At 34.7% G+C, this 144,179-nt stretch overlaps 1 protein-coding gene across 9 annotated transcripts; it reads left to right on the forward strand.

Moving 5' to 3' along the window:
- The first annotated feature begins 1,180 nt into the window (after positions 1 to 1,180).
- CSNK1G3 (casein kinase 1 gamma 3) lies at positions 1,181 to 110,906 on the forward strand. Of its 9 annotated transcripts, none has more exons than XM_012760710.3 (14): positions 1,181 to 1,361; positions 34,503 to 34,928; positions 40,468 to 40,508; positions 45,021 to 45,090; positions 55,046 to 55,194; positions 56,725 to 56,959; positions 76,907 to 76,992; positions 77,115 to 77,199; positions 79,079 to 79,227; positions 80,194 to 80,289; positions 83,844 to 83,939; positions 94,101 to 94,207; positions 94,728 to 94,751; positions 104,435 to 110,906. In XM_012760710.3, exons 2-14 carry the CDS (start codon positions 34,751 to 34,753, stop codon positions 104,487 to 104,489), a joined length of 1,371 nt encoding a protein of 456 aa, XP_012616164.1. In that variant the 5' UTR covers positions 1,181 to 1,361; positions 34,503 to 34,750; the 3' UTR covers positions 104,490 to 110,906. The 9 variants fall into 9 exon arrangements, with proteins under 9 accessions (XP_012616164.1, XP_020145800.1, XP_020145802.1 ...); XM_020290211.2 differs by having other exon boundaries at positions 1,182 to 1,587; XM_020290213.2 differs by having other exon boundaries at positions 1,182 to 1,587; positions 83,844 to 83,933.
- Positions 110,907 to 144,179: the final 33,273 nt, after the last annotated feature.

Consider the following 144,179-nt stretch of genomic DNA (forward strand, 5'->3'; position numbering starts at 1 on the left):
CAAAACAGAAACAGCATCTTCCACATAACTACTACTCTGAAGGTAACACATTAGCCCTACCGTCAGTCTGGCAAGGTAGGGAGGAAAATGCAGTATATCCTCAATTATTATAAAGTACATTTGTTTCACTGGAGTCTTTTCTTTAAGTTTTGAGTGAGAAACAGAAAGGAGAGATACAGATATACAAGTTTCTTGATACAGGAAGTATATCAAGAATATAAAACTGATAAAATGAACATTTTTAAACATAGCACCAATCTGTGATTTTTCTTCATGCACACCTTAATGCCCAAGTTTTGAAAGGACTTTAGACATAAGTAATATTAAAAATAACTATTAAAAAAGTATAGTTTCAGAATCCTCTACATTGCGTTCACGGTAGACCAAATTCCAGAGAGGTCTTCCAAAATGATTTATCTCTATCCTAGTTAACCAATTGCATCTGCGCAGAGTGTACTGGGAAGGGGAGCCAGAAAACATCGATTCCAGTGTGTGTTCTGCAACTTTATGACCCTGAGTGATGTTCAGCTTCTCGCAACGTCAGGAGTCTCACTTGAAAAACTGAGATAACATCTACCACACTATGTGGCGTAGAGGAAGGACTACCTGAGCTCACAAGCGGAGTTCTTCATAGACAGCAAATGAGATGCAAATATGAGCCACAATTCATATTTCTAAGCAGTTGAACCCCTGATAAAACACTGGAGTTAGAAAGCAGTGGGGGGAAAATGTCAACCCAGTGACGTCATCCGTTTAGGCCAGGCCCTAAGAGTTTCTGGAACCTGAGGGCTGTGGTGGGCGCACCAGAGAAAGCCTGAGCACCCCGACCCGGCACAATGGCACTCTTATCGCTCTTTGCTCGCTCTGTTCTTAGTAGCTCTCCTAAACCACGGGAGCACTTTCCTCCAGTTCTCTCCGTAGACCTTGTGAGGCCTCTTCTCCCACGGCCTCCTCTGGAGAAAGACTCCTATCCACAATACCTCCTCACTCTCCCTCACGCACTGCTGAGGCGAAGGTGGGGAGGGGGCGTGGTTTGAACTTTATAGGCTTTGCCAGCCAATGAGAGCGCTGCCTCTCTTCCGGTCGGCAGTCCGACCAATCCAAGCAGGTCGGTGTAATCTTCGGCTCCACTCGGCTCTTTTCGCTGATGCGGGCGGCTCTGGGCCGCCGCCACTGGAGAGGCGCTTTCCTTTTCTATTTTTTTTCCGTGTGTTCACTTCCGGGTCCGGCGTCGATCCGGATGCCTGAGGCAGAAGGATGTTTGACCTCCGGATAAGTGAGGCACCGCCGTGCATTCATTCCCGGCTGCATCGGTGGCGACAGCCGCGGCTCGGGCGGCGACTCTCCGGCCAGCGGCGGCGGTAGGAGGCGCCGGCAGCAGTGCGGGGACCGAGTCCGAGCCGAGCTGTGTTACCTCCCTCGCTCATTCCTTTCGCCCTGCCTCGCTCGCTCCCTCCCTGCGTGGCTCGCTCTCCTCCTCCGGCCGCCGGCGCGTGTGATGTGCCGCCGCCGCTGCCCCGGCGCCGCTGCCTGACGGCCTGGGGGCGCCGCCCGCGCCCGGCCGACCCCGCCGCCCGCGCCTCGGAGGTAAAGCCCCTGCGCGTGGGTGCTGGCCGGCTGGCCGGCGCGGCCCGGCAGCCTGAGCGCGGTCGCGGCGCCCTCCGTCGCGGGCGGGCGGGCGGTGGGCTGGGGTCCCGCGGGTGGGGGCGGCGGGGCGGCGTGGGGGCGGCGCGGCGGCGGCGGGCTCGCGGGAGGGAGGGCGAGGACCCGGCGGCGGGCCGGCGGGCGGGCGGGCGGCGCGGAGGCGCGGGCCGGAGGGGCCGCGGGCGGGCGGCGGAGGGCGCGGAGGGCGCGGGGCAGGAGGGGCCGCGCGGCGGGCGGGCTGGGTGCAAAAGTTGCCGAGAGGCGCGGCGCGGACGGGAACGGGAAGGAGGTGGGCTGCTGTTAGAGGGGTTTCGGGCGGGGAGTGCAGCCCCTGCGCTCCCGGACGGTCTAGACAATTACCTTCGGAGCAGGGGCTTTGGGCAGGAAGGGGCATGGGTCTGCTGGAAGGAGGTGACTGGGCCAGCTTCAGTTCAGGGATAAACTTCCCGTTGGATTGTTTGTTTTAATGGGGAGGCAGGGGTACAGGGGGGATTTACTTCTTATATTTGACAAAGCTTTGACTTAGCTCAAAACTTAACCAAATCGTTAGTCAAAGGTAACAAAATTACTCTGAGGGTGACTGTTACAGTGCTGGTTTGTTTGTTTATCCCCATGCAGGGGAAGTGACATACCGAAGTGTTGGTTCTCTTGGTCCACAGCCCCCACATTTCTTTTCAGCAGGACGGTGATGGAGATGTGTGTGCTCGTGGGGGTTAGCTAGGCTTGTGGCATGATCATTCCAGTTTCTCCCACCTCATGTTTCAGGCTAGGAGAAAAAGTTCAGGTGGGAGAGGGAGACTCTGTGTGGGAGAAAGCTACTGTTGCTACACTGTGAATTAGTTTTAACTCTGTTGTGGTGAGTACTCAGGCTGGTCAGTCAGTGGCCCCTTTTAAACCTTCTGTTACAACACTGCTTTAAATTAGAAAACGAATCCCACTTATTTTTAATAAATGAACGAAATAAGTCATTATTTCTTTTACTTTTGCAATTACTTCTGATATGAATGGTTTGACCACGGATAGTAAGAGATATTAAACTATATCTAAGATGGGATAGATTTTAAAATTAAAAATGTCTACTTTTTGAAGTTCTGTATATTTCTTTGAAGAATATTGGCTTTTCTCACAAATAAATTTGGAGAAAAGCATTACAAAAATTAAATAATAATTTAGAGTTACAAAGATGTGACACCAGTTTAAGAAAACATTTTCCACCAAAAAATCAAATCTGGTTTGTGACATTCTTAATACCTATCTTTCTTTCCTTTTTTCTGAGATGTGCTTAGGACGTTTTATAATTATTTCCAAACTTTGCTCTAGCTATACCCCGAGTGTAGATAAATTATTTTCGTATTTTGTATACATTAGCCTTTATAGTTGTACACAACATGAAAATTATATTTATAAGCTCTGGAAGAAAGATGTTATCAAATACATTATATGGCTTTGGCATAGATTCTTAGCAGAATGTGTAGACACTTTGGCTTTAAGTTTAGGTTGCATTTCTGGATATACATCAAGTAGAAGTAATTCTTATTAGAATGGGGGACAGAAAGGTTAATTTTAATGTTGACATTTATGAGAATTTTGGGAGGAATCTTGAGAAATGATTATCTTTACTGAGGATTTATTGTATTCACTGACCTGTCTGCCAGTCATCATCAGCTTAAAATTAATGCAATATGTAATTACTGACATTTTCATTTTTAGATCTGCAAGTGTTAATATATTAACAAAATCTTCAATACTTCAAAGGCATTTATTGCTTCCTTCAAAATAAACGACTGGAATTAGAATCAAAGGCTAGTTTAATTCAACCTGGACCTTTACTATGTGATGAGAATGGAACAGTGGGTAGAATATGAAGATGAATGAGACCCAGTATTTGCCTTCAAGGGAGGAGCAGACATGCACAAAAATAATTCGGTACAAGATTCCTGTGGGTTTTATTAGAGGTGCAAGGAAGCATGGGGTGTGTTTGTGAAAGATATTAATTTTAGACTGGAGAATTACGAATGAGTGTAGAGCTGGTAACACTCCATCTGGGTCTTAAAATATTTTAATAGGCAAATTAGGGGATAAGGGGGGCTAGTTTTCTAGGTGAAAGGAATAGCCTGAGCACAGCATGTGGTTTGGTGTTATAGGGCATGTTGAGCTGGACATAAGGCTGCTGTGCCAGGAGGTCTTTGTAGGAGAGGAAGCTATGAAAGTAGGTGGAGATCAGGCCATGAAGTCCAGAATGTGTAGTATTTAAAAATGAGTCAGTCTGAGATGTGAAAGTCCAAGTTTATATAGATTTTGTGTTGATAATAGGTAAGCAATTAAGGATAGTAAGTTTAAGGAAACAGATTATAACAAAATAGTTTGCTGTCATTTGCGCTACTAGATGAAAGCAGAAAATTATAATCAAACCAGTTTATACATGGCTTTGTTATATTTCTTTATTTGTATTTGAATATGGGTGTGTCTGGTAATCTGGTTATCGGTTGTACATAAAATAAATCCAGACTGTAAAAATGTAACTTAGGAAGAAATGGGAAGCTTTCCAGTTATTTTTCTGTGTCCCCTCTGGTCCATCCTGTAATCTCGTCTGTGCTGAGAATAGATTTATTCTGGTGTAGTTTATTGGTTTAGATTTTTTTTAGAATGGGATAAGTGGTTGTTCAGTTTTAAAGGGCTTCCCAAAAGAATGTATTATATCACATTAAATAGAGGGAATGCTGAAATATTAAATAACAAAATAAAATATAGGTCATTGGATAGTTCATATTACTATTAATAGGTGAGTATTTCCATAGTTTCCATAGCAAACTATGGAAAAGGTGAAATGTAAAGAATTTGTACATGTAGAGAACTGACTATAACAGTGGAATGATAAAATGTGAAACTTCCACAGTTCCAGATAAATATGTGTGAAGTTTTCAGTGATGACCCTAAAATATTAGATGACCCTAAAATAATCTAACCTCAAACTGAATCATTATCTGGAGTACTTAGAAAAATATCACCCTCACAACACCAGTTTTTAAATGCATGTAGAATCATGTTACAGGAAAGATTGAGGTTGTTTGATTTTTTTTTAAAACTAATTATTTCCATCTTAGCATTGAAAAAGGACTTACATTGTAAGTAAATTTGTGTCACCTTGAATCTCCCTATAACAACAATATCTATTATAATTTACTAAGTGCCTACTTTGTATGGAGACCATAAATGATACTGTTAAGACTACTCTATGAGATGGTGTACTCTCCTTTTTGAGACCAGGAAGCAGTAACCTGTGAAAGATAAATGTTGGAAATAGCAGAATGCATATTTGAATCAGATTTTTTCTGATTTCAGAGTCTTACACCACTGATGATCTGTTTCCATCTTCTTCATTTTTGTCTTTTCTCAAGCAGTTAGCATTTAGTGGGATTAATTGATATTAGTATGTGTCTGAGTGTTGGTTCTTCAAAATGTAATTTCTTTGGAAGTGGCAGTTTTGAGGTATCTGTCTTTCTCTAATTGTAGGGATTCTGTATGTGCAAACATACAGTAACTTAACTCAGCACAACACCTTTGTACTGATCTGCAGGATCATACTTGGGATTCTTAATGTGTAGAAGTCAAGTGTATATTATCCATTAATGTGAAGTGACTTCTGAAGTACTCAGAAAATATAGAATGAGAGATATACATGTGGGGATAGATAACTTTTAGAGACAGTGGAGTTTGCTGTTAGACATGTTTTTTGTAGTTCCCTTCTCAAAGCTGAGATTTAGAAACTAAATATGTGGGGTTCCCTTCTATTATGGAACCTAAGGAAAGTGCATACTGATTTGTCCTTAGATCATAGTTGATATATGATTGGTTATGTTTTCTCTCGCCACTTCCCACCTACTATCTTAGTTGTAAGAAAGAATTCTTAATAATGAACTTGAAATGTTTATGTATTTGGGAAGTAAGACATACTTTTAGGATCATTTTCTTTTCTAATGATATATTACATAGTTATAATTTAATTTAATGAAAGTTATGGCTAAATCATGTCCACATTTTTCATAGCTTTCAATATAATTAGGTAAAATCTCATGATATTCTTTTTCTTAAACACAAATATTTAATGCTTTTTTTCCTCTAGTGTAGTAATGTCAGGTACTCAAGTTTGTTTCATTTGGTTAGATGACTTTATATTACTGGGAACTGCTTTCTTTAACTGATAACTGCATTCAGAAGAAAAAAAGAAAAGAAAAAGAAGGGAGTTACTCTGCCATTATGTTTCTCATCAAAATTGAGAAAATTTATATAAAGCAGCAAGCACTGTGTGATTGCCTAGCACATAGTAGATACTGTGTGGATCTTCTTTCCTTTATTTCGGAAGTTGCTTATATATATGAATTGTTGGGGGGTTGATTGGTGGGGGGATAAGCAAAGACACTTGAGAACACCCTTTTACAGGAGAATCTCTCCTAACTGACCTCTCCTTAACCCACTCATGAGAATAAATGATGGTCTTCACTCTCTCTGTAGAATTTACTGACTGATGGCCTTGCTAAATTGAGTGGCAGTAGACTACTCTCTAGTTTACTCTTGAACTTTTTATTTCACCAGTTATTATAGACTTACTAAGAGTTGTTTGTATTTAACAAACTGTTAAGGGCAGTTGCACTTGATATTGTAATTACATAGTTTAATGAAACATTATTCAGTGAAGTCTGAAGGCAAAAAGGTGTTTGTATGAGAACCAGTTGGCTGCTTTGAAAATAGGTCAGTAGCCAAAATCAATTACAGTTGAAATAGGTGAGGGTGAAATAATTTGAAATGATTAGGAAAAAAAACTCTAATAATATAGAAAGATTCTGCAGTAAAATTGCTTTTCCAGTGTTTGTAAAATGTCTTTCCATATTTAACAAACAGAAACTGGAAATCACAGGTGATGTACAATGGGTGTGGTATTTGCAAGAAAAATAAAATATTAGGTCATTAAATGTGAAATGTCCAATTTTGAATCAAAAGTGTAGTTTATTATATCTCAAAAAAGAAGCAGTACAATTAATCAAAATATGCACCTAAACTTTCGACACAGTTTTGCCATCTTAATGGTAGCTTGCTTATGCCAGCAGTGAAGAAGCCAGGAGAGTGAGTGGCCATGAAATCACAGAAGGTGTTTTCCAGTGCTTGTTGAGAATTGAATATTTTTTCTTGGTCCATAGCCTGGAAGAAGTGGTAGTCAGTTGGTGCACGGTCTAGTGAATATGGTGGATGCTAAAGAGTTTCCAAGTCCAGCCGTTATAGTTTGAGCAGTGTTTTTGTGTGACACGTGGTTGAGTGTTGTCTTTCAAGAGGATTGGCCTGTTTCTATTGACCAATGTCAACTGCTTAATCACAACCAACCTCATTTTGTCTATTTGGTTGCAGTAGACATCTGCTGTAATTGACCAGATTTCATGAAGCTGTGGTGCATAATACCAATGCAGGACCACCAAACAGACACTGTTAGCTTTTTGTTTGATAAATATTCGGTTTTGAGCTGTATTTCAGCACTTCATCTTTATACAGCCATTGTGCTGAATGCTTACAATTGTCAAAAAGAATCCATTTTTCATCATATGTCACAATATGGTGTAGAAATGGTTTGCCTTTATGTTATGACACCAAAGAAAAGTGAGCTTAGAGATGATTTCTCCTCTAATGCTTGTTTAATTCATGCAGTACCTATGTACTCAGCTTCTTTATTTTGCTGATTTGTTTCAAATGGTCCAATATTGTTGGAATAGTAACATCAGACTTTGCTACTAATTCACCCAGAGGTTGAGATGGATTCGATTCCACTACAGCTTTAAGCTCATCATGATCCACTTTGGTCTTAGGTTGCCCACGTGGCTCATTTTCAAAATTAAAATCACCAGAACAGAACCTCTCAAACCATGGATGTGCTGTGCATTCATTAGCCACATCCCTCCCAAACATGTTGATATTTCAAGCTGTTTGTGTTGCATTGGTTCCATGACCATATTTGAAAATAACACAAAGTTTTGACTTACCCATGGCTTCACAAAAATTGCTCTAAAAAATGTGAAAGATAATCACAAGCTGAAATGTGTATTTGAAAGAATGAGGATGTACCTTCACAATAAAAATAAAAAAAGAAGTGTCTAAGTAAATTGTGCAGAGATATCAGCTGTCAAACTTAGTACCTAAGGAAATTGGACAGTTCATACTTAATAACCTAATAGATCATTCCATCAATAGACTCTTACTTGAAGAAAATGCCTTGGCCCTGTATTATAAAATTGTCTAATGAATGCACAATTTTGTGTTTTAGTTGCAATAAAATATTTAGGGTTCATAGTTTTTTTTTACAAAAACAATTTCCTTTTTAAGCTAACTTAAGAACTGTTGGTTAATATGTTGAAGAGGATGTCTGCTTATAAAATACCATCTTTCCTAGTTTACACTGCCTCTTAGAGTTTTATTTAATATTATAGCATCCTTTTAAAAAAACCAAAAAGGATTCTGGTATTCCTGAACCTACGAGAGGTTCATTCCTTAGAGTGAATTGTTTGATTATCTAGTCTATTGTTATCATATATTTTCCAATATGGTCCCTGATCTGATTTCATATGCTACTTTTCAGCTTTTATATAGCATCAGGATTGAGGAGGAGCCTTCTTATAATTCTAACATCTCCTCAACCTGAGTAGGGACAGCTGGGTTGAGTTGGTAGAGGTTGTTCTTTGGAAGAGGAAATATGACACCCCATATGTACCAGAAGAACTTGAGCTTGGTGCAAAGCATGCTGGTCTAACAACTTGTAATAGTGACCCTCCTCTCCTGTCTTTCCTAGCTCAGCCCAAATGGAAAGGAGAACTTTTGGCTGAAGGAGCAGGAAGTTCAGGTTGGGAAAGGAGAGGTTTATGAGGTATGATGTTTATCTCTGTGTCAACCACATTACAGTGGCTGAAATGCAGTAGATAATTGAAATGAAACATTGAAGTATGGGAGTAATGTGGGTGGCCCCAAGCTAGTACTTTAGAACTCTGCTTTGCCTCCTCTTCTTGGCTCTGTATCCTATATGTGTTGGATACATCCTAAGGCTGGCAGGAAGATCATATCTAGAAGTGCATAGGCCAGAGGAAGGAGTGGAACATTTTCTTTCTATGTATCTCCCTCTTTGCCTTTTGTTTTTTAGGTGTTTTTTTTTTTTTCTTGCAAAATCAAAGGAAATCTTTTGCACAAGCCTACTGGCATGCTTTTCTCTTCATATTTTATTGACCAGAGTTAAGTCACACATGCTTCATAACCTGTTATGACAAGGGGAATAAGTTTATCATCGTTGGTCTCTTCTAAATCAGGAGATACTTCCTGTAATTGGTGATAGGGTCACATTTTACAGAGTTACATGGGTAGAGGGAGGATATTATTTTAAAAATTGTGGGAAGGGAGAATATGGGGGAAATGGATGTTAGAGAGATAATCAATAGTGACCACTATATGTACTTGTTTTGAGAATGAAAATAAATAATGCATATGAATGCATGCTGAACTTTAAAGTGTTGCACAAATGTAATGGACGAAATACTAGAAAGCTGCTTCCATGTTGCTATCTTAAATATGCTCAGATCTTCATATTAGGAGCTAAAAACACTGCTTTCTTAAATATGCTCAGATCTTCATATTAGGAGCTAAAAACACTGCTTTCTTTTTAACTTTACTAATTTTGAGTCAATAAAATAGGTGATCTAAGTTGAAAGATTATAATTTTTTTCCTGTGGAGCTCATAAAGCTATTTTAATTTTAAATTAAAATTTAGTTCCTATAAACTTACTTAATTTTTTTTTTTTTGAGTTGCTGCCCTTCCTCTTCACTAAGATATTGCCCACATCTTTCATCTCATCAGATTACTTTGTTTTTCCCATCTAGGGGTGAATAAGTGCATTAAAGAAATGGACTTTGTTGGTCAGAAGAAAGGTTTATTTTGAATGATGGAATCCCAGTGAAATAGGAGGAGGAGATGATTTTTACTTATTTTGAAAGCAGCAAAGAAGATGGTGGGGGAATGGGGAGACAGGGTGAATTTATAGGATTTTAGAATTGAAATGAATCATAGGCAGGTTGAGTGAAATGCTTAAGTCATGCACATGATCAGTAGAACTTTCATGTCCTAATTACTAGTGTAGTGTGCTCTTTCTGACCAAGAAGTGGGAGGCCATAAAAATAATCTTGTCTACTTTGCAGTTTTTCTCAGGACCATAGGCTACTACTGTAAATCAGTGTGCCAGTCACTTTTAGTATAGATATCTGTGTTCTCAGGCCTTGGAAAAACATTTAGCCACATGCGTTTTTTGTTCTGTTTTGTTTTTTTTCTTTCTTTTTTTTTTAAAGTAAAACAAGCAGTTTTTTTCATCTGACCTTAAGCAGTCAATAACAATAACAACACCAGGCAGAAACATACACACAGAGACATACGTACATACACACAATAATCCCAACCTGGCCTGCTTAAATGAAAATGGAAAAGCAGAATGAGTGTTTGGAGCATCTTATCATTTTTATTTTCAAGCAAATTATCTTAAACGTTTCTTTACTTTCAGTATATATAAAGGAAAGGAATATATATGTGCTTATACATAGATACACAAATACATGTATGAGTGGTTATAAATATACAGAATAAATCCATCCATCTTTTGGAAGAGTATGTTAATGATAGTTATTTATAAATGGTGAGATTTAGGATTATTTTTCTTTTTGTACTTTATATTTCTCTATATTTGGATTTTCAGCTACGACTATGCATTATATCTACCATCAGAAAAAATAGTAATTTTTTTTGAGGAAAGAAAATAGAATCTTGGTGTTTTTCACCGAATTAAATTTTAACATATACTTTGCTTTCACTGTATATTACCTTGAATAAAGTGTGCCTTGATTGCATTGATGCTTTGCAATTTTCTTTATTTTAAAATGTATTTATTAAAAATTATTGTAAAGCTTTAAGTTGAAATTGGTACAAGTATACTTTATAAAGGTAGTGGACTTCTGAATATTTTTAAGTTATTGTGTTATCTATTTTTTAAATTTGTTTGTGACTTCAGGTAGTATACTAGGCAGTGTATTAGAATATGGTATATTGGTGTTAAAATTATATTCAGAATTTCCTTTAGTAAAAAGGGAAGTGAAAATATTTTTTTTCCCCTTACACCCAGACTGTGTCATTTTTTTTTTCTATTTCTGTGAAATACTTATATGTTATGTTCTACAGTGAATACTTTCAAGTGGTGGGCAAATATATTAGGTAATGTAATAGGGAGAGAAGAGATAAAATTCATGGTATTCCGCTAGTCTTAAGGTGTGCAAATATATGGCTACAATACTTTTTCAATAAAATCTTAATTTGGGGTACAAAAATAGCCTTGTATTGTTTTGAAGTTGAAACTAGTAGGTATCAGTAGTAGGCAACATTTTAAAAAGCTGTTATTTGTAGATGAATTTTTTACAAAATATTATTTTATTCTCTACATTTATTTTAGGGAATCTGATAATATGACTCCCCTCACCCAAAAATGTAAATCTTAAAGATGTGGAATCTTATGATACCAGTTTTCATTAAAAAATGGCACTTACTGAGTTCTTTTTCTGTCATTTAAATATCAGGGTATATTATGGCTAATATATCTTTGTATAATTGAGATTCTATTCTGCAGATGTTTGTAGTTAATAAAGTATCAAAATGTAATTAGGTTTTACAAGTCATTCTTTTGAGTATGTTTTGATTATTGAAAATAACTGGAATGTGTATTGTATGTTTGTTTATTATTGTATGCTTTGCAATTTATCTTAATACCCTATTAATGAAGGTTGTTTTTTGAGGACTGAAAATTAAATCCTGAGCATTTGGGAATGAGAATATCAAATAAGCTAAAATGAATTTTACTATAGTAAATAATGCACTTAAGAACTTCCAGTTGAAAATTAGTAATTTTTTTTCTGTAACAGAGTCAATGAGAGAAGAAAAGTGGACAATTTTAAAGAGAGCCCTTGCAGTCCTTGCTATAGGATTGGGAGTGCTAACACTTACTAATAGAACAGAGAAGTTTGTGGAGGAAGCAGCTTATACCAGTGGTTTTCAGCCCAACTTCACATTAACGTGTTTTTGGAGCTTAAAAAAAAAAAAGATGTTCTCATTTTACCCATGCTAATTTATATTTGAATCTAGTGATAAGGATAGGACATTGATATATTTTATGATTTCTACAGGCTACTCCAGTGTACTGCAGGATTGATTTCTCCTTCCCTTTATACATATCTTTTAGCTCTTTTTTTTAAAAAAAAGACATCCTTTTATTTTAACCTGTTTCTTTTAAATTAGGGGTGGAAGTGTGAGGATGACTGAAGAAATGCATAGAAAATATTAGTAAGAGTATCAGTGACTTTTTTTCAGAGTGTCATACAGTTATTACTCAGTACTGGTTCCAGGACTCCTTGTGGATACCAAAAATCCACAGATATTGAAGTCCCTGATATAAAATGGCATATTATTTGCATTTAATCTATGCACGTCTTCCCATATACTTTCCCATACTACTTCCATATACTTTAGATCATTTCTAGATCACTTATAATACCTTATAATACAATAAGTGCTATGTAAGGAGTTGTTATGCTGTATTGTTTAGGGAATAGTGACAAGAAAAAAGAAGCACCTGTACATGTTCAGTACAGATGCTTCTCCCCCTCCCCCAAATATTTTTGATCCATGGTTGGTTGAATCCATGGGTGTGGAAGTCACAGACATGGAGGGTTGATTATACTTACTATCTTTAGTGAGGCCACTATATTCATTGCTCATTAACGATTTTTGATAAGTATAGTACCAAAGTTAGAGGATTCCTAAAGCTTGGAAAGTTTGTTAAAAGGAAATTTGTCAAGAATAAATTAAGCCATCAATTCAGATGCTCCTGGAAATCTTAGGAGACCTAAGTGATATCTTCAAACTTAGTATATATTATAAGAAGGCAAGAAGTGTTGCCAATGAAAAGTTGTTCATTTTTGGTTATATTTATCATATTTAAAGTATCATTGAGCTAGTTGTATTTTTCCTCATGGAACATCAGGATAGAAGGGGCCTTAATGGTTACCTAGTATAACCACTTCTACTTTACTCTCTTATATACCATTGTTGACAAGGAATTGTCTCTGGTTTTCCCCTCAGTGGAAATATTTTACTTTAGTTATAGTGTATTTAGTTTATAGTATCTTGTCTATATTGTATAGAGCCAGTAAATGTCTACACATAAATGCACTATGGTAATAGGGTTTTATAAGGTTATTGTATCTTTATATTTATGACAAATTGGGTCCTTTTTGTTACTCATTTGATGTTTCTTTCTGAGTCTGGAACACCGTTAACAGTTACAGCATTTTTCCTGTGAAAAAATGAGAGCAAGCCATTTTAGGATGAGTTAAATATGTTCAATTCAACTCAATGAACATTTTTTTACATGGTGGCAAAATTGGATTTGGCAGTTCTATAAATTGCAAAGGTTAGATTTCTGAAAACTGCCCTGATAAGAGAATCCATGATAGAGAAATTTAACACTGGATAGGGTTTAGAGGACATGTTATGTGTGAACCAATGGGACACTTTTAGAATTATTCTGTGTTTACCAAAATACCACAATAACATTCAGCTCATGAAAAGGGATTATGGTTACTGTTCTGTGGGACTACAATTTCTTATCAACAGTTCTAACATCCAAAATTCTCTGAAAACCAAAACGTTTCTTGTATGTTTGGCATAAATTGATTTTTTCACAAAATCTGTTCTGAACTATTGTCTTTATTTCATGTATTGATAGGTTTTACTGCAGAAGTACTGTAGCAAATGTTTGATTACAGCGTGCTGCCCCAGACTTCTCTGTGCCATCCAGGCTTCTCAGGAGTGTTGCAAGTTATGTGGTGTATACACTGTCACCCATCAAAAATCCCCAGACATTCTGAACTCCAAGACATGTTTGACTGCAAGAACTTTAAAAAATGAACTGTGGACCTGCATTAATTTGCATCTACCGCTTAATAGAAACTACTTACTGTCTTACTTCTCTGAGATGGAGTTTCAGTAAGATGCTAGTAAATTTCTTTTGCTTTTTTTACTTGTAAATACATAACCTACCAAGAGGCATTTTATTTTAATTAGTGTTAGTTTCTTTTAGAGTTGTTGAAAGCTTTTCTGGTTTTTGACACTAAGTTATTAACCCTGGTCCTGTGGGTCCCCTGTAGTCCCAGATGCATTGTATAATTAGGATGCTTGAGATGGAAAATGTTTCAGGTAACTTTGGCATAGCTGAGTATTCATCTAACACTCTTTTTAGTCCTTGTGTTTACATAATTTTACCTTTGTACATGATAACTTCATGACAAAGCACCTGTAGGCAGCCCTCTTTTTACTTATCTTGGCTTCCTTTTTTAATAATAGAAAGAAGCAAGGGTGTGGTTGTAATGCCTCTGTTCTAGTTTCCTTAAACTTCCTTAATTTGTTTTTAAGACTTCATTGCAAAAATCTTTATACCTACTTTTGCTTATTTTTTTACTTCCAGTTCTTATTCCCATAATCTTTGGTTTGTCTCTTTGCTCTCTTCCTCCCCCCATCTTTAAAATAATATTCCTCAAAAAGAAAAACTTATAATTATGGTATTCTGTAACAGAAATATTTACTGCTTGCTGGAAAGGTGACAGAAATAAATCTGCATATTCTAATATTGTACTTCCTTAAAGAGGACTTTGCTATAGGAGAGTGATTATTGTACAGCTTGTGCAGGGGTAGTGTTGTGCGTATGTGGTCTCTTTGTTTTCTTTCCATTTTTAAACACCGAAGAGTAATGGAATGGCAAGCACTACTGTTGCATGCTTTTTTAGCTTTGTTTTCAAGTTCACCAAGATACCAGGTATTCTATAGATCCTAATGGGAGCACGTGAACCTTGTGTATAACCGTTCTTCTCCACCTTAAAAATAAGACTTAGAGCTTACATGGTTAGGTTATTGCATTTGCTATGTGCTCTGAACGCACAGTAATTCCATTGTAGCACATATATCATACTTTCTTTTTTTTTCATACTTTCTATTATTGCTTGCTCAAACTCTCTGATGTTAGGGACTGTGGTTGTCTTGTTTGCCATTTGTATTTCCTGTGTTTGCACATAATACGTCTCTAATGACCACTTACTTGTCTAATTAATGGATTAATTGTTTCATCTTTTTTGTGGGATAAAATTTTATCATGGAAGAACCTTGATTAAATGCCTCCTGAGGCACCAAGCTCATCCTAAATCAATTTAGTTTGCATTGTACAGTTGTATGAGACAAATCTCAAACAAATAAATTGGCTCCAATTTAAAGAAAATGATAAACAGCTGACTTAGGCATAAAAATAGAAAAATTTTCTTAAATAGCAGAAGTTGAAATTAAATGTAATTATAGGTATCCAGAAAATTTAGTTATTAAAGGAAATATTCCCTTTTTTGAGCATTTCAGTTAATTATGTTAATTATTAATTATTAATAATTAATTATTATGTTAATAATATGTAATTATTATGTTATTTTTTATATTGGATAAAAACAGATTTTCTGTCTAAAATTCACTCTCTTAATAATCAAAATACAAAATGGTTCCATCACCCTTCCCCCAAATTCCTTTATACTGCCCCTTTGTAGTCAGCTCCTCCTCCCACTCCCAGTTCCTAGAAGCCACTGATGTTTTTTCTCTTTCTGTGATTTGCCTTTTCCAGAATATCATATAAATTAAATCATGTCTTATATAGCCTTTGAAACCTGGCGTCTTTCACTTTGCAGAATGCATTTGAGATCCATCCATCTTGCAGTAGCATGTATCAGTAGTTTCTTTTAACTGCTGAGCAATATTCCAGTATATAGCATATTTGTCCATTCACCAGTTGAAGTACTTGTTTCTGGTTTTTGGCGATTATGAATAAACTGTCAAATATTTGTGTGCCAGTATTTTTTTTGGGTGTGTGTGAACATAAGTTTTCATTTCTCTTGGGGTAGCTTTTAAAATTAGGATTGTTGGGTTATATGGCAAGTGTATGTTTAACTTTATAGGAAACTGCCGAACTGTTTTCCAAAGTGACTGGACCATTTTCATTCCCACTCTGATATAGAAGAGTTCCAGTAATAAGCAGTTCCTAAAATTTAAATTGGCTATATTGAATTACTTTGGTTTGTTAGTTTGATTGCATACCAGCACTATCATGACAATAACACAATTCCAAATATATTTTTATTGCTGTAGATCTGCCATTTATAGATAGCGATTCAGAGGAGCCTCATTTTTCATTGAAGGCAGCCTTCACTGTGCTGTGGAACTATTTTTTCGTGCTCAAGTAATGTAATCCTGTAAGAAAAACTCTGTAAGAAAAACTAGGCTCTCAACCCTGTTGCTTATACTGGGGTTTAAGGTACCTTTGGATCAATTCTCTGTCTCTGTCTTCAGGCTATCACACTTAATTTGGGGAAGGATTCTCTTTATCTGGCTGGGTAGAAGGAAATTGTATCTCTGGAGAAGCAGTTGTACTTAACAGCTTATTTCTTTTACCTGTTGCATGTTTCAGTTTAGAATTTTGTAGTTGTTAACTTGGTTATTTATAATTTACAATCAGTTTTACTACAAAGTCTGTTCCATGATGAGACTCAACAATATTATCTTCATAATTAAAATATCCCAACATCAATACTCTTGAACGAACCTTTTAAATTTGTGACCTTTGCCTACACTAGGCTGTTATTTGTAGTTATATATTTTTATAAATTGGAAAATTAGCATTGTAGTTAAGAAGAAAGAATAACAATAACTTTGTTATGAGAACCATGTGTGTTACAGCCACTGACTTTTCTGAGTGTACTTTCTCATTTATCTGGCATTATAGGGAGTGACTAATTAGATAAATTAGAAGTTTGAAGCATACTCTATACCACTACATATTCTTATTTTAGGTTTTTTTTTTTGTACTAACTTTACAAGGTAGTACTGTTTTCTCAGTGTTTTCTAAACATATTCAAATCTTGCTAATTCAGGACTCTCATTCTGAATATTAGCTCTAAAGTGTGCCGTTATACAGAGATATATACAGATTTATTGATGAGTATAAAGTTGTCTTCCTTGTTCTCTGTCATATTTTTACTAGCCACTTCAGTTTTTCTCTTTTAATTTTATTTCTGTGTAAACTTATTAAACTTACTTAAAAGTAAATTGACTCTAAGTGGAGTTTAGGGGCTCTTACTGTTTAACAAAAAGAATATACATTTTGTGACCTTTATTCAGTGATTTTTTTTTTCTTCAGGTGCATAACTTTCTTTTTAACAGTTGAAATTACAGTATAAATGACCTTTGATTTTTGGGGTGTTATTCCAATTCTTATATTTCTTAGAGCTTTAAATTGGCTGTATATACCTTTCTCTTTCCTCTTTTATTTGAAAAAGAGATGACCATATAAATTAATGTTCTTAAATTTCTGAGAGGTTGTTCATTCACTTAATTTATTCAAGATAATTTTAACCAATGTTGACTGCTATGTATTATAATAGATACTGGGGAGGCAGTTGAATAGAATATGATCCCTGCCCTTGAAAATATCAGATTAAAAAATGGAGTATCTTGATGTGAAATTAAAGAGTGAAAACATTGTCCCTTAGCTTTTCCCTAAATTGGTAGTGAGATGTTGAGGTTTGATTAGATTCAGTTTCAATTTTTTTCTTCCATCAGGACAATCAAGATTGTCTTTCTTTTTGTAATGTTAGCAATCATTGATGATCCTTGCCTAGTCCATTAATTTATTAGGTGTTGCATAATGGTAATATCTGTCATATCTTATTAATGTAATAGCTAGAATACTTCTAAGGAGAAAATTCCTGTCATGAATTATAATTGATTCTAATTATTCACAGATTCCACATTTGTAAATTCACCTGCTTGCTAAAATATATTTGTAACCCTCAAATCAATAATCTTGGTGTTGTCGCAGTTATTCTGAGTGTATGTATGTATATACATGTATATGTATACACAGAGTGGCAAAAATTTTGGGTCACCTGACCTGTATGTTCCCAGTTGAGGTTAAATAAGGTGATTCTCTGGCTTCTGAAGACTACTTTTTTGCAATCTATTTAGTGCTTCTTTTCTGGTGATTTTGCTGCTTAAAGTGGCTCCCAAACTTACTGCTAAAGTGCTGTCTAGTGTTCCTAAGTGCAAGAAAGCTCCGATATGCCTTATGGAAAAAAATACATGTTTGAAATAAGCTTAGTTCAGGCATTAATTATAATATGGTTGGCTATGAGTTCAGTATTAATGAATCAAAAAATATATAGTAAATGCTGTGTCTTTAGACAGAAAAACGCATAAAACCAGGGTGTGTATTGATTGGTTGATAAAAACCTTGTGACCAGAGGCTGACAGGAACCTAGCCCTGGGAACAGTGATTCAGTGTTTGGTAGTTCTGTGTTTGCAGTGACTTTATAAAACATAATTACTTTGAATCATCTGTTTTTGGTTTGTCTGTGTTACAAAAGAATATCCTTTTAAATCAGTATAAAAAGTGTATTACAGAAAATTGTGGGTGATGGGGTAGGTAGATCATTAAGAGTCCTGATGAGATATTTTTGGAGCAAGTTTATTGCTATATTTCCAGCACCTAGACCTGTGTTTGATACATGGTAAATACTCAGTAATTACTTGTTGAATGAAAGTAAGTATGCCAAAATGGAATACAACTTTCTTTGATGCCTTGCAGTTTAAATTTTATATCATTGCTGTGATTAGGGTTTGCAACCAAGTTTCTGATTATAGATAGGAGATGACCTGCTCAGAGGTTAGTATGGTGAATATTTCAGTAATATAAATTTAGCATGACCTCTGCTTGATTTGTGATTCCTGTCATTTTTAAAGGGGCAGGAGATGAGGATGCTCTTTGCTTCTCTGGGCGTACAGATAATACGTGCTTAGGAGGATGGGCACTTTCAAATTAAATATTTCCTCCTCTTCCAACTTTTGAGGCACATGGGCTATGATAAAAGGTGTTGCCAATGGAAGTGTAAATTCATTTGGTGAAATTGAAAATAGAGGACAGAAAAGACATGTTGAAGACCTATGGAACAGTCATATTCTAGTTACTGGAGAACATTCAGACCTGGATAATTAGAATATTAATTTAATTAGACTTCCACTAATATTTATACTGAGGAAATTCAGGTTTTTGATAAGATTTTTTAATTTAAAATTGACTTAATTATAATTGATTATAATATAGTATGTTTTGATACTCCTGGGCCATTATATAGTAGTTTTCAAACTGTAGAAATATTTTTTGATCACAACTACCCATAAAAATATATTTTGCATTGTGACCCGGTGATACATATACATTTATTTTAAGAACTAGAAATCTGATTACACATGATTTGTCCATATTATGCATATATACTCCATTTTCTTTTCTCTTTGATACTATTTCACTTAAAAAACTGTTGCTTGAGACCCATTAAATTGACTTAATGACCCACTAATGGGTCCTGTTGCACAATTTGGAGAACACTGCTCAAATAAAACTGGGTGGTAATTTTTAAAAGCTAGAAATTCCTGGATCCTGGATCTCAGTAGGAATGTGAAAGGGATATCACTGAAATCAAGTTTGAAAAATATAAAGTATAGTAGATGATAGTTATCAAATCTTTCTAAGATAAAATAAAAGTTTCTATAGTAATTAGAGAAACTGATCTCCATTTTTGATATTACATCTAATGATCTAGCTTTCAAAAATAAATGTTTATTCTTTTCTTAGACAACCACAGTTCAGCTAATGCCAGAAACCAGTAACTGGGACACTTGCTGCTAACGGCAGCATGTGATGTGATGGCTAGCCATCACATCACAAATATCCTTACTCTTGTAAATTTTAGAGAAGGCTGAAGACATGTATTGCAGTGTAATTTTCATAGAGATTGAATAAAGCTTTTGAAACACTGAATAAGTGATTTCATGTACTAAATTTGGACTTTTTCATTTGACATAGCAAAGTAGTGAGAAATCAGTGCTGTGATAAGTAACATTTGAATATAAAATTTGATTTTTAAATTTCCATTTGTTGTGATTTTGTACTTGGAAAGAATATTCAGTAATATGCTAAACATGAAAAGATACGTATAGAAACTTTTATGCTTAATACTGATTCATTCTTGGACTACTTTCTCTGTTTTATCTAGTTTGCAACCTTAAGGAGGTCATTTGGCTCTGTGAAGTCCTAAATTATTGGGCCATGAAGATTAGAGAGTCTGATTATCTGTTCTATGTTTTGAAGATTCATCAGTGATCATCAAATTAGAAGTATGCCAGTAGCCTACATTTCTGTTCATATAATCAGATTATGTCTGCTGTGTTTAGCAGCTCATTTATATCTTTATTAGTGGATGTTAATATCAAAATTATAATTATTTATGAAAGCAAAGCAATTGATTATTCATATTTATTTTTAAAGATAGTTTAAAAAAGCATTCTTTTGATGAACTTGTCTTTTTAATATAGGTGTTTAAATAAGTCAATAAGCTGAGAATAGTTATAGATCAAACAAATTTTAAATATTTTATTTATGACATATGTATATAGCTTTATGCTACATTAACTCAATGTATGTCTATTATTTTTTAGTAGTGGATGGATTTCAGTTAAAGGGGCAGTAACTCTTATAAAATTAAAATATCCTCCAGTGGTATAAATAAATATTTATGCCACTTATTTATAAATATGCCTCATATATTTATGAGTAGGGCATATTTCTGTAAAATTTCTCTCAATAGTTTTTATTTAATGGATGCCTAATTTTTAAGTTTTCAAATGTATTTTTCCATTCTCTTCCTTATATCTTTTGAATTTAAACCTCAGAGAAATTTTCTGTTTTTACTATTGACTGTATCTGCAGATATAATAAGCTACTAGGATTATTTGTGTTTTTTTTAGCAACTAGTGTAGTTTTAATGGACACTCTGAATCTGTATCTAGTCATATTTTTCTAATCATAGTCCTGTTTTTGCTTAACCACTAGACAGTACAGAAATAAATTTGCTCTGAATGGATACTGAGCTATATGGTATATTAATACTACATAGTTTTATGTGTAACATTATTTTACTTGCCCCCTGATTTCCTTACTTTAAAGCAATTCAGTGAGAAAATAACAGTGTAGTTTTCAGTGGTTCTTAACTTTTTTAGGGTCACTTTTTTTTTTCTTTCTTTCTTTTTTAAAGAGGTAGGGTCTTGCTCTGTTGCCCATGCGGGAGTGCAGTGGTGTGCTCATAGCTCACCGCAACCTTGAACACCTAGACTTAAGCTATCCTCGTGCCTCACCCTCTTGAGTAGCTGGGACTACAGGTGTGTGCTACCACGCCTGGCTAATTTTTCTTATTTTTTGTAGATACAGAGTCTTGCCATGTTGCCTAGGCTAGTTTTGAACTCCTGGTTTATAGTGATCCTCCTTCATTGGCCTCCCAAAGTGCTGGGATTTACAGGAATGAGCCACTATGCCCAGCCACATAAATTTGTGATAATCTGTTGAAAGCTATGGATCTTCTCTTCAGAAAATGCTCAGGGGGTCCATGGATTTCAGGTTAAGATCTGCACAACTGTCTGTACAATTGGTGGACTCTGTTTTCATTCAAAGTAAGCAAGCAGACAAAAACAAACAAAAACTGTGATTTATAGAGATACTTAATACTTTACTATTCAGTCATTTTAAATAATCTTATCAAGTTTGACAGTGTTTTTTAGTTATTGAGGATGCAGGTTACCTGTTGATAGAATTAATATATTTATTAAATTAATGCCTATATATGGAAAAGATTAAAATAATACAGAAAGATATATAAACAATAGTCTTCATCTAGTCTTTGAATTTTTCAGTAGATAACAACCACTTTTACCTATTTCAAGTTTTAAATGTTTTAGGTGGTTACCTCCATAATTCTAAATAAGATATATGTACTTTTCAGTTTGATACTGTCAAATTTTTGCATTATCTTTTAATTCTCCATTAAGAATGATGAGATTTTAGCTCACGTACTTCCATTTTCCCTTCTGTCTGTAAATGTTTGCTTAGTTATTATATTTCATCCGTTAACACCTTTCATACTCTAATGTTCTTACATCTCTATTCTTGTTCTAGTAAATTTTTACATTATCCTTTAACTCTACTTTGCAAGATGCATATATTCTTGGCCCTATCCTTCCTTCTACCTTATCTACGCCCCATTAACAGTTTAGCTTCTGTTAGTTATAGTGTTATTTTTACACTGTCAAGGTTGGTAAGATTTATATTCTTTTCTATGACATTTATCTGGCATTCTTTTTGGTAAGATTAACTTTAAAAGTTGAAAATCAATTATCCATGTTTACATTATTATGACTAGGTGTTGAAACAAGTTATATGGTAGGGTACTTTCCTGCTTGGCATTCTGCATCCCCTGTTTGCTGTTTTGTTTTACATATTAGATTATTCCTCTACTTTGTCTTTGATTATTCTATTTAATGTAGCATTATTTTCTTGGTCTATGTATGTGTTATTGTACTTTTTCAAAGCCTCTGAGGAGCTAATTGTTTTATTTTGTTGCTTTTATTTTGTTGCTTTATATTGTTTTTTAGAAATTCCCTTCTGTTCTTTGAATGATTTTCTTCCACTGGAAGTTTTTTTTTCTTTTTCCCTATTTGCTGCTTTGTGGGAAGGTGTGTTTCTTTCATGTTGTTAGCTGTCTTCCCATATCTAGCAATATGTGATACTTAATTGTTACTTTATGTTTGATCATATATCTGGTGATACTTGATTGTTACTTTATATTTGTGAAGGATGGATTAGGTTCATGTTTCTAAGTAAATGGTGTGAGTTTCCCCTGCTGTTCTGTTTTGCTTTGCTGGTTTATTTTTTTTATAAATCTCTTAAAGTTCTGTAAACAGATGGAGCATATTGAATAGAAATGTTTAGATAGAAAGAACTCATCATTAATCTACAATATATATTAACTGTCTTAGGTGCCAAGGCAGTTCGGGGATCATAAAGTTACATATAATTGATTTCTTGTCATTAAATAGAACAAGCAGTTGTAATACTGTACATAACATACTGTACATAATATAAGAATACTCTTAGAAATCTCATAGTTTAATCCTCCTATTGTATAATTTTTTTTTCTTGAGATAGTCTCACTCTCTCCCCCAGGGAAGAGTCATCATAGGTCACAGCAACCTCAAACTCCTGGGCTTAAGTGATCCTCCTGCTTTAGCCTCCTGAGTATTTGGGACTACAGGTGTGTGCCACATAGTTCAGTTAAAGTTTCTGTTTTTAGTAGATAACAGGTCTCGCTCTTTCTCAGGCTGGTCTTGAACTCCATGGTTCAAGCAGTCCTCCTGCCTCGGCCTCCCAGAATGCTAGGATTACAGGCACGAGCCACGGCAACCAGCCTATTTTATAATTATTAAAATAAGCTTAGGCGGATTAAGTGTCTTGCCTAAGATTACACAACTAATTAGGAGCTGAATGGGATTCCAGGACTTCTTTTGTTTAATAATATGCTCTTTCTAGTACATAGCCTGGCAAGTAGCATCAAAGAGGTCTGGACACAGATAGCAGGATCCCACGACCTGGGTGAATTAGGAAAATTGGTGTATTGGAGCCTGCTTGGGACTTGGGTATGAAATAAGGTTATCTCACCTTATATAAGACTCAGTCTTAGGAAACTGGAGCTAGAGATTTCTTCTTGGGGACATGAAGAAGCAAGTAGCGTTGTTGGAGAAACCAAAATGGCCTGGGAACTGTAGGTAGTTTCTAGGAACTGTAGGCAACCTCTAGAACCTGAGTTTGGCCTCCATCTGACAGCTAGCAAAAAGCTGGGGCTCTCATTGATACACTGCAAGGATATGAATTCTGCCCCCAATCGGAAACATCTTGGAAGAGGATTTTTCCCCATGTGAGTCTCCGGATGAGAATGCAGCCTAGCCAATGCTTTGATTACAGCTTGAGCAGATGACTCAGCTAAGCCGTGCTTTGATCCATGGAAACCATGAGACAATAAATATGTATTGTTTTGAATCTCTAAATTTTTAATGAGTTGTTATACAGCAACAGAAAACTAATACATTTGGTTGTGTCCAAGTGTATTGTATTCTTTAGCATGGTGTCATTGTATGATAAACACAATGCTTTCTCATATAATATGATAACAAATAATCCATACTACAGTGTGGCTTAAAAGTATGACAAAGCCCACTTTTCTCTTCTGGTTTTGACATTATGGCTATTCATTGGTAATGAAAGAGAAATACAATGTAGTGGTATGGTGATATGTGTGGCACTGTAAACACTGTCAAGTTATAACTGTGCCACTTCAGTGTTCTGAGCAGCAGTGTGAGGTGATGGAGCACCACATATGGTCTCTGTCACTGCTACTCAATTCTGCTCTTGTAGCACCAAAGCAGCCATAACAATACACAAACAAATTAGCATAGCTTCATTCCTATACAACTTTATGAACACTAAAAATGAAATTTCTTATAATTTTCACATCACAAAATACTATTCTTATAATTTTTCCCCAACCATGTAAAAATGTAAAGACCATCCTTAGGTTGAAGGCTATAAAAATAGGCAGTGGGCTGGATTCAGCTTGCTGGTGAGGTTTGGTGACTCCTGGTATAGACGAACATGTAGGCATCTCTAATACTGCTTGATAGTGCTGTGCTAGGGTAAGTACTGGCATTCTCATATGCTTGTTAATAAGAATATTTTTATTAAAAATCTAATTTGTTAAAAATATTTTTAAAAATTAAAATCTATTGTTACAAATTTATGAGCAGTTATGCAAATATGCTAAACTATTTACTGAACTGGATGGAGTAAAATAGGACATGGCATAATTTCTCACTAACCACTATTGTAATATATATATATTGATTATTTCTCCTTCTCTACTCATGAATGATATCCTAGTCAGTTTCCATTGTTTTCTTGTCATATACATTTGTAAGAATAGTTCAGTTTTGGCAGTGGATTAATTTTCAGATATTAAGATGACTTGTTCCATTTTTGAGGTTCAATTTTAAGTCAGTTCATCACTTCTTCCTGCCCCGGTCTCCCCATCTCCCAGTTTCAGGCTTGGCTCTTGGCTCTGGACCTTCTGTTGACGAAAGGAGTTATGAGCTGTTTCTTGATTCTTCTTTCTCCCATTCATTAGATGTCTCTTGCTTCCCTAAGGTTCTTGTAGAGTAGGGGGATAAGAAAGAGAAAGGCAAAGGTCCTTTATACCTTAAATGCCACTTCTATTGTGGGGCAGTTTTGGTTCTTCAGGGCCTTCGTGTGAACCTCTTATGTCAAACAAACCAGCCAACCTACAGATATTTCTATGCTAAGTTCATATATGCACGTACAAGCATTACAGAAAAGGTTTGGAGCATACACACCAAATGGAAAGTAGTGGTTACCTCTAAGAAGGGCAAGTGGGATAAAGGACAAGGGGTGTGGGCTTCCCGGGGAATATTTTTACTTCATTGTATTATTTGAATTTTTATTACATGTACAATATGTTTTGGAATAAATTAAACATAAATGAAAAGCTGGATATTGAAAATAACATTAAAATTGGCCAAAGGAAAATTATGTCCTTCTAAATAAAAAAATGTATAGAAGGGCTCTTTTTAAAAAAGCTTCAAAGAACTACCCAAGAGGAATAAGTTCTAGTGTTCCAGACCACTATAGGATCATTGTAGTTAGCAATAATAATAAAAAAAAGTTTCACATAGCTAGAATCAGGATATTGAATGTTCTCAATGTAAAAAATTATAAATATTTGAGATGATGGATACACTTAGTCTGATCTAATCATAATACATTGTATGTGTTGAAACCTCACCATGTACCCCATAAATATATAGTTATTAAAAAAATTTTTAAAAGTTCCTAAAATAAAATACTCACAAATTCACTAATTCTCAAAAAAGGAGCATTTTTAGGTAAGTTTTATGGTAATAATATAGCAGGGAAAACATGTACTTTGAGATTCAGTTTTGTGTGTGTGTAGGATTATTTTTAAAAATCACATTTTGAATTACAAGTTACATATAATACAATGCATAGATTTTAAATGCAGTTTGATGAATTTTGACCAATGTTTACATCCACATACTTCCCTCCTAATTAAGATATAGACCATTTCTTTCCCCCAGAAAGTTCCCCCATACCACTTTCCAGTCAAATTTGTCACCACTCTCATTTTTATCACCACAGCTTAGTTTGCTGATTCTAAAACTTCATATAGCTAGAATCATATAATATGTACTCATTTTCTCTTAATATAATGTCTGAGAGATTCACCACATTGTTGCATATGTCAGCAGTTCATTCCTTTTTAATGCTGAGTAGTATTCTATTATAGGAATAAACCAATTTGTTTATCTAGTCTTCTGTTAATGGATGTTTGGATTGTTTTCAGTTTTTGTCTATTATGAATAAGGCTGCTGTAAACATTGGTGTACAAGTCTTTCTGGAAACAAATGTTTTCATTCACTTGGGTAAATACCTGAGTGTGGCCTTAATAGGTCATAGGGTAGGTGTATATTTTACTTTGTAAGAAATTGGCAAACTTTCCAAAGTCATACTTATTTATACTCCCACTAGTAATTTTTTGAGAGTTCTGGTTCTTCTTTCTTGTCAGCTCTTGATATCTTTAGTCTTTTAAAGTTAACTATTTTAATGGGTGTGAAATGATATTTCATTATGGTTTTAATCTATATTTCCATGATAAGTAATGATATTGAGTATTGTTTCAGGCGCTTTTTGGCTATTTGTGTATGTTTTTTGTGAAAAGTGTTCAAATCTTTTGCGTATTTAAAAAATAGAGTTTTTCTTACTCAGTTATAGTATATTTATACATACTCATAAATATATCAAATAATTTCTCCTATTCTGAGATGTTTGTATTTATTTTCTTAATGCTATCTTTTGATGAGTAAAGGTTAATTTTGATAACTTTCTATTAATTAAATTTTTTATGAATAGCGCTTTTAGTATCATTTAAGAAATTTTTACTTCAAGATCACAATGATATTATTCTCCTTCATGGTTCTAGTGATTGTGTTTAGGTCTGTGATCCATTTCAAATCATTCATTCATTCATTCATAGACTGTGGCCAGGCTCAAACTTACTTTTCACACATAGATATATAGATTGAAAACACTTTTTTGTCATCATTGAATTGACTTGGTGCCTTAGTGAAAAATCAATTGACTGTGTATGTGTGGATCTATTTCTGTACTCTCTTGTTTCATTCATCTGTTTATTTCTATGGTGATTCCACTTTGGTTTGATTATTATAGTTCTTTAGTAAGTCTTGAAATTAGGTAGTGTGTATCCTCTGACTTTGATTTTTCTTTTTTCACACTGTTTTGTTTGTTCTGGGTTCTGCATTTCCACCTCAATAGGACAAGATTGTCAGCTGAAAAAAAAAAACGCTGCTGGTATATTGTTTGGGATCATATTGAATCTCTAGATTAATTGGGCAGGAGAGGCATTTTAACAATATCGAATTTTCCATTCCATTAACATTGTATTTCTTGCAATTTATTTGTTCCTCTTTAATTTCTCTCAGTAATGTTTTGTGTTTTCTGTGAACCTGGCTTGCATATATTTTGTTCAAATTTTTTCTTTTTCTCTTTTAGACAGGGTCTTGCTCTTGCCCATGCTAGAGTGCTGTGGCATCAGCCTAGCTCACAGCAACCTCAAACTCCTGGGCTCAAGCCATCCTCCTGCCTCAGTCTCCCGAGTAGCTGAAACTACAGGTGCATACCACCACACCTGGCTAATTTTTTCTATTTTTAGTAGAAATAGAGGTCTCTCTCTTGCTCAGGCTGGTCTCAAACTCCTGAGCTCAAGTAATCCTTCTGCCTCGGCCTCCCAGAGTGCTAGGATTACAGGTGTGAGCCACCAGGCCTGGCCTGTTCAAATTTGTTGTCTTTAATTTCAATTCTTATGACCTTCGTAGATTCACTTTTTTTTTTTCTAGTAACATTTTTTCCCCCTAAAGAGTCTGTGAGGTTTCTCTGCACTCACAGTCATGATGTCTAGGAATAACAACAGGTTTTTACATTTTTGTCTCCAATTTATATGCCTTTTGCATCTTTTACTGGCCTTATATTACACTGGTTAGTTTTTCAGTACAATGTTGAATAGAAGATCTGGGAGCAAACATTCTTGTATTTTTTCCTAATTTGGGCGGGAAGGAATTCAGTGTTTCACTAGTAAGTATGACATTAGCTGTAGGTTTTTTGTAGATTCTTTTTAGACTGAGGAATTTCCATTCTTTTTCTGGATTATTGATGTTTTAATCATTAATGGGTTGAATTTTGTCAAATGCAGTTTCTTTTCTGTTGAGATGATCAGTTGGTTTATCTTTTTTGTGTTGGTGAACTGATTCAAAATATTAAGTCAATCTTTTCTAGTATTAAATCTTGTTTGATTATTACTTATTTAACTTTTTACATATTTGCTTATATTTCATGAAGAATTTTTGTATCTATTCTCATGAGAAATACTGATCTTATTTTCTTGGCTTGTAGTGTTTTTGTCAGGCTTTTGCATTGAGTTGTGCCAACCTCATAAAGTAAGTTGATTATTTCTGTGTTTTTGAGAGAGTTTTAGAAAGAATAGCACTATTTTTTCCTCAAATATTTGAGTGAAACCATCTTTATGGGAAGGGTTCTTTTAATAAATTAATTTTTAAAAGTAGATATGGAGCTTTTGATATTTTCTGCTTCATGCTGTATCTCTGTGTTGCATTTCTCAAGGGATTTATCCATTTCTTCTAGGTTATCAAGTTTATTGGCATAAAGTTGCTCATAGCCTTTTATCCTTTTACTATTTATAGGATCTTTTTGACATTTCTTCTTTCATTCTTATTATGGGTAATTTGTATATTTTCTTTTATTCTTGATCAGTTTGGCCAGAAGTTAACCCATTTCAGTGACCTTTTCAAAGAATCATTTTTTGGCTTTATTTTGATCTATTTTCTATTTTATTGCTTTTGCTCTCTGGATAATTTCTTTAGATCTTCCTTCAGGTTTACTGATACTTTCTTGTGCCTTATCCAATCTGCTGTTGATTGTACTCAATGAAGTTTTTCATTACAGATAGGATCCTATTCTAAGGTCTTTCTAATTTCTTTTCTTTATTGGTTTGGTATTTTTTCCATTTGTCGGTTGAGAATTCCTATGTTTTCATTCTTTAAGGCAGTATTTTACTCTAAGTCCATGGCTATTAATAACTATTAAAGAACTTCTTCAACTTACATCTGATTGGCTCTTTTTCTAGCTTTTTAAGGAGAAAACCTAGATTGTTGATTAAAAATGTCTTCTAATGTAGGCACTTAAAGCTTCTAATTTCCCTCTAAGCATTGCTTTAGCTGTAACCTGTAAAAATTAATATATTGTATTATTATCCTGTTTGAATTTTTTCTAATTTTCCTTGTGATTTCTTTTTCAACTCATAATTTATTTAAAAGTATGTTTGATTTTCAAATTTTGGGGCTTTTCTAGATACCATGTAGTTATTGATTTCTAATTTAATTCTATTTTGATCAAAGAATATACTCTATAATACTTGAGTTACTTGGGACTTCAGTTGTAGCACAGCATATGATTTTTCTTGGTGAACATTGAAAGGACATTTTATTCTGAAGTTTTGGATGTTGTACTTTATAAATGTCAGTTTAAGGTAGTCAGTGGTATTATTTAGATCTACTATACTAGTATTTTTGTCTCTTACTTTATCAATTACTGAAAGAATGGTGTTAAAAAATTTTAACTGTGATTGTCTTTTTTCCTTTAGTTTTATTTTTGCATCATTTTGCTTGCATATATTTATGATTTTTATGTCTTTCTGTTGAATTGATATTTTTATCATTATGAAATGGACCTCTGTAAGTTCAGAGATATTACTTTGTTTTGACAAAGTTTGATAATATTTTGGACTCAACAAGCTTTTTTATATGTACTGTTTGCATAGTATATCTTTTTCTATTCTTTTACTTTCAGTCAATCTATGTCTTTAACTCTGTATTTAAAATTGTTTTCTTTATTTTGATTTCAGAATATTACAGGAGTACAAATGTTTTGGTTACATGAATTGCTTTTGTACAGTTTGAGTCAAAGTTATAAGTGTGTCTGTCACCCATATAGTGTGCATTGTAACCGTTAGGTGTGAATTTAACCATTCTGTCCTATCCCCTCCCACCTGCTTGATTTCTGTTGAATTTTACTACCATATATGCACATGAGTGTTGATCTGTAAGTTTCAGTTCAGTAGTGAGTACATGTGGTTTTTGTTCTTGCATTCTTGTGATACATCACTTAAAGGGATGGTCTCTGGGTTCATCCAGGTTGTTACAAAAGGTATTAGTTTGCCATTTTTTTAAATGGCTGAGTAATGCTCCATGGTGTACAGTAATACCACATTTTATTGATCCACTCATGCATTGATGGGTACTTGGGTTGTTTCCACATCTTTGCGATTATGAGTTGTGCTGCAATAAACATTCGAGCACAAGTGTCATTTTTCTAAAATGTCTTTTTTTCCTTTGGGTAAATACCCAGTAGTGGGATTGCTGGATCAAATGGTAGGTCTACTTTTAGTTCTTTGAGGTGTCTCCATACACTTTGCATAGAGGCTGTACTAGTTTGTAGTCCCACCAACAGTATGTAAGCGTTCTTTTCTCACTAGTTTGCAGTCCACTGACAGCATATAAGTGTTCCTTTCTCTTTGCGTCCTCGCCAGCATGTATTGTTTGGGGACTTTTTGATAAAAGCCTTCTTACTGGAGTTAAGTGATAACTCATTGTGGTTTTGATTTGCATTTCCCTGATGATTAGAGACGTTGAACATTTTTTTCATATGCTTATTTGCCATTAGTCTATCTTCTTTTGAAAAGCTTCTTTTCATGGCTTTTGCCCACTTTTTAATGGATTTGTTTGATGTTTTCTTGCTGATTTGCTTGAGTTCTTTGTGGAATCTAGTTATTAGCCCTTTATTGGATATATAATGTTCAAATATTTTCTCCCACTCTGTAGGTTGTCTGTTCGGTCTATTTCCTTGGCTGTGCAGAAACTTTTTAATTTGGTCAGGTCCCATTTATTTATTTTTGTTGTTGCTGTAATTGCCTTTGGGATCTTCTTCATAAATTCTTTGCCTAGGCTGATATCTAAAAGAGTTTTTCCAACCTCCTCTTCTAGAATCCTTATAGTTTCATGCCTTAGTTTTAAGTCTGTTATCCATCGTGAATTTTTATGAGAGGTGTGGATCCTGTTTCAGTCTTCTACATGTGGCTATTCAGTTTTCCCTGTATCATTTATTGAATAAGGATTCTATTTCCCAGTGTAGATTTTGTCTGCTTTGTCAAAGATCAGATGGCATTATGAGGATGGTTTTAAATCTGGGTTCTCTATTCTGATACATTGGTCTAGGTCTCTATTTTTGTGCCAGTACCATGCTGTTTTGGTCAATATTGCCTGGTAGTATAACTTGAAGTCTGGTTAAGGGATGCCTCCCAATTTGTTTTTTTTTTTTTGCTTAAGGTTGCTTCAGCTATTCAGGGTCTTTTCTGGTTCCATGGGAAGCATAGAATTATTTTTTTTAGATCTATAAAAAAATGACATTGGTACTTTAATGGGGATTACATTGAATCTGTAGATCACTTTGGGTAGTGTAGACATTTTAATAATGTTGAGTCTGCTGATCCATGAGCATGGTATGTTTTTCCATTTGTTTACATCCTCTATGACTTCCTTCATCAGTGTTTTGTTGTCCTCTCTGTAGAGGTCTTTCACCTCCTTGGTTAAATATATTCCTAGGTATTTTATTCTTTTTGGTGCTATTGTGAAAGGTAGTGAATCTTTGATTTGATTCTCAGCTTGACTGTTGTTAGTGTATAGGAATGCTACTGATTTTGTGTACATTGATTTTGTAGCCTGAGACTTTGCTGAATTTATCAATTCCAGGAGTCTCTTGGCTAAAATTGTTTCTTATAGATAGCATGTAGTATAGATTTTGCTTTTTTATATAGTCTGACAGTTTCTACCTTTTGTGGGGAGAATTTGTTCTATTTCATGTGTGGTTTTTTATTTTATTTTATTTTAATTTTGATTTTTTTGAGGCAGCGTCTCACTTTGTTGCTCAGGCTAGAATGAGTGCCATGGCGTCAGCCTAGCTCACAGCAACCTCAAACTCCTGGGCTCAAGCAATCCTCCTGCCTCAGCCTCCCAAGTAGCTGGGACTACAGGCATGCACCACCATGCCCAGCTAATTTTTTTTTTTTTTTTTGTGTGTGTGTGTGTGTGTGTGTATGTATATATATATATATTAGTTGGCCAATTAATTTCTTTCTATTTATAGTAGAGATCAGGTCTCACTCTTGTTCAGGCTGGTTTCGAACTCCTGACCTTGAGCAATCTGCCCGCCTCGGCCTCCCAGAGAGCTAGGATTACAGGCGTGAGCCACCTCGCCTGGCCTTCATGTGTGTTTTTTAATCTACCATTTTCCTATTTGTTTTCTTTTTTGTCTCATAAGTGTTTTGTTTCTCTTATTTTAACTAAACATTTAGTATTGCATCTTATTTCCCATCTTGGTGTTTTAGCTATTTTTATCGTAATTAATTTATTTTTTATTGTTTGATGTAGGTATTCAAATGTGCATTTCTAACTTATCATTGGCTCCTTAGAATTAATATGGAACCATAACATTCTTCACAGATATAAAAATCCTTTTTATTCTTGTCTATTTCTTTCTAATTTCTTTAGTTAATTGACAAATAAAAATTATGTATACTTATATACAGTGTAATGTTTTGAAATATGTGTACATTATTGTGGAATGGCTAAATGGAGCTAATTAATGTATGCATTATGTCACGTACTTGTTTTTTATGGTCGAGAGCACTTAAAATCTAGTCTTAGTGGTTTTCAAGAAGAAATTTTAAAACAATGAAGTTCATTTATAAATTCTCCCTCTTGCCAATTGTCCTGTATTTTACATTCACATATGTTATAAATGACTCTAAGAAATTACTTATGCCTTAGATAGTAATTTATCTTTAAATGCAACAGATACTCATGCATTTCCCATTTTCACACTCTTCATTTTTTCTTCAAGGTTCATACTTCTATCTGGTATCATGTGATTTACTTCAGCTTAAAGGACTATTTAAAAAGTATTTCTTGTTTTGTAAGTCTGCTGGTGACTTAATTCTTAGCTTTTTTTCATTTGAAAATGACTTTCTTACACCTAGTTTTAAGGAATGACTTTACTGCATCTGGAATTCTGGGTTGAAAGTTTTTTTTTTCTTCCTTTCATTGCTTTGAAAATATTGTTATTCCATTGTCTCTTGTTTCTGTTAAGAAGCTAGTTCTGTATGTCATGTGTAGTTTTTCTCTGTATGCTTTCAAGATTTTATTTTTGGTTTTTAGAAGTTTGACTATGATGTTCCTGAATTTAGTTTTATGGGATTACTGAGTATCTTCAATTTGTAGGTAGATTTTCACCAAATTGGGGAAATTTTCAGCTATTATTTCTTCAGATATTTTTTGTCTTATTCTTTTTCTTTGGTTTGATAGGCCTCTAATAGCTATTTAGTAGTTTTAAAATTCTGTCTTCTAATTCAAACATTAGGGTCATCTTGGGATCTGTTTCCTTGGACAACTTCGTTTCCTGGCTATGGATTTCATTTATTGCTGCTTTGCATGTTTGATATAATTTTTAATTGTATGGTGAACATTGTAAATTCAATATTGTTGAGAGTCTAGGTTTTTTTCTTTTTGAGAATGTTGACTTTTGTTCTGGAATGCAGTTAATTTACTCAGAGCTACTCTTCAGTGCTATTTAGGTTTGGTTTTAGGCTATAGTTGGGCCAGTCTAGAGTAGTCCTTACTGTACGTAGGTCCTTACTTTTAAATTTTTGTGATGTTTCAGCTGCATGCCTGGGATGTTAATGAGGTCCCTCCATCATGACTGGATAGGAACTCTAAAGTCTCCCAGTACTAAGCAGCCTCTAGTATCTCCATTCTTCATTTAATCCTGTAGTAGCCATAATCTGCCAGTTTTTTTAGAATGTGCCACTGCATATGTGTAGCCTAGCCTTCTGCCCTGCTGTCCACTTAGCCCCCACTGCTAAACTCCATCACTTTGGGTACCATGTACCACAAATTCCACTCACTTCAACAGCTGCAAACTCTGTTCTGTGACCACTGTGTGCGGCCTTAGCCTTACTTTCTTGTGCTATAGTCAGGAAATTGTTCCCTAGTCAGAGAACTTGGATAAAGTGGAACTTTTTGTGTTTTTTCCCTAAAGGATCACAGCATGTATTGCGTGTTATCCGATGCCTGAAAACAAGTGCTTCATGTGTTTTATCTGGCTTTATGTTTACAGTAGGAGGGATATTCAGTATCAGTTATTCTATCATGGCTGGACACAGAGATCTTATTCAGTTTTACTCAGTACATTTTTGTTCCTTTTACTCAGTTTTACTCAGTACATTTTTGTTCCTTTTTTTATTTTTAAGATGTAACTTGAATCCCTGATTTCCTTTCTTTGTCTTGTTTTTAAGATTTCTTAGGTATTTAAGTATAGAAATAAAAGGTAATGGTTAATCTAACAGTCTACCGTGGTTTGATTTCAGGGACATCAACAAATAGCAATAATTCATTGCCTAAACTTTTATGTTATCTAAATTCCCAATCATATATTTTTAAATTCTCTTAGCTGACTAATTTTCTTTTCTTCATATTCTAGCTTTCTATCAATATCAGCTCACATCATTGAAAAGATAATTTTGAAGACATGTTTTGCTGAAAAGACAACTGAGAAAAATTTTACGAATGGGATGAACACGCTCCAGTTAATTGACTACCTTCTGCAATTTGAATGTTAACATTACCCACCTGGTACAGTTACCTAGTGATGTACCTATTTTCACAATACCCTATTTCAGTGTGCTTGTCTTGATTAAAGAATTCAAAGTGGAGTACCGCAAACTTGATATGGATAATAAAAAGAAAGACAAGGACAAATCAGATGATAGAATGGCACGGCCTAGTGGTCGATCGGGGCATAATACTCGAGGAACTGGATCTTCATCATCTGGAGTTTTAATGGTTGGACCTAACTTTAGAGTTGGAAAAAAAATTGGGTGTGGCAATTTTGGAGAATTACGATTAGGTAAGACTATCTTATTTCATTATGTTAGAAGCATTTTTTAATAGAAGATACTTTTTAATGAAAATGATTTTAGTTGTTTAATTGTTTGCTTAATTATTATGGTAATTTTAAAGAATACAAATGTTGGAAATTTTTTGTGTACTTGTATTTTCAAGAAATTCCCTAGATCAGAATGTCTACATTCTTGAAATTATCTAGAATATGACAACACAAGAAAGTAAATTAAAAAGGCCCAGCAGGCAGAAATAGCTGCCAGTAAAGCCTTTGTAATGTGTTACTTAGGAATGATAGTTAGCCTACTTTTTCAGACTTGAACACATTTAGTTACTGATCACTTTAAGAGAACATGTATAGCTTAACGTCAAGTTAATATGTTGAAACTACTAAAATTAATGAAATTTACATTATAATTTATTCTTTCTCCTTCCTTCCTGCCCTATGGCCCCCAAGTATGTCTGGGGTGGGGTTCAAGAGTCACAAGGGACTCAAGAGTATTGACTCAGGTTATTATAATCAGGCAAGTTGGGGAAACAATGGTCTTATTAAATCTTCTAACTCTACATTTAAGGCAATTAAAATTCAGTGAGGGTAAGTTACTTGTCAGATGTCCATAGCAATTTAATGACAGATTCAGAATCAAAATATAGGTCTTTTAACCCCTAATACATTACTGATTCAGTGCAGATATGGTTATCTCTATTGATAAGAAAAAAGAAGAAGGATGGTATGGTTATATAGAAGTCGCTGTTGAGATGCCATGAGGGCTCTGGTCAATTGACTACCAAGAGTGGGAACTTCAGATGTAAAAAGAAAAATTTGGCTTCACAGTTTTCCTTAGATCCAACCCTGTTGCTACAAATAAATCCAATTTTATGTTTATCTACTCAACTACTTCTGCTTTCATCTTGTGAAGCACCCTAATTTGTAATGACTCCTTCATCTTATTAGTTTTGTGTAAATATACATTAAATAGTTAAATGAAGCAAGCCAATAAAAGGCAATGATATACTCTGTACATAGTTATAACATGATGTGGCTGGGAGGCTCTATTGCATTTAGTAGGGACTCAAATACTTGAAAGGGTGAATATTTCACATTTTATTTTTTGAAGAACATTGTGTTAGGTACTTTGATATTCTTAAATTGCTTCTGATTTTGGAGTTAGAGAAAACATTATTTACTTGTTTATATCTGTTATTTTTGTGTATAACTTTGCACAACATCCATCCAATACTTATTGTATGGCTATCCAGGTACAAGGCATGATTAGGCACTGATAATACACTGGAAAAATAAATAGTCCCTGCCATTATGGAACCCATAGATCATTTAACCACTCAGGGCCTCAAATTTCTCTACTATTTCTACTTCCTAGGTTAGTGTGAGGATTAAATTGATGATAATATAAAAAGACCAATGCGTATACTTTGCATATACCAATGCATATACTTTGGCCATTTTTATTCAGAGTTTGTTTCATATAATTTATTTCAAAAAATATATATACACATACACATGAATATGTATACATGCATATATGTGTGTGTGTATGTATATATGTGTGTGTGTGTATTCACACAAAACAAATTTAGTGGGCCATTTTAATCAGGGCAATATGATAAACTGTATGTACCAAATACTGAAACTATATATGCTATATACTGAAAAAGCAGTAAAATAACCCCTCCCTTTTTTTGAGTTGAAGAGATTGAAGATTGAAATTCAAAATATTATTTCTATTGAATGCATATTGCTTTTGCATCATCATAAAGTCAAAAAATCTTAAGTCAAACTGTTGTAAGTTGGGGACCATCTGTATTTGTGGTTTTATTTTATCTTTATGTATTGGTAATAAGGTTTGCATTCTGCATTGGTATATGTATTATATTTCTAATTTAGACAGTCTAACTCCTAGGAATGTTTTTGACATGCACTGAATGAGACCAAACATAGCTAGCTAAAATATAAGGTTGTACTGTTTATATTTTTCAATTTTTCTGTGCATTATGATATTTGGACCTCTTAAAAAACCTTTCTGACTGGGGAGAAAATGCCCCTCCTGGGCTTAGCCAATTAATTCTGAGTTAGCAAAAGACTCAGCATGCCTTTGATATGCAGACTAACCAATCCATAGCCATACCTTTTCTGTCTGGCCAACATACTCAGGAGGCTATATTCCTATGCCTTAATCCTGCCAGAGCCAAGTATAAGGCAACTATTATAGAAACCACCCTTATAGCCCAGGGTCACCGGAATGATTCAGACTAGGAATCCTAAACTGTTTACGCTGCCTTCCTTTAGCCTGGAAACTCCAATAAAAGCTTTGGTTTAAGTTCTCCCCTTGTTCCTGTCTTCTGCAACCTAATCAAAACTTGGTGCTTTCCCTGTGACCCTGAGTGGCATTCAGTGTGACCCTCTCTCTAGGACTTGTGAGTATAAGAAACTTCGTTTTCTTGAGCCTTTCTTGTGTACTCTTGTGGCCACACCTGACTGACCATCACATTGAAGAATATAGTGCAAGGATGTTTTATATTGCTTTAAGAATAACTATATCTGAAATAAGATATTGTAGCTTTTGACATAAGTAAGTATACTAATAGGAGTTTCCATAACATTGCTTATGTTTGTTTCTTCTCTTCCTATTCCCACATAGCTCATAACTCTCCTTATTTTATTGTTTATGTTTGAGAATTATTTTGTTAAAAATTCTGCAGGCCTTATAACACATATCAAATAAATATGTAAATTTGGATGGGTTCATCGTTTTTATGTTTATTTATTTTCTACTTCTAACAGAAGTATATTATACTATAAAACTTACCTGCAAAATGTAATAACTAAGGAGTAGACTATAATGCTATAACAAAAAAATCCCCAAATGTAGTGGTTTTAAGCAAATAGATTATTTTTACTTCACGTAACAGACCAGAGGGAGAGCATCCAAGGCTATCAGGGTACCTCGGCATCCTTAATATGCGACTTCGGTTTCTGCGTACAAGGGTATTGCTCTCATTTTTTTCTCCCAGCCAGCCAGCAAGAAGAAGAAAAAGAGCCAGGAGGGCACACATTTGTTCCTGGAAGTGGGTGTAACATATTTCATGTCTGTTTATAACCAGGACTTAGTCACATGGTCACATGAAGCTAAAATAAGAGGCTGGGAAATGTAGTCTCTAGCTGGGCAGCCGTTTTTGTACTTGGGCATTCTGTTGTTATCATGGGGAGAATGGATATTGGTACTAGTTGGTTCCTGCTTGTAAACATAAAAATAGTTTCTGAAGAACATAGTTTTCTGTAATAAATTACGAACCCAGTACTACAAAATTGGTAAAACTATCTCTCCAAGTTTAATATGGCACAGAGCTTCATTGGAAATGTCTTTTGAAATTGGATTAAAACATCACTTAACTGGCACAAGTCTACTTGGAGGCTTCTTTTAATGGGGTTCTGCTAAGTGCACATTTCTTCCTTTTCACTCGTACCATACGTACAAATGTATACTTTGTGCATAATTTGTTTATGTGTGTACAAATATTGATTAAAAGTCATCTGTGTGAGACTGTGGCCATTCTAGGTGACAAAAATGCATTTATATTATTACTTAATCTTTGTTCATGTTTATAAATGTGACCCCAAGTTTTAGCAAAATCTCTAATGTTCAAATAAAGATGATGCTTCAGTGTCTTTTGCTCTGATCTAAAAGGTACACACTGACCATATAAAAGCCAACAAAAACAGTACTTTTAGAAGAATTGGTACATTTTGGTTCTATGGGATCTATATTTAACCTAAGTTGTCCTGTGAATTTTTTTCCTGTGTAATTATAAATAAACATCATATATAATATAGTTATGGAAAGATGATTATATCTTGAGGAAATACAAATATAATCTTTGAACTCAAAACCAGACTTGTTTCTTTGCTATTTTAGAGAACAGTTTTCATGATTAAGTTCTTCATTGTATTGTTAAATTATGCACTGCAAGCTTACAAGAGGAAACCTAAATTTTCATACATAATGCATTCTTGAAAATGTGTATGAAGCCACAACTAAATGGTGAACTAGTTGACTAAAAATATGAACTATTCTCTTTTTTATATTTACATAGGTTCAGTGACTATCTGAATAGAGCTTAGCGTTCACCGCTTTTGTTACTTCTATTGAAGTTACATCCTTTTCCCAAATATATTGAGTTTATGAGACCTATTCATTCTACTTAGCTTTATTGTAAATTTTTTCTCTTTGTTTTCACTCATTTTTATACAATAAGGACAAAATTTAGAAGAAAATTATATATACAAATAAACTACTGTACAAGGTGGCAACATATTTGAGGTTGAAATTTTGCCTGAAAGTTTTATTGCCATTTATTCATCAGCTGCTGTGTGGAAGGAGGTTAGCGGTGCTATGTTGGAAAAGCACATGGATCAAAGTTGACGATTGCTTCTTCTGTGTTCAGTAGCCAGTGTGACCAGGGCCAGTTATTCTCACAGTTGGAAAAAAATCTGCCATTGTTCTATTTCCCTCATTACAAAAGTAATACATACTAATTGAAAAAATACTGGAAATTTAAAAATCATTGTATTATTTTTTCATTTCTTAAAATATACTTATCTTAGTATTCTACTTGGGCTGTAGATGCTGGCCTGTTGGAATTTTCTGTATTATTTTTGATTTTGCCAATGCTAAAGATTACTGTAATTCATTTGAATTTTTTACATGTCAGTGATATTAAATCTGTATTCTGGTTTGTTTTATACTTTATATATGGTAGGTTTTTTCCAACATGCAGGAGTTTAAAATATTTTATGTAATCAAATCTATATAAAACCTTCTGATTGTCTTCTTTATGTCTTCTTACACTCAGAAAGGCCTTCATATATGGGCATGATAATATTTTTTTTGTTTTTTAGCTTATATTTAACTCTTAAAATATTTGGAATTAATTTAGTCATAAGGTGAGGCACTATTAACCATTTTTCCCCACAAAGTAGTTAACTAGTTTTTCTGAGCCAATTGTTGAATAATTTTCTTATTTTATTTCATTTTTAATATATTTCAGATTTAAAAAATGTACTTGATATATCCACTGAATTAAATATGAGCCGTAGTAAGATTATATCCTGTACTAAAGAAGAATTTAAAATAAGATGGTCATTGGGAGAGGAATTTTGTATTCCTGTTATTATACAGAAATTCTGGTTATGAAATTTTTTAGCATACACTTGACTGTTAATTACTTTTTAAATTATATACAATATTTTACCAAACTCAGAATCCTCTTATTTTTGTACATGGGCTAAAGTATTTTTAGTTTGACTTTCTACTCTGAATCCAGGTGAAATACTAAATACAAAATTGAATTAATCATAAATTTAACTATTTCTTTGTTCTTGAGTTTATTACTAAATAGTCAGAAGCATAAAACTATGCTTTATTTAAATGTATTATGTGCTTTCTTGTCCAGAGTACAGTTTTATATAATATATCTTTAAAAATTAATTACTGGCAGAATCTGATGGGTTTTTTTTCTTTTTCAAGGGAAAAATTTATACACAAATGAATATGTGGCAATTAAACTGGTAAGTTCATGTTTCTTAATTTTCCTTAATTCCTGTTGCTTAATTATTATCTCATATTTTAATTATATTTTGTTTTCACATCATTTATAACTTGGCTGTTTATTTGAAAAGTTATATGTCCAACTGATCTTTTGTTATTTTGCTCGTAACATCATTACGCCCTTCAAATATATGATAATGTGTAGGACATTTATGATTTTCTGTGCAACAAAAGCTCAATACCTTTTCTTTAGCAGCATTGTAGAATTGAGTTTTTGAATTTTGGCACTATTTTTAATTTAGGGAAGGAGTTTTAATTAGATAAAAATTAGAAAGCAAATTTATTCTTCTGATTCAAACATTTTGACAAAAGTAGTTTAGTATTCAGGATTATGTTCTTTGAAAACATATTTCTAGGTAGCTTCTGAAATTTCTTTTTTTATTGGTATATATGGTAAGCTGGCCTATTGCTTGACTTTCAGAGTTTCAGAAATGTTTGATGTGGTAGGGGATAGAGGGAAAGCAAACTGCTGTGAGATTATTCTTAAGTCTTAAATGTGCCTAGCATGACAGCCATAAGGCAGAATTGGGATCTAGGAATTAGTTTTAAAAGACATACTTTCATCTGCCACAACTTTTCTGTTTGGTTTTCCAGCCAGGTTTTCCTGAGGCTTAGCATGGTTTGGTTTTTTCTCTGTTTGCCTGCCTTTGTCAAGCTTTTCTCTGCTAATATAACCTCTGTTGTTAGGGTAATGTGAAATAAATACATAAAAGAGAGAGTATTAGGGGAAGAGGCAAGTGGGAGGCAATAGAAAAACTTTTGGGATGAAATAGAAAATCTCTACTACTTAATTTTAAGTATCTTTGTAAGCATAGACTAAGTTTCACTGCAATGAGTGCTGTTTATTTTCACTGGGAAATAAAAATGCACAGTAGGGCTCTGGTGCCATCAGGAGAGACTTGGCTCTTTGACATGTGGCTTCGGACTGGCATTTACCTAGATGAGGTCATCTTGGTATTAAAGGCTGGTTGGTTTTTGGCTTTATGACACAAAATTTGGTTAGGTTATTTCACAAAGATTGTCGTCGTTTCTTGGAGGTGGATTCACAGTAATCAATTCACACAGTCAAGCTCTCAGAAATGTAAAAATTCAGCAAAGAGTTAATTTCTAATTTATAGTGAGGCGTTTAACTATTATAGATCCAGAATGCCCAGATTTCTTCCTATAGGCTGATCTACAGAGAAAGCCAAGTTAAAATTACAAGGTTCCCTGATGAGCATGAAATTTGCAAAAGGGAGTGCAGGAATTGGACAGTGTTTGGGCATTGCTGACTTTGATTTCTTTGAAATTCTCCCTTTTCCTATGCACTAGGCCAGTGATCTTGAACCTAGACATTGCATGACATTGTGGGTGGGAGTATTGATACAGCAGCTTGTAGTGGGCAGCTCTAGTCACAGAGAACATGTTCTGCATGTGAATGATATTCATCTTATATGTAAAGGCAGATAAACTATTATGTGAAAGTGGGAGCCACTACTCTAGGTTCACCTTTCGTTGTCTGTTTTCAGTCATTAAAATAGTGACTCTTATAAGGGTCCTTTTATTTTCAAATTTGGAACTTGTTTACCTTGTCCATACCATTGCTACCTTAGTAAACATTTATTAAGTCATCTTTCAGCCTTTTTATGTATACACACATGTATCACTTTTTAAAGCTTTTGTGCCATATCACTATCCTCTTATTTTTCTCCTTTTTTGAACATTCTTCCTTTCTCTTACTCTTTTTTTAAAGCACAATGATTGGCACTACGTATAATAAGGTTATTCAGTGTTCTTTAGGGGAACTGGGAATAATTTTGGATCTATATCTCTAGTATTTTGATGTTGGAGTGTGGTATATAATCATGTTCTCATCAAATTCATCCAAAAATGTATTGGGAGGACAAACATTTTCACAGATTGTTGAACCATAGTTTGTTACTTTGTTTGCTATTTCCTTATATTTTTGTTTGTTTATATCTGTTGTATCTGCTTGCAACAGATAACATGATTTTGTTCAAAACCTGGCATAAAAGTAATGACTGTGTACTTTCTGTGTATGTCTGTACTTTCAGTGCTATCTGGTTTTTATATTTTGGTACAAATAAAGGTGTTATTTGATAGCATGGTGTTCACAGATGCAGATTTCAGTGACTACTTTGAGCTTTGTTATCCCTTATAAAGATTTTTACATTTTTCTAATATTATCCTAGTTCAGATTGATTGTTTCAGGATAATTTGTTAATTTGACCTCTGCCACAACTTTCATGTCTTGTTGTTTGCACTTACATAATAACCAGTTGTACATAAATAATGAAAATGTCATCCTTTTGTAAGGCGACTTTTGTTATATGGTGTTATAATAAAATTTTACTTCTAGTAAAGTACTGGAATCAAGTTGAAACAACTCAACTAAGTCAGATCTCAGTCTCTATTTTTACCTACAGGGTATTAGTGATTAAACAAGGTATATGTTTAATTTTGCTTGTGATTACTCAAGTGGACATCTTTTTGTTATATCTTAAGGCTATACACTTTTAGATAATTAATTGAAGAATTATAGGTTATATAGCACTGTATTGTGGAAGGCACTGTTATAAGTACTTTGTATATATTATGAGAAAGGTAAAATTTTAACGTTATTTTACAGATAAGGGTACTGAAAAGTACAGAAAGTTTAAGTAACTTGCTCAAAGTCACAGAGCTAGTAAGTAGTGCATTCAAGATTCAAACCCTATACAATTAAGTTTCAGTATTTGTGCTCTTAAGTGCAGTACAGTATCTGTACTATCCCGATACAAACAGATATAACAGATACAAACAAACAATCAAAAATATAAGGAAATAGCAAACTAAGTGACAAACTATGGTTCAACAATCTGTGAAAATTTTTGTCCCCCAATACATTTTTGGATGAATTTCTCATGAATTAATCTCATTGTTTTCTCTTATAATAATCTTAATGACTATAAGTTTTCCAGTAGGATTTTAATAGTTGCTTATCTGAAGTCTTTGTTGTTGGTCATAGATTCATTGTGATGTATCTTGGTATAAATTTCTTTTTAGTTATCCTGTTTGGGATTCACATCCTCTTGAATTGGTGGTTTGTTACCCTCGTCAGTTCTTGAGTATTTGTAGCAATTATTTCTTCAGTTTTTGCCTCTGCTCACTTTTCTCTTTCCTTTCCTCCCAAGACTATTTTTAATGTATATTAAACCTTCTTATTATCTTGTCCATCCAGGTCTCTAATCTTTCTTCTGTGTTTTCTTTTTTTTCTTCCTTCATAATGCATTCTGTGTAGTTTTTCTTTTTTGAAATTTAATTAATTGATTCATTTATTTTTTAAGAGATGGGGTCTCTCAGTGTCACCCAGCTGGGGTATAGTGGCATGATCATAGCTCACTACAACCTCCAACTCCTGGGGGTCAAGCAATCCTTACACGTCAGCTATCTAAGTAGCTGGTATTATAGATGAGAGCCACTGCATCCGGCTCTCTATATAGTTTTTCCGTCTGCCTTCCAATTACTAAATTCTCTCTTCTGTTGTGTTTCTACTGGCAAACTGAGTTTTTAATTTAGTTATTGTATTTTTATTTTTCAGGTCTGTTGGTTGCTTTTGAAATTTTCTGTTTCCTTTTGGTTCTTGTTTAAATTTCCTGTGTTACCCTGTTACAGTTTTCCTGTTTCCTGTAGATATTTTCACATTTAATATTATTTGTAATATCTAAAGTCTATGTTGCTTCTGTGCATGTTGTCTTTGTGTATGTATGTATATTCGTGCATATGTATGAATCTCAAAAATATTTATGTTGACTGATAAAAGTCATACACGCGAGTAAAGCATTTACTGTCTATAGATGAACTCCAACAACAGACAAAAGTAATCCAAAGGCAGTGAGAGCCAAACAGGGATTACCTCTGAAGGAGGGATAATGAAAGTGGAATAATCAATAGATTGTTTGGTGTAGTGGCTGTAGGGGTCTTGGAGTTAACAAAGCTCATGGATCTAACTAACACTTAAGAACTGTGTGTTTTATTGTATGTAAGTTATACTTCAATTGAAAATATTTAGAAGGGCATTATTGCTATTATCAAAATTTTCATGTCACCATCTTTGTTCTTTCTTACTTTTCTGTGATTTCAGTTTCACTTACAACCTTTATGTGAGAATTGTACAGTTCAGAGGTGAATTCTGAGAACAAGGGAAAGATTATAAGGGCGACTATTTCCCTAGTCATGAATGTTCAGAGCATAGTTTTCTTCAGGGTTAAAGAGTTAAACATCAGAGATTTTCCTATCGCTATTTAACTTTATGTATATTTATGGTTTCTATTTATTTTACATTGAACAAAAAGTTGGTTTTTATGTGGATCTAATCTTATAAAAAGATGACTAGTAGACTATTATATAAGCGTTGACACCAAAATTTATAACATTTGCAGTTGGGGCCTGGTGATCTTTTAATACTTAAATGTTGTCTTTTTTTTTTTTAGGAGCCCATGAAATCCAGAGCACCACAGCTACATTTGGAATACAGATTCTACAAGCAGTTAGGATCTGGAGGTAAAATTTTATATGTAACTTTTAAATTTGGAATAAAATAGATTGTAATGAAAATAACTCTTTAGTTTCAAGGAATGGTATTTTAAATGTTTAAGAAAAGTCACCTCTTAAGGCTAGTAAACACTTTCATACTATAGTCTTAATGATCCCTTTTTATTTTAAATATGACAGATTTGGAGCTCTTTATGTTGGTATAAATATGAGTAGAGAACATTGTGAAAAAAATTTAAGAATATAAAATGCACATAGCTTCCATCTTCTTAGCCTTTTTGACAATATTATAGCTGTTGAAGGGAATTATGCTATTATGATAGGCTGAAAAATAGTCCCCAATAGATATCCACATCATACTCCCTAGAACCTGTAAATGTTACTATGTGGCAAAGACTTTGCAGGCATGATTAAGTTAAGGATTTTGAGATGGAGAAATTATTCTGGATTATTTGGGTGGGCCCCAAATGCAATTGCAGTATCTTTGTAAGAGAGAGGCAGAGAGATATTTTACAGACACAGAAAAGGAATGGGCACTGTGATCTTGGAGCAGAGATTGGAATGATACAGCCATAATCCAAGGAATTCTTGCAGCTATAAGAACCTGGAAGAGGTTTTCTATAGCCTCGAAAGGCTATAGAGTGGCGCTGCCAATACCTTGATTTGGCTTAGTGAAACTGATTTTAGATACCCTAGGCTCCAGAAGTGTGAATAAATAAATTTGTGTTGTTTTAAGCCATCAAATTGGTAGTAATTTGTTACAGTAGCTAATATGGGTATATTTTTACATAAACCCTAAATTTAAGTGAGAATACTTTGTTTCATTGGAGAAAATTAGTGGAAAAATTTTCTATTGTATGTCGCATTTCCTTTATGTTAAAGCTTCTCACAGCTCTACTTTTCTGTATACTCCTATTCTACTAATTGTAATGATTTTACTTGTACAGTTTCTTATATAATACAGGTAGTGGTATTTTGTTTCTCCAGATTTAATAAAATGGGATAGTTTCATACATCTTTCTGTAAGCATGTTTATACATTCTAATTTGTAGAGCTATTTCTTAATACTGATATTGATTTTGCCTTACTCTTTTTAAAGATCATACTTTGCAAATCACTGCAGGAACCAATAAGTTTGAAATTTTGTTTTAATGTGTTTATCATTATAGACTTTTTATAATGCATATTTATGTCTGATATGGACACACCTCAGGGATTTATCAAAATTATCACTGGCAACTGAGATTTAAAGGCTATGGGGTAAAGCTAATTGTATGTGAAACCACATATACTAGTCAGCACTAGCAAGTAAGAAGTTAAGTGGGGAAAAAAGGAATTTACTGACTCACATCCTGGAAATTCAAGTAAGTGCTCTGATATAAAAGACATTGCTGTATCCAGGACTTCAAATACTATCATCAGCATCTTGAGTCTTTGTGGTCTACCTTTTTTATACTCCTAAGCTTCCCTTTCTGGTTGGCCCTTCTTAAGAGATGGTGGAGGTGGCCATCAATAATGTAGGCTTAGCAATTATGAAAACATCTCTTTCTTAAAAATTCCAGCAAACATTCTAGGACTGAATCTTACTGTCCTATATTGGGTCCCATGCTTTTTATTGATTTAATCACTATGAATTTGATTGCCCAGAGTTAGATCATGTGCTCATCTCAGCAGCTGACTGAACTTCTGAGACTGAGAATAGGGAGCGGTATTTGCCTATTCAGGAATTTAGGTATTATGTAAGGGGTATTGGATGCTGGAGAGATTAAAAACAACAGGTCTTTCTCTACTACAGTAGTAAAATTGTCATTTAGAAAAATAGGATTGAATAGTTTAACTGGATAGGAATGAATAAGTAAATTTGGAGTTTAGCAAGTCATTGAGTTGAATAACAAAAGTGTGCTTTTATTATTTTAACCTTCGCCTGTTTTAACTTTTAAAAATTATGTCAAATATAGTAAGAATAAAAATGAAATATACATCTTTTAGCACTTGATTGTCCTAGGACCTCAGTACTGCACAACTGTAGGTAGGTACCACCATTTACATAGTAGTCTGTGTATTTAAGGGTGCTCCCCTGTGCTGCATGGATGTCATTAACATACATTGAAATATGAATGGTTTGCATATGTTTGCATATGAATGGGTATGCATCATGGTGGCACTGAAATTCTGACAGGTGTGGATGTTTTTTAGTATTTTGTATGAATCATGAATTGGGGGTACTTTGTGTATGTATATGTGTGTGTGTGTGTGTGTGTGTGTGTGTGTGTTTAAAATCAATCATGAATTTAAAAAATATCTTTTGACTACCCAAGTGAGCTTTGTAGAAAAACAAGAGTGCTTAAGTGTTTTGGGAAGATTGATGACTTTGAAACAATTTGATTTTGGAATTCACACCTGAAAAGGTTATGTTTTCAGACTGCTCTTAATAATAAATGGGCCATTTGAAGTAATTTAACCTATAACTTTCCTATGGTGTGTTAAATTTCATTTAGACAGCAATTTGTTAGTATTCTTACAAAATAATATATTGATATATTAATTATTAATAGATATTAAAATTATATTAATATGATAGTTTATATAATATTATATATTAACATAATATATAATATTATATTTTATAATATAATATTAATTAATATATTAATATATAATAATATATTAATATCCAGAATATATAAAAAAACTCCTATAACTCAGCAGCAAAAATAGAAACAATCCAAATGGGCAAAGGACTTGAATTGGCATTTCTCCAGAGATATACCAATGACCAATAAAAACATGAAAATATATTCAGTAGCACTTGTTATTAGGGAATTGGAACTCAAAACCACAGTGACATACTTCACACCCATCATATGGTTATTAACAAAACAAAATAAAAAAACCCAGAAAACAACAGGTGTTAGTGTGGATGTGGAGAAATTGGAACCCTTGTACATTGCTGGTGGGAATACAAATGGCGTAGTCACTGTAGAAAACTGTATGTTGGTTCCTCCATAAATTAAACATAGAACTACCATTTGATCTAACACTTCTACTTCTAAATATACATAAAAGAATTAAAAGCAGGAACTTGAACAAATAATTGTACACCATGTTCACAGCAGTATTATTCATAATAGCCAAAAGGTAGAAACCCAAGTGTTCTTTGATAGAAAAATGGATAAACAAAATTGTATATACGTACAATGGAATATTATTCAGCCTTAGAAAGGAAGGGAATTTTGACATATGATATAATATGGATGTACCCTGATGACATTATGCTAAGTAAAATGAAATAGTTACAAAGGACAAATACTGTAGGCTTCCACTTATATGAGGTACCTAGAGTAATCAAATACATAGAGGCAGAAAGTAGAATGGTGTTTTCCAGGGGCTTGAGGGGAGGGGAGACATGGGGAATTATTGTTCAATGAGTAAGATTTTCAGTATAGGATGATGAAAATGTTCTGGAGATGGATGATGGCGATAGTTTCACAACGGTGTGAATATACTTAATGGTTAAGTTATGGAGAATGTGTACATTTAAGGAATGGTATGCTTCATCAGTAAGAGAAGCGTTAATTGATGGCGGTTTCAGTTTGGTTTATGTGGTGCAGGTGTTAGGACAGTTATGTGTTATGTGGTAATTGTAGTATTTTCAGTGATTAATTAATCAAATAAGATTTTTAAACAAAAAGCATACTTTTGAATAGAGTATTACTAAATGGTGCTAAGGGATTTAATTATCTTAAATATTGCATCATTTTTGTAATTCCCCATATAATAGTAAAAGACAATATAAATCCATGAAAAATGAAATGATAATTTCATATTCATTTTGGTTTAAGTATAATGTAGCACATTGTAAGAAGAAAAGATTTATAAGCTTGAACCTTGGGAGCTGGAGGTAAGAATTATATAGTCCTTTTTTCCTTCCTTATTTATGCTCAAAGAGGATAATAAATTCTGTTTTTGTAACATTTAAACTTTTACTTGTTTGTAGGTGATGTTATTTTTTAATGTTCTTTGTACTTTAATGTTCTTTGTATTTCTGCTTCTTTCTCTAGTAGGGTGACTTGATTCTTTTCATTTGACTCCTTTTATTTGAGGCTAATTAGTAGAGTTTTACTACTAAATGGCAGATATCATGGTCTTTTAATGGAAGGACTTGTTACCAAGTCCATAATTCACTGCACTTGTTTTGTTCATGACAGAGCTTACTATTCAGCTAGGACAGAATTCTCAAACTTTTGGGTCTTAGAATCCTTTTATACTCTTAAACTTTTTGAGGATCTCAGAGAGCTTTTGTTGTTGTGGGATATAACTATTGATATTTGCTATATTGGAAATTTAAAAAAATATGAAAATGTTGCTATATTTATTTATTTAAAAATAATATAATTCAAACATTTTAATATCAAAACAATTTTGTTGATGTACTTTTCAAAACAAAAAAGTGAGAAAAGTAGAATTGTTTTACATATTTTGTAACTCTCTTTAATATCTGTCTTAATAGAAAACAGCTGCATTCTCATATGTTCTTCTGATTCAATCTGTTGTGATATCACATATTCTATATACCGTTCATTTGTTAGAGATTGAGAGTTAAAAGGGATAAATAATGTATTCATTTACTCTAACATAATTTTAATATCACTAACCCCTTGAAAGGGTCTCATGGACCACCTCTGTCTCCAAGTGTCTTCACACTGCATGTTGAGAACTCTTGGCCTAGGAGTATAAGTATCTAAAGTTAAGATTGCCTTAATGCAAAACTTCCCTAAAAATGAATATAGCCTGTATCATAATTCTGTACTTAGTATTCCTAATCACACTTTAGGTTTTCTTAACCAGAGGTGTGGGGTTTAAATTTCCTAATAAGTATGCTGATCCTTTGGTTCTAATTCTTCCTACTTAACATTTTACATGAACAATTCTGGACCTGAAAATGGATTGTGATATTATTACTATGAAATGAATCATGATAGTATTTCTTTTAATGATCTGCTTAACTGATGCCCACCTATTAGGGACTGAAGTATTTGAAGACTTGGCAGGAAGTACAAAGCAGGCTTTAATAGTGTTAAACTTCCTATGTGTTATTGTTTTGTGACTTTAATTAATTAATGTTGTTTTGTTACTTAAATGGAATACTGAAATATAAAATGAAGTATTTAGTAAAGTGAGTTTTGGGGAAGTAAGGATAAGACTGTTTTCAAATATGTGAATTTTGTATTCTTACTCATTCTTGAGCTTTTCTTGGGAAAAAACAGACTTCTTGAAAATTAGAGATGCTAATGAGCATCCTTGAAAATTAGAGATATTGGACATTAACACGAATTCACAATGGATGGCTTTATATAGTAGTCTCAAGTAAAAATAATTTTAGAAATATTGGAAATGGGTGGAATATGAGTTTATAGTTGAAAATTCACTGAGTGTAAGAACAAATACATGCAAAAGTTTGCTTTTTGCTCATGAGTTGAATTGTACTTACACGATTCAGGAGCCAAATACTTTGATCAATAAAGATAGCCAGTATCTTAACTCCTCCATTATTCTTCCTTCTAAGCCTTCTTTCTGGGCCTCTCTTCTCTTACCCGTTTTTCCCTTACCTCTCTTACTTCCATAAAAATCTCTACCTGGTGGTCTTGTCTGCCATATTTATGTTGTTGTGGTGGTTTTGTTTTGTTTTGTTCTTTGCTTAGGGTACACGCTGTCCTATCCTCTGTTTGTTAGTTGCAACTTTTCCTAACTCTTAACAATTTAATTTGTTTGCTCAGTGATAACAAAAGCTGTCCAGACTTTTCCTGGGAAATAAAACTATAGTTTGGTCTAAATACTTTTCCAACTCGAGTTTTTCTTTGTGATCTCAGAAGAATTTTTAAAATGTGCATTTTTCTCCTGATTGCAAAAATAGCAATATATTCTTCATAAAAATTGGGAAAAGTCCAAAAACTACAAAAGTGAAAGTAGAAATCACCTGTGCTTCCAGTAGTATCTGGTAGCTTTCTGGCTTTTTCTTCTAGTATCTTTTCTAGTCATATGTATGTTTAATGACTCATTAAAAATATTTTTGTTTTAAAAGTATGCCAGGCTCTGTGACTCATGCCTACTAATCCTCGCACTTTGGGAGGCCGATACCAGAGGAGCATTTGAAGCTAGGAGTTTGAGACCAGTGTGAGCAACATAGCGAAACCCCTTCTCTACAAAAAATAAGAATAATTAGCCAGACGTGGTAGCACGCATATAGTCCCAGTTACTTGGGAGGCTGAACCAGGATGATTACTTGAGCCCAAGAGTTTGAGGTTGCAGTGAGCTGTGATGATGCCATATACGCTAACCTGGGCAACAGAGCAAGACCCTGGTTCAAAAAAAAAAAAAGTAATACATGGTTGTAAGCAATAAAAAATTTAATTAGCAGTATTATAAGAAGTAAATAGGAAAGGTTTGTTCTTCACAATTATCTCTAAAGTAGTTAAAGGCAGTATTGTATTCCACAGAATGGGTATGACATAATTTGATTAATTAGTCCAGGCTTCATGATATTCTTGACAGTTCTTTTACTGTAACAAACAGTGGAATTAAAGATCATTGCATGCATACTTTTGCTTACTTTGAAAAGGATAAGGTAATTTTCCTTTAAAAAGGCACTGCTTTATAATCTTATCAGTGTTTTAATCCATAACTTTGTCGATCTTGACTAATTAATTAACTTGTAAATCATGAATATCCTTTTGATACTACACCAAAACTTGGTAAGTGGTGGTTTCTTAAATGTCAGTTGCAATGTAGAGTTAGAAGTCATATCAGAAAACTTTTCCTACTTGCTTACATTCTTACATTAAAATCCATTGTACTTTAAATGAATCATTTACCCATGTGTGATTTTGTAACTACCAGCATTGGTCTTTTGCAACATACTGTTTTACTGAGTTATGCATGTATTTCAAATATTGATACATCTCATTATCCCAAAGTAAATCATAATAGTTAATATCACCACAATTTCATCAGAATAAGTTTTTAAGTATTGGGAAGATATTAAGGTCATCATGGCAGATACAAATTTTACAAAATTGAAATTATTGCTTAGGTTGAATTTTATTATTAGTTAATAATCATCAGTTTTTCTTGAAGTAATAGGGTCACTTCATTCATTCTTGAGAATGCTTTTTATTTTTTTTCTTGCTTTATCCCCTTGTTGAATAGAAGAGGTAAAAGTAGACATCCTTGTCTGACTCCCAGTCATAAATGGAAAGCATTCAGTCTTTTGCCATTAAGTATGATGTTAGCTAGTAGCTTTTCATAGATGTTCTTTGTCAGATTTAGGAACCTCTGTTTCAAATTTGTTCAGAGTTACTTCAGATGCTTTCTTTGCATCTATTAAGATGATCTTGTGGTTCTCCACATTTATTCTGTTATTATGGTGAGTTACCTTGGTGGATTTTTACATGCTAACACAACCTTGCATTCCTGGGTTAAAACATCCTTAGTCATGGTGTCTTGTTCACTTTTGTATCCATAATGCCCAACCCAATTCCATAAGGATGTAGTATATGCTCGATAGTTATTGTTGATTTGTTGAATTAATTAAGACAGAAAAACTCTTTATATGGTTTTCTATTTTTAGAAACTTTTGAAAATATTTGAAAAAAACACAGTGATTTAATAAACCAAAACATATTGTTGCCTTGTTTAGAGATCATTTCTCAACAACTTTATTCCTAACTTTAACTGTTGGGAATATAGATTGTGTCTCAGATGGAAATAGAGAATCCCTTGGACAGTCTTTTCATTGAAGATCTTCAAAACCTGTTTATTTTTACATTCTGTTTATAGTTCTAATAAGCCTTGATGATCTGGTTTCCTTGTACTCTACATATCAAAAATAACAAACTAAATAGTGGAAATGAATTATTGGAGGTTGTTAAATTGAGAATGGCAAACTTTCAGTGGCTTAGAGGGAAAAAAGTGTTGTAGAAAGAATTTTGAAAGCTTAGCTGAGAGCTATTGGTAAGTCTTACTTGCAGCTCCGGGCTCTTCATATGTATATAGCATAGTAAAAGCAGGATTTTGAAGTAGGAAAAAGCTTAACAAGCCTCTCATTCTCAATTTCTGAACCTTTTCTTTGCTTTTACACATATGAGGGGTAGATATGACACACATGTGGTAACAGTGGCTGTGGTAGAAGTGGCTCACACTAAGATAATGATTCCCTGTGCCAAAGAGAAATGGGACAAGCATGTGTAATGAGTGTGTGTATGTGTGTATTTGTGTATTTGCAGAGTGTTGAAATATACACATGGGGGTATATCAGAATCTTTTTTTCTAGAGAGGAAACAAATATGAGGTTTGAACTTGTCCTCATTCTCCTGCCCATGCCATGATTATACTATCTCACCTTCCTGCCCCCACATGTTCTGCTGCCTCACTTACATTTGCGATTGAGGAACAGTGGTTTTATCCAAACAACTAATACAGATAGCAAACGGAGGTCCACTTGAGAGGTTGAATGGCAAACTAGCCAAGCAGCTGGTAAATATTAGGTAATATTAGAGTAAGAACCTGGTTTTCCTGGTTTCTAGTTCAGTGTTTTCTGTTCTGTTCCTATACTAATTTATATTCAAAATGATAGGGTAAACAATAAAAATGATATTATGTTTCTAAAATAATTCTTCATTAAAAAGAATGGAAAAGTCTTTATTATATTTTAGATCTTTTTCCCTTTTAAAATTACTGAAAAAATCATTTGGAAATAAAACTGAGACATTTGTGGTGGAAGATATTCATTTCTTCATGACCAAAAATAGATAGATACAGTATTAAGTGTCAAACCTAGATAACAGACAGAGAGGGAGATTCTTTAAAAGAAAATGGTATTTATTTGGGAATGGGCATTACAATGGGAATATGCTTGGGTTTATTCAGAGAGGTAAAGGAAGATAGGGGTTTTTAAAGAAATGATGAGGACGGTTATTGCATAAGTTGTTTTGAGACAATTATCTTTGGCTACAAGGATCATTAACAAGGGTAGCATAATGGATTATTACTAGCTTTGTGGCTTACAATGAGAGACTATAATCACACAATTTGCCAGGTCAGGGGTCTAGGCATGGCTTAACTGGGTCCTCTGTTGAAGGACTCATCATGCTGAAATCAAGGTGTAATGCTGGACTGCAATCTTATATGAGGCTCAGAGTCCTCTTCCAGGCTCAGAGGTTCTTGCCAGAATTCAGTTCCCCGTGGCGATAGGACTGAGGCCTTCAGTTTCTAGAGACTTTCTCTCTGTCATGTGGCTCTTTCCACAACATGGTGGTTTGCTCTGTTAAGGCCAATAGGAGAGCTGCTCTGCTGTTTCCAGTCTCTCTGATTTCTTCACGTTCTTTAAAGCCCCTTCTTTGTGATTAACTTTATGTCAACAGATAGAGGCCTTAATTATATCACCTCTGCTATAACTTAGCCAGTTGCATGGGTAAAATCCTAGAGATCTTGCCCATATTCAAGGGGAGGGGATTATATAGGGTATATATACCAGAGCATGGGAATCTTGAGGGGTGATCTAGTAGTATGCCTACCACAGGGTTATTAAAGACAGCGGTGACTCCCTTGTTCAATAAAAATGGAATCTGTCCTATGTGCTAAGAATTTAGGACATGGAAATATAAGGCTAAAAAATGTAGTTCTTGTCCATAGTGAGGTGGTGGAGAGAAACAATAAAGTACTATTTATAATATAGTTTAGTAATATAGCAGCAGTAGAGATGGAACCAGGCTACAATGTGAACATCAGGGAGAAGGTATAGGAAGGAAAGAGGTTTGGTCAGGAAAAGTTTATTGTGTATCAGTAAAAATACTGCTGCCATTCTTGAAACTATAAAATTTAAAAAAACGTTTATCGATTTTTCTAGGAAGAAAACCTTAGTATTTAATTTGATGAGATTATTAAACGACTGTTTCTTTCCCCCTAGATGGTATACCTCAAGTTTACTATTTTGGCCCTTGTGGTAAATACAACGCTATGGTGCTGGAACTGCTGGGACCTAGTTTGGAAGACTTGTTTGACTTATGTGACAGAACATTTTCTCTTAAAACAGTTCTAATGATAGCTATACAGCTGGTAAGTATAGCAGGATGTATGAAGTTGTTTGAATGATTGCACTGTTTGCTGGTCACAAATTTATATTAAAAGTTTAAAGTTTTGGAACATTATCTTACAGAGTAAGACCTACGGAATTTGACCTAATATTAATGTTTCTACTTTTCATATTGTCTTTCTAGGATACATATATCTTAAAATCACTGAGTCAGGTGTACTTATTTGTATGAAAATTTGTATTTTAACTACTTTAAGAATGCTCAGTTTGAGAATTAAGGTGTTTCTATTAAATAGTACCTTTTCATGTAGAAGATGAATAATTCAAAAGAAAACTCTCAGAAACATGGATTCTTAGTCTCGGTAATAGACTTTATGATCTAGAAAAAGAAGAAACAAACAAACAAACAAAGGAGTCTTAATAAATTAAACTTTAGGAAACCCATGGAATAATAATTTAGAGGAAGATTTAAGGTAGTTTTTAAATAAATGTCCATAGGAGTGTGCTGCAGAAGTCTTAAAATTGTTTTTATCCATCGACTCATTAATTCCACATCTACAAATTTATCCTGTGGAAGTATTCAGATGTATTTAATGCTGTATGTGCAAGGACATTTATACTAAGAAGAAGAACCAACCCAAATGTGCAGAAATAACAGGGTTAGTTGAATAAATTATTAATAGCCATAAAATAATACATAGCTATTAAAAAGTACATACTAAAAATATTTCATGGCCTGGAAAATGCTTATAACATACCATTAATTAAAAGTATATGCCATAGAATATTATATATTATGTGATCTGAAGTTTGTTAAACAAACTAGAATGGCCTATGTAACTGTATGTTTACATTGCATGGTCATCACTAAATGAAGCAATTTTATTTTATTATTTGTGATGTTCTATTTTGTGACAATTTGTACAATGAACATTATTTGAGAATATGTGAAACAGTGATGTACTATATTATTACTAGAGTTGGATTCCAAACTTTTCTAATTTTAAGATCTTATTTTTAAGTATTAATACCTAGGAAAGAGAAAGGAAACAAGTTATAAAAGAGAAAAAGAAAGAAATACTGAATGGGTGCTGTTAATTGTTTTTGTTTAACAGTTTGACTCTTAGGTTTCTTTCATATAGTTATAAAAGTTGTTTGATTATTGAACTGATAAGGAAGAATAAATTGTAACTTTTTGCATATGCTTGGTTATATTTTTAGTTCAAGATCTTCTATCAATAAAGCTTTTGGATTTTATGAGATAGCATCCTCTGAAAGTATTTATTGAATCAGGCTTACTGATTGATATTAAAGGAATTCATAAAATTCAAACACTTGTATTTCTCATTGACTATAATAAGACAAAAATTTTTAGTAATAATTGGATATATAAAATATATATCATGTTACTTTTAAAGGGTTGAAAATAATTTCTGATTTGTTTCTCTTTTATGTTGTTTTTATTGTGAAAGTTCTATCTTTCTTCTATCATGCTTTCTTGGGCTACTCAAAGCCCAAAATAAAATGTCTCTTCTTTTTTTTCTTAAATCAAGATTTCTCGCATGGAATATGTTCATTCAAAGAACTTGATATACAGGGATGTAAAACCTGAGAACTTCTTAATAGGACGACCAGGAAACAAAACCCAGCAAGTTATTCATATTATAGATTTTGGTTTGGCAAAGGAATATATTGATCCGGAGACAAAGAAACACATACCATATAGAGAACACAAGAGCCTTACAGGAACAGCTAGATATATGAGCATAAACACACATTTAGGAAAAGGTATGTGTACCTTTTGTAAGTATGAAAGTTTGAATTCAGCAGCTATGCTAACGTTGTGAGTTTTTATTTGTTATTGTTCTGTTGTTATAGATTATAATAGATGTTATTGTAATTTTCATTTATCACATCTACCTAGAGTTTACTTTCATTTATATTTTAAGAAAACTCTTTTAAAGTAATTCATTTATATTTTTAAAAAAACTCTTTTAAAGTAAGTTACTATAGAATGAATGAATGACAGTTATTACATTTGCTATATCTTTTTTATTTCTATGATAACTTGAAATATTCAACTTTGATACAGCATTTGATTATTTCTATTAAAGAATATGACAGAATACCCAATTTTAACTGAATTTTAGTACATGTGAAAATTTTAGTTAAGACTATAGCTCTTTAATGTGGCTAGCCATAGAAAGAGCAACCTGCTACGAAATATAATGCTCAAAGCATATACTTTAGAGGTAGGCAGAAGTGGCTTCCAATGCTGGCTCACCTATACTAGCTGTATCAGTAGTCCTCAACCTTTTTGGCACCAAGGACTGGTTTCATGGAAGACAATTTTTCCACAGGGGTTGGGGAAATGGAGGGATGGGTGCAGGCGGGGCAGACTCAGATGGTGATGTGAGCCATGGGGAGCGGCTGTAAATACAGATGACCCACCCACTGCTCACCTCCTGCTGTGTAAGTTTATGGAAGACAATTTTTCCACCAGTGGGGGGTGGGAATGGGGAAGGCACCAGGGAGGCCAAGCTCTGTGGCTTGGTCCCTAACAGGCTGCCTGCGGGTTAGAGACCGCAGAACTGTATGGCTTTGGGAAAGTTGTTTAACCTTTTAAAGGGAATTTCTTATTAGTACAAAGGGTAAAATTAATAGCAACCTCACAGGGTTTGTTGTAGATTTTTTTTCCCCACTTGGTCCAGGATCCAGTCCAGGATCACACATTGAGGAGCACAGCTGTTTTATAGAAAGTCCTCAATTTGAGTCTGTTATTTCTTCATGAGTAGATTTGGGTATACATTTTTAGCACAAATATCACAGAAGTGATGTGTACTTAGTGCGTTACATTAAGTGACACATGATGTCAGTTGGTTCCAAGTAACTTCGATCACTTGTCTAAGGTGATGCCTGCTAAGTTTCCTCACTGAAACGTTTCTTTTTTTCCCCTTTTTAAGTAAAAAGGAATTTCCTTTTCTATAGTTGTATCTTTCTTTTTTTCCAACAGTGAGAAATCTATGACTACTTACAATATACTTATTTGTTTTTAGAAGTAAACTACTCAGAAAGTAGTTTCAGAATTGCCAAGCGATACCACTTTGTAAAAAGCAAACCTACTAGAATTATAATACTCATAATTCTTATTTTGTTGAAGAGTATTTTTTTTTATTTGAAGTAAAATTTACATTGAGTAAAGTATACAACATTGGAGTGGACTTAATTTGTAAGTTGATGAATGGACACACTGTGTAACCCACAGCACTACCAAGACTTAAAACACCATCATCATCCTGTAAACATCCGTCTTACTCCTCAGTCAGTCCCCACCTTCTCATAAGCAACCTTTGACCTGATTTCTATCGCCATAGATTAGCTTGCTGATTCTGTTACTTCCTATCAATGGGATCATCTGGCTTTTGCTTAATATAGTATCAGTGAGATTCATCTATGTTGTTGCAAGTGTCAGTAGTTTGTTCCTTTTTAATATTGAGTAGAATTCCATTGCATAAACATACCACAAATTGTTTATCCATTCTAACATTAATGGACATTTGGATTAATAATTTTTGACTTTGAATAAAACTTCTATGGCATTCTTGTAAATCTTTTTGTGGGCTTTTGTTTTCAGTTGAATCAAATGGTAGATGTTATTTAACTTAGAAATTGCCTATATGTTTATGCAAACATATAAAGAAATGCTCAGCTTCTCTAATTATTAGAGAAATGCAAATCAAAACCACAATAAGATACCACCTAACCCCAGTAAGAATGGCCTATATCAAGAAATCCCAAAACAACAAATGCTAGCGAGGATGCGGAGAGACAGGAACACTCCTACACTGCTGGTGGGACTGCAAATTAGTGCAACCTTTGTGGAAAAGAATTTGGAGATACCTCAAACAGCTAGAAATAGAAATACCATTCGACCCTGCAATAGCATTGTTGGGCATCTACCCAAAAGAGCATAAGACATTCTATTATAAAGACATCTGCACCCGAATGTTTATGGCAGCACAATTCACTTTTGCATGGTCATGGAAGCAACCCAAGAGCCCATCAATTCATGAGTGGATAATTAAAATGTGGTATATGCTCACAATGGAATATTACTCAATCCTAAGAAATGACGGTGAGCTAGCACCGTTTATGCTATCCTGGATTAAGCTTAAGCCCGTTATCCAAAGTGAGGCGACACAAGACATGGAAAATGAGCCCGACATCTACTCGCCATCAAATTGGTACTGACTGATTAAAACTATGGTTTTCAAATGGTGGCAGTGCTCACCAGGGATTTGGGGGAGGGACCCAATCTTAAGGAGGTGGCGAGTATTTTGTAAGGGAAGGGCATAACTGTAACCCTTCTTAGGGAGAGGCAAAGATATACAATGTAACCAAAATGTCAAAAAAAAAATCAAAACAAAACTTTTTATCAGGTGGTGGGCAGGCGGTTGGGGGGAGGAGGAAAGGGGTGTATGCTTCCATACATAACTTGTGTGATGCACACCGCTGGGGGATTGGACACATTGGGGGAGGTGTGGGGAGCAGGGGCAATATTTGTAACCCTAACAATATTTGTACCTCCATAATATGATGAAATAAAATAAATAAATAAATAAAAAATAATAAAGTGAATAGCACAGATGAAAGGTGATATAGAAGCTAAGAGCTAGGTGAACTGGCATGGTCAGTGCCTTGATGGGATGAATGCATGCCATTAAAGTATGCTTCAAAGGAAAATGAATCCAGTATGGCAGAACATTTCTGAATGTACATTCCATAAAATGTTTTGCAAAAGTTTCAAGACAATAATTATCTCAGAACAACTGTGGCATGCTCATTTGTCCAAATGAAACTCTACAACTTTGGTCTCTATCGAAATCTGCAAAAAAAAAAAGAAAAGAAATTGCCTATATGTTCTTTAAAGTTTTTGTATCTTTTTTTATTTCTACCAGAAATGAATAAGAGTTTTATTTGTTTTACATTCTTGACAATATTTGGTATTGTCAGTCTTTTTCATTTTAGCTATTCTAGTGAATATGTGGTGATATTTTATTTACCTGTGATTAATGTTTTTAATGTATTTTCTGTTTCATGTATTTATTGGCTATTTGTATATCTTTATATAGTGTGTCATTTTATTGTTAATTTGGTGAAGTTCTTTATATATTATAAATATGATTCTTTTGTCATATCTATGCATTATATATATTTTCTTCCAGGTATCTTTTGATGAGAGAAACTGTTAAGTATTTCTGAAGTCTAGCTTTTTGATTCCTAAGAAATATTTACCCCCTTATGATAAAGACATTTAATGTGTTCTTGTAGGAGCTTTATAATTTTAGCTTTTACTTTTATATTTGTGATCCATCTAGAATTAATTTTTTATGTGGTGTGAAATAGGGGTTGAAGTTCTTTTTATGATGTTGTATTCTTTCCCATTGAATTACTTTTTGTATGTTTCTTAAAAAAATCAGTTATAGGTTGATTGTATTTCCCATGGTTAGTGTTCTTATCAGAGTAAGGGCAAATTTAATTTTTCTGCTTTTAGATTCTATTCCTGACATCTCACTCACAAGGGATAGCCAGAAATGTAAACCAATTAGTATATATCCATCATCATTGCTCAAAAGTGCCTTTAAATATACAGTCACAGATCTGGGCAGGACCTTAGAAGTCATCTAATCCAACTTCCAGCTCCTAATCTTAGCTCCCCAACCTGACCTTCTATATACTGCATGTCCCTGCTCTGCCTCTCAGTCAGAACTAAATAGCACTTGGCATTCTTCCTAACAGCCTGTCTGGTAGTAGACTCATGATTTTTTTTTTCTTTTTAGATGTCTGAAATGCCTGAAAAATATAAATTTGCCCTTAAAAAAGAAGAGCTTCAAACATCTAAAATTATAAAATACAAGTTTTATTCAGATAATATTTTCAGGGAGTACCTTTTAATAGCAAACTTTCCTGATAGATTTAAAGTATGATTGGGGAAATACATAACGTTCAGGATCATACCATCAGTTAAAACCAGGCATATCTGTATTTACATGTACACGTGTCTGTGAGAAATTTTCATTTCTTGGGAGTTGTTAACAGACTATTTTATAACAACTAACAAAGGTTCACTACTAATTTATTGTGAAACATGAAGTCACAACTTCCTTAGGGCCTAATGTTCTTTTTCGAACAATGGTAACTGTAACAAGCATTCTATTTGTAGAAATGGCAAAGTGAGTCTGACATGTTTGTCTTTGTTGGGAAAAGTCTTAAGAGCTTGGGAAATGGCATTTAACTACTGCAATAATCTCTTTTTACTCCTCTTTCAGGAAGAAAACAAAAAAGTATTTCCTTGGCAAGTACTGCAAACAGCAAATACTTTAATGTTTACTTTTATCCATTTATAAAAGCCCTGCTTCTCAGTATTCATATAAAACTTGGGGGTTGATGAGTAATACTAACAGAGAAAAAATTTGTTTGAAAGATTACGTGAATTCCTGTTTTAAGAAAGCATAAGCTAAAGTAATATGAATTTGGGTGCTGAAGATTTATAGTCCATAAGCTTGTGATGCCTGTGAACATAGAATATTTAGTGGTGTTTTAAGTTAAGAGTACTTGCCTTTGTGAGGAGTCAGGAAGAGATGAAGAAAGAGGAACACAGACACTCTGACTTTTTAATGTGATTTTAATTTGTACGATCTAATTTCTGCCCTTCTTGGTTTTCTTAGATTTTGGTGATTACTTTTAAAGCCTATTCACTCTTCCATCCACCTATTCATTCATTCATTCTTGTGCATTCTTCCTTGCATAAACTTTTCAAAATAGAGAATTTGATCAGAGGAATATTGTATGGGTTTATAAGTATTTTTCCTTTTTGTAGACTGACACTGTATCAGATTTTAAAAGGAAAAAGATGTTTCTAATGGAGAAGAATAGTGTAAAATGACAACTGTAGGAATTTACATCTTTATTGTTGTGGTTTCTGTTGATCTTAACTAGGTAATTTATGTTCAGAAAGCAGATGTAATGATTCACTAGTGTACTTTTCTCATGTCTGCTTAAGTCACTGACCAGGATGAAATCTCGATAAAGCTGTGTGTGACAGATATGAATATCCATGGTCTGTTTGAATGAAAGCTTTCTTTTTTTTATTATTTGGGATATCATGGGGGTACAGATTTTAAGGTTTCAATAAATGCCCACTCCCCCCCTCCCCCCAGAAGATCTCCAGCATGACCATCCCTGAGATGGTTAACACCTCTCTCATTATATATGTATATACCCGCCCCCCTCTCCCCTCCCGTCTGCCCAACACCCTATTACTGTAGTACCTATGTGTCCACTTAGGTGCTGCTCAGTTAATACCAGTTTGCTGGTGAGTATATGTGGTGCTTGTTTTTCCATACTTGGGAAACTTCACTTAGTAGTATGGGTTCCAGCTCTAACCAGGAAAATGTAAGATGTGCTATATCACCATTGTTTCTTAGAGCTGAATAGTACTCCATGGTATATATATACCACATTTTATTAATCCATTCTTGGATTGATGGGCACTTGGGCTGTTTCCACAGCCTTGCAATTATGAATTGTGCTGCTATAAACATTCGAGTGCAGGTGTTTTTTTTGTAGAGTGTCATTGGATCTTTTGGGTAGATGCCCAGCAATGGGATTGCTGGATCAAATGGTAGATTCACTTGTATCACTTTAAGGTATCTCCATATTGCTTTCCACAGAGGTTGAACTAGTTTGCAGTCCCACCAGCAGTGTAGGAGTGTTCCTCTCTCTCCGCAACCACGCCAGCATTTATTGTTTGGAGACTTTTTGGTAAAGGCCATTCTCACTGGAGTTAAGTGATATCTCATTGTGGTTTTGATTTACATTTCCCTGATGATTAGAGATGTTGAGCATTTTTTCATATGTTTGTTGGCCATTCTTCTGTCTTTTTTAGAAAAGTCCTTTAGTTCAAGTCCTTTGCCCACTTTTTAATAGGGTTATTTGATTTTTTCTTGCTGATTTTCGTGAGTTCTAAGTATATTCTAGTTATCAGTCCTTTATCGGATGCATAGGATGCAAAAATTTTGTCTCATTCTGTGGGTTGTCTGTTTACTTTCATGACTATTTCTTTGGCTGTGCAGAAGCTTTGTAGTTTGATCATGTCCCGTTTATTTATTTTTGTTGCTGCTGTGACTGCCTTTGGGGACTTCTTCATAAACTCTTTGCCTAGGCCGATGTCTAGGAGAGTGTTTCCAACATTTTCCTCTAGAATTCTAATAGTTTCATACCTTAGGTTTAAGTCTGTTATCCAGCGTGAGTTGATTTTTGTGAAAAGTGAAAGATGTGGGTCCTGTTTTAGCCTTCTACAGGTGGCTATCCAGTTTTCTCAGCACCATTTATTGAAAAGGGATTCTTTTCCCCAGCGTATGTTTTTGTCTGCTTTGTCAAAGATGAGATGGCTATATGAGGATGGTTTTATATCAGGATTCTCAGATCTGTTCCACTGGTCAATATTCCTATTTTTGTGCCAATACCATATTGATTTAATTACTACAGCTTTGTAGTATAGTTTGATATCTGGCATATTAATGCCTCCCATTTTGTTTTTATTGCCTAGAATTGCTTTTGATATTCGAGGTCTTCTTTGGTTCCATACGAAGCATAAAATTATTTTTCCGATATCTGTGAAGAATGCTGATGGGATTTTAATAGGTATTGCGTTGAATCTGTAGATCAGTTTGGGTAGTATAGACATTTTAATGATGTTGAGTCTGCCGAACCGCGAGCATGGTATGGATTTCCATCTGTTTACGTCCTCTGCTATTTCCTTCCTCAGTGTTTCATAGTTCTCCCTGTAGAGGGCTTTTACCTCCTTGGTTAAGTATATTCCTAGGTACTTCAATTTCTTTGTTGCTATTGTGAAGGGAATTGAGTCTTTGATTTGGTTCTCAATTAGATTGTTGTTGGCGCATATGAATGCCTCTGATTTCTGTGTATTGATTTTGTATCCTGAGACTTTACTAAATTCATTTATCAGTTTCAGGAGTTTCTTGGTTGAATCTTTGGGGTTTTCTAGATATAATATCATATCATCAGCAAACAGTGAAAGTTTGATCTCTTCTGCCCCTATTTGGATACCTTTAATTCCATTTTCCTGTCTGATTGCTGTAGCCAGGACTTCTAGCACTATGTTGAATAGAAGTGGATATAGTGGGTAGCCTTGTCTGGTTCCAGTTCTAAGTGGGAATGCTTTCCCCTAAGTGGGAATTTTTCCCCATTCAGTATGATGTTGGCTATGGGTCTGTCATATATGGCTTGTATCATTTTTAGGTATGTCCCTTCTATGCCTATTTTCTTAAGTGTTCGTATCATGAAAGGGTGTTCAATTTTGTCAAAAGTTTTTCTGCATCTATTGAAAGAATCATGTGGTCTTTGTCTTTGCTTCTGTTTATGTGGTCAAAAGCTTTTTCTGCATCTATTGAAAGAATCATGTGGTCTTTGTTTTTGCTTCTGTTTATGTGGTGAATTGCATTGATAGATTTACATATGTTGAACCATCCCTGCATCCCTGGGAGGAAGCCCACTTGGTCGTGATGAATTATTTTTTTGATAAGCGTCTGGATTTGGTTAGCTAAAATTTTGTTGAAAATTTTTGTTTCTATATTCATTAAGGATGATGGTCTGTAGTTTTCTTTTTTTGTTGCATCCTTTCCTGGTTTTGGTATCAGAATAATATTCGCTTCATAAAAGGTGTCGGGAGTTTCCGTTCTTCTCGATGTTGTGGAATAGTTTCTGCAAGATAGGTACTAGTTCTTCTTTGTAAGTGTGGTAAAATTCGGGTGTGAAACCATCTGGACCGGGAATTTTCTTTTTAGGGAAATTTTTAATTGCTGTTTCTATTTCAGCTGTTGAGATTGGTCTGTTCAGGGAATCTATTTCTTCCTGGTTGAGCCTAGGGAGGCTGTGTGTTTCTAGAAATTTGTCCATTTCCTCCACATTTTCCAGTTTGTGTGCATAAAGATTTTTGTAGTATTCATAAATTATATCTTATATCTCTTTGGGATCAGTTGTGATATCTCCTATTTTGTTCCTGATGGAGCTTATTAGAGATTTCTCTTTTCTACTTTTTGTTAGCTTAGCCAATGGTGTGTCAATTTTGTTTATTTTTTCAAAGAACCAACTTTTTGTTGTGTTAATCTCCTGAATAGCTTCCCTGTTTTCTATTTTGTTTAGTTCTGATTTGATCTTGTTGATTTCACTTCTTTTGCTGAGTTTGTTGTTGGTCTGTTCTTCTTGTTCCAGCTCTTTGAGTTGTTTCATTAGATTGTCTATTTGTGATCTTTTTGACTTTTGGTTATAGGCATTTATGGAGAGATAAACTTTTCTCTCAGAACTGCTTTAGCTGTGTCCCAGAAGATTTGATAACTTATCTCTCCATTGTTGTTTTCTTCATAGAATTTTTTTATTTCCATCTTGATTTCTTCATTGATGAAGTAATCATTTAGTAGGACGTTGTTTAATTTCCACGTTTTTGTGTAGAAATGTGAGTTTCTGTTAGGGTTGATTTCTACTTTTATTCCACTGTGATCTGAGAAGGTACATGGTATGATTTCTACTTTTTTTTATTTTCTTGAGATTTACTTTGTGTCCTAGGATATGGTCAATCTTAGAAAATGTCCTGTGAGCTGATGAGAAGAATGTATAGTCAGTGGATTTTGGGTAGAATGTCCTGTAAATGTCAGTCAGACCTAATTGTTCTAGAGTTTTGTTTAAGTCCATTATTTCTGTATTGATTTTCTGTTTGGAGGATCTCTCTTGTGCCGTCAGTGGGGTGTTAAAATCTCCGGTGATTATAGAGTTGCTATAATCCATTTGCCTAGATCCAGTAAGGTTTGCTTTATGAAACTGGGTGCACCTAAGTTGGGTGCATATATATTTAAAATTGTTATCTCTTCTTGTTGAAGTGTTCCCTTCACCATTATATAATGACCCTCTTTGTCTTTCACTACTTTTGTTGGTTTAAAAACTAAATCGTCTGAAATTAGAACTGCCACGCCAGCCTTCTTTTGGCTTCCACTTGCCTGGAATACTGATCTCCACCCTTTTACTTTTAGTCTGTATGCATCCTTGCAGGTTAGATGTGTTTCCTGAAGACAGCATATACTTGGCCTGTATTTTCTTATCCATTCAGCCAGCCTGTGTCTCTTGAGTGGAGAGTTTAAGCCATTCACATTTATTGAGAGAACTGATAGGTAAGCTAGATTACTGATCATTCTGTTGGGTTGGATGTTGTTGCTTTGATTTCTGTCTTGAGCCATTGTATTATCTGGCCTTTAATCTTTGGGGTTTGGTTGTTTTTATATTCGTGAGTTTTTATTATGGTGTTCCGTGCCATAACACTGTTTTTAGTACTTCTTGTAGGGCTGGTCTTGTCTTGGTGAATTCTCTGAGACTTTGCTTGTCTGAGAATGTCTTTATTTCTCCTTCTTATATGAAGCTTAGTTTTACAGGGAATAAGATTCTAGGCTGGGCATTGTTTTGTTTCAGCAGAGTGAAAATGGGGCCCCAGTCTCTCCTTGCTTGTAAAGTCTTATTAGAGCAGTCTGGTGTTATTCGAATTGGCTTTGCCTTGTATGCTACTTGTTTCTTTCGTCTTACAGCTCTTAGAAGGGCCTCTTTAGTTAATGTTTTGGTCATTCTGATGACTGCATGTCATGACATCTTCCTGTTTGCATTGAATCTCCCAGGGGTCCTCTGAGCTTCTTGAACTTGTATATTGAAATTTTGATCAAGGCCTGGGAAATTTTCCTCTATTATATCTTCAAATAGCTTGTCCAACCCTTGAGTGTTGTCTTCTTCCCCTTCTGGTAACCCTATGACCCTCAAATTAGGTTTCTTCACATAGTCCCACATCTCTTGTAGGCTTTGCTCTTTTCTCTTGTTTTTCTGCTCTATCTTTGTGTCTGTTTTATTTAGTTGGAGGGTGTTATCTTCAATCTCTGAGATTCTTTCTTCTGTTTGATCTACCCTGTTCTTGAGGTTTTCCACTGTATTTTGTAGTTCCCTGAATTGATTCTTTATTTCCAGGAGTTCGGTTAAACTTTTCTTCATTGTGTCTATTTCTTTAGTGAACTTTTGTTCTAGGTCCTGGAGGCTTTTTGTGGTTTCTTTGTGTTTGTTACTGAGTTGTTGTTGCAGGTCAGTGAGTGTTCTTATGATCCACATACGAAATTCCTCTTCTGTCATTTTGGTTGCCTGTATTTGATTGGTGTCTGTCTCTAGGGGGCTGGTTCTCCTCTTGGGGGTGTGTTTTCCATTCGGTTCTTCATATTTCCTGAGTTCCTTCGCTTATTTCTTCCCATGTCCATCAGTTGTGTTTCTTTTCTTTAGGTTTTTGGGTATTCACACACCTTGTTTAGTTTCTGAGCTGGTAGGTGGTGTCTGTGGGTGAGATTCGACCACTCCCTGTATAATGAGTCTTTAGGTGCCGTGAAAATGCTGTGCAGGATGTCCTCCCTGTCAGTAGATGGTGTTGCATAGAGGAGCAGGCTACACTTTTGTCCTTGTGTCCTGTTATGTCATTTTCTTCCCCTCAATGAGGGCTGGTCTAGGAACGAGTCTCGGCGGATCTGGGTTGGGTAACCCTGTCCTCAGGCACCCCCAATGCCATTAGCAGGGGTCAAAGTTCTGTTGTCTGCTTCCAGGAAAAACTGTCAGAGAGTGGCTGGAATAGCCCCGCTCAGTCAGAAAATCTCTGTGTGGCGGTGAGTCTGTCTGAGACCTGCAGTCTGGAGCGGGCCTCACTTCTTTCCACTCTTCCCAACTCCGCAGCTACTCCTGAGCCTCTGCCAGCAGGCCAGACCACACGCCACCAGGCCTTCCCAGACTGTGATGCTGGCGGGGAGGTTCCCTGCTCAGGAACACCACCTGGGCTGGGCGCAAGGCCTCCTTTTGGGAGGAGGGTTGCCCTCTAGGACGCTGATCTGCCCCTGAAGGCACGCACACCTTAGTAGGCTGTTCACATATATCCCTTCTGTGCCCCGGGCAATGTGAGACCTCGGTGCACGCGATCTGGTCTGCAGGTCTGACCTCTGGGTCCCAGAGTTCAAACTATATCCCAACCTGGGAGAGGAGTGCCAGTCCCAATTTGCCCACAGGGAGCCCAGGCTGGGTCTGTGTCTCTCAGCCTCATGGTTGCACCGTTCTCCTGGGATCACAGTGCCAGCAGCACCTGGGAGGGCTGGCGGGTAGGGAGCTCACAGTCTGAGTTCCCCTTAGTTAGCTGTAGGATTCCAAAAGGGAAGGTCCCATTCCCTGGAGGTGCCTCGGGCTGGTGGCTATATTGTCTCTTTGGGCAGCTGCAGGTAGGGTGGCAGGGGGAAGAAGGAGGCAGTAATGGCGCCTGCCACGCAGCTCTGGTCTATGCACATGGAGGTGCCCCGAGGGAGTTGGGAGCCTGGTGCCGCATCCCCTCACTGGTGGCAGCGGTCTCTGGGCTGGTGTCTGTAGGTTTCTCCACCCGCTGGGGAGCCCACCAGCAGTTCCAAATGCAGGGGAGGGGAAAGGTAACTGATCCACCTCCCCTTGCCGCTGGTCTCCGTGCTGCTGCAGCGGTCTCAGCTTCCAGTTCTCCTCTGCAACCTCCTCCCGTGGAGTCTCCTGGGGTCTCAGGTACCCCTCCTTCCGGCCCTTGTCCGCTGTATGCTAGTCTTCTTGCTTCTTTTTTCTAATTTTGCTAGAATCTGTCTTTTCTGCAGAGACACTCTGTCTGGCGGTGTTTCTCATCCGCCATCTTCATCCTCCTGGAAAGCTTTCTTTAGTGTTGTTATGTTGAATTGTTATTTTTGTGTCTGATCTGATCAAGTGTCTGCTTTTTAACATCTTTTTTTAAGACTTTTGTCAACTGCTTTGAGCCTTATTTTATAATCTTCCTTTGGACCACTTTCTTCCCCTCTTTATGTCTTCTCTTACTGTAGTTATTTACGATTCAGTAAATACTGTGTATTTTTCTTTGGTGAGTAGTTTTGAAATAAAAATCAGTTCTTTTGTTTTTTAAATTATTATTTATTATTCAAGAATAAAACGACTAGGATTTGAGGCATAAGTTGGGAGTTGCTTGTCTTAATAAAAATCTGGGAGGCCGGGCGCGGTGGCTCACTCCTGTAATCCTAACACTCTGGGAGGCCGAGGCCAGTCGCTTAAGGTCAGGAGTTTGAAACCAGCCTGAGCAAGAGCCAGACACGCATCTCTACTAAAAATAGAAAAATTAATTGGCCAACTAAAAATATATAGAAAAAATTAGGTGGGCATAGTGGTGCATGCCTGTAGTCCCAGCTTATGTGGGAGGCTGAGGCAGAAGGATTGCTTGAGCCCAGGAGTTTGAGGTTGCTGTGAGCTAGGCTGATGCCACGGCACTCACTCTAGCCTGGGCAACAAAGTGAGACTGTGTCTCCAAAAAAAAAAAAAATCTGTGTTCCATGGAAAAGTGATATTTCAGGCTTCTAATTGGTAGTCAAACTCTGAATAGGAGAGAAGGAATCACAGAATTATGATGTTCCAAAAAATGCCTTATTTCTGTGCTATCATTCTGTGATGTGATTTATATAATTTAATTTCTAGGTTAATTGTCCAAATTCCTAGTGCCTGCTCTTAAGCTACTCAAACAACTTTTTAAAGTTTAAAAACATGCATTTAGATTTTACAGTTATATTTTAACAGTTTAAAATGTATTACATAATTCTTTTTTTAAAACATACAATGACCATAATTGGTTTTTAACTCATGTTTTATAGCATATTTTTTGTATAATTACTGTTATATAGTGGTATTCTCATGATTACTTGGAGAGTGTTAGGATGTATAGCTTTATCTAAATAAGTTTAGAGAAAATGCTATCTGTATTTTTTAATAGATTCTTTTTTTGTGTGTGGTTCTTTTGGCTTTCAACTGTATTTTCTCTTTTTGATATTGCATGTAGTATACCTACATACTGTAATGTATGCCTACTGCGTAGCACTTTGATTTTCTCTTCTTTTGATTGCTACTTTTAACCTGATAGCCAAATTTACTGCAATTATATCTAAACTAAGAATACTAGATTTCGAGAGAACTTCTAGGAATTAAAGTGAATGTATGTGGTTCAGTTGCTTAGAAAACTCCTTTTTCTTAATTTCTAGGTTTTCTTCATATTGCTAGATTAGGTATTTGGACTAGTGAGTAGTGACTTGTTGCTGTATATTGTCTCGCATAATTGTATTGTTTTTCTTTTCCCTTTAGATTTGTGTTCTCATTTTTTAAAAACCCATCTTTATTATGTAATTTTGAAAAATATAAGCTAAACGAATTTTGAGGGCAATGTATTTTTGTTTTGGGGGGGTGCTAAGGAAAGTAACTTTTAATATCTTAGAAGGAAATATTAAAACATTTACTTGCCTATAGTAGATAATTTTTATTTTTTGTTTATGAGAAATGATTTAAACTTTCTTGAGGGAGAATTTTTGTTGTTTGAGCTCTCTTGTTGTATTTGTATTCCGTTTAACTCATATGCCTTTTGACCTCATTGTTTTTCATCTTGAAAAAGAGAAATAGAAAATAAAGTAATAAGTTTAATTTTGAAAATGTATACAAGTATGGTAGAAAGTTTCCTGTTTGCATGTGCAGCATTGATATATTTTTTTGTACGTTGATAAATTTAAGTTAATTAAAAATGAAATATTTTTCTGTTTAAAATTCAATTGAAATTTCGATTGAAATGGAAATAGTGCTAGACAGAGAAAAAAGTTGAGATATGAGAATAGGATTCTGGTTTTATTGTTTTTCTGTTTTGTTTTGTTTTAAGACAGAGTCTCACTCTGTTGCCCGGGCTAGAGTGCTGTGGTGTCAGCCTCGCTCACAGCAACCTCAAACTCCTGGGCTCAAGCGATCCTCCTGCCTCAGCCACCCAGTAGCTGGGCCTACAGGCATGTGTCAGCATGCCTGGCTAATTTTTTCTATATATATTTTTAGTTGGCCAATTAATTTCTTTCTATTTATAGTAGAAATGGGGTCTCGTTCTTGCTCAGGCTGGTTTCAAACTCCTGACTTTGATTGTCACTTTCTAGTCTCTTTGGGTGCTTACATCAAGAGTTCCTATAATGATTCTTGGCTTTGTGGGGAAAATGTCCATTTTCAAACAGGCCTTTGTAGTTAAGTGCTTTACAAAATGTGATCTGGGTTTAATAAGGCCAGATTACTGTTGGGAGATTTTTTTTCATGTAAAAAGAACTGCTAATGACCTGAGGGTGGGGTGTTCATTAGTTACTATGTTTCAAAGAGAAAGCCTTCCTATGATTTCTATTACTTAATACATGGTGAAATTTATTTCCAGATGTGTCAGTTGAAGAAAAAACACAAAGGAAGGAATTATGAGGGTAAAGAGCATTTCCGACTGAGTTTCAGTAGTAGGTTTATTTTACTAGTTTATATATATATTTTTTTTTTTTTTTTTTTTGAGACAGAGTCTCACTTTGTTGCCTAGGCTAGAGTGAGTGCCATGGCGTCAGCCTAGCTCACAGCAACCTCAGACTCCTGGGCTTAAGCGATCCTTCTGTCTCAGCCTCCCAAGTAGCTGGGACTACAGGCATGCGCCACCATGCCCGGCTAATTTTTTCTATATATATTAGTTGGCCAATTAGTTTCTTTCTATTTATAGTAGAGACGGGGTCTCGCTCTTGCTCAGGCTGGTTTTGAACTCCCGACCTCGAGCAATCCGCCCGCCTCGGCCTCCCAGAGAGCTAGGATTACAGGCGTGAGCCACCGCGCCCGGCCACTAGTTTATATTTATGGCTTGAATTTTTAAGTGCCTTGTAGATTGTGAGACTAATACTGTTCTCTGATAGAACCACATAGGTGAGATCACCTTATGATCATGGCTTGTTGGCTCTGTGATAACTAAAGCCTGCCTGGGATGTAATTCAAAGCGGAATTACCTTTTATACTGAGTTCCCCTCCATATTAAAGAGTCTTACTGTAGGGATCATTATAATTTTATGTATACTATATTCAAGTCTTTTAAACTGTATACTATAATATATGTCTTGCATATATGTTGATAAATGTATCTCTACATATTTCTTCTTTTTCTTATGCTTTTGTAAAGATACTGGTTTTTAAATTCAATTTCCAATTGTTCATTGCTAGTATAGAAATATAGTTGATTTTATATACTGACCTTGTATTCTGTAACTTGGCTAAAACTCACTAGTTCTAGTAGAGTTTTTGTAGATTACATATATAGTCATGTTGTCTGCAAAGAAAAATAGTTGTATTTTTTCCCTTTCGAATCTGAATACCTTTTAATTTTGTTTTCCTTGCTTTTTGGTACTGGTAAGAACCTTCAGTATAATACTCAATAGAAAGGGCAAGAGTGGATATCTTTGTTTTCTTCCTGATCTTAGCAGTGTCTTTTACTATTTAAGAATTGTTAGTTGTACATTTTTTATAGCTGTTCTTTGTCAGGATGAAGCAGTTTCCTTCTATTCCTAGTTTTCTGAGAGTTTTTCTTTTATATCATCAATGTATGTTGGGTTTTGTCAAGTGCTTTTTCTCTATCTGAGATGATTATATGGTTTATATCTTATTCTATTTGGTGAATTACATTGATTGATTTTTGAAAGTTAAATCAAACTTACATTCTCAGGATGAAACTTAGTCATGATGCATCATTATCTTTTTAAGGGTTTTGTGTCTGTTTATGAGGAATATTTCTTATAGTTTCCTTGTAATGTCTTTGTCTGTTTTTGGTAATGGTAATGCAGTAAGTTGGGAACCAATTCTACACAAACTCTTTCTGAGTTTGTGTAGAATTGGTATTATTCCTTAACTGTTTAAGAGAATTCACCAGTGATGCCTTCTGGGCCTTGGATTATACATTGGGAAGCTTTTAAATTATAAATTAAATTTCTTTAACTGATATGGAGCTATTCCCTTTTTTTTTTCTTCAGGTAATTTTGGTAATTAATAGCTTTCAAGGTATTTGTCCCATTTCATCTAAGTTGAATTTGTTGTATAATGTTGGTCCGTGGTATTTTTTTAATGTCTATAGGATCTGTTCTGATGCTCCCTTTGTTGCTCTCATTGGTAATTTGTATTTCTTTCTTTTAGCCTAGTGAGAGTATTAATGACTTTATTGAACTTTTCAAATAAATGGCTTTTGTCTTCACTGGTTTTTCTCTATTGATTGTCTGTTGGTCATCGTCTGGTCATTGACATTTATTATTTTCCTCTTCTACTTATTTTGGGTGGTATAGATATGAAGACAGACATAGATAAATTGGTCAAAATACAGAGTCCAGAAATAAACTCATACATAGATGGTCAATTGATTTTTGAGAATGGTACAAAAGCAATTCAAGGGGAAAGGACAGTCTTGCCAAGAAACTGTGTGAGAATAACTCGCTATCAATATTAAAAAAATGAATCCACACCCTTATCCTACACCCCAAAGCAAAAAACAAACAACAACAAAAACATTTCAAAATGAACAATAGAGTTAAATGTAAGAACCCAAAACTATAAAATTTCCAGAAGAACAAAAATAAAAGAAAATCTTTATGATTGTACAGTTAGTCAGAGAGTTCCTAGATTGGACATAAAAAAATAAGAAGAAAGAAATACCTGATGCAGTGGACTTCATCAAAATGTAAAACTTCTGTTCTTTTAAAGATACTCTAAAGAGAAAAAAGCAAGGTATAGTCTTGGAGGGAGAAAGTATTTGTGAAAACTTATATCTGAAAATGACTTGTATAGACAATATACATGGAACTCATATCTTTTTACTAAGACAAATCACCCAATTTCAAAAATGGACAAAATATTTGAATAAATGCTTCACAAAATATGTATTAAAATAAAACATGAAGTTCACCAGCATTAGTCACTAGTGATATGCAAATTAAAACATAGTATGCTAAGACTTTAAAGGCACTAAAATTAAAAAGTCTTACCATACTAAATGTTGGACAGGCTCTGAAGCAACTGAAGCTCTCATACATTGCTGGTGAAATGGCACAGTCCTGTTGAAAAACAGTTTAGAATTTTCCTATATAGTTAAGCCTACACTTACCATATGATGTAGCAGTCCCTCTCCTAGAGATTTATCTAAGAGAAATGAAAACCTTACGGAAAGCTGCCCAAATGTCGTCCATCAGTAGGCGAATAAATAAATATATTATGCTGTACTACTCAGCAATAAAAAATAATGAATTACTGATGCACGCAACAACATGGATGAATCTGGAAAACACACTGAGTGTAAGATTTCAGACATGAATCTATACTGTATGATTCTGTTCTTTTGAAACTCTATTAAAAAACCTGATCTGTAGTGATGAAAGCAATTAAGTGGTTGCCTGAGGCTGGAGATTGTGTGGGTAAGGGAATAACAGGCAAAGGACATAAGAGAAGCTTTTCAACTATTATAGAAATACTTCTTGGCTGGGCATGGTGACTCACGCCTGTGATCCTAGCACTCTGGGAGGCTGAGGCAGGAGGATTGCTTAGGTCAGGAGTTTGAGACCAGCTTGAGCAAGAGTGACATCCCATCTCTACTAAAATCAGCTGGGCGTGGTGGTGCCTGTCTGTGGTCCCAGCTACTGAGGAGGCTGAGGTAGGAGGATCAATTGAGCCCAGGAATTTGAGGTTGCTGTGAGCTAGACTGAAGCCATGGCACTCTAGCCTGGGGAACAGAGTGAGTCTTGGTCTCAAAAAAAAAAAAAGCTTAATTGTGGGATTAGGTTTGCAGGTGTGTGTGTTGCCAAAACTTATCGAACTGTCCCCTTATTGTGGGTATATTTTAATATATGTAAATTATGAATTATACTTCTTATGTTATTAATTATACTTCAGTGAAGTTTCTTTTTCAGTAGTTATTAAATCTGGCTGTACCTTAGAATCATCTGCTAAGCTTTTAAAATGTACATTCCTCTATCCCACTTCATACCCAAGGAATCAATTGCTAGCAGTAGGCCTGCTCATCCGAGTTTTTATAAAGTTTTAGAGGTGATTTGGATTCTCAGCTGAGGTTCAGAAATAATTTTCTCTTTGCATGGCTTTTCTTTCTTAAGACTCTCAGAACCTAATGAAGTGAAATTTTTGTTGTAAAAGTCATTACAATTACTAGTTTTATTCATGTTATTCGTATCCCCACTTTCATTAGTGAATTTAAAATAAACTTTAAGTCCACTTTACTTATTTTAGAAAAGTTAGCTAATTTTAATAGCATATCTTTACATTTTTATTACAAAAGTATAAGAAAGAAAAGAAAAATTGTCCATTTTGCTACATTTTATGTGAAATGTGAATTTTGAGTTGAAGTCCCTTCTCTAGTTCTTTAATCTCATAGCCCTAATTACTATTAATTTTGATGCATATTTTTCTACATATTTTCCCTATGCTTATAGAAGAGGGACATATACTTAATAATATATATTTTCAAATATTCCTTTCTTTCTTTTTTTTAAAGTTTTAATTTTTTGTAAAGATGGTGGTCTCTCTTATATTGCCCAGGTTGGTCTTTAACTCCTGGCCTCAAGCAGTCCTCCCTCAGCCTTCCAGAGTGTTGGGATACAGAGGGGAGCCACTGCACCCAGCCCTATTTATTTATTTCAGTAGTATGTGTATTGAGTGCCTGTTCTGTGCCACTCATCACACTAAGTCCTGAGGCTCATGAGCCAAAGAGACATCTGCTCTCTTGAAACTTGCATTATTGATTAAATAATAGTTACACAAACATATATATTTAAACTATAGCAAGTGTTATAGAAGTATAGAATGTTTTGACAATACACATAGTAAAAATTAAAACCTTTTCTTACCCTTTCACCCTAGTTCAGATACATACATTGAAGTTTGCTTTTCTGAGTCAGTAGTATGATGATTATTCATTTGGATAAAGTATCTTGGACACAAACATCCTCTCAGTAAAGTATTAATTTTTCTTTCATTGTTAGCATTTTTATATTATTTTAAAACATCAGGAAATCTAAACTATTTAATTTCAGTGTAAAAAAATTTAAATATCATTGTCAGCAAATATTTATATAATGTCTCCCTGAGCCTTGGTCTGTGATTGTTATGCATTTATGTGCTGTACAACATTTTGTTACTAAGACAACAACTTGAAAATAACAATTTGTCCAAGTGGCATTTTTTTGGTGATAGCGGAGGGATTATTAATGCTGGTATATGTCGAACACAAGTGTTTCTTAAAATATATTATACACAATACTGATTGTTTTTAATGTTAATAGAGAGTATGTGTGATGGAAGTTTTGTGCTCATATAAATTTAGGAAATGTGGTGTTAAATAAAGTTAAACATTTTTAACTCTGCTTCTCAGAACCTTTAATGTGTTATGTTCTGAATCTTTAAGTCAGAGCTGTAGTAAACAGTGACTCTATTTGACCATGGAATCCTGTTTCCCATGGCCTTTATTTCCATGAATAGAGATCTAAACAGATAAATAAATCTCTAATAACATCTAAAAAATCATAATGGCATATTTTTAAAATACACAATAATTTTAATGTAAAAACATTATCATTTAACGGGACATGATTTTATCATCTATAGTCACTAGATCTGTATTTTGTCTTTATATGTTGAACTTTTGGAAATTAGTTTATACATAATGAAAGAATCAGTTCTCCATTCTTGCATCTTTATCTAGTAGAGAAAAGTGAAATTTATGTTCTTATATTTCAGAGCAAAGTAGAAGAGATGATTTAGAAGCTTTAGGTCATATGTTCATGTATTTTCTGAGAGGCAGTCTTCCTTGGCAAGGCTTAAAGGTAATTATTTTTGTGTTACCTTATTGAATTTCATAAAATGTTAAGATTTATTAGGGTCCTCTCTTTCAGCTAAATAAGTCTAAAAGTACCACATTCTCAGGATTCTTGTGTGTGTGTTTTAGGCTGACACATTAAAAGAGAGATATCAGAAAATTGGAGATACAAAACGAGCTACACCGATAGAAGTGTTATGTGAAAATTTTCCAGGTAATGAATAATGCCAAATTGATTCATGTACTTAAATACAAAAAAGCTGAAGTGCTAATTTTCATTGCTTAAGTTTATAAACAGTTTTTTTCATGCTTTAAAAAAATGAACTCAAAATGTGATTTAGAAGATGTCAGCATTTGATGCATAGCCATAGGGACAATTTGTATATTTTTTTGCAAAGTGGTATTAATGGAAGAAAATCTCATATTTTAATAATCTTGACTAATACCAGCTGAAGTAATATTTCCTTCAGTTACATATTTTAGTAACTTAAAGCATTTGCTAAAGAATACCAATTATAAAGTTATGGTGTACATTGTTAGTCATTTGCATCTTAGTGTTCAAAGGAGGTGTGTGAAGTATGATTTAGTTTAGTTTTCAAGTTACAATAAAATCTTTCTAGTTTTAGACTAATTTGATATTGGGGAGCTGTATGCATTTATGAATATAATTTTGTTTTCAAGTAGATTTATGGCAACTCAAACCAACAAAATTTACTTTTGGATTCTAAATCAATTAAGGAATAAGGATGTTACTGTTAATATATTAAAATACCTGCTGTGATTTGTGCAGCAACATTAAATGAAAAGGGAACTAAATTTGAAGGTTTAAGACTGAGTTCCTATCTCACTTCAACATTTACTGGTTATCCTATATATTGCTGGCATTACTGTTGTAATAATAATATCATCAATATAATCTAGGTAGCTCTTTCTCAAGGCTGCTTATGTTATTCAGTGATAGCAAACTTTAATTATATGTTTTTTTCTTTCTACAACATCTAGAAGTAGAAGATTATTAAAATATTGGTTGATAGTACTAGGAGTTAAGGTGTAGGCATATTGGCTGGCTGTGATTAAAGAAGCCTATATAAAGGCACGAAAAAAGGGGGTACCAAAGTAAATTAGCCAGGTGATTATAGCTAGCAAGTGGATAATGGGAAAGTCACTATGTGAGGAAGGTCACTGGGTACCACTTTTCTTGCCCATTGTGCTGGGTGTCATGCTTACTTACTGGCTGCTAGCAAATGAATCGGAAGAGAAAAGCAGCTAGGCATAACCTGCCATCTCTTACTATAGTGATTTTCTGTGCCTTTATGGTGAGACACTCTGTTTCAGTAATTGCTCACCATTTTACCTGTTGGCATTTATAGTTTTTTTCTTCTTTTCTTTCTGGAAAATATGACCTTAAAAAAAAAAATATATATATATATAATACATTTGAGAATTATAGGTATATGTGGAGATTTGTCTATTACCAAATAATCATTAAGTATATGACTAGAAATTAAGAGAAGACTTACAGTGTGCTCCTGTGTTATGTTTTTGAGATCTGTTTTAGCTTTATTTTGCTAGTGTAATTTGTTGGAATACCACTCATAGCCAAGGTTAGGAATTTGAATCCTCTATTTATCAGTTTGTGTATGTCACTGGTTCTCAAGGAAATCCAGTAAGCTATTGCAGGTGCTTTTGTATAAATCAATTTCCACCAATATTTTAAATAAATTTTTAAACTCATGAACTGAGTGTGATGCTTTGTGATTAATCATGTATTATTAAGCTGCTAATTCAACTTCTAATACTGCTTGATATTAAAAATAATATTATAAAATAAAAATTTTAGCTTTTCTTAATGAAGTGAAGCAAAAATATTGGTTGTTAAACTAAACATCACCTTTTTCTTTTTTCTCTATTTCCTTTCCTCCTTTCTTTTCCCCTTTTTTATTTTGTTGTAATTAAACTTAGAAAATTTTAAGTTACAGTAGAATTTTTAAATTTTCTATGTTCTTATAATATGGTATGTTTTTAGACATTTAAATAATTTTATTATTGAGTATAATAGAAGTATATTGAAATAATTTTTGTATTCTTTCTAGAAGAAATGGCAACATATCTTCGTTATGTAAGAAGGCTAGATTTTTTTGAAAAGCCAGACTATGACTACCTAAGAAAGCTTTTTACTGACTTGTTTGATCGAAAAGGATATATGTTTGATTATGAGTATGACTGGATTGGTAAACAGTTGGTGAGTACTGTATGCCAGCAGTCCCTAACCTTTTTGGCACCAGGGACTATTTTCATGGAAGACAATTTTCCCATGGACTGGGGTGGGGGATGGAGGATAGATGAGTGGTTTCGGGATGGTTCAAGCGCATCACATTTATGGTGCACTTTATTTCTATTGTTATTACGTTGTAATATATAATGAAGTAATTATACAACTCACCATAGGTTGGGGTCCCCTCCTCTATGCTATGCAATAAGACTGTAGTATTTGTCTTCCTTTTAGCAGTACAAATCCTTCAACTTAAAAGAGTTGATAACAAATAACTTTTTTAAAGGATTCATTTTATTATTTTGGGGGGGACATTTCTTCAGGTAGTAATAATATTCTTTGAATTTTGTAAAAGTCCTACATTTGGATTCTCTGCTTTTTAGAGTGATGAGTTATTTTGAACTTTTTATCCTGATTTAGTTCTTAATGTCAAAGATACTCTTTTGTATAATAGTCTCAGTACTTTAATACTTTAGTACTTATTACCTTTATTGATGAAAATTAAAAATTTTAATAATTTTTCTCTGAGTCAAATATTGAAAATAATTTGAATTTTTTTAAACTTAATTTTTTAAAAATAATTTATTCTATTTATACATTAACTTTGGAAATGAGGGACATAACCAAATATATTTTTATTGTTTTGAAATGAAAACGTAACCTAAAAGTAATGACAGTATTAGCAGGTCTTTTATAAATATAAATACTTATAAGTATTTAAATATTTAAAAACATTTAAAAAGTAGGTATATTCTCTTTGTTTTTCCTTGTTAGCTTTAACAATGTATTTTGAGAATGGTATCTTTTCTTAAAGCCTTAATTTACTTAACAGTGTCTTTTATTTTTTCCTTGATTTTTTTCAAGCAGCTAAATAAATGATTTTAAATAAGATTTCTAAAGTGGAATGTATCGATACCAATTTTTATTGTATTGTAGCCTACTCCAGTGGGTGCAGTTCAGCAAGATCCTGCTCTGTCATCAAACAGAGAAGCACATCAACACAGAGATAAAATGCAACAATCCAAAAACCAGGTTTGCTGCTCTTTTAGATATGAAATATCTTACTTTGTATCAGTATTGAAACACATACTTTTTTCTTAAATAAAGCAGATTGAAGGATTAAAAATACATACATTTTTAATAGATAAACTATTTCTCCTAATTTTACTATTTATTAGTTTAATAATAACATTAAAATGTTTAATCATAAATTCCTAATTAATGGTATAAATTCATGTAAACTTTGAGTAATATTTGATATTTGATTAGTATGAAACTATTTAGATATTATATTGGAATGAATTGTAAGAGTACTTGATCTTACTATAGTCTAATTTAGTTCAGTAAATTGTTTATTGAGTTTCTGCTATTTACAAACTACTATTTTACACACTGTAGATATGTAGAAGTAAAGAAGACAGTATAACCTATAAGAAATGGTTTTGTGACAAGTGGCTAAAAGCAAGATTGCAGTTATGAACTCACCCAGACTGTAGAGTCAGACATACATGGATGTGGCTTGATCCTCGGCAAATTAATCTTCCAAAGCCTCAATTTCCTCATTTGTAAAATGAAAATAATGCATGTTAATTCCTAGCATATAATAAGCTTTCAATTCTAACTCTTGTCACTGGTGTCATTATTATCATGCTTATTACAATAAATACACAAATAACTACATTTCAAAGCAGAATAAGGTATATTATATAAAGTATTAATAAAGTGTCATGAAAGATCATATGTGGGGATCTATAAAGATTTTAAGGAAAAGGTGGCTTTTGAGATAAACCTGAAGAATGAATGGAATTTTTAAAGAGAAATCAAGGAGTAAGGGCATTTTGGGGATAGTGAACAGTATAAAATATGAAACATAAGTTTAAAAATGTAGAATTGGTTTGAGGAATTGCAAGTGGTCCAATTTGCTTGGAGCAGAGAGTAGGTAGAGAAGGATTAAACACGGAGCAGAGAGTAAGTTTGATACAAGGCATGGAAGATTGGTTGAGAGTGCATGGTTCATGTTTCCTGGGTAAAGGAATAGAAAGCTGTTGAAATTTTTGAGCAATGTTTTCATTTTTTTTTTTTTTTTTGTAAAAAGAAGGTTTTTTGAAGATGTCTTTAATTTAAAAATTTTGCTGTCACCCTGAGTTTTGGAAAAGGATAACATGTTCTCCTTTTTTACTTTTATATTGTGTATTCCATCAGAGTATGAGCGAAGGCTAAACAAGAAATGAAAATCAGAGGCAAGAACACTGCTTATTTAAAAACCATAGTAAAATAAAATGCTATACTTTAGAGGGTATTTAACAATATTATATTATGCTGTAAAGTATAGCCAATTTAAAAGATTAATTTTAAAATTTTGACTTAGAACAATTGGGACAATAAAGGGCCTTATATGTAAATTCATATATAAATTAAAATTAGTTTTTAACTTGAGTACTCTGATAAGATGCTGTCTATAGAAAGAAATGGCTCAGAAGTTGAGACTTGAGTTTGTGTTTTATAAACCAGAGTTAGTTTCTTGAATGTACTTGGAAGAAGATTAATAATTGGTATTCTCTGAAGTTCTTCATTTGACCTGTTAGGTATTATAATAAATGGAATTCTTCTTTTATTGTTGAATTAAATTATAAATTACATATTTTAGACTTTTAATTTTCTACATGTTTTGGACATGTCTTACTAGCTATATTATAAGCTTACTGAGGGTGGGAACCATATTTTATTTGTGCAGTCATTATTGAATTAAATGTGGGGAAATCCTTTAGGATAGACCTATATGTTTAATTTGAGACTTGTATATACAGATTCTCGTCATGATAAGAAGGTTATGTATCTAGATCAAACTCTTCTTAAATATCTATGAACCAGTAAAGTTTTAGGAGAAACCCACAGTTCAAAATCCCAGAGGAAATTAAGGCTAATTCTTTCAAATGACTGAAATCTTTGTAGTGTCTTTAGATAAATGGTAACCTTAAGGTCAGTAGGTTGAAGTTTAGGGCATCGTGAAATTCTGTATAAAATGATGGGCATGTTTAATTGTTTAGTCTGAGAAGAGGGTGCATAGCTTTTGCTATATTCTTAGAGAGTTCCATGACTCTAAAATGTTGCCTATTGCCCTGGATATTTTTGTCAATTTTAGCATTATTTTTATTCTTTTATCTAGATTTGATTTTATCTATTAATAATTTATTTCAATTTAAGCTATAAATCTGCTAAATTCTGGTTATGAATTTGGAATGTTTCATGAAAAGACATTAGAGAATTATCATAATTGTTTTGATGACATACTTCATGCCACAGAGTATATAATTTTGGATTGTACAATTTAATTGAGAAAGCTTAGTGCAAGATCATCTATTCTTGTGTCTACTTGAATTTAACATCTCTCCCCTAAAAGGTTGCTCCGGCCACTAATCTGCTTAGGCTCCCTGTAGCACAATGTGCTTGGTAATTTGTGGCAAGATTTTCTTGATTTTACTTGAAAAAGAAAGAAAGAAAAGAGCACTGAAGGCTTTATAATATATGTGATTGTGGTAAGGAGCTAGGTAGTATTTATTATTACAAGAATAGTAGGCTCTGAGTTGGGATTTCTGCTGTACTCCTTGCTCGCTTTGTGACCTTAGGGAAGTGCTTGACATCTCAATGTCTTCATTGGTAAGATGTGAGATGATACTATCTATCTCAAAATGAAATAACACATATAAAGTAACTAATGAAGAACCAAACACATAATAAAACTTGTATTCTTCTCCCTTCTTTTGATTAGTGCTGTTCACATTTTCTTGAAACATAGAAATTGACCTCTCTTAAGAAACTACTCTTAATTCTACTAGTAGATTATTATGTTTGTGGTCATTGCCATGTAGATTTGCCAACAGATCTGAAAACATTAAGAATTTTTAGCCTATTTCATAGAAATGGGTTCCTTAATTTGAACCAGATAAAAAGAGATCAAGGAGGCAAAGGGATTCACATGTGTAGGATTGTCACTTTTAAAAAACTTTTGTTTGTTTGTTTGTTTGGTCTTATTCTCATAGTATTCTGCTTCTCTTTTTTCTGTTTTCTCATGTTATGCTCACAATCAGAAATGGGACTAAGCAAGAGAGAAAATTTTTCTAGGATCTCAAGCACAGTTATTTAAGGATGATCATTTTTATCTTCTTAAAAATATCTCCTTATCAGAAAACCAGTTGGGACCTGTACCATAAGAAAATACAGTGGATGGCCTTTTAGAGTGCTCATGACTTATTTGGAGTGCTTTCTTGGGCATGTCATTTTTATCTTTTTAATTCTTTGTTAACTTCATTTATAAAGTTAGAGTGTGAAATCTATGATTTCTAAAGTCCTTTTACTTCTAAAATTTTATGGTTCTATTTTATTTTTATTATTGATCATTACACAATTTGGCAGTTGAAAATCTCTCCATATTCCACATGCAAAGATAACTATACCTATGATCCAGAATAGTAAGGATATTTTAAATTTCCTTTTATATGTTTGTTTTATATATTATAAGGATGAGATGTTTAACATATTGGGTTTTTCTTCTTCCATGCATGCCATATGCATTAAATAAATGGCAGTCGGCAGACCACAGGGCAGCTTGGGACTCCCAGCAGGCAAATCCCCACCATTTGAGAGCTCACCTTGCAGCAGACAGACATGGTGGCTCGGTACAGGTATTTTCTGATTTTTGCATGAGTGATTATTTCCCAAATTTATACAACTAACCCTTTTTTGGAACTCATGGCATGATTACATATCCTAATGGAAAGTTTGTTGCTGAACTCTATCCATAATTCTATCCTTTGTTATTTAACTACAAAAACAAATTAACATGGTCTAGGAAGACCACCAAGATTTTGCTTTTCTTTATTTTTGCAAGTATATACAACAATATTTAAGTCATACTCAAACAGATTAGAAAAACTGTTACTTGAAATATATGTTAAACTTGATTTTACAATAATAAGTTCAGTCTTTTTTAATGCTTTAAGTCTGCAGTCCCAAGGCCCGGGCTGTGGACTGGTACTGGTCTGTGCCCTGTTAGGAACCGGGCTGTACAGCAGGAGATAAGCGGCAGGCGAGAGCAAGCGAAGCTTCATCTATGAAGCTTCCTCTGTATTTACAGCTGCTCCCTGTCGCTTGAGTCACCGCCTGAGCTCTCCCCTACTCCCATCCATGGAAAAATTGTCTTCCATGAAAATGGTATCTGTTGCCAAAAAGGTTGGGGACTACTGCTTAAGTAATATGACATTTTTTAATCTTTTCCTTTACATTGATTTTGCCTCCTTCAAACTTAAGCCACTTAAATAGATATATTTTTTCATCCTTAATATCAGAATGTACTTTCTGGTTAATTGGTCAAATAAACTTGTCCCTAAATTTTATAATAGAATATTTTGCTTTTATACTTGTAGAAAATATCAGATGGAGAAAATAATTTTAATGACAAGTATTTCTTAAATACTCCCTTCAATAAATTGGATATTTGCATAAATTTAAAGCAGTCCTTTATTTGTAATTTGTCCCTTTTTTACACACTTAGAGACAGTTTCGATACTCTGCCCTCCCATGCTCACTAAATTTAAATCATTTATGTGTATTGTAGAAATAGGGAAATTATTATTACTAAGTCTCTTATATCTTTTAAAATACTGGTTTAAGGTATTATAAAAGCTAGTTTAAAATTATTGCAATAACAAATGTTAATACATTTTAATTTAGAATTTTTTTTATATTTTTATTTTTTCTCTATATATTTTCACTTGAATATTTTCCATTATGTTTTATCAAGTTTGCATTTTTCTTTATATATATATTTAATCAAGAGATTTATACTCTGGATTTTATTCTTTCTTGATTTGAACTCTAAAAATTAATTCATAATTAAATCTTATGAACTCTCATGTTTTTCTCACCATTAAATTTTAGAGGTAATTTAAATTATGTAACCAAATATTTTTGTAGAATTTTGAAGTTTGTGGAATTTTCAGTAATATGTGATAGAAATATATAAATAGTTCTATAAGAGTCCAGAGTGAAGGACTCAAAGGCAATAATGCCTGAATTGTAATACTTTTTTGACCTCAATTCATATCATTGGAAAAGCTAATTGAGCAAATTATACTCAATTTGCATAACACAAACTGAATTGGGTATGTATCTGTATATGTTTACGTGTTTCTAAGTTTGTGTGTATGTATTATAGGAAGTGTTTTGCTCAGAAAAATCTGCAACAATTAAGGCAATATTAGAAAGCTTTCCTACCACTTCTGTACCATTGCCACAAATTTATTTTCTTAGCCTCTTTTTACTCTCATGTGATTCCCAAAGGTGGCTCATGGAATCCCTTTGCACTGTCAAGGGTAAATAAATTTGATTGTTGGCTTAGTTACTCCAGTACTTCATGTTCTGTTGTTTCACATGTTTTCACAGAGGTATTTAAACTTTGCTCATTTCTCATTTCTCTCTAAAACTTTTCTGCCTATGGAAACTACATCTAATTTCATTCTAATATTCAAGAAATGATCAATTTTACTTAACTAGAATTCTGGTATTACATAAAGTAAACACATAGGTAAACAAAAAATGAATATAATATTTTCATGGACTTCATGAATGAATATATTTTATAATATTAACTGACCTGTTATGATGAACATTTAAAACATTTGATTTTCATGAAAAATTTACTGTCAGCCTAAATAGGATCATGTCTGAATCTTGTCCTATTCCAAAATACTGAATTTATTTATAATTTATAGTCCATACACTTTCAAAATTATTACGGAATTGTAAATTAAAACTAATGATAATAAGAGGAAAGAAAAGTGCCTAAAATCTGAGCTAATATAATTATTATAATTGAATACCATATTTTATTTTGAACAAAGACAGAAAGAGAACAATATGGTCTATGATTCCCATTGTCTGATAAAGGGAAGAGATAAGGAAAAAACTTTTTACTAATACAAAAGTCTGAGAGGAATTCGCCTTATGGCTCTTTGTGCAGTGGTCATTAAACCACCTTTTGAATAGGTTTCAAGCATTGACTTTGCAGGAAATGCGAAGATTTTGTTTGGCAATTAAAAAAATTATGCTCAAGTACTAAGGGCGTATCATCAAATAGTTTTTCAGGAAAGAGATTTTCATGACAAATAGATAGCTATGTGGTAATGAAATGTGGTATAGATTTAGGATATTCAGAAACAGAATCAGCAGTTACCTAAAATGAGCCATTCTGGACGTAGGCTTTCTTCTCTAATCTGTCACTGTACTCTTTTCCATGGAACTGACCATTGCTCTCAGTGCAGCACTCAGAAGCATTCCAGGCTGTTGAGAGCTGACATCCAAGATGAAACCTCTTTTAATTTTTGACCTACAGAAAGATCTTCAGATATTTGTTATTTCAGTTGTGCTTTTAATAGAAACTATTAGCAGAGTCTAAATTTGAACTCCATGCCTTTCCAGAATTATTATGTAACAGACCAGACATAAAAGTTACTGAGTTGGTGACATTGTGGTTAAGCTCTGGGGTCAGATTTGAGTTCAAATTCTGAGCCTGAGATTATTTTATCAGTAAATTGAAGATATTACTAGTACCTCTACCTTGTGGTTTTGTTGTGAAAATTTAATTTTAAAAAAGTATTTTGCATAGAAGTTGGGGCTTAGGAAGTGCTAATAAGTAAGTAGAATATATTATTTTTGCAAATTAAGAAACTTGACTAGTATTTTTATCTATCTCTGGGAAGTGAAGTATAGAAGTACAATTTAAAAAAACATTGCTAAATGGAATTTTCCTAATTTTATTTTGTCTCTTTAGTGAAATAATGTTAATTCACTAAGCAGAAGGATACAGCTATACATTTGATAAAATTTTCCCAATCAAGAGACTAAGAATAATATTCAGCTATGTAAAGGCTTTATTTGAATCTATTCTTGGCCTGTGTGCATTCTGGAAAACCTCAGGGGAATCAACTATGCCCCTTTCTGTTCCTCCTTAGAATCATTGGTAATAAATATGGATGGGAAACTTAGACCTACAACATTCAGTTTCTTGGCTGTTATCCAGCAAATAGTTATATAACTGTTTAGTAGGTGCTAAGCATTGTTCTAGGTTCTTTGAATGAAAGGAAGAATACAGAGACATGGGGCCTGTGTCCATGGAGCTTTCAGTCACTGGAGAGGCTGACAAGCAGGCAGGGTTCATGGTGGAGACAGCACAAGGTGCTAGGAGATTATAGAGGAAAAGCACCTAACCTGGATTTAGTGGGTCAAGATTTCCTGGGAAAAGTGATATCTAAATGGAGACTTGAAGAATCAGTAGGAGTTAATCAGCAGAAGAAGGTAGTAGGGGGCAAGAGAGGAATGTATACCAGGCAGAGAAGGCAGTGTGCTTAAGGGTATGGAGGAGAGAGAGACACCTTGAGGAGTTGGTATCTTCAGTCAAGCTGGTGTTATTGAGAAATAAAACCAAGAGGTAGAAGGAAGCAAATCATGAAGAATCAACAGGTCTTGTTACTAAATTTGGACTTTATTCTGAGGATATTGGGTAGTCATAAAGAGAATTAGATAGGGTACCAACTTGATCAGATTATTGTTTTTTAAAGATGACTTTCATTGGAGACAAGCATTGAAGGGACTAAGTCAGGCACATAGCTATCAAGTCTATAGCAGGAGAAGAGTGATGGGTAGTGGAGATGAAGAGAAATGAAAAGATTTGAAAAATAATTCAAAAGTAGAGTTTAGTTAGGGATGGGAGCTAAGGAGAAAGGAAGAATTCAGTTATCCTGTTTTGATGTGTTTCTACTTGGCAAATGAAGAGCACCAAAATTAGGTTTTAAAATGTACCACTGGCAGCAGATAGTGGTAATCTCTATTTCCGTTGTTCCTGTGTTTTTCATTGTAGCACCACTCCATTGAGCTCAGTGCCAACTGAGAATCTGATCCTATAAAGCTGAGAGGTAACTGTAACTAGAGGGAAGAAGACAAATAATTAAGGATGCTACCGAAAAACTATTTTACACGGTATATAGTGTAACTCCTGATTGTTTGGAAATTTCTTATAGTTAGGGACAGCCTTTGGTTTGACTCTAAATAATTATGTGATTCTTAGCAACCAGGGGAGAAAAGGGCAGAATGACAAATAGTGCAGACATGTTGGTGCATCTAGGCTCTGTTGAGGAAAATGAAAGAATAATATTAATTGTTGTAATAAACACTCTGATGTTTTAGCTGATAAAGCATCAGAAGTACAAACACAGGTGATGATAATACAAAAAGAATTAGACATGTGTTTTGAGATGGTAATAAAACATACATACGTGGTTAAAAGAGGAGTAGTAGATAACATGTCTCAGTCACTTTTCAATTTTGCTAATTGTGAATGCTGACCTTTCTAAAACATTTCTAAAACTAGTTTCAGTCTTTTCTATCTGAAATTACAGAGTTACTAACAAGGATCAAAATCAAGTAACTATTCCAATCACGTCTTTCTATTCATAGTTTTCTGGGGTACTGCAATCTGCAAAAGAGAGGTGGAGTTACATCCCTTTATTACTTCAAATTCCAGTTCATCTCCTTTAGTTTAGTTTAGGAAATTCCTTGTCTAGTTATCACTGGATAAATCAGCATTATGAATTTATTTTGATATTCTTTTACAATAACATTAATGGTAACATCTCTAAAGACTGGAATGTTCAAAGGAAATAACACTCTAATACTTACTCTGTAAGTGAAAATTAAATTGAAAATTCATTTTGGTTTGTCTTTGTTGACAAAGTAAGAATGTCACTGTGCTTTGGGGTCATCTTTTGGAATATCAACTCTAGCTATATTTTTTAGGATATGTAAAAAAGTTGGTTTCATATTGTACATGTGTACCCCAGCACAGGTTTAGTAAACCCTTTGGAAATTACTCTTTCAACTGTATCTCATTTGTTAGTGTGCTTTCTTATAGGTGCCTTTTAGAAAAAGCTGAGTATATAAATTAAATATATAATGTTTTAATATTTATAATACATTTATTGGATAGATGGAGATTTGGGTAATATATTAAGCCTCTATTGTGCACTTGGTAACCATGCTTACAAGAAACCAAGTAGAAATTAGGAAGATAGTAGAATAACTAATTTGTATGAATTTATTATATTTATAAAGTATATTAATTAGCTTTTAAACATCATTGACTATAAAGATACTTCCTATGTGTTGTCTCTGTACTCTAAAGTCTGTGAGAATGATGTCTTTTAGAGTTAGGTTTGGCAGGCACCTGTGAAATGAACCATTATTTATCTCTCACACTTACCTATGTGCTATTCCCCCGAAAGCCCCCTTAAATTCTGACAGTAAAACTGGAGTCCAGTTGCCTTTTTTTTTTTTTTTTTTTTTTTTTTTTGAGACAGAGTCTCGCTTTGTTTCCCAGGCTAGAGTGAGTGCCATGGCATCAGCCTAGCTCACAGCAACCTCAATCTCCGGGGCTCAGCGATCCTACTGCCTCAGCCTCCCGAGTAGCTGGGACTACAGGCATGCGCCACCATGCCCGGCTAATTTTTTCTATATATATTTTTAGTTGGTCAATTAATTTATTTCTATTTTTGGTAGAGACGGGGTCTCGCTCAGGCTGGTTTCGAACTCCTGACCTTGAGCAATCCGCCCGCCTCAGCCTCCCAAAGTGCTAGGATTACAGGCGTGAGCCACCACGCCCGGCCCAGTTGCCTTTTTTTTTAATGTCTTAAAATAAGAACTGTGCTAACTTTTTTGTCAAATTGGGAATGTCAGAAGAAATTTCTTTAAGAATAACAGCAAACCTGTAAAACATCTGAATTATTTTTTTGAAATGTCAAACTTCAGAGGATCTGTTATTTTTTATACACTTTTATTAAAGAAATCAGCCTGATGAATACTATATTTTAGAGGCTTTTATCTTCTAGTTCAAGTTATAATTCTAGAAATATCACCTAAATAGAATGATTCTTTAGAATTTGGCTTATAAAAATAATTTATATATATTTGTTTGATTGATTTAGGCTTTCTAGAATATAATGACACATTATTTACAATTTTATGTGTTGTTTCTCCTGTGTAAAAAGAACACTAATTTTAAGTGAAAAGTTTTAATACCGTGATACACTCTCAAGTCACTGGTGTTAAACAGGACAACTTTATAGGGGACAGCAGCAGTATCTTATCTTTACTCTGTTACCATATAGATTCTATTCTGACTTTGGATTACTGGCCTCTTACTCAGAGTGTTAGGGAATCTGAGAAACTCTGAAAAAATTACTTCTTTCTGAGAGATGTTACTTCTTTCTGATCTGGTTCTAGTCAACCAGGTAAAATGGGATTTGAAACATTTCCATAAAATAAAGTTTACCAAAGTTGGATTTAAAAGTTCTTCATCTGTGAACTGAAATAAATCAGATTATATAACAATGTATACATGGTTACTGTTCCTGGAAAAGATACAGTTACTGTTGTTGGAACTTAGAATACCTGGGGTTCAAATTTTCAATTATGCCTCTAAAAATAAGGGAAGAACATGTTAAAGGAGCTGCCTATAAGTTGAGGTGGAGTCCCTCCACTTATCTAGGGCCATTGAACAGAAGGGAGAAAAAGAAACCTGTTAAGTATTATGTTGAGGGAAGAACAGTGAAAACTGTTCAGTTAACTGGATTGATTATCTGCTATATACAAGGCACTCTGTTTGTTAAATGTAGTGAAGAATATATAAGATAAGAATATTCCTTTCCAGCTACTTTGCATTTTAGTGCAGAGGCTCTGACATTTTTGAAATTAAAAATAACCAAATTATGTTCAATAATTAGAACCAATAATTATTTTTAAATGTTTTCAGAAAGAGGAAGAAATAAAGAGAAAAAATTGACAGCTCAATAGAATGACAGAAAGGGGGAAGCAAGTGCTCCAGAAAGAGGCACACTCAGATTAAGAGTATTCTTTTCCTTGGATTGCCTCTGAAGATGATCAAGGCAGTTTTATATGTTTTCAGCTAGAGGCACAAATGCAGTATTCATTTTTAAGTACTTATTCTACATAGGATACAGGAAACTGAGTTACCATAATTTCCAAATTAACTCATATATGTTGGTTGATTTCTGGTTACTTTTCTTGGAGTTGGGAAGAGAGGCCTAGTTCTCCACTCTAGAATATCAGATCTACAGGAGCAGGAGTGTTAATTAGTCTGTCTTGTTTACTGTGGTGTTCCAAGTACCTAGAACAATGCCTGGCATGTTGTAGACTCTCAGTAAACGCTTTTGAATTAATTACAATTTAGAAATGTAAGGTTCTATAAATTGTGCTTTTAAGTCTAACAGGCAGCTGTCAACTCTGGTGCCCATGCCTTTGACATATGACTTTTTTTTTTAAATGAAGAGATTAGATAGTGAGTAGTTAGGGGGAACATCAAAGATGAGTCTTAGATTTGGAGCCTAGAAGTCTGGGAATATGGTAGGGCTTCAAATGAAACAAGAACCATAGAAGATAATAGATTTAAGAGGGAGTGGGATAAATTTAGTTTCAGAAATACAGAGATTGAGATGTCAGACTTGGTCCAGGAAACTGAAGATACGGGTGAGCAGTTACATATGTAACCACCTTTACATAGAGGCCATAGTTGAAGCCGTGATTATAGATGAAACTATTAATGCAATAGTGATGGCCACCATTTGTTGAGCTCTTGCTATATGCTGGGCACTGTGCTTTATATATTGATATTTATGTATTAATTCATTTCATCATCATATCAACCTTGTTAAATAGATACTACTCTTTCCCATTTGTTAATTGAGAATACTGAGGTTTAGCAAGATAAAGTATCTTTCCCATGGTCACGTAGATGATAAGTGGTAGAGCTAGGTTTTGAGTCTAGACCCATCTTACTCCAGAGTCATCAGCTGGCGCCAAGTGACAAAGCTGCATAGGAATATTAGGAACTGAGCAAAGTGCACTGAATACATTTTCTAGGAATCATTGGTAACCTTCAAGAAAACTCTTATTAGAGTTCTGATATAGGGATAGAGATCAGATTGCAGGGAGTTAAGGAATAAATGAATGGAAAATCTTGTAAAAATGAAAGTGGTGAGTTATGTTTTTCCCCCCAAGAAGTTTAAAAATAAGGGGAAAGGAATAAATAAGACCATAAGGTGAATTTGCAGGGACAAGAGAATTTGGGAATTTCATTATGACTTTTATCATATTTTAGGATTTGATTCATGCATGCATGCATTCATTTATTTTAGCAAGTATTTATTGTGTGCCTGCTCTATGCCAAGTGTAGTGGAGAATAAGACAAGATTACTATTGTCATGGAACTTAATTTTAATGGAGGCAGGTGGGCAGAGGTAGGTGTCAAGAAACAAATAAGAAAATAAGTGAGAAAAATAGCAACTCTGATAAATACTATGCAAAGAATTAAAAATAGGTTATAACATGAAAGACTGTATCTACATGGAAATTTATATTGTGTGATAGAAAAGGCCTATTTTAGAGATGCTTTTTGACAGTGTGAAAGATAAGAAGACAGCCAATAAGTAGGAAGAGAATTCTAGGCAGTGACAGTAGAGAATGCCAAGTTTTTAAAGTGGAAAGAAGCTTGACATATTGAATGGAGGCTAGTGAGCCACAGGGAAAGTAGTATGAAATTAGAGGTAGGTGGCTCACACCTGTAATCCTGTCACTTTGGGAGGCCAAGGCAGGAGTTTCACTTAAGGCCAGAAGTTTGAGACCAGTGTGGGCAACACAGCAGGACCTTATCTCTACAAAAAATAAAAAAATTAACTGGACATGGTAGGTAGCACATGCCTGTAGTCCCAGCTACTTGGAAGACTGAGGCAGGGGGATTGTTTGAGCCCAGGAGTTGGAGGCTGCAGCCAGCTGTGATCATGCTAGTGCACTCCAGCATGGGTGACAGAGTAAAACTCTGTCTAAAAAAAAAAAGAAAAAGAAATCAAAGATAGGCAGGAGGCATCATCATGTCATGTGGGACTTTGTCAGTTGGCGTAAGGATTATAGATTTTTTAATTCTATATTAGAGAGTTATACATGATCTGATTTATATCTTAAAAGGAACACCCTGACTGATGTGTGGACAGTACATTTTGTGGGAGGTGAGGACAAGGAAAAGCATGAGACCGGTTAATAGGCTTTTGTTCTTAAGAGATCGTGGTGGTTTGGACTGGAGTCCTAGTAGTAATAGAAATGGTGAGAACTGATGAGATAGGGATATGTTTGGGGTAGGATTTAACAGGACCTGCAGATGGGTTAGATGTGGGGTTTAAGTTGAAGAGGAATCAGTGACTCCTGCGTCTGAACAACCGGGTGAAAGAATGGTCTTGCCTTCTATTTAAATGGCATTTTGAGATGGAGACCTGAGTATGATTAGAGATTGAAGTGAAGGATCCATTGGAAGGAGCGATACTGAAGTTTTCAAGGAAAGTTATTAACAATGTAGCAAGGTGCCAAAGGACATGGGTACACAAGACAAAGCTGATTGAGACATAATTGTAGGTATTAGCCTTAAAAACCAAAGGCAAAGAGACATAAGACAGAAATTTCAAGATAGAAAGGAAATAAGTTAAAAAGCACAAATTAGATGACCCTTCATCTTTAATAAAATGCTAAAACTGTTACTATATTCAATTATGAACAGCTACCTACTAATTGTTTTGTATTCCTCATATTAACTTTCTAATTTAAATACTGTAACCTTAATTATGTTCACCTTTGTATAATCTATTACTTAGTGTGTATGTATATTTGTGTGTGTATGTGTGTGTGTGTATATATATATATATATATATAAGTTTTTTTTTTTTTTACAGGTTGTAAGTTCTACAAATGGAGAGTTAAACACAGATGACCCTACTGCAGGACGTTCAAATGCGCCCATCACAGCCCCTACTGAAGTAGAAGTGATGGATGAAACCAAGTATGCATTTGTTTTGCTTGTTTTAGTAACTTTTTGTTCTTAAACTATGCATGTTTGAGATTTATAGTCATACAGTTATTTCAGGAAATTTTTTTCAGGGAATAGGTGCATGTAAAACAAGTTGTATGCTTAATGATTTTAATTACAAAGTTTAAAATTGTGCAATTCCAGTAAATATTTTAATAATACAAAGATAGTTATTTAAGATCTGTGTTCAAATTCTTATTTAGAATTAACAGCATATTTTTTGCTTTTGATTTTTAGGAATGTTGATGCATGAAAGTAATTGCTGTACTATTAATAAACATTTTTCTGTAATCATAAGAATAATTATAAATTTTATAAAATGCTGCATGCTGTAATATATTGAATTAGTTTTTAAAAATATACATTATTATAACACTGGAAAAATATAAGCATGAAAAACAACATGATAATTTCAATTTGGGCTGTTTCTGATAATTTCTCTCTCTCTCTCTCTTTTTTCCCTTGTATTTTTTTTGTGTGTGTGTGTGTATAGCTGCCAGAAAGTGTTGAACATGTGGTGAGTTCTCAAGTGTAGGCAGGCAGAAATAGCTCCGTTGACTGTGATTTCAAAGATTTCGCACCATTCTGTGTTTTTTGAAAACAAACCTCTTAACATAGAAATCATAATTTGTGGAAGTTATTCAAAAGTATTTGATATCATTAATATAGCCCTGAAAAGGAAGAAAAAATTATTTGAGGAGCTCTTTTGCCTGCTGCAACTTTTTTGCTTCAAGTGACATAGATTTGGGGCCACTTTTTAATTGCCAACCCTGCTTGTGCTTGTGGATTCATTTTGTAACATAGTTGTTATTTTCTATTTTAAAGAGAAAGATAGGTTTTTGAATTAAGCTTTCCTTTTTCCTGTTTGTAATTGTCAAATTCATATAGCACATCCTTTCCTTCACGAATAGTGTCACTAAAACAGTATTTCATTTACTAACCAATTATCATTGCTTTGAATACAATATTGATAAATTTTATGATAAACATAGTGAGAAAGTAATTTAAAAATTCTCATCTAAATATTTCCTGATAATTTCAGTTATTATGAAAAATAATATTCTTATTAGTAGAAATATTAAATTCTGACATTTGCCTTTAGTTGTAATATGTTTACAATGCTTCTCAGTTTCAAGACAAAGTTTGAGTCAGCTCTTGGTGTGAATAAATTACGAAGTTGCTCAGATTAGTAAATTTTGAAGCATTTTATTCATATACAAAAGGAAACTTATGTAATTTTTAAATCAATGCTCATTCGCTGGCTACAAAATGAGGAAACTTTTGCAGATACTTCTTTTTAAAGAGCAGTGACCAAATAGGCATTTTAATTAGTTTTGACTATAGAATTTATTGACAGTGTGACTAAGTTATATACTTGTGTGTCTTTAAATAAAAAAATCAAAACAGCTTATATTTGTGAATTTTAGGTAAAGTAGTAAGTACAGTTATGAAAGTAGAGTGGCAATGCGGCAGATTAGAATGCACACGTCCTTTGCATTTAGAGATAGGTTGTAAAATCTTATTTCTGCCACTTGTTTGTTAACTTTCATGAGAGCTTATTTCTTTTTCCATAAAATGAGGCTAATAATATCTACTGCATAGGCTGTTAAGCAAATTAAATGTGATAAAGCTCTGGTATTTCATCTGGCACATGGCAGGCTTTCAGTAGCTATTATCACCCCTATTTATTTCTCCTCTTCCAGCTGCCAGTGACCTTTCTCATCTGTGTTTTTCCTGGTCGTGTGCAAGAACATCCAGTGTCCTATGTTTTCTCTTCCATACCTGCCACATTCTTCATCGCAACTAACTTTTCTGTGTTCACATTCTCCTAGAGACCTGTTTTCAATCAAATCTATTATAACATATTTATCTGTTTATCCATTTGATTATACTGCTGAGATTTCAGAAATACCTGACAGTGTCCTTGCTCTTAAGTAGATTATAAACTAGCAGGGAAGATTGCAGTTGTGTTACCAAATGTTAGGATATGATTAATACTATGAAAAAGGCATAAAAATTGGTTAGAGCTTCTAAAGAAAAAGATTATTTTCTGACTGGGATGCTCAGAGAATGCTGTATGGGGATGGCTTTGAAGAATGGCATAGTAATTTATTTAGTTGGGATGAGTGTGAATGTGTGTGTTTATGGGTTTGGGTCTCTATCTGTAGGCATTGGAAGATGAGAAGGAAGAAATGGTGGGAAGGCTGTTCCTGAAGGAAACATTCTTCATTGCTTGGAACAGCATGTCCTGATTCTTGGCATGGCACCAGGCTCTTCATACCTTTCATGTGGTATGATAGGCCCTGCCTATCTTTCCAGCCCCATTTTCCATTCTCAACCCTATATTCGTTGGTTCCTTAAATCTGCCTTTGTTATATTATTCTCTTTATCTATCTTCCACTTCTTGAAACTTCTTGAATATCTTGAAAACAAAGCCTTTTTCATTATCAGATCCTTAGTGGCTAAAACATTATGCCTCAGTAAATTATTCCTAAATAATGTGATATACCCATACAATGAATATTTGACAATATAAAGCAATGTAATTGAAGACATTATGCTAAGTGAAAGAAGCCAGACACAAAAGAACCATGAATTTTGTGATTCCATTTAAATGAAATGTGCAGAATAGGCAAATACATAGGCACAGAAAAAAAGATTAGTGATTACCTAGGGCAGGAAAAAGGAAGTTAAGACTGATAGCTAATAGATAATGGGGTTTCTTTATGGTGTGATAAAATGTTTTAAAATTAGATAGTGGTGATAGCTGTACAACTCTGTGAATATACTAAAAACCACTGAATTAGATACTGTCAAAGACTGAATTTTATGATATATGAATTATATTTTAATAAAATGGTTGTTAACAAAAAGAGAAAAGATAGCAACCCATGAGATCAGTGAAACTTTAGTCTAGGAGGGTTCAATACATCAGAACTTTCCTACTTCTTTACTAGTTAAGAACTCTTTAAACACATAAGGTTTTATATTTCCTTCAATTAGGTTTATTCTTACATTTCTGCAAGTTTATTATTGTGTTCCTCATATCCTCTTAGTCTGTGACTAAGAAATGTGAGCATGATTTCCTTTTCTTTTCTTTTTTTTTTTCCTTAGAGATGGGGTCTTGTAATGTTGCCCAGGCTGGCTTTGAACTCCTGGACTAAAGTGATTCAAAGTGATTCTCTCACTTCAGACTCCCCAATAGCTAGGACTGCAGGCATGCGAGCCACTGTGGTGCCTTTTTCTAAATTGCATCTTCTTTTCTCTCTGCTACCATTTTACAGGTGGTTAGGGACCTGCTTAGAATTTCTCTTTCAGAATCTGTTTCTTTTCCATCTTACTTCTTACCTGTGATTGGTAGAGATTCCTTTCACCCCATCCCATTAAGTAGAATGTATTCTATGATGGACATTTTAGCATCAAGTTCCCCAGACTAGTATCTCACTGGGGCAAACATACGATTTCCAAATGATGGAAAATATTCTGTTACTCCATTTAAAATGACTCCTTCATTAGTAATTAGATTTTGCCTTACTTGTTTACTGTAGTTGAGAATTTTAAGACAAGTGATACACATGATAGCATCCTCATCATTCCTTTCAGGAATTTAAGATCACAATGTTTCCTTTAATACTGTTATTTAGTTTTAAAATATAATGAAACCATCTTTCTCTTTCTCTCTCTGTCCCTCCCTCCTTCTCTCTTCCTCCTTCCTCTCCATCCCCTTCTCCCCTACTGTTTTCTTCTTCCAGCATTTACTGAACAGATTATTGTATGTTTGCTAATATAGTAATGATGAAGATATATGAAGGTTTATATATTAATACCATTAGGGAGGGTAGAAAGTACACCAATGACTTGTACGGTGGTTCTCAGCCCTCACTTCACATTACAGTTACCTGAGGAGTTTTAAAAATATACTAATACTTAGGCTGTACTTTCAAAGTTTCTAAAATTTTGAATCATTAGTATTATTCATACATTTTGCTAGTTGCTCTATGGTAGAGTCTGGTTATCAGTATTTTTTAAAAGCTTCCAAGGAAGCTAAGGACATTCTAAGGTGATTCTAAGGAGAATAAAGGTTGAGGGACATTGGTCTAATACAGGGTATTGCAGGATTAGCACTGTAGGAGAAGGATACAGTGTTACTGGAGTTCAGAGAATGGAATATGTACCTCCAGCTGGGAAGATCAATGAGGTCTTCGTGGGTAAGGATACATTTGCACTAGTTCCCAAAGATGAGTATGATTTGGCAGAGGAGATTGGTAGAAGTCAGAGAGGTAGGAGGAGTCAGAGAGAAGAGATTGAGCTCCAATGATGAGCAAGGAAAAATGGAACCAGTCAGAGGAATAACTCATGTGGGTATAGAGTATGTGAATACATTAGTGGAAGCTTAGGTAGTCTAAGTTCCCAATCTCAAAGGGCCGTGGTAGGCAGGTAAAGAAATTTGAACACTATCTTTCTCTATAAGAAAGCAAGCCAAGAAACAATATGTGATTTTAAGGGGAGGAGCATTAGAAAAATTAATTTGACAGCAGTTATGAAGCTTACGTTACTTCCTAGAGTTGATCAGATTGCAGAAAATGGTTCAAAAATATAAATTAAGTTTTCCTATGAAACTAGATGGAGAGTTTATTTTGGCTCAGTAGTTTTTAGTGATTAAACTGTCATTTAAAAAAATGTTTTAAGATGACTGTCTTGGATCATTCACTTAGTTTCTGCTAAGTGTTTAGGACTTGATAGTCTCTAGAACTATAAAGATGAAAAAAACATATGTTTCCTCAAGAGATAATCAGTGAAGAAGAGGCATAAAAATTATAATATGAGGTGATAGGGAATGTAAATTATAATATGAGGTGATAGGGAATGTATAATTTTGCGGGGAGAGGGTAAATAGATTATAGGTGCAAGGAGGAATATGTACAAAGATAAGGAGGTACCATGTGGTATGTTCTAGGAATGACAGGTAAATCTTTCCTTTTCCTTTTCTTCTTTTCTCTTTTCTTTTTTTCCCACCCTCCCTCTTCTTCTCTCTCTCTCTCTTTCTCTCCCTCCTCTTTTTTTTTGTCTGTAGTTTAGGCTGCTTGAGAATGAAGCCTAATGGAGGATAAGACTGAGAGGAGAATGGAAATAGATTAGAAAGCACATTTTGAAGAGCTGTCAGAACCATTGATGAGATTTAAGAGGGAAGGGACATGGCTTGTTTATGATGGGGCAATTTGAATGGCAGATTGGAGTGAGTAGAGACTTATACCTGGAAGTCAGTTAAAAGGCACTTAGCAATGGTGGAGGCAAGTTGAAAAGTTCTGAATTAAGCCAGCATGAGAAGATAGGAAATTTTTGGAAGTCATTTCAGACTTAAGGGACTAACTACATATAGATGGAGAAGAAGAAATTAGAGATGAAGATGGGTATGCAGGTTTTTAGTTGGAGTAGTTATATAAATGGATGGTCTTGTTCTCTGATCTAAACTCTTGTTGCTCAACTAAATAGTTCCTCATTTTTTAAATCAAGAGATCCAGAGATAAGAAATTACATTTCAGATATAAATTTTAAGGGGAAGAATCCTTTGTCAAAGAATTAAAGATTAGCTGTCATCATCAACCCAGGTCATGAGAGGATTGGTTCTAGAGTCCTAAGTGGGTAGGATCTAGAGGCACCAGAAGTCTCTCAACCAAGGGATGAGCCAATAAATCATTGTAGAAAGATAAATAAGAACTTCATATCTAGACAGGGAAACAGGCTTCAGTGTCTGGGTGGGTTTGAGAAAAGGAAGTAAGTATATGACATAAATCTGGGAAGATAAGGCAAATTGTAGATGAAGAAAAAGGCAATGAATGAAGTAGAAATGGTGGTACAATGTCAATAGCAAATCCTTGACCTTTACTGTGTATGTTTTCTACATAGTGCAGGACTTTGATCTATTGTGATTTCTTGTTTCCTGAACAGCCTTAGATTTCATCAGAAGCTGGACTTAACATTTATTCTGAAAGGATTTTGGATTAAAGATGTAGCTTCAAAGCTTTAGGCTAGCTACTAAATGATCATGTCATGGTATGACCCTGACTTGTGAGAGCATGTTGGCTCACTGGAACTACATAAGGAATAACAAAAAGCCAAAAGGCAAAATAAATAAATAAATAAAAAGAAAGAAAGAAAGAGAGAGGGAGGGAGGGGGGAGGGAGGAAGGAAGGAGAAAGGAAGGAAGGAGAAAGGAAGAAAGGAGGAAGGAAGGAAGGAAGGAAGGAAGGAAGGAAGGAAGGAAGGAAGGAAGGAAGGAAGGAAGGAAGGAGGGAAGGAGGGAAGGAGGGAAGGAGGGAGGGAGGGAGGGAGGGAGGGAGGGAGGGAGGGAGGGAGGGAGGGAGGACAAATGAAGCCTTAACAAGAAAGAACATGGTTCAAATGTCTAGTAAGCTTAGTCAGTTTCCCCAGGATAGTTGCAAATAGTCTAGATCTGAAGAGACTTCAAATGAATATGAACTAATGTGTAAGAAAATACAGCCATGGGGCAGCAAAGAGAGAAAATGTATTCAGAATTTATAGGTGTGGATAATTTTTTAAGGCTAGATAATCAAATTTGTTGATAAAAATGACTTGCTGACATTGAGAGAACTGCTGTATATGCTAATTTCTGAAATTCTTGCCATTATTTGCAGTAGTTCTGGTCAATAACTGGTGTTTTCTTTTTTCCTTTCAACTCTACCAAGCTGAGAAATTACATGGTCTCTGTTTATGCTTTTGCCTGCACTCGTATAAATTGAAAACATGGGTCCACTCATGACCTGCAGTGCTCAGCTCATAGCATCCAGGACTGAGGCCCCATTGGAAATGGAGAAACAGGAGGGGTGGTCCAGCAGTTACGTCTAGAGAGTCATGTTTCTTGACCTTGGGTTTCAGACTCCTTTAAGAATCTGATGTAAACCATTTTTCTACAGAAAAGCCTTACATAGGCACTAAAATCTTTATTTTATAAGATTTCACTAGGGTTTGTGGCCCATGGATAAGAACTCTATCTTTAGAATATGCTTTAGCATTTTGATTGCATTCTTACTCCAGGAGTCAGTTGCATTTATGAGACAAATCACTCATTTATTCAATAGATATTAAACGAGTACCAACTTTGTACCAATTTGTTGGGGTATATTATCTGTGAGCAACCTTCATAACAAGATTACATTCTAGTGCGAAGGCAGATAATAAACAAATAAAAGAATTTCAAAGTAGTAGTTAGTAATTACAGTGAAATAAAACAGTAATATGATAGAGTGGCTATATGGCATAGCACTGTTTCAGATTAAGTGCTAGAGGTGGAAGACAATTGAAGTGTGACCTAATTTCTTAATTACTAAGACTATAAATGAGATGTTTTGATAATGACTTCTATCTTGATAAATAAGCCATAAGGTTAAAATATCAATTTACCTCTTCTGTAAGTAATACCATATTTTGAGAGCATCTCTGTTCTCTTTGTATTTGGACACATTCATATCACATAAAGCAATGCTACCCTCTGGTGGTAGTCATTTTAATAGCATACCAACTGTTCTTTTGCAAATATGTTAGTGAGATTTGTTTCTGAAAAATAGATGTCTTTTTTAGATTGTGTTTGAATTTAAAGGGTCTGTACCATTAGAATTCATCTGAATATATTATGCACTCCCAAATAAATGCTTGGCATAGATTTCTATGTTCAATAATACTTATGCTGTTGAAGGAACAGTTACTTAAATGGGAAGAACTTGACTCTCAGAACTGAAAGCAATCCTGGAAAAATAAACTAGGCAAGATGAATTGCTAATACAAGTGTGAAAAATCAGGGACTTGGACTTGTTTATTAAAGCATGTATTATATTAAATTTCCCATTCAAAAGAGCTTATGTAACTTAAAATACCTTTTTAGTAGAAAATTTTCAAAAGAATCTATTTTAGAATTTGAAAAGACTAATGTCTTTTCAAAGTATTTAGGAACAGAGAATGTTATTAAATGAACTTTATATTAAACATTTAATGAGTTTCTGTTGAAATATTACCAGATTCTTAAACTAAATATTTTAAATATTTGTCTGTTTCTTCTATATCCCTATTTTTCATGTTTTGCTTTCTACCATATAGATATTTTCTGACTCTTTTCCTAAGTCTTTAATTGAAAGGTTCATTTTGAAATAATGGTTTTTATATTTTATAGAGTAATTTGGCTTAGGTAATGTGTTTTGCTTTTCTATTTTGGAAAATTTATATAACTGGGATTTGAGAAAGTATTAGATAGCTGACAGTTAAAAATAAATTTGACTTATTTTTATAAATCCAGGAAAAATCTATTATACCTAGGGTCTTATTTTACCATGGCAGCTCTTCTCTAGACCATTGACTGGGTAATTCATTTTAGTTCTTTACAGTAGTTTACCAGCTTAAGAGTAAAATTCATAATGATTCATAACTGTACATATTTCTAGTTGAATCTTTATCAGCTGATACACAATTTTGACGTATTCACAGTCCGTGGTCTAGTCGTTGTGTGTTATTTGGTACACTTAAAAAATACGATTGTATAATTTGGTTTTCAGTGCCCCTATAGTGAGTTCATAATCATGGCATAAATCATAATAATGATATGAAATTATTTTGACTAAAGATAATGTGGATAGAGAGATTGTATAATTTAACTAGACAGTATGGATTTCTGTTTACATTTATCTTACAGAAATATATAAAACATATCTAGCAGTTATTTCATCTTCCATAATCTTTTGCTGGATAGGAAACTTGAAGCAATATGGTCCCTATTATGCTTAGTTTGCAGATGTTGAGTAATATTCTTTTATGAATGTGGGTTGATAAGAATTATAGGAGCATCTTTATAAGGTCATATTATGCACAGTCTTTGAATTGGCAGCTTTTGGTGATGAAATCATTTATATAAATACATGCATTACAAAATAAGGCTTGCATTACAAAATAAGATTTATAAACACACACCATGCATACAAATATACCTATGCATACCATGCATTACAAAATAAGATTTAGAGCATACACACACACTCTGGACTTCAATGATGGAAAATTTAGAGATAGCCAACTATGCTTTCCTATGCCAAAAGTAAACTCAATCCTAGGAATTAGAAAGTTTTTTTAAAAAAAGATGCTTCACTATATGTAGTGCCTGTCATTTTGTATGTTCTGATAGATTGACATTCTTTCAAGTGTGGAAGAGAAAAAAATGCTATACCTTCATACATTTATTTGAAGGAATGCCAGTCTTTTAAGGTGTGTGTGTGTGTGTATGTGTATGTGTGTATTGTTTTTTGGGGGTGTTAGGAACTGATTAGTGATTCTCATTTTTCAGTTCATAAAAGCCCCAGCCTTGTTCTGTAGCAGCCATGATGTGTTACATCTTCTCAGGACTAGGAGAATTTATTGTGAGAAAAACTAGTTTTCTCAGGGATCATGTCTAGGAATCAAAATCAGAACTTAATTGTTTTAAATACATAGTTTTTAATTACAAAAACTAAATTACCTTGATTGTGCTATTTTAAATGTTAAGCATAATTTTTACCTTAGCTAAAATAACTTACATTAACCTTGAGTCTTTAACTTTTAAAGAATTAAAAAGTGCCAGTCTTGACATTTTATTTAATATATTTTCTCTTTTCCAGTTTGTAAATATGATGGAAAATGTTTGTTGACTAGTAGATATTGGATTTTTCTTTTTTATTTTTGGAACCTAAACTGATTCTTGGTGAAAATAAAATTTCTAATGTTAGGATCATTATTACCTTTTTAATAATGGCCTCAACAATCATATATAAATATCAGTGAGAAAGGGAGAGAATGCATAGGACAAATATCATAAAAGCACACCACTGTCAGAAATTATCGAGCATCCTAAGTAAAAATGGTGGGTCAGTTGGGATTCAGAACTCTTTAGCTTCTTACTTTGTCTTGGTGCAAAGCCTTTTGAATTTAAGTGGCTCCTTTTTATGTTGCATACAATGTCTTGCTATTCCTAAAAGGCATGTTGATGGAACATAATAGTAATAGCTCTGTCATAGTTTCACTAATGCTTCATTGGTGTATTCACTATTCATCTTGCACCAGCATGTTGCTTTTTATGACCATTTAAGTTAATGTGATAGATTCACCTTTATTAGTAACATTTTTGTACTTTTATAGTAATAAGAGTATTTCCCTTATCTGCAGGTGCTGCTGTTTTTTCAAACGAAGGAAAAGGAAAACCATACAGCGCCACAAATGACTCTGGACACAGACAGATAATAGGGAGTTGCTTACGCGTTCATCTGCTGTCTTGTGATTAAATCATCTCTGTAGTGACCACGTATATTTTCAAGGACTCACTCTTAGAAACAAAAATGTCATCCTTTCATACTTCATTTTGTGGTTGTCTTACATTCATATTTTTTTCTAATTTAACTTTTATGGAAGCTTTAAAGTTTTGTCAAAACATGAGTACTTTGCCCATCGATGAATGGAATGGACCAGTGAGGTGGTATTGATGAATGCAGTTCTATAGAACATTTTTTAGAAGCTCTTCTCCTATTGTAAAAAGCAGTACAGTATCTTAAATGTCAACCAGTTATATGCCTAATTTGGTTTTCTATAACTTCTGTAAGAGCATAATCGAACAGGAATTTTTCCCCCAGTGGGTAATGCCACAGAGAAAACAGCATTGCCCAAATGTTTAAAAGAGAAAGTTCATATTTTGTGACATCTGCATTGATTTCAGTATTACTGATGGTACTGTTATTCATGAATCATATTAACATTCTCTCTGTGAAATCATGGTACAGTCACCGCCCAGAGGTACTGAGGAAAAAGCTCTATGGGTTTGGCAGATGGTAGTGGTAAAATGAATTGTAAGTAGTGCGGTAAATATGAGCTCTGCTTTTGTTGCACCACTATGTGAAGTACCGTGTTGCAGAATTGGCAAAAGTGCTTATTTTTAAAAATGCAAAATATTTGTATAATGTAACTTTATGCTTCCAGATAATAATGTATGTTAGACAGCAAGAAATGAATACTTTAAGAAATGATATATGTTGGAGTTTTAAAGAAATACACTAAGGAGAAGAAATAAATGTGAACCTCGTTGCAATGTATAAGGTTGAAGCCTAAGGAGATCCCACTGAAACCTACTGCTGAATGATTGCATTCTCTCTTAAGCAGAAAACTTTGAATGTGCCATGCAATGGTGTCTGTTTATTAATTATTTTGCTCTTTGATAAAAAAAAGGACCCCAGCAATAAAAACTGGGTTACTCTCTTGCCCTATGTGAGCATTAGTCTCTTGTATTCAACTTTGCTGTTTCTCTGGAATTTTCCTATTCTTTAGCATAATTTTGATGATTGAAAAATATTTTGGAGAGGATGGGTCAGGTGCTTTGCCTCCATAGTCTTTTGAAGTGCCTGCATATGAACAAAGAAACAATTCTGGTAAAAAGGAAGCCCATTCCACTTTTCAAGTATGCTTTGTTTTAAGCCATAAAGACACAGATGTACTTTTGTCACATTCTACTAGCCAGAATTTTTAAGAGGGATTAAAATAAACAAACAAACAGACAGGCCACAAAGATAATTATGTTGAACAAATCTCATATTCACTTTTCATTTCTAAAATTGTTACTTACTCCTTCCATGCAGTTTTTCCTTTGTTTTTAAGTGTGTGTCTCCAGGCATGCGTATTTATTTTTATTATCTCAAGGTAACATTTAAAATGTGTGTTAAAGTAAATAAATCCACATTTTTTAAACTTCATTGTTGCATTTACAGGGATTTAATTGTATTTTGTAATTTATTTTTCTTATTAGCCAAAAGTTTAATGCATTGTTTTTGAGGAATTAGGCACCCATATGAACACCACAAATCAGGACATTGTTTATCATTGTTGCTTTGAATCCTGTGAATGATCTTTTCTTGATTTTAAAGACTTCACACTCAGCTTAGGGAACATTTGCTGTATAATTTGGTGAGTAGTTTCCATTCTATTTGTATACTGTCATGATGTCTTAAACTACAGGAATTGCATACTGAGTTTTTATTTTCGTTTGCTTTGAGCAAGGTAGATGGATGTTTTGGCCATTATAATGTGAAACCACTTCTTTCTTTACAGTATTTGACCAAATTTGTGTGTCTATGATATTTGTAAATACATGCGATATCTGTATTTCTTATCATAAGTCTATTTAGTTTTATTCTCAGTAGGGTTTTTTGGATTGTACAGTGTTTATATGATCTGAACTCCTTATACATAAGAAGGTGTGTATATTAATCCAATTATGGACTCAAAATATTTTAAAAGTATAAGTACCCTTATTTGCTGCAAAGACCAGTGTGTAGACATTTGCTTTTTAGCAATATTTTTAAGTGCTCCATTTTAATGCCAAGGAATAAGTCTTTTGGCAACACAAACTGGTCAATAATAGGTAATGCAGGTATGTTCAGGTTAAGCCAACAATGTTTTGCATTTTTATGCTTCTTTTCTGTCAACACTAATGAAGTCAACATTGCCTGAATGTCTGAATAATGAAACACATCCCTGTTTAAAAGTATGTAACTGAAAAAGAAATAAAAAATAAAGGTAGTTTTTTTAAACTTGCTCTTTCCCATTTCCTCTAATCATGGGTAAAATAATGCCACTCACTAATTTAAGATAGGAATTTTAATTCAATTCATTTAGTGTATTATAAGTGAGAGGCAGAATTAAAGAAATATGCTTCTGCTATTTTGTTTATGTTTTATTTTGTTTTGGTCAAACCTAGCTGTAAAGAGCACATACCAGGAAAGATATAAGCTTTATTTAATGTCTTAATTTTTTTTAAAACTTCTTTGAACTGGTTGATAGAGCAATTAATTAATGTCTTCTGATAAATTAAGGGAAATCATTCTTTTTTGAAAATGAAATCATACAATCATGTTTACAGAAAGTAAGCACTTATTAATACAGTTTTAGGTTGAGGGCTTAAAAATCTTTGCAAATGTAGAGTATATATTTGTGACAGTAACTCACAGTTTATCATTGTGCTTTAAGCGGTTTTACACAATGGCATTAATGGTGCTCTGCTAGCAGAAGGGTGCTACAAGTAAGATAAGGCAAAGCAGGACACATTCAGCACATGAAAAATGTGTCCATTAAGCACCAGATTCAGAAGAGGAGAAAGATCTGGAGAAATACATAAGTAATAAAAGGCTCTATGTGGAAAAATCCAACTTAAGATTGGGGTTCTAATCTGAATGATTGTATAGTTGCAGTAGTCAGTGGAAACTTCTTCTGGCCGGAGCAATAGAAGTGTACATGATCTCATTTAACTGAAAATTCCAGTGGTAGGACTAGCTTTAGACATGCTTAATCTTAGCATTAAGACAGAAATCTTTCTTTCTCCGGATGTTTGGCTTTCCACTCTGCTGTTTTCACTATCAAGTAGACTTTCCATGTGTGATGGTTAAGTGGCCACTAGCAGCTTGAGATTTCTTCTCTACCATCTTAGTAACCTCAGCAAAAACAAAGTCCATTTTTCTCAACAGTTCCAACAAAATCCTAAGACTGACATTCATTGGTTCACATGCCCAACCCTGAGCCAGTTACTATGGACAAGGGAATGTTGTTATGCCAATAGCTGAACCTGAGTCATGAGTTGACCTTCAGAAGACACTTTGGACTGAGAAATAAGGTAGAAGGGGTATTACCCAAAAGGAAATTAGGATATTGTTATCAGACTAAGAATGAATAGCTACTGAGCAGGCAAAATCAACAGATATCCACCATCGTGCTGAAAGAAACAAAATATAGCATAAAGCCAAACTCAGACTACTTGTTTTAAATTAGAAAACATTATCATTATTATTGGGAATTTTAGAAATCTGAATATATTATTAGAAATCACTTTTATAGTGAATGAATACATTTGGAAAATGTTTTGGACTCAGGTAAAAAGGCAGGTTACTAGTACCTCATTTGGTGTGTTTTGTTTAGCTTTTCAGGGTTTTAGTGATAGAATTGGATTAGAAGATTAAAAACTATTTTTTGTACTAAAGTGCAAATAAACAGAATTATCAAGCTTGGCTGATGTTCAGGATACCTAGTTTCTTTTCTGCCCGGCCCTAATACAGACCTATGTAAGTTATTTTCTTAGATAATTTATTTCTTCTTAAGACTACATGGATCGTAACCAAAGAAAAGCACTATATATAGAAGTACTATAGTACTATATATAGTATTATATATAGTGTGTATATATGTATACACCCACACATACACTATATGTGTGTGTGTGTGTGTGTGTGTATATATATATATTATATATAGTACTATATATATAGAAGTACTGTCAGGTAATATTATTGGGGTATGAAAATGGTTGTGTTAGAAATGGTTTTGCTATGAGAATGGTTTTGTTAGAAAATTGTTTTGTTAGAAATGGTTTTGTTAGAAAAAACAATTATTCATTGGGTTATTTACCATACTATGATTTTACTTAAATGGACAATCACTCTGACATGTTTCTAGACTAGGGGTTGGTAAAATTTTTTTGTAAAGTTTGGGTTTTATGTGTGAAGAGGCAAAATTGAGACTATTATATACTTATATAATGAGAAAGAAAACAAATTTCCACATGTTTTATTGATAAAATTCCAAATACATTAATACTTGAATACAATTTTTTTGTAATACAGGTGTACTAATAAGGATTTAATTATTTTGAGAAAGCAGTATTTCACTAAATTTGGATTTGAAATCAGTTGCAGGTCTTTGTTAATGCAGATCTGTAATGTGATCTTTTGTATTTCATCTTTGAAAATGTCATTTCACACAGATAGATACTACCAAATACTGTTATCAGTCCTTGAGTGTGTGATTTTAGTTGAACATATCATCATTTGGAAGGTATTTATAGAATTCTGTTAGTTTCTGATTCTGCTCTTGATATTTGTCTTTTAGCATATCATTACGTTGCAGATTAATCACTTGTTTTGAAAGTTAGGTGGCTGCTCAGTTGTATGTTTAAATTGGTATTGAAATATGAAACTTTCCTTTGCACTTGAATTGAGGACCAAAAATGCAGCTGGAACTGTGGTTGAATTTGGGTATATCCACTGCAAGTTTGTGTGGGAATGGAATTCTCGTTTTGACTTGATAGCATGCGAAGTGTATAAAACAGTTTGACATTACTTGTGATTTAAACATTAGTTGTCATCAAAATGACCTTGTTGTGGTGTAAGTTTCACATATCAGTGCTGTTTTGCCTGGTAATTTTAGGTTGACTTTATTAAGAAATATTACCAAGTCTGCAGCAAAAGCTAATTTTCAGAGCTATTCAGTGTTTGATAAAAATAGTTTGAGAGTGATTCTTCTCATTCTTACAATTTCAGTCTTGGGTCTGAGCTCAAAAAATTGCAATAAAAGTTTACCACTGCCATCAAACTGCTATGTAGTTGGGAGAGTCAGAATATTCAACTTCTATTTCTGACATAAGTTAATGGAACTGATGATTAGTAGGACCACGAGTGCATGAAATTCACCATTGACTTTACTAGTTCAGTAACATAATAGATTCAGATTTTTCCATAAAATACCTGCTGATGAATAATACAATGTATATCCATTGACTTTAAACATCTGACATTTTCACAAGCTTTGTAAATTTGTCCAACTTTACTTTTTTTCTGCTCCACATGTATTTTTACCACCATCGATTGCAACACATCTTAGCAGATTCCACTTCAGGTTGTACTGAATTGATGTTTTCTCAACTTCTTTGAAAATATTCTTTCTTGTAGTTCTTTCATGCAGACTGTCCATAAAGGCTATTTCTTGAGGAACTTCACAGTCAGCATTGACTTCTCATGTGAACAACAGCTGGACAGTATTGGTAACATTTGTTGACTCACCAAAAGCCAAGAAAAAGTACTTGAAATTATTGCCTTGTTTTTTAATTGACTGTTGGTGTTACCTCAATGTCCTCATGTCTTCAAGCAGTGGTTCTTGCTGAAAAGCTAGTAGGCCTAAACAAGTTTATTTTTTCTGAACACGCTTTCTTGTTGCTGCAATCAAACACAACTTAATTAACTCTGAGTCACCATCAGCAAATAGTTTTCTTTGCTTAGTTAACAAATGAACCAATCAGGCAGTTACTTTGCACCCTTATCTTCAATTTTGTTAATAAATTCTTATGTAATTAGATATTATCTTTTAAATTTTCTGATTGTTCTGACTGTTGTTTTCTTGTGAGTTGGGAATATTGTGAAGAGTGCTTAGTCTGAAAATACATTCTTTTAGCAGAGCTAAAGTGTCAGTGCATAATAAAACACAATGCTTTGTCCTATAGTTGTGTAACAAAATAATCCACACTCCACTGTGCCTTAAAAGCGCAACACTCAAAGTTCACTTTTTTAAAACTTTTTTTGACATGATGAATATGCACTAGTAAAAAATAATAGAATGTATGACAATATGTGTGACACTTGAAATGCTGTTGAATTATAACAATCACTGAGATTTGTAGTGTGTTGAACAGCAGTGTGAAGCAATGAAAGCGCCACATATGGTCTCTGTCACAACTATTCAACTCTGCCTTTGTAGCATGAAAGCAGCCATAGACGATATGTAAATGAATGAGCATGGCTGTGTTCCAATAAAATTTTATTTATGGACACTGAAATTTGAATTTCATATAATTTTTATGTGTCATGGAATATTCTTTTGACTTTTTTCAACCATTTAAGGATGTAAACACTCCTCTTAGTTTGTGGGCTGAGCAAAAATAGGATGCGGACTGAATTTGGCCTGTAAACCGTAGTTTGTCAACCTCTGTTCTGTACAACACTGAAAAGATTGGGATGTTTGAAGTGAATTAATTTATACCTCATTGAATGAAACTGCTTACCAAAAGATGACATTTCTTCCCTTTATAAAACATAGGGACATTTTGATATAGCATCAGGAATTAAAATATTAAATACAACCACAGCACATACGGGAGTTAGAAATCAAATGAGTTAAGTCTGGCTCTCATATTGAATATAGATGTTGAAGCAATGTGTCATTTTGGAAAAAGTATGAATTTTGATATTAGACAAATTTGATTTGAATCCAAACTTCTTGTGAGAACTGTGGCAAGTTATCTGACTTCTTACCCATACTTTCCTCACCTCAAATTGAAGATAATGCCAGCTTTGCAGTGTGGTTCTGAGAATTAGCAATAATCTTTATGATAGCTCACAATGCAAGGTATCTTTTACCATTACCTTCATAGTAAAGCACAATTTTAAACTGAGCAACACTTTGATTTCTCATGCAGTGTGTATGCTTTTGCTCTTTGAGACAAGAATCAGGTTTGTATTTGTTAAATTTGTCTTCCTATTTTGAAGCCATCATTCCTATCTGTTTAAAAATACTTGGATTCAGGCTGGATGTGGTGGTTCATGCTTATAATTCTAACACTCGGGAGGCTGAGGTGGGAGGATTGCTTAAGCTCAGGAATTTGAGACCAGCTTAAGTAAGAGCGAGACCCTGTCTCTCCCAAAAACAGAAAAAATTAGCCAGATGTGGTGGTGGGCGCCTGTAGTCCCAGCTACTTGGGAGGCTGAGGCAGGAGAATTGCTTAAGCCCAGTAGTTTGAAGTTGCAGTGAGCCATGATAATACCACTGCACTCTAGCCCAGTTGACAGAGGGAGACTCTGTTTCCAAAAAAAAAAAAAAAAGTATATATATATATATATATATATATATAGAGAGAGAGAGAGAGACCCAAATTCTGTCATATTGTGCAATTGCTATTTTGCTTCACTTAATGACATCAATAAATTAAAAATCATTACTTTTATACCTTTGTTGATAAAAATGACAAACAGGAGAAAGCCAGGGCAATTCCTATGTCAAGCCACTGTAATCCATGTGAAGTTAATATCAATCCACTGAACAAATAACATGTTGTCTAAATGTTCATGCTAATGTATGGTAATTCTTCACAACCACTTGAATATCATTAGCTATTTATCAGACGCTTTGCCGAAATCCAGGTAAACCATTTAGTTTATTTCCTTGCCCTGCCATTCTCATTATCAAAAAAAACCCTTGGATTTAGATTGATATGACTTTTGGGTTTATTTCCTTCTTGCCGTCCCCTCCCCCGACCCTTAACTTTTCAGGCTAATGATGATTCTTGATTTTTGAAAGACCATAATAGGAAAAAATAAAAATAAAAAAGCTGAGCCTTACATTGTATTTGTTATTCCTCAGCCTTTCCCTTATGTCTGGCATAGTTTATGAAACTCTTTTGTTTTGGCTTTAGCATTTAAAAAAAATCTCTAGCTAATACAGAACCTTAAAGATTTTTAATATTTTTCATATTCATTTGCTGTACACAATATATTTGAGTTCTTATATGTACCTTTTTAAAAGCTGAGCTTGTCAGAGACAGTAATCTTACTTTGCAAAATTATCTTCCTCCCCACAGCCTTTAGGATAATTTTTAACTGGAGAAATGAAATTGGAGTTTTGAGGGTTTTTTTCTAGGTATCACAGACCTTAAGATGAGATGCTTACGTTTCCTCGAGGTGTCTGACACTTCTACTTTGTCAATCAATTCTTGCTGGTCATTTTTGCGGTGCAGAATAGTAGCTTCAAGTTTTGCTTTCTTTATTTCTTGGGAGATTAGATTTTTGGCATATAAAGAATTTGCAGAGGCTTTGGTTATAATAAAATAAGAATTTCTGGACAATTGGTAACCTCTATCGCTACTAAATTTTCTGTTTAGTACTTTGTGCTCTTTTTGAAGACTTCGTTCCAGACAATGGATTGTATGCTTAAATCTGATTTTTTAAAATTTGGCCTGGCATTTTGTAATGCATTTTCATAATAGTATCTCAATTCCCCCTCTCTTCTTTGCTCAAATATTTTCCATAGTACATCTTACGTTGGGTGTACTGAATTTCATTAGAGGTTATGTGTCCTCTCCATGGACTCCTCTACCCCTCATATGTGTGTATTCCAATCAAAACCTCATCATACCCAGTGTCAGTAACTCCTTTGTCATGTTTACTGTGCCCTCTTTTTACCTAACTCTTCTATATGGTCTCCTACAGCATTAGTGTGAAGACTTCTTGGTATTGTTTTTCAAACTCTTCTTGAGTGAATCACTTGGTCATCTCTAACCTGCCGGCATATATAACCACCATTTTTGTGATTTTGTCTGATATTTTCATCCTCATTCATTGGAAAAATCACTTTAACATGTTAGTTATGCTTTTCACCAAGATTGCATGAGATTACATTCTAACCATCTTAAATTGTACCTTGAAAATTAGAATCTCATTTTTGAACTTCATATGAGTAAAAAGTCAGTCACTTCTTTCCTGTACTATATTTTGTACTATATTTGTCCTGCTTCCTATATTAATTTTGTCAGGGTGCCCTAAATATCCTGTATTAGGTTTTTGTTGATGAATTACATTCAGCAGTGTTACTTTTATTCCACAGCAATGTGGAGTGCTTGAATTACGTGGCAGCACCAGCTGCAAATTATACCTCTACAAATAAACATCTGGACGATCCCGTATCTCCTACAGGCATGTCTGAGGGAAGACCAAAAGGAGAGAGAATAAGAATTGAAGTCCTTGTTGTTCATACTCAAGAAAGGAAAGGCTATTCTTTAGCCAAAGTCCCAAGTTGTGAATAAGTAACCACTGTTAATTCAAGATAACTTTAGATCAATACACAGACTGTGAAAAGCAACAGACATTATTCCAGGCCATGCTACTAAAAACGAGTTAGCCAAAAACAGCCTCATTCCATTCTTCCGAAGGAGAACAAATCAGTGCCAGCCCCATGCTGATCAGTAAGTGCCTTGCTTCGGTGACCAGGCTCCAGAAGGTCTGTTGGTCAACAGCAGCCTTTTCCCCATGAAGTACCACACCAAGGTGTATTATCAGCCTTTTTGATTTCTGTAAACCCTGCTGCATGTTTCTAAATTGTCCTATTACATTGAGGTTCTAGGAAAAATTTTGTTTGATAAATAGATTCTTCTTTTAAAAATGTTTGAAAGGTGCTGTCCTAAATAATGTGAAATATTAAATTTATTCCTTCTATCTTGCTTAAGAAAATAGAGAACTATGCACTCTATGTGCTATGTACTAAATAGTATATAGAGAGATTTCCATCCAAATATATTGAACAAGTTATGGCACCTGGATTAGCAAGCTTTCATGGTCAAGACTGTAGACTTGTGCTGAGTCTTTATTCCTCAAGATGGCTAGTTTGGCAGAGTAGATTATGCCTCCTTTATTTACACTGTAAAAGAGAAACAGAGAAGGAAGAGTAGGATGGCAGAATAGGACTCTTCAGTTGCCGTCTCCCTCCCATCTCAGAAGCATCAATTTGAATAACTAACCACGCACAACAATACCTTCCAAAGAGCTAAGTAAACCAGATCAGAGACCACAGTCCTTGATTATAGCACAATAATATGAAAAGATGCATTGAAGAGGGTGGAAAGGCCAGTATTACACTGCTCATGCCATACGTCTCCCAAGCCCAGGCAGCAGCATGGAGAGGGACACCATACCATTGGAGGAAATAAAGGGAAGCGAGCATAGGACTTTGCCCTGGAACCCAACCCCAGGCCTGCTACAGCACCAGGCAGAACCCCATGGCCCCTAAGTCCAGGTGAGTGTATGCAGACCAAGCATCCAGACCTGCCCTGTGAGGGAGCCCCGGCCCCTGTGAGGTGAACTTAACCTCCAGTTGTATTCCTGCCAGATGACTATGGTGGTCTTGGGCTCTGGACAACCTTCAGTAGCAGGAAGACCTTGGGAGCCACAGGCTTCAGGCACATTCCAGCTCTATGAGTAGAACCTCCTTGCTTTGTTGTATCTCTTAAGCCATTATTTTATATGGACTCTGAGCTTGAGCTTTTGGGTAATTTTACACTAGTGGGTTTCTATTGTACTGATCGATATACAATGTGGATGTGAGTACTTCCTGCATGGCAGGTCTGGTCTTGTCAAATTCCCTCAGTGTTCACTTGTCTGAAAAGTCTTTATTTCTCCCTCATATGAGAAACTTAGTTTTGCAGGATACAAAATTCTAGGCTGGCAGTTGTTCTGTTTAAGAAGACCAAAGGTTGTGCCCTAATCCCTACTGATTTGTAAGGTCTCAGTTGAGAAGTCTGCAGTTAGCCTGATGCTTTTGTCTTGCTGTTTGTAGTATTACCTCTATTTAGCATCACACACATTTTACTTACTGTAAATGTTGTGAAAGTACAAAGGAAGAAAAGAGATGATACTCATCCATCAACTCACGGAACATTCTCTAAGATTGATAGGCCATTTTCTATGTATATAGATATATAGACATATGTACAAATAAAAATTTATTCATTTGTGTCTAAACTATCAAGTTGACTCAGACCTTAGCTGACTAAAACATAAAATGTATATTCTGAAATAAAATAATAGGAAAATTTAAATTTACATTTTTAACTGATAAGTGTACAACAAAGAAATCAAACCATTTTCATGTTCCACTTAATTACTTTTCCTTATTTTTTTCCATTAATAAGTTAGAAGCAATGGAATTTTACATATTTCCTTTGTTTTCATTTTGGTTAACATCTGATTTGGGAAGGCTTTATCCATTGTGTATAATTATCATAATGTAAATATATAAAAATTGTAATTTATGGTCTATACATACCTGAAAGCAAAATGATAAGTTGTATTAACACTGAATTTTTAGATTTTAGCTAACTAGATTTCCACATCTGTACCAAAAGCCATGCAGGATAATTAATATAGAACATTCATGAAATGTCAGGTAGATGCATAATGCATCTTAAATTACCAAGGACTCTTTAAAAGAGCAATTTGTTTATGAAACATTTTTTATATGAAAAGAGTGTTTAAAGTGGATTCTTATAGCAAAAGGGGAAAGATTTCTTTCTGACACAGGTTTATAATTCAATCATTTTTATGTCAGGAGCTTTATATATTGCCTAAAGGAAAACTGAAGGCCATGAGTAGTAAATTTCATAACAGAATTAAGTTTGAAACAGTTATGCTTGCTCTTTGACATTTTTGAGAACCATCACCCAGTCTCTTGATGGTTCCATTGTCTCCCAGATAAATAGCAACCGGTAGGCACTCCTCTCTCGGGCTCACTCACATTGCAATCCAACAAAAACACTATGGCCAATCACTGGAGCAACTTCTCACCTCCCTCACACACACCATCTCTACAAAGCCTACACCTGAGCAACTCCTTCTCCTTTCCTCTTTTCTTTGGGGCCCCAGCTCATCAGCTCTCCCCACCCCCAAGGTTTTCCTCTCTCTACAGCATTCTCTCCAGTAGCTCTGAGCTCATCCTCACACGTTCTTCCTTCAGTAAACAAAGTCAAGCCCCTCTAATTCTAAAAATACAAGCAAAACCCCCTCTCTTGCTGGTGCTGCCCCATACAGATAGTCCTCTATCTCTCTCTTTTCCTCTCAGCCGAGCTTCTTGAAAGGAGAATTCAAACAATCCAAAGTCTCTGTTCCTTCATCTTTTTATCCACTCACTTCATTGGTTTTAAATTTGAGAAGAACTTTTAAAAATCTAAAATACAAAACTCACTCATGATCTCACCACTTTTTAAGAAAAATGATTTAAGTTAATGAATAAAAAGTTTGCCGTCTTCATTCATGCCTATCTTTTTCAGGTTCCTAAAAACCCTGCCAAGGCCTCCTTCCTCTGCGGTAAAGAAGAGCTACCTCCTGGATATCACCAAAAGCAGAAAAGTTACATTGATCGCTCATATTCGTTCCCACTTCAAGAGCCTGCCTAGAAAAAGAGATATAGGAAAGTATTGCCCTCAATGAAAAACGTGTAAACTCTCCTTGGGCATCAATTTTATGGTAAGGTTTGAAGTCTCAAGGAAGAGAGGTTCGGATTTTATAGAAGCTCCTCAAACCAGGAGGGAAACCTTTTATGAGCCACTGGGAAAGGTTAAGGGTCTTCAGGAATGGTGGGTCACTATATGAGCCATAACAAGTACTGAGGACAGCCGTACCTGAAAGGTTAACTGAGAGTTATGGTTAATGCATTTATTTACCTGCTATTTCAGGTTTCCTGTTTTCTGCCACTTTGCATTAAACCCAAAGATCTCAGTTTTGGTCTCAGGAGGAAAAATGAATCATACTTTAGTTTCCTTTATTGAGCTAGCTAGAGATCCAGACTCATGAATATTCATCTAGTTTCTTGCTGGAAAACAATAGAAAACAGCTTTTAAAAATGGTACTTCTCTTCTTTATTGTCCTCCTCCATGAAGGGTGAAAATGTAGGAAGGATAAGGTCAGCAAAAGTATCAGATACACTTTTTTTAAATTTTATTTTGGCATATTATGGGGGTACAGATTTTAAGGTTTCAATAAATGCCCATTTCCCCCCTCCCCCCACAAGTCTGAGTCTCCAGCATGACCATCCCCAAGATGGTGCACATCTCATTATATATGTATATACCCACCCCTCTCCCCCCTCCCACCTGCCCAATACCCTATTAATGTAGTACCTATATGTCCACTTAGGTGCTGCTCAGTTAATACCAATTTGCTGGTGAGTATATGTGGTGCTTGTTTTTCCATTCTTGGGAAACTTCATTTAATAGTATGGGTTCCAGCTCTAACCAGGAAAATATAAGATGTGCTATATCACTGTTTCTTAGAGCTGAATAGTACTCCATGGTATACATAAACCACATTTTATTAATCCATTCTTGGATTGATGGGCACTTGGGCTGTTTCCATAGCCTTGCAATTATGAATTGTGCTGCTATAAACATTCGAGTGCAGGTGTCTTTTTTGTAGAGTGTCATTGGATCTTTTGGGTAGATGCCCAGCAATGGGATTGCTGGATCAAATGGTAGATTCACTTATATCACTTTAAGGTACCTCCATATTGCTTTCCACAGAGGTTGCACTAGTTTGCAGTCCCACCAGCAGTGTAGGAGTGTTCCTCTCTCTCTGCATCCATGCCAGCATTTATTGTTTGGAGACTTTTGATAAAGGCCATTCTCACTGGAGTTAAGTGATATCTCATTGTGGTTTTGATTTGCATTTCTCTGATGATTAGAGATGTTGAGCATTTTTTCATATGTTTGTTGGCCATTCTTCTGTCTTCTTTAGAAAAGTTTCTGTTCAAGTCCTTTGCCCACTTTTTAATGGGATTATTTGATTTTTTTCTTGCTGATTTTCGTGAGTTCTAAGTATATTCTAGTTATCAGTCCCTTATCGGATGCATAGGATGCAAAAATTTTCTCCCATTCTGTGGGTTGTCTGTTTACTTTCATGACTATTTCTTTGGCTGTGCAGAAGCTTTGTAGTTTGATCATGTCCCATTTATTTATTTTTGTTGCTGCTGTGATTGCCTTTGGGGACTTCTTCATAAACTCTTTGCCTAGGCCGATGTCTAGAAGAGTGTTTCCAACTTTTTCCTCTAGAATTCTAATAGTTTCATACCTTAGGTTTAAGTCTTTTATCCAGCATGAGTTGATTTTTGTGAGAGGTGAAAGGCGTTGGTCCTGTTTTAGCCTTCTACAGGTGGCTATCCAGTTTTCCCAGCACCATTTATTGAAAAGGGATTCTTTTCCCCAGTGTATGTTTTTATCTGCTTTGTCAAAGATTAGATGGCTATATGAGGATGGTCTTATGTCAGGATTCTCACATATGTTCCACTGGTCAATATTCCTGTTTTTGTGCCAATACCATATTGATTTAATTACTACAGCTTTGTAGTATAGTTTGGTATCTGGCATATTAATGCCTCCCATTTTGTTTTTGTTGCCTAGAATTGCTCTTGATATTCGGGGTCTTCTTTGGTTCCATAGGAAGCGTAAAATTATTTTTTCTATATCAGATACACTTTTTAACCTTATCCTTCTGACGTATGTGGTGGCCTTGCAAGGACATGGTGCTTACATTCTCATTATACTTTCTCTGTTTGTGATAGAACATTTTACAATGAAGTTTTAGATATAATCAAAAATTTTTAGGAGAAATAAAGCTAAGCCTTAAATTGTGTAATATCTGAATGCAGCAACTATATACAATTGGACATAGTCTCTTGATGCATAAACCAAGATGCAAATTAATTCACACCCATCAAGAATATTCAGTGCCCTTACATACCCATTTTGCCCTATGAACCGATGCCATTTTCCCATGCTTACCAAGTAACCAGTACAACTATTTTATAAATGCCTGAGCCCTAGTACAACTTGCCATATCCTGAACTCATACTCTGTCCTCTTTTAACTGCCCAAATGAGCATTCAAAAAACTGTCTGCTTAATTAATTCACAGAAAGGTGAATTAGACGAATAGGATTGGTCTTAATTCTACCCCTGGGCCTTAATTACTTATTTAGTTCCAATGTCTTTCCCTAGATACAGCCTTATTTATTTCTGCCACATTCACAAAATTTTTTAAAAAGTTATATACTCTATGTCTCCACTTATCCCCTGCCCCACTGCAATTTGGCTATAGCCTGCTCTTACCCCTCATTCTACAAAAACTGCTCCCACTAACATTGCCAATGACTGCCCTCTTACTACATTTTGTAGTTATCCTTTTACTTGACTTTTGACCACTTCTATTGTAAATGACATGATCATGCACTCAGTTGGTTAAGCCTATGAGTCATTCCCTTTTCCTCCTTATCCAATCTGTCACCAATTCTTGATCATTATACCTCTTAAATATCTAGCACCCTGCTCACTTACTTCTATTCTCAATGTCACTTCTTTAGGTCAGGGCTTCTGGATTTTTACAACAGCATCAAACAGATCTCTCTCTTCCCCCCAACCCCATCTATTTTCCATAATGTGACCAGAGTAATGTTCTAAAACAGTGGTTTTCACAGTTTGACCCCCCCACCAGCAATATCATCACCATCTGGGCACACGGGGTAGGGCAGAACCCAGCAATCCATGTTTTAACAAACCCTTCAGGTCATTCTGATGCTTGCTAAAGTTTGAATTGCACTGTTTAAAAATATTAATACTATATTTTAGTTGCTTAAAGTCCTTTGATGGAATATGGACAGAGTTTAACTGGATCTTCTACTTTAGGGTCTTTTACAGGCTAAAATTAAGGTGTTCATTAGGCTATACTCATCTTAAGGTCTGATTAGGGAAGGATTCACTTTCAAGTTCACATGGTTCTTTGTAGGATTCTGTTCCACATGAGTTATTAGACCTTAGTTCCTCAACAAATGTTGACTGAAGGCCACCCTCAGTTCTTTGCAATGTGTGCTTCTCCAATATGGCAGCTTGCTTCATCAAACTGTGCAAGCTGAGAAGGAAATAGACTCTGCTAGCAAAAGTAAAAATATTTTGTAACCTGATCATAGAATTAACATCCCCAAATTTTGCAGTATTATATTCATTAGAATCAAGTCACTAAGTACAGCCCATGCTCAGATAAGGGAATTATGCAAGGGCATGAATACCAGGAGGAATGGAGCTCTGGGTGTCATTTCAGAAGCTGCCTTCTGAAATGTTGGACAGTATATGTTGGACAGGAGGGAGGACCAGAGAGGAAATAACAAAATCAAAGTTTGTGAGAGATAGGAGAGACCAAACATAAAGTTCTGGTGTAGGAGAAGGATCCTAATCAAAAGACATAGCCAAGACTCGGGGGCTGGATCAAAGAGTAGGTTGGGAATATGCCTGAAGACTAAAATGCTACTGTTCTGAGTTCTGAGTATTCCCAATTGTCATCATGAATGACAATACTTAGGTATATTGGATGGACCTGAAAGTACAGAAACTCTTCCTTATCTGATGATAATTAAAGCTGGAAAGAATGTCACTTAAAATGAATTTTAATAAAATGCAAACCATATTTTATAGTAAACTGATTTTTTAGAAGTTTAATTAAATTTGATCTTTTAAAAAATGAAAAAAAATAACAATTTTATTTTTAGCAAATTTAGATTAGAATTGAAAGTATGCATAAATCAAAGAAGGATTTATATTTTTTGGAGCAATGTTTCTAACAAAATTGTATTATGGCGAGATAGGGCATTTCATTATTAGAGGGAGTTATTGTTTTAAGTCTTTGACATTTAATTTAAATGTTTTTATTTGTAGCATGAATCCTCACATTCTGTTTCTGATGTAGCTGAATGAGCTCTTACTAGACCTGACCTGTCCATAGACAACAACAATAAACTCTAGCACTGAAGTGTGCACAAAAGCAGGAAGACATTATAGGGCAGTGAGCACTTGGAAGAAAGGTTAACTTATCCATTTTCATGACTTTAAGCCTGAAGAAGGGCAGAAGTTGTATATGAGATAGGTAAAATTCAAATTTAAAACCTGCACTATTTCTGCACTACATTATCAGATAATACACAGAGAATGTAAAGTGAGGAGGAAATTCCAGAAAGAAAGCCCCAATTCTATGTATAATCTCTGACAAAATCTCTAGGTGACCCCTGAACCACACATGTGAACAGGTGTTCTAGCTAAGGGTAAAATAAATAAAAGTTGAGTTATCACACAAAAGACAGAATTTGAAGTTTGAATGCAACCTAACTAATTGTCTATTAACACAAGCTAACAAATGCAATAATCTTTATCTTCAGAGGAATATAACATAGACTCTCCACAACTTAACAGTTCACAATGATTAAGATATAATCCAGCATTATTGTATATATTAAGAAACAGGAAAATGTAGCTCATTCTTAAAAGAAGAGTCAATTACTGGAAATCAAACGTGAAATGGCCCACATTTAAAATTAGCAGACAGGATTTTAGAGTGGCTATTACAACTATCTCAAGGATATAAAGACACATATTTGCAATGAATGAAAAGGTAGAAAATCTCATGAAAGAAATATAAACTATAATAAAGAAACAAATGGATATTCCAGATCTAAAGAATATTATGTTTGAAAGAAAAAATTCATTGGATGGGCATAATAGCAGAAAGGAGATGACAGATGAAAGTCATTGAAACTGAAGATAGAGCAAGAGAAATTATCCAACTTGAAGAACATAAGAAAAATATTTAAAAATAATAAATAGAGCTTCAGGCACCTATGGGACAAAAGCAAAAGGTTTAATATGTGTGCAGTTGGGTTCGAGAAGATAAAAAGATATAATGGGGCTTAAAAATCCCTCTAAAAAATAATGAATAAAAATTTCCCTAATTTGGTTAAAGTTATGATTGCTTATAGTAAAGAATCTCAGCAAACCTAAGATTAAACATGTATAGTTGTTTATTTCTCTTTTTTCCTGTTAACTGGCCCTACTCTAGAAAATCCTTATTTGTTAACAGCTTTTGTGTGAACTGACCAGTTTTAATATCACCTTCATTGATAGCATGATATTCTTCATTTGCATAATTTGAAATTTCAGTTTGCAATCAATAGGTGGAATGTTGTAAATATCTGGTAAAAGAATGATGTGCAAATATATTAGCATTATATGAGATAGGTGTTAGTGGTAAGTGGAAAGAAATGTTTGTGTGGTACCAAATTTTTTTAAAGGAAATTTAAATGATTATGTTCCTTTTTTGATGGTTCTTGTTTACCTATGCCAACTAAAATCTGCTGGGAGGCTTAAATGTTCAGATGACAAGTAATCCTTGAGCAAGACTGAGATGGATTTTCTTTAGTATCTTTCCATCAGGAAGCTTGAAGCTGTTAAAAAATACATTGGTGTCTTACAGAGCCTAGTATACATAATGCTTTACAGATAATACACAATGAATTATTGTTGATTAGTTTTATTGGAGTCTAATAAAAAAGAATGTTTTTCAATCCATGTAGGGAGCAGATAACATGAGGCTTTGTCAGAAAAAGGGAGTAAGAAAAGTATTGATTGATAGAAGTCTATTAAACTGGAAATATGATTTTCTATCACCAATAAGATTGAGATGGGCTAATAAAAAATAGGATAGTTCTTAGACTCTAATATATTAATATTAATCTATTATCTTCTAAGTATAATTATGTTCTCTTTAATTATAGAGAACTTACATTCTCTATAATTAAAAATATGTATTATAAACATAAAAGTAACATATAAATGGTGGACTTAGCACTATTTAGTGAAATGCTTTTAAATTTCTGTTGCTTTTGTAGCATCTAACCGTTAGAATCTCTAGAGTAAATGTGTTTCTGACTCTTCTTCCTGTTTTATAAAAACAATAAATGAAACCTATAGTCCAGTTAGGAAATGACAGGTGGTTAACTGTGAGAGGTTTTCAAGAGCTTTCTTGATGAATAAACTACATCTAAATTGCAACAATACCCTGGACTTCTCTTTATTTACCTTTCACCAAGTTGAAAGCACAATCATCATCTGCCTTAAAAATGTACTCTTTTCTTCAACTGCAAAATGCTTTCAGACTACATAATATGAAGCCTTTTCTTTGACTACAAAAATACATTAGTGAATGGGTGTGTCATTCTTATGTAAGCTACACTGTAGGCCTTGATTCCTTTTTAGCTCACATAAAGTTTATGTGAAATTATGGCTCCAAGGTCACTTTTGAAGTGCCGAAACTTAAGAAGTTGCTACGAAGAACACGATAAAGTTCTGCCTTATAATTGGGATCTATTTCCATGAAATATTTATAAATTGATTAGGAAAATAAAATTTTCGTTGGCTACAAAAGAATTATTTTTGACTGTGACCCTTGTATTTGGGGGCTTCAGACATCACCACATAATTTTCACAGTTTAAGTGTGCCTGGAAATCAAAGCATCTGCTCTCAAGTAAAGGAGACCAAATTTGATACCGAATTAAAGTCCCACAATTTTCTAAGCCATAGTATATGTTTCTAGAATACAAGTCACGAATAGAATCCTTTCATTTTCACAACATAGTATTAAGAACATGTTAGACCGGTGGCTAAGAACAAACTTTTTGAATAGATGATATGTTACAGGAGTGTAACCTCACTCTGAGTCCATGTATCTTTCAAGTTTGTATTTTCCATTAACCAAACAATTTATAACTTACATCAACATAGCCTGTAACTCATGGAGTAAGTCCACTGTCACTGGGATCCCAGGGCCTCAGGAATTATGGGTCAGTGCTCAACTTCTCTGGCTGCCTCTGCTACTTGGGGCTTTTAGATATCTTTTTATGAATCCAAAGAGCAATATATTCCAATGATAGAAATCCATATAATACAGATGGTTACACAATGAAAGAAAATCTCCTGACGCCAGATATGCAGTTAACTAGTCCCTCTTCCCCAGAAACAACCATTGTTCAGTTTCCTTTCTTTCTTTCTTTTTTTTTTTGGAAACAGAGTCTTGCTCTGTCTCCTTGGCTAGAGTGCAGTGGTGTCATCATAGCTCACAGCAACTTCAAACTCCTGGGCTCAAGTGATCCTCCTGCCTCAGCCTCCCGAGTAGCTGGGACTACAGGCATGTGCCACCACCCCCAGCTAATTTTTCTACTTTTTAGAGAGATAGGATCTCGCTCTTGCTCAGGCTGCTCTTGAACTCCTGACCTCAAGTGATCCTCCCACCCTGGCCTTCCAGAATGCTAGAATTACAGGTGTGACCCACTGCACCAGGCCTCCATTGTTCAGTTTTTTGCATATCCTGTCTAGAAATGTATCTTATGCTGTGTAAACTTTATATACACAGGCACATGTGCATGAATATATATCATATATTTGCTATATATTCTATATATAAGTACAAACATACTGGATACTACTGTTTTGTAGCTTGCTTTTTAATTTAAAAATAGGCCCTAGAAGTTGTTCTGCAGTAGCAAGTATATTAGATATTAGCAACTATATAAATTAGAAAAATGCCTAGAATTGGAATTGCTAAATCATAGGGTATGTGTATACATGACTTTTTAAAACTTTTGAATTTATTTTGATAGGAATGAGGTAGGGATCTATGTTGATCCATTTCCAGTCAGCTGCTAGTTTTCTCCAAAACTTCTATTAACCAACAGATCTTGCTCCAAAATACAGCTTTTATCATATACTGAGTTCCTACTGTATACATATTATTAGACTTCATTCTGTTCAGTTAACTTATGTATTTAGCTTTCAAAATTACCATAGCTTTGTAATATATTTTAATATCTGATTAGACTAGTCACTTACATTTGCATGTTTAGTTTTTGATCTAATCATTAACATTTATTTTTTTTTGTTAGTTTTAAAAAGTAATTCTGGAATAGTTTTCTTTTTCTGAGCTCACAACTTATGGATTGATTTATGAAGATTTAAAATCATTATAATATACAGTCTTAACATAATAACAGGGCATGCATGCTATTTTTAATTTGCCTGATTATGTTATTATTTGTATGAATTTAAGTGTTTCTCTTTGTATTTTAAAATAACATTATCTCCATTGTTTGATTTATCAACTTTAAACATTCCCGCGATGTAAAATTAGAAAAATGAATGCACCTACATTCTTTATATTAATTCCATACTCTTTCCTTCGTTCTCTCTCTCAATATTTATTAAGTAGATTGTTTTAAAACATATTCATGATTTATAATGTTTATGGTTTTATATTTTCACCACAATTTCCACAGGTTTTATGTTTGAGTGGAATCAATTTATCCCACCAGTAAATTTGTCATTCCTTTAATTATTATTTCTTCAATTATTCTTGAGTTTCCTTGGATTTACATAGGTTAGCTGGGAAAAAAAAGTCTACATCACCGTTTTGTGTCCTGGACCCACTAGACCTGCTTCACTGTCTTCTGGCAACAAAAGTTTCCATGGCAAGTGAACTCAGCTCCTATGCATCCCATCCCTGTGGTGAGTTTGTTTGTTTATTTTTTTATTTACTCATGTATTTTTGCCCAAGTGCTCATGGTATCTTTTAAGCCTATCTTTGGAAACTTGGAGTTGATTTTTTTTAACTCTCAAATGCATATTTATTTTTGGAAATGATAGGAGTTTGTCTAATTCACAAACTATATATATATTGAAAAAGTTAAATCTAGAAAGCCATTTTTGATGTTATTTCTGTTTTTAAGTTGTTATACTGTTTTTACATGTATTATTTTAAATTGTATTTTTTATTTTTTAGAAAATGTTTTGTTGTTTTTAAATTTATTTTTTATGAGTTGATTGTTTTATATCAATTTTGGAGGGGCAAACAATATACCTTTTCAATCTTTCAATAAAAACTTTCAATAAAAGTATTTTTTATTATATCTTTTAGCAAACTTGTGTCTCATTTGTTTTATTTCATTTTTCAATAACACCAATGATGCCTATTTTGAAACATTTTTGTCTGCCATATTCTTTCATTTTCTCTCTACTTTTTGTACAGTATTTTCTCCTCATTTTATTTTGCTCAGTTTCCCCAATGTGATTCTCCATATTTATGACTTTGTTTTTAATAGTGTTTATGCCTTTTAAAATATTTTTAATGTTTCATTCATTTAAGCCACAATATTTTTCTGTTTATTTTATTTCATTATTTTAGAAAAGAGCTACTTTCTCCATTAAGCTTTTTAAATATGCTTTCTGGCACAGCATTTGGCTGTCCTTTGGTTTTTTTCTTGAAGTATTTCTCTCTTTATATATATGTTTCTTCATATGTGATATACATATATTTTTAATAGTATCTCTTTATACATTCCATGCTGGTTAATTTTTCATTATTTTCATCTTAGTTAATAGAGCTTTTGAAAAAAAAGGAGGGGAGAAACTGTATCATTTAGCAACATATACGAAGCTATAGTCCTTTGACATAAGAGCATTTAAAAGAGAAGAAAGGGGGGCTGAGCAAGATGGTGGATGAAAAAACTGCCAGCCTGAGTGTCTCTGCGAAAAAGACAGATTTTAGAAGAAATTAGAAGAAAGATGCAAGCAGATGAGCATACTTTGGACGAGGGTCGGAAGGAGGGGTACCGGAGACTACGGGAGACTCCACAGGAGGAGATTGCAGAGGAGAACTAGAAGAAGAGAGCTCCTGAGAAACTTGGAGACCAGCTACAAGGGTAGGTGGAGCAGTTAACTTTCCCCTCCCTGCATCTCGGACTGCTGGTGGGCTCCCCAGTGGGTGGAGAGACCTGCAGACAGCCCAGAGACCGCCGGCCGCTGCCAGTGAGCAGTAAGCCTGTTACTGATGTGGCACCAGGCTCCCAACTCCCTTGAGGCACCTCCCTGTGCACAGTCCCAAGCCGCATGGCAGGCACCATATTGCTACATTCTCCTCTCCCCCTTCCCTATCCACAGCTGCCAAGAGAGACAATATAGCCACCACCTGGAGGCACCTCCAGGGAACAGGACCTTTCCTTTTGGGGCCCTACAGCTGACTGAGGGGTACTCAGACTGTGAGCTCCCTACCTGCCAGCCCTCCCAGGTGCTGCTGGCCTGGTGACCCTGGGAGAACAGGGCAGACCCTGAGGCTGAGAGAGATCAACCCAGCTTAGGCACCCTGTGGGTGAAGTAGTACTGGCACTCCTCACCCTGGTGGGGTCAAGGATTGAATTCCGGGGCCCAGAGATCAGACCTGCAGACCAGATCCCATGCACCCAGGTCTCGCATTGCCCTGGATCACAGAAGGGAGATACATGAACAGTCTGCTAAGGTGTGTGTGCCATCAGGGGTGAATCAGCATGCTTGAGGGCATCTCTCCTCCCACAGGGGGTTAGGGGGGAGTATGTGCCCAGCCCAGGCTGTGATCCTGTGCGAGGAACCTCCCAGCCTGCATCACAGTCAGGGGAGACCAGCTGGAGCTGGCGTAAGGTCCTGCCTGCTGGCAGAGGCTCAGGAGAAGCTGAGGAGATGGGGAGGGTAGTCTGCTCCACACTGCAGGTCTCACACAGCCCCACCCTCACACACAGACTTTCTGGCTGAGTGGGGCCCTTACAGCCCCTCCCTGACAGCTTCGCCCAGAAGCAGAGAACAGACCTTTGACCCCTGCTAATAGCATTAGTGGTGCTTGAGAGTAGGCTTACCCAACCCAGCTCTGCCCAAACTCATTCCCAGACCTGCCCTCACTGAGGTGGACAATAAGGACACACCTGGAAGCCCCAGGGTACATCCACCATGTGAGACACAAGAGTGCATCTCCAGAGGATCAAGAGCCAGTTATAGGACCCAATAACAATAGTGTAGCCTGATCCTCCCAGCAAGCACCACCTACTGACAGGGAAGTCATTCTGCACACCCTTTTATGGCATCCACTGACTCATCATACAGGGTGTGGTCTAATCTCACCCACAAACACCACCTACTGGCTCAGAGACTAAACAGAGCATGTCATTATCCAAATAAAAATCTAAAGATAAGAAGCAACAACTGATCCAGATGGGAAGAAATCAGCAAAATAACTCTGAAAATATGAAGACTCAAACGGAAAGCACACCCCAAAAGAGGAACTCCAGCCCCTTAGAAATCGACATCAACCAAAATCAGACCACTAAAATGACAGAAGAATTTCGAACATGGATTGTAAGAAAATTCAATGACTTGCGAGAAAAAATGGATAACCAACACAAAGAAACAACAAAAAGATTCCTGGACCTGGAAGAAAAATTCACTAAAGAAATTGAAATAATAAAGAAAAATCAAACCAAACTCCTGGAAATGAAGAATCCATTCAGGGAACTACAAAACACAGTGGAAAGCCTCAAGAACAGGGTAGATCAAACAGAAGAAAGAATCTCAGAGATTGAAGATAACACCTTCCAATTAAATAAATTAGTCACAGAAATAGAGGAGAGAAACAAGAGAAAAGAGCAAAGACTACAAGAGATGTCGGATTATGTGAAAAACCTAATGTGAGGGTTATAGGGTTACCAGTAGGGAAAGAAGAAAACACTCAAAGTTTGGGTAAGTTATTTGAAGATATTATAGAGTAAAATTTTCCAGGCCTTGCTAAAAAATCTTGATATACAAGTTCAAGAAGCTCGAAGGACCCCTGGGAAATTCAATTCAAACAGGAATACATCACGACATGCAGTCATCAGACTGATCACAATATCAACTAAAGAGGCCCTTCTACAAGCTGTAAGATGAAAGAGGAAAGGAACATATAAAGGAAAGTCAATCCAAATAATGCCAGACTTTTCTACTGAAACCTTACAAGCAAGGAGAGACTGGGACCCTATTCTCACTCTTCTGAAACAGAATAATGCCCAGCCTAGAATCTTGTTCCCTGAAAAACTAAATTTTGTATATGAAGGAGAAATTAGGACATTCTCAGATAAGCAAAGACTGAGGGAATTAACCAAGGAAAGACCAACCCTTCAAGAAGTATTCAAAACAGTGTTGCCCATGGATCAGCACAATAAACACTCACAAATGTAAATCCACTCACAAGCTAAAGATCAAAGGCCAGATACCACAATAGCTCAAGAGAGAAAACAAAGCAATGAAGTTCAACCCAAGATAATGAACAGAAATCTGTCCCACCTATCAGTTATCTCAATAAATGTGAATGGCTTTAACTCCCCACTCAAGAGACAGAGGCTGGCTGAATGGATAAAAAAATACAATCCAAATATCTGCTGCCTTCATGAAACACATCTAACCGGCAAGGATGCAGTTAGACTAAACGTAAAGGGGTGGAGAACAATATTTCAAGCAAACAGAAGCCAAAAGAAAGTTGACATGGCGGTGCTGATTTCAGATAACTTAGTTTTTGAATCAACAAAAGTAATAAAAGACAAAGAAGGCCACTAAATAATGGTGAAGGGCACAGTTTAACAAGAAGATATAACAATTCTAAATATGTATGCACCCAACTTAGGTGCACCCAGATTCACAAAGCAAACTCTATTTGATCTAACAAATGGATAAACAACAATACTATAATTGCCGGAGACTTTAACACCCTGCTGAAAGCACAGGACAGATCCTCCAAAGAGAAAATGAACAAAGAAATAATGGACTTAAACAGAACTCTAGAACAAATGTGCCTGACTGACATTTACAGGACATTCTACCCCAAATTCACTGAATATACGTTCTTCTCATCAGCTCATGGGACATTCTCTAAGATTGACAATATCCTAGGACACAAAGCATATCTCAAACAATTAAAAAAAATAGAAATTATACCATGTATCTTTTCAGATCACAATGGAATAAAAGTTGAAATCAACCGTAACAGGAATTCTCATTTCTACACAAATTCATGGAAACTAAACAACCTTCTGCTGAATGATCACTTCATAAATGAGGAAATCCAAATGGAAATCAAAAGATTCTTAGGACTAAATGACAAAGGAGACACAAGTTATCAAAACCCGTGGGACACAGCTAAAGCAGTCCTGAGAAGAAAGTTTATTTCTATAAATGCCTATATCCAAAAGTCAAAAAGATCACAAATAGACAACTTAATGAATTGTCTCAAAGAGCTGGAAAAAGTAGGACAGACCGACCCCAAACCCATCAGAAGTGAAATCATTAAGATCAAATCAGAAATAAGTGAAATTGACAACAGGGAAACTATACAGAAGATTAATAAAACAAAAAGTTGGTTCTTTGAAAAAATAAACAAAATCGACACAACATTGGCTAGACTAACAAAAAGCAGAAAGGAAAATCTCTAATAAGCTCCATCAGGAACAATAAAAGAGAAATTACAACAGATGCCATGGAGATACAAGATATAATTTATGAATACTACAAAAACCTCTGTACACACAAACTGGAAAATGTGGAGGAAATGGACCAATTCTTAGAAACACACAGCCTCCCTAGTCTCAACCAGGAAGAAATAGAATTCCTGAACAGACCAATATCAAGTACTGAAATTGAAACAAGAATAAAAAATCTTCCAAGAAAAAAAAAGTTCTGGACCAGACGGTTTTACACCCAAATTTTACCACACCTACAAAGAAAAACTGGTGCCTATCTTTCAGAAATTATTCCACATCGAGAAGAATGGGAGCCTACCCAACACATTTTATGAAGTGAACAATAACCCTGATACCAAAACCAGGAAAGGATGCAAAAAAAAAAAAAAAAAAAAAAAAAAGAAAACTACAGACCAATATCTCTGATGAATATAGATGCAAAAATTTTCAACAAGATCATAGCCAAGCGAATCTAGGTGCTTTTCAAGAAAATAATCCATCACAACAAAGTGGGCTTCATCCCAGGAATGCAGGGATGGTTCAATATACACAAATCTATAAATGTAATTCACCATATAAACAGAAGCAAAAACAAAAACCATATGATCCTCTCAATAGATGCAGAAAAAGCATTTGACAAAATTCAATACCCTTTTATGATAAGAACGCTCAATAAAATAGGCATAGATGGGGCTTACCTAAAAATGATATAAGCCATATATGACAAACCCACAGCCAACATCATACATGGAAAAATTGAAAGCATTCCCACTTAGAACTGGAACAAGGCAAGGTTACCCAATATGTCCACTTCTATTCAACATAGTGCTGGAAGTCCTTGCTACAGCAATCAGATAAGAGTGCGGAATTAAGGGTGTACAGGTGGGAGCAGAAGAGATCAAACTCTCACTCTTTGTTGATGATATGATATTATGCCTAGAAAACCCCAAAGATTCAACCAAGAAACTCCTTTAATTGATAAATGAATTCAGTAAAGTCTCAGGATACAAAATCAATACACACAAATCAGAGGCATTCATATATGCCAACAACAGTCAAAGTGAGAACCAAATCAAAGACTCTATTCCCTTGAAAACAGCAACAAAGAAAATAAAATACCTAGGAATATATTTAACTAACGAGGTAAAAGACCTTTACAGGGAGAACTATGAAACACTGAAGAAGGAAATAGCAGAGGTTGTAAACAGACCATACCATGCTCATGGGTCAGCAGAATCAACAAAATGTCTATACTACCCAAAGTGATCTATAGAGTCAATGCAATCCCTCTTAAAATACCATCATCATTTTTCACAGATATAGAAAAAATAATTTTATGCTTTGTATGGAACAAGAGAAGACCCCGTATAGCAAAAGGAATCCTAGGCAATAAAAACAAAATGGGAGGTATCAATTTACTAGACTTCAAACTATACTACAAGGCTATAGTAATTAAAACAGCTTTGGAATGGCACAAGAACAGGAACATTGACCAGTGGAACAGAACGGAGAACCCAGATATAAAATCAACCTCATATAGCCATCTAATCTTTGACACAGCAGACAAAAACATACACTGGGGAAAAGAATACTTATTCAATAAATGGTGCAAGGAAAACTGGATAGCCACATGTAAAAGACTGAAACAGAACCCACACCTTTTACCTCTCACAAAAATCAACTCACACTGGGTAACAGACTTGAACCTTAGGTGTGAAGCTGTTAGAATTCTAGAGGAAAACATTGGAAATACTCTTCTAGACATTGGCCTAGGCAAAGAATTTATGAAGAATACCCCAAAGGAAATCACAACAGCAACAAAAATAAACAAATGGGACCTGATCAAATTGAAAAGATTCTGCAGAGCCAAAGAAACTGTCATGAGAGCAAACCGACAATCGCAGAATGGGAGAACATTTTTGCAAGCTACACATCCAATAAAAGGCTGATAACTAGAATCTATTTAGAACTCAGGAAAATCTGCAAGGAAAAATCAAACAACCCTATCTAAAAGTGGGCAAAGGACATGAACAGAAACTTCCAAAAGAAGACAGAATAATGGCCAACAAACATATGAAAAAATGCTCAACATCTCTAATCATCAGGGAAATGCAAATCAAAACCACAATGAGGTATCACTTATCTCCAGTGAGAATGGCCCTTATTAACAAGTCCCAAATCAATAAATGTTGGCGTGGATGCAGAGAGAGAGGAACACTCCTACATTGTTGGTGGGACTGCAAACTAGTTCAGCCTCTGTGGAAAGCAATATGGAGATACCTTAAAGTGATACAAGTCGATCTACCATTTGATACAGCAATCCCATTACTGGGCATCTACCCAAAAGAACAGAAGTCACTCTATGAAAAAGACACCTGCACTCGAATGTTTATAGCAGTACAATTCACAATTGCAAAGATGTGGAAATAACCAAAGTGCCTATCAATACATGAGTGGGTTAATAAAATGTGGTATATGTATACCATGGAGTACTAGTCAGCTTTAAGCAACAATGGTGATATAGCACCTCTTGTATTTTCCTGGCTAGAGCTGGAACCCATTCTATTAAGTGAAATATCTCAAGAATGGAAAAATAAGCACCACATGTACTCACGAACAAATTGGTATTAACTGATCAACACCTAAGTGGACATACAAGAATAACATTTATGGGGTGTTGGGCAGGTGGCGGGGGAGTGAATGGGTATATACATACATAATGAATGTGATGCACACCAACTGGGAGATGGACATGCTTGAACCTCTGACTTGAGGGGGGAGGGGGGAAGGGCAATATATGTAACCTTAACATTTGTACCCCCACAATATGCTGGAAAAAATTAAATAAATAATTAAAACAAAAAAGAAGAAAAGAAAAAGCACAAATAAAAAATGATAAAACAGCAGAAAGATATAAATAGCGAACTTGTAGAGCTCAAAAAGAAATGGTAACCATCATTGTGTTGATATTACATATCCCATTTATTGATTTGTGTATGTTGAACCATCCTTGAATGCCTGTGAGGAATCCCACTTAATCATGATGAATGATGAATGATCTTTTTAATGTTTTTGAATTTGGTTTTCTGGTGTTTTGTTGAAAACTTTTGCATTGTTCATCAGATATATTAGCCCACAGTGTTGTTGTTGTCTTTGTTGTTGTTGTTGTAGTTTCTTTGCCTTGTTTTGGTATAAGGGTAATATTGGCCTTGTAGAAGGAGTTGGACGTATTCCCTCCTCCTTGATTTTTTTGGAATAGTTTGAGTGGGATTAGTATTAATTCTTCAAATATTAGATAGAATTAAACAGTGAAGCCATTAGATCCGGGTCTTTTCTTTCTTGGGAGAATATTTATTGTTGCTTCTATCCCCTTATTTGTTATTGGTCTATTCAAACTTTGTATTTCTTTGTGGTTCAATCTTGGTAGGTTGTATGTGCTTAGGAATGATGGTTAGCAGAGTCAGGAAAGGATGATGAGGGTAAAGTAGGGATGGTTAACAGGCACAAAAATACAATTAGCTAGAATGAATGAGATCTGGTATTTGGTCACACAATAGGGTGACTATAGTTAACAATAATTTATTGTATATTTTAAAATAACTAAAAGGGTGGAATTGGAATGTTCTTAACATGAAGAAATGATAAATTCTTGAGGTGATAGATACCCCAATTACCCTGATTTGCATATTACACATTGTGTACCTGTATCAAAATATCACATGTACCTCATAAATATATACTATTATGTAGTCAAAATAATTAATAATTAAAAATGTAAATAAAAATGAGAGAAAAAATAAAACTCCAACAGAAATCAAGACATTAGATGCTGCAAAGAATAGAATACACAGCATGAATACACAGTCGATGAGTAGAATAGGTTCAGGAAGCTATTTTTTAGTTGGCCAGCTATAGTTTGGAAGATAAAGTATAGCCCAGCTGCAAGAATGAGCTGGGTTAAGTAATTGTCTCTGTAGGTTTTATAACTAAAGTTATAAATTAAAGAAAAACCCCCTCACTTGTGGGTTAGATTTTGCATCATCTAATAGAATATCTTTTGGGGTCATATTGAAAGTTACTATGTCACAGCACTTCTTGTGTGTTGATTTAGCATTTCCTTCTTACCTTACCAAGAACTGGTTACTATGGTTACTGTTCTCTATTTCTCTTCTATCCTCTCACCCCAACAGGTGGGGTCTTTCTTTTAACATATTAGTTTTCCCTTATTTAGCTCCATCTTTCTTGCCACAGTGTGTTGTAGAATAGCTATAGGACTGTCAAGTGCTTTTCCACGCACCTAGACCTTGCCTTTGCAAGGAAGGGGTTGTTTTTTCCACTCCTCATCTGGTGACCTCTCTGTAATGCCAGAGATCTGATTTACACTGCCCTCTGCTCCTCTCTCAATGAGCTCTAACACTCGCTATCCTTGACAGACTTCTTGAAGTATGTTCCATCATTGGAGCTGCATACACATATATGTTGATATTTCCTATTTCCATCTATATTTCATATTTCTTATTTCTTTCACATTGTAGTTTTGTGTTTCTTTCAAAGAGGAGAGTCTAAGCTCAGCCACATTAACTAGAAGTCTTACAGTGATTGTAAAGAAAGCCGTTCCTTTTGTTGAAGCATTGCACCCTCCCGGCCAGTCTCCTTCTGGAATGGAGATACTGTGTTAAAGACATGACAACACTCTATGTCAGAAACACTGGAATCTGAGTTTATTTTTATCATATTTTTTAAGGCCATGGAAAAATGTCAGGGAAGCATGAGTGGCAGCTGCCTCTAGGGTGAAGAAGCTGAAGAGGGAAGAAGTAGTGTCTTGTGGTTCCAGGCAGCGACTCGGACAGTGACAGCCACTGATGTCCTTCTCTTAATGACTCTGCATTTCTTTGGTTCCTGTGACAATCCTGTCCAAGGTAAGCTAAGATACCAACAGTCCCAGGTGCATTCATTGGTAAGACCTGGAGTTAGCCATGCTGGGTATAGGTCAAGGGTAAGTCTAAGGTGTTAGGGTGGTAGCCAAGTCATAGAAACATCCTCATACCACCTCAGCTTATATCATTTCATTGGACTGTGCCCATCAAATTGAATGTCCTCCAGAAAACATCTGCTGAATGAATAAATGCTTTAACTATCTTCTAGAACTAGAATCAGGCTTCCAACCTGCCTACTCATCTGCAGTCCTATTACTGTGCCTGTCTTCACATAGCCGCCTCTAATTCTCTGTCTTCTTTTCTGTCTGGAACAAGGACACTGTCATTGGATTTAAGATTCGCCTGGTTAATCACGATGATCTCATTTAAGATCTTTAACTTCATTATATCTGCAAAGATCCTTTTTTCAAATAAGGTCATATTCACAGATTCTGGGTGGATATATATTTTGGGGGCTACCATTCACCACATTATACTTGCTTAACACACATTGGGTGACATTGTCATTGGTGACTCATATACATGTCCATCTGTAATAAGACAATGTACAGGGAAGTCATAAGCTGAGATGGACACAAAATTCTCAGGGAGTTACCTATAACTTTACCTCTTTCTTGACCATTGATCTCTAAAACAGTGATTTGTGCAATGGTGGTTGAAAACCAAGGGACAATTGTACAGCAACTTAAATGTCTTTGAATATAGCTGTTGCTGTGTCTCACCTAAAAGGTTGGACTCCCCTGACATTGATACTTATCCCAATCCCATCTAAGTTTGGTTTGTTCTTTTTGTGATATGCTTTGGTTGGCCGTATGAAGGGCCCAACTGTGACACAGTTCTTGGTCCTATAGAACTTCTCCTCCTACCATGCTGTGGTCCTGGCCTGGTTTCTGTACTCACTGGATTTTCAATGAAGAAAATATTTGCAAATTTTGCAATTGTACTTATGCTTATTTTGCTGCAATTCCATAAGCAAGGAGTAATAGTACTAGAACAGTGGGTGGTCAATTTATTGAATGCAGGACAAAGGAGGTTGGGCCAACTGCCTAGGTTCACACAGCAAATGACTGGTAGAACTAGGTTTTAAACCCAGGTCTTTCTGACTCCAGATCCCAGGAATTTAGCTACACAATGAAATAGTATTTGGCCATAAAAATGAATAAAATCATGTCATTTGCAGCAACATGGATGGAACTGGAGGTCATTATGTTAACGTAAATAAGCAGGGCACAAACAAATATCGATTGTTCTCACTCATATATGGGAGCTAAAAAAATTGATCTCATGGAGATAGAGAATAAAACTATATCTACAATTGTCCCTTGGTTTTCAGAGGCAGGGGAGGATGAGGAGAGGTTGGTTAATGGGTGCAAACATACAGTTAGAAAGAAGGAATAAGTTCTAATGTTCCATAGCAGTGTAGGATGACTACAGGTAGCAACAATGTATTGCATATTTTAAAGCATCTAGAAGAGAGGACTTGAAATGTTCCCAAAACATAAAAATGATTAAATACTCAAGTGATGGATATACTAAATACCCAGACTTGACCATTACACATTCTATGCATGTGACAAAGACACAAATCCCATAAATATGTACACATATTATATATGAATTTTTAAAAGGCTCCATTGAAAATCAGCTACTTATACCAGGGTTGGGCTTATGTTGCCATTGTGTGCAAGTTTAATAGGACATCAGCAATGGGCAACCTTTATGGAATCATCTGACTCCTCAAAATAATATAGAGAACAAAATAAATTACTTTATCCAAGGGATAATTACTTGATTAAAGAAGTTTGCAGAACTATTTCATTAATATAATTCTTGATTTCTGGTTAGAAAAGCTTTTAACTTAAATTTTTAATGACTGTATGTGTTTCATAATTTCTATAGGTAGTAGAGCATTGGAAATAACTTTGCTCAGCTAAAAAGGTGTGGGAGAGAGGGCAGGGGAGAACAATGTTGAAAACAGTAAAATGAGGAATAGTGGAAGGCTCTACCGTAAGCAGTAAGGAAAGCATTTAAATTATACTAAACAGCCTAAAGACACAAAACATTTCATTTCCCTTTGTATGAGACTGGTCTGACCTTCATAGCTCTGAAATGACAGGAAATATTATTTCTATGGTAACTGTACTGCATTTTAGGGTACAAGTTAAACAGAATGCTCAACATGAATAAATGCAGTTAGAAATTGGTAGGGCAGATTTCTATGAAGACGGCATGTTAAGCAGTAATATAAATGTAAAAGCTTACAGCAAAATGAAATTCATGATATAAAGGTCAAACCTGTCTAAGATAGACTTTTAGGTAAACTACTGGGTTGAAAAACTGATTCTCATTTTGTTTTAATTGTTGGTAATGTGTGGTGGCTTGAGGTGATGTGTTTCAGTTGAGTGTGTCATATAGCATTATCTTGTGCTTGATTCAGCAGAAATGTGTATATATGACTTCTGCAGGACTATGAAAAATAGCTGAATTCCCTCTTCCTGAATCTGAAATTAATGACTAAAAATATTATCAACGAGGTAGGTTGTCAAAAAAAATCATGTAGGTACTTAATCTAGAAATGGTATATTTTTCCTTAGATAAACACAGAGGATTTTATGGGATAGTTTAGGAGGAAAAATTTATGTAAATTTGAATTTAGTTACAGTGTTACCTAGAAACAACTGAAGGTAAGAATCAGAGATGCTTAATTCTTTTTTTTTTTAATCTCCTGCTTGATTCCTTAGTTTGAAGTATCTCATCAATACTTGTTGCTAGCTGAGAAGACTCACTGAGGTCACAGAATTTGTAGGGGGATAAAAGAGCCCCAATATCATATCTGGACAGGCAGGTGAGCTGTCAAAGTTAGCCTTCCCTCTCTGTGCTTACTTAATTCATACCTTTTGTATTAATTTTGTACATACTTCATTCATACATTTATCAAACATCTGTTGAACCCCACCTCTATACCAGCCACTCTTCTAGACTGGAGAGATTAGTGAAGCCTAGTTCCTGCCTGCAAGGCTGTTTGGAGAGGCTGGGCGTGGTACCCGGATGATCCGCCCACCTAATCCCAGGGAGCAGAGGCATTAGGGACAGATTCTTGGAGGAGGTGCAGACTGAGGAAGAAAATTACCTAATCTTCACACCTTTTTCTTTTTCTGTAAAATATTGGGAAACTTCCACCTATCTTTCAGGGCTATCGTGAGAATTATATTAGATCACATGTATGAGAGAGCCTGGAACATGTAGACACTCTGTGTTTTCATTATGATCTCTGGAGATAGATTTCTGTTCTTTCTTTCTAGCCTGAAAAGCATGAATTCCAAAGTATGATTAGGAAAAGTAAACTAATATTAGACCAGTTTAAGTCTTAGGTCAGCTATATATAAAAGCACAACGTCAATTATCCAGCACTCTGAATTAATACGGAATTGAAGAGATATGTATTAGTTTATTGTTGCTGCTGTAACAAATTGCTACAATATTAGTTGCTTAAGGCAACACAGACTTATTATTTCACATTTCTGGAGGTCAGAAGTCTGGAAACAGTTTTACTGGGCTAAAGTCAGGGTGTTGGCAGAACTGGTTTCTTCTCATGGTTTTAGGGATTTCTGACTTTTTCTAGCTTTCAGAGGCCTCCTGTATTTCTTGGCTTCTGGTTGCATGGCTCCAGCCTCTGCTTCCATGGTCACATGAACCTCTTCTCCTTCTGATATCCTATAAGGACACTGTGATTACATATTACAGATCAATCCAGATAATCAAGGACAATTCCATCTCAATATCCTTAACTTAATCATATCTGCAAGATCCCTTTTGTCATATGAAATAACATTTACAGGTTTTGGGGATTAGGATGTGAGCATCTTTGGGGGCATTATTTAGCCAACTACAAGATATAAATGTCAGAATAGAGCATCTTTGCTTACAGTGCTACAGTATTTTTGCCCTGACAATTTTTAGCTGTCCCAACACGTTTGGGATAGTGTACATAGAACTGGCTCAGAAAAAGAGGGGCCTACCAGAGCCATTGAGCTACTGACATCCACCATGATGATATTCAAGCTTACCCAGCCAATGGCAAATCTTAGTGATTGGGTTCGAATTTAGAAATCTTGTCCCATCTTCACATCACATAGATTTCATCTGTTAACTGCTATTAGATAACAGTATTTCTCAACTTCATTTAAATTTGCACAACAGCCATGTTGTGGGCAAAGGACAAACAGAGCAATGGTAGACTAAAGACCCTAGGTAACGGTTGAATTTAATGTGGTGATAGTATTTGAGTATAACACATTTTTGCTGAGGAAAAACTTGTGTTGATGATTGTGAAAGTGAAACAAATGAGACAGAGATGTATTCATTTTATAACACTCAAATGTAAGACATGTAATATTGCTTTATTTTTGAAATCAAATTAAATCTAAGCCCCTGTTCACATAGGTTAGTAAGATACCCAACATCAGTCATGACTGGGAAGGCCCTCCCCACCCTAGAGTTGAACAAATCTGTGAAAGCTTAATTAGGCCAGAAATCTTGGATGAGGGCTCTTTTTTGTGAGCATGGTTGATCAGACACTGCTCATTGTTTCAGCCCCCTTAGAATATTTATTAAATAAAGGTGGGTTGGCTTACTGCTCAGAGCATCCATTTCTCCAATAAACAACTAAGCTAGTCAAAATTATGCTGTGGGACCCAAGGCCGTAGCTCCCAGGGTTCATGTGTATTACAGTCAACCCCAAGGACACTGTGTTGGAGGGAGAGACTGGTCTTTTCTATACAAGAACCAGAACCATCCTCCCTCACTTAAAGATTTCCAGTTGTTTCTTAGCCCACCTCGAAACTCACCCCTTAGAACAGAGCCCTATTTCCTCTTCAAGCCCTTCCTTGGATTCTTGGACTTGAACTACACGAGATACCAGTAGTATGTGTGAGAAAGCTTGACATGTGTAGGTACTCCATGTTTTCATTATAATCATTGTTTGTTACTTTCCTAAGGATTTAAAAACAAAAACTTCCTAACTCTTTCCTGGGATAAGGACAGTCCTAAAATATATGAGTGCAAAGTCCATCTGGCCTTGTTATTTTTGTGTGATGAGCTACATGAAGTTAAGGCATAGGTAATTTCTTAAGCAGGTGATTTTGCTAAAATAGTTAATGGTTTAAAAGTGAAATTGCTAGCCCTGCATGCACATCTAGACCACAAGAAAATAAAGAGCTGATTTAGCATTCAGCTGTTGGCTCTTTCATGGCCCTGCACTTATACTTTCCCAGCTCCTCCCCCCCCCCAGTACAAAACTCATCTGTCCTCAGAGACAGCAAGGAAATAATGTTCCCAGCTAATCTCATGTGTAACACCCAACAGATGCATTTTTAAAGTTTATTTAGAGATGAGCGATCAACTCATGAAAGTAGTGTGAATTTTGCATAATTAGCTTTCACCTGAAACCTGGTGGTCCATTTTAAAGGAAAAGTTTAAGTAAATCCCCTTTCATATGTTGTAGCTTAACTAGAATAAGGATTTCATGATTAGGTACATGTAACTTAATTTCTTTCTTTCTTTTCTCTTTCTCTCTCTTTCAATTTATTTCTTTAAATCACCTAAACTCATTCACTCCCCCATTTGGGCATTAACAATACATATTTGGTATTTTCTGCTGAGGTTTTCCTTCTTACTAGCATGTCTAACCTTGTGGTATCCATGGTCTCTGTTGAACTTGCTACTTCCCTGTGAAAATTATCCCGGTGGCTTTCTGTTTTGGCTCTAAGTTATTACCTAGAATTTCACCTTCAGTGATCACATACTGAGGAGGAAGACCTTTCACACCCAGCTTGGTGGAGAATGAGATAGCTGTCCCTGCTGTTCCATTCTCTAGTGTTAGGACCAGCTAATAGTTTTGAGTTATACAGTTCTTCTCAGCTGCTTGCAATAGAGGATTATATTAATTACAAAGCTTTCCAGGGGCTGTCAGACCACTTTAGTGCATTTTCAAGAAGCACCGAAGCATATTGTGAAAATTATGCCAATGTGAAAAAATATCAAACTCAGTGGGTTACCATTGCCTTTCAGATAGTCCTTTTTCCTCTTTTCTCCCTAGAGTGAAAAAGGAAATTGTGCCAGTGAATCAAATATAGTTTAAAAAAATTACATTAAAAAAGAAAAGTATTGTTTTTGTAAAAGCAACCCTGAAACACAGCTGTTAAAAATAGTAATCTTCAAAAAATTTAGGATAGACTCAGCTAAGTTCTCAGTTTGATATTTGTATTTTATTAATACAAATATAGTAGAAAAGTTTGAGAAAATTGTTAATGCTGTTGAATAAATGTTGAATGAGTTGGTTAGGCATGTTGAAGTTGGGCTATTATTTATTAAAATTATTTGTTGAATTTTGGCTTCCTGTTTTAGGCGCCGTACCTTCTTCAGGCAGGAATGGGCTTTGCTGCACTCACCATGGGTGAGGGAGGAGCAGGGTCTCTTATTTGCAGTGTGGTGGATGTCTGGGTCCTCCCTGACCAGCAGTTTCTGGTCTGTTCGTTTACTCATCTGTCTTTGCCTATTCTTTTTCTTTAAGCCTTTCAGAATCACCCTTTTATATAGACATTTTTTCCTTTTTGATCTAATCTGAGGGGATTATATACACACACATAGGGGATATTTTCTACTCATTTACATTTAGTATTTTGACAACCACCTTTGATTGAAAGCCTGTCTTTTTTATGATATGCTTTTAGTTTTTAATCATTTTTATTTGCTAAATGGTCTGAGATGTTGATAGTTTTCCATGTGCTTATATATGTAAACCATGATTTGACAGGTTGTCACTTTAAGATTCAACATCTGATCAACACTAAGGTGCTCACATGGTAGTAATATTCACTGGGGGTTGGGGGTGGGGGTGGGTATACTCACAACTAATGGATGCAGTGAGCATTGTATGGGGGAAGGGCACATCTCTATTCCTGGCTTGGGTGAAGCAAAGACATAACATGTAACCAAAATGCTTGTACCCCCATAATATCCTGAAAAGAAAAAAGGTTCAATATCTTTTCATGCCCGTCTAACAGCTGTAGAGATAAGTGTGGTTCCTCTCTATCCTACTTCCTCTTCCATGTCTCCTTCCCTCATATATCCTCAAGTGGATTATCTTATTATTTCCAAAATCAGCCTATAACATTTAATTTTATTTTATAGTACTTCTAATTCTCATGGTTGGGTAGTGTCTTTACCATGATTTCTTTATTCATATCTATGCTTATACTACAGTAGTTGTCTTAAGAGCTCAAAGGAGCTATATCTGATTTCTTGTATGTTTCATATTATCTGTCAATTACGTTCCCACACTTGAAATCATAACTTGTTGACATTGAATATTCTTGGTTAATATTTTCCTTTCTTAAGGACTTGGTAGATATTGCTCTATTGCCTTTTGCAGTGATTTTTTTTTTTTTTTTAAGTCTGAGGTCAACCAGATTTTATTCTTTCTTATAAGAGGATTGATTCTTTCTTGTCCCCCAGAGAATGCTTTATCATTAAACTCTAATAAGTTTATCAGGTTATGTGCCAATCATTCTGTTGCAACTTTTTTCTGATACACAATGTGCCCATTTTATCTATCCAGTTGATTCTTCCTTTATTTTAGGGCAATTTTCTTTTATTATATCTTTCAATATTGTTATATTTCTTATTTAGGAGTGTCAATTATACACATGTTGGATCTCCTTTGGCTCCATTAACAGTAATTTTCTTTCTAATACTTAAATAATATTTTTTATTTTATATTACTTTGTTTTCAGAAATGTTTTTTCCCCCTTTTGGTACTTCTAATGTAACCTTCATTTATTTAATAGTTTTTTGACTCTGGCACATCACTTTTCATTACCTTTATTTTCTGATCTTTTCCCTTGAATCTTATTGTGTCTTATCTGAACTCTTGTTTCAGAGGGATTATAATATTTTACAATTCCTTTTATTTAAAGTACTATTTTTTGTGTGTCTGCCTGATTTATGTGTTACTTTTATTGTCTTATTTGTGTTTCAGTCTTGCATATGTTTTTTTCTGTCTTCCATTTGACATATTTTTTTCTTTAGGTCTTTGTATATGCTTCAAGATAATTTTTTTTCTGACTATTATTTATCTCTAGTACACACCTGAATCATATATTTGGATAGTATAGATATAGATGTATAGTACAGAGGAAGGCTAAATAGAGTGCAGCAAGCAGTTTGAATTTTATTAATAGACCATGGCTTTTGAACATATTCTCACTAATATTCTATCCTAGGAGTATATCAATTTTGAGTTAGCAAGATTTCTCTCTGGCACATAGTGAAGCCACAAGTATATTTTCCTTCCTTCCTTCTTTCCCTTTCCCTCCCTCCCTCCCTCCCTCCCTCCCTCCCTCCCTCCCTCCCTCCCTCCC

This window comes from Microcebus murinus, chromosome 11, assembly GCF_040939455.1.
Source record: "Microcebus murinus isolate Inina chromosome 11, M.murinus_Inina_mat1.0, whole genome shotgun sequence".
NCBI lineage: Eukaryota > Metazoa > Chordata > Mammalia > Primates > Cheirogaleidae > Microcebus > Microcebus murinus.

Bases quoted from the DNA above. Each gene is read 5' to 3' on its own strand.
- CSNK1G3 (XM_012760710.3), top strand. From the start codon at position 34,751: ATGGATAATAAAAAGAAAGACAAGGACAAATCAGATGATAGAATGGCA. The intron at 77,200-79,078 runs GTAATGAATAAT...TATTCTTTCTAG, and splicing joins GTTATGTGAAAATTTTCCAG to AAGAAATGGCAACATATCTT. The intron at 94,208-94,727 runs GTATGCATTTGT...GTGTGTGTATAG, and splicing joins GAAGTGATGGATGAAACCAA to CTGCCAGAAAGTGTTGAACA.